This window comes from Oryctolagus cuniculus, chromosome 7, assembly GCF_964237555.1.
Source record: "Oryctolagus cuniculus chromosome 7, mOryCun1.1, whole genome shotgun sequence".
Lineage (NCBI taxonomy): Eukaryota > Metazoa > Chordata > Mammalia > Lagomorpha > Leporidae > Oryctolagus > Oryctolagus cuniculus.
In genome coordinates this window covers 31,695,989-31,839,577 of record NC_091438.1, presented here as the reverse complement: position 1 = coordinate 31,839,577, position 143,589 = coordinate 31,695,989, and the positions used below count along the sequence as shown (strand labels likewise).

The 143,589-nt window shown below is 45.1% G+C and overlaps 2 protein-coding genes and 1 long non-coding RNA gene across 8 annotated transcripts; 2 read left to right on the top strand and 1 right to left on the bottom strand.

Annotated features, from left to right (window-relative positions):
* Positions 1 to 26,669: 26,669 nt before the first annotated feature.
* ILDR2 (immunoglobulin like domain containing receptor 2) lies at positions 26,670 to 93,680 on the bottom strand. 6 transcript variants are annotated; one of them, XM_051858412.2, is made up of 10 exons: positions 93,496 to 93,680; positions 73,647 to 73,979; positions 72,662 to 72,781; positions 52,016 to 52,072; positions 48,865 to 49,011; positions 47,612 to 47,788; positions 39,079 to 39,192; positions 35,267 to 35,483; positions 33,820 to 34,525; positions 26,670 to 32,431 (listed from the first exon to the last, which is right to left on the bottom strand). In XM_051858412.2, exons 1-10 carry the CDS (start codon positions 93,539 to 93,541, stop codon positions 32,396 to 32,398), a joined length of 1,953 nt encoding a protein of 650 aa, XP_051714372.1. In that variant the 5' UTR covers positions 93,542 to 93,680; the 3' UTR covers positions 26,670 to 32,395. The 6 variants fall into 6 exon arrangements, with proteins under 6 accessions (XP_051714372.1, XP_051714374.1, XP_051714371.1 ...); XM_051858414.2 differs by lacking the exon at positions 93,496 to 93,680 and adding an exon at positions 93,166 to 93,313; XM_051858411.2 differs by lacking the exon at positions 93,496 to 93,680 and adding an exon at positions 91,272 to 91,825.
* Positions 34,408 to 47,616, top strand: LOC138850503 (uncharacterized). Its single transcript, XR_011390322.1, has 3 exons — positions 34,408 to 34,546; positions 36,420 to 39,214; positions 47,378 to 47,616. It is a non-coding gene; the product is annotated as an uncharacterized lncRNA (long non-coding RNA).
* A 14,726-nt stretch (positions 93,681 to 108,406) lies between the features above and the next one.
* Positions 108,407 to 142,532, top strand: MAEL (maelstrom spermatogenic transposon silencer). The gene is made up of 12 exons (XM_002715789.4): positions 108,407 to 108,709; positions 108,941 to 109,033; positions 110,170 to 110,272; positions 111,457 to 111,612; positions 113,482 to 113,523; positions 126,521 to 126,645; positions 127,379 to 127,433; positions 127,558 to 127,699; positions 138,289 to 138,351; positions 139,069 to 139,201; positions 141,213 to 141,288; positions 142,180 to 142,532. Exons 1-12 carry the CDS (start codon positions 108,578 to 108,580, stop codon positions 142,365 to 142,367), a joined length of 1,308 nt encoding a protein of 435 aa, XP_002715835.1. The 5' UTR covers positions 108,407 to 108,577; the 3' UTR covers positions 142,368 to 142,532.
* Positions 142,533 to 143,589: the final 1,057 nt, after the last annotated feature.

Sequence of the window (143,589 nt, the reverse complement as noted above, 5' to 3'; positions counted from 1 at the left end):
TAGGCTTGACCTAAATGCCCTTTGGAAGATGAAGTTAAATTCAGGAGACTCCAGCCGGTGCCGCGGCTCACTAGGCTAATCCTCCGCCTTGCGGCACTGGCACACCGGGTTCTAGTCCCGGTTGGGGCACCGGATTCTGTCCTGGTTGTCCCTCTTCCAGGCCAGCTCTCTGCTGTGGCCAGGGAGTGCAATGGAGGATGGCCCAAGTCCTTGGGCCCTGCACCCCATGGGAGACCAGGAGAAGCACCTGGCTCCTGCCTTTGGATCAGCGAGGTGCACCGGCTGCAGCACGCCGGCCGCGGCGGCCATTGGAGGGTGAACCAACGGCAAAAGGAAGACCTTTCTCTCTGTCTCTCTCTCTCTCTCACTGTCCACTCTGCCTGTCAAAAAAAAAGAAAAGAAAAGAAAAGAAACAAAATTAAAAAAATTCAGGAGACTCCTTAATTTAAACTGATGTTTCCTTTTTTTTTTTTTTTTAAAGATTTATTTTATTTATTTGAAAGGCAGAGTTACAGAGAGGCAGAGGCAGAGGCAGAGGCAGAGAGAGAGAGAGAGAGGTCTTTCATCCACTGGTTTACTCCCCAGATGACCACAACGGCTTGAGCTGTCCTGATCTAAAACCCAGGAGCCAGGAGCTTCTTCCAGATCTCCCACACAGGTGCAGGGGCCCAGGTGCTTGGACCATCTTCTACTGCTTTCCCAGGCCATAGCAGACAGCTGGATCAGAAGTGGTGCAGCCTGGGCTTGAACCAGCACCCATATGGGATGCCAGCACTGTAGGTGGTAGCTTTACCGGCTATACCACAGTGCCAGCCCCAAATTGATGTTTCTTATGTCCACACTAAGTTATAACAAATGAACTCTAGAAAAACTAGGGGAAAGTGAACCAAACAGAGGATGGTTCTTCTTTAGAGAAAAACATAAAGTTCTCTCTTTAACTTCACGACTGGCTTGTGTCCTTGTGAATTCTATATCCAGGCTCACTTCTACCTCATGCAAGCTATTTTGAGGAGTACAATTTTTTTTTAAAGATTATTTATTTATTTGAAAGTTGGAGTTACAAGGGGGGTGGGGAGAGAGAGAGAGAGAGAAATCTGCCATCTGCTTGTTCACTCCCCAAATGGCCACAATAGCCAAGGCTGAGCTAGGCCAAAGCCAGGAGCTTCATCTGGGTCTTGCACATGGGTGGTTGGGGCCCAAGCACTTGAACCATCTTCCACTGCTTTCCCAGGCCACTAGCAGGGAGCTGGATCAGAAGTGAAGCAGCCAGGACATGGACTGGCTCCCATATGGGATGCTGGCATTGTACGCAACATTTTACCACCTATGCCACATAACACCGGCCCCTAGGAGCACAATTTTCTAATTTTTTGAAAGATTTTATTTATTTATTTGACAGGTAGAGTTGCAGACAGTGAGAGAGAGAGACAGAGAGAAAGGTCTTCCTTCTGATGGTTCACTCTCCAAATGGCCGCAACAGCCGGAACTGCGCTGATCTGAAGGCAGGAGCCAGGAGCTTCTTCTGGGTCTCCCACATGGGTGCAGAGGCCCAAGCACTTGGGCCATCTTCCACTGCTATCCTGGGCCACAGCAGAGAGCTGGACGGGAAGAGGAACAGCCAGGACTAGAACCGGCGCCCATATGGGATGCCAGCACCACAGGCAAAGGATTAACCTAATGCCCCATGGTGCCAGCACCCAATTTTCTAATTTTTTAAAAAGATATAATTTATTTACTTTAAAGGTAGAGTAAGAGATAGAGAGAGAGCAAGAGAGAGAGAGAGATCAATCTTCCATCCACTGGTTCACTCCCCAAATGGCCACAGTGACTGAGGCTGAGCCAGGCCAAAGCCGAGTGCCAGGAGCTTCCTCCAGGTCTTCCATGTGGGTGCAGGAGCCATCTGAGGAGCACAGTTTTTATTTCCATGCTCTGCGTGTGCATGTGTGACTTGAAAGACTACATCACTCAGCCCTTTATCACAGGGTCTCTGAGGCACTCGGAGTTGATCCAATAAAAGGGAGTCATTAACACCCCCAGAGCAGGGGGACAAGGACAGGAAGTAGTATTAGTGGTGAGTAGGGGAGCTGTTGAGATGTCTCCCCTCCAAATGTCTCTGCTCTTACCAGAGACATCACGTCAGGGAAGTTGTAGGGGGTTAAGCTGTTGACTTTAAAAGATAATGTTCTAATCCTTGTTCCACACACACACACACACACACACACATGCATGCACACACACAAAATAATTGTTTTTTTTTTTTTTTTAGATTTTTTTTTTTTTGACAGGCAGAGTGGACAGTGAGAGAGAGAGACAGAGAGAAAGGTCTTCCTTTGCCGTTGGTTCACCCTCCAATGGCCGCCGCGGCCGGCGCGCTGCGGCCGGCGCACCGCGCTGATCCGATGGCAGGAGCCAGAAGCCAGGTGCTTTTCCTGGTCTCCCATGGGGTGCAGGGCCCAAGCACCTGGGCCATCCTCCACTGCACTCCCTGGCCACAGCAGAGAGCTGGCCTGGAAGAGGGGCAACCGGGACAGAATCCAGCGCCCCGACCGGGACTAGAACCTGGTGTGCAGGCGCCACTAGGCGGAGGATTAGCCTAGTGAGCCGCGGCGCTGGCTTTTTTTTTTTTTTGAAAGAGCGAGAGACAGAGGGAGAGACACATGGAGAGGGATCTTCCATCCACTGGTTCATTTCCCAAATGGCCACAACAGCCAGGGCTGGTCCATGCTGAAGCCAGGAGCCAGGAGCTCCATCTGGGTCTCCCACAATTCTTGGTCTCAAGAATTCCAGCCATTGTCCACATTAGCAGAAAGCTGGATCAGAAGCAGAGTGGCTGGGACCCAAACTGGTCCTCCAATGTGGTTCGCCAGCATGGCAAAGTGTGGTTTAACTTGCCATGCCACAGCACTGCCTTCCCCTTCTTGGTACCTGTAAATGAGGCTTCATTTGGAAATAGAATTTCTGCAAGTGTGTTTGAGGATCTGTAGATGACAGCATCCTGGATTTATGATGGGCTTACTGGATCATTCTCAATTTAGCATAGACACTAATGACTGGTGTCCTACAAAAGAGAAGAGAAGGGATATTTGAGACACAGAAACCCAGGGGCTGGGCGGGCCCCCGTGTTGTGGTGCAGCAGGAAGGCACAGCTTGCAAAGCCAGCATTCCGAACCAGAGTATTGAAGTTCCAGTGACTCTGCTTCTGATCCAGCTTCCTGCTAATGCACCTCGGAAAACAAAGAAGAGTGGCCCACGTGCTTGGATCCCTGACACCCGTGTGGGGGACCCAGATGGAGTTTCCGGCTCCTGCCTTTGGCCTGACCGAAACCTAGCTGTTGTGGGCATTTGAGGAGTGAACCAGAGGATGGAGGATCTCTCTTTCTCTCCCACTCTCTCTGTTGCTCTGCCTTTACAGTAAGTAAATACAGCTTTTAAAAAGAAAAGAAGAAACACACAGAGTGTTTTTTAAAAAGAAAATAAGCACATACACACAGAGTGGGAAAGCATGAGAAAATGAAAGCAGGGATCGCATTCACGTGCCTGCCAGCCAGAGAATGCTGTGGCTCGCCAGCAGCTGGGAAAACTGCACGGAATGGGTTCTTCCCAAGAGCCTCTGTTACTGGAGAAATTGCAGGGTTCTTGTCTTCGCGCAAGAAAGAATTCAGGCGTGAGACAGAGAGTAGTGGGAGGTAAAATAGCAAGGTTTATTAGGGAAGGGACATCCGTAAGGATGGATGGGCACCTCTCCAGAGTGTGCCTGAGAGGGTGCCCAGTTGCTCGGACTTGGGGGGGGAGAGCGAGGTTACCTGTTGAGTGGAGATTTCACCTGGCCAGGCAGGCAGGCGACTCAGCAGAGAGGCAGAGGGCTGAGCGCGCAGTCCGGTTGAGGCTGGGGGTTTTTAAGGAGATGGGTCTTGCTTCCCTACCTCTGCTCCTCTTGGAACAAAGCGCTTTTTGGATGTAAATAGAATCCGGAGCAGGGTGTTTGAAATGCAGATACTGGGCTGCTCCTGGGAGGTTGTAGAAGATTGTCAGGCAGAAGGGGTGGGGACCTCCACCTGGCAGGTTACCAGGTAGAAGGGGGCAGGGCAGGGCAGGATGTGAATACCAGGCTGCCCCTGAAACACCATTGGATGACCTTGAGATGCAGCATATGCTGGACATAGAGGTCTTCTCTTTAGGCCTTTATGTCACACACACATACGCTCATAACTGACTTCCTACCTAACACCTCCAGAGTGGCCAGCACTGTGGTGCAGCAGGTTGACACCCTGGCCTGAAGCACTAGCATCTCATATGGGTGCCAGTTCGAGACCCGGCTGCTCCATTTCCAATCCAGCTCTCTGCTGTGGCCTGGGGAAGCAGTAGAAGATGGCCCAAGTCCTTGGGCCCCTGCACCCACATGGGAACCCAGAAGAAGCTCCTGGCTCCTGGCTCCAGATCGGCGCAGCTCCGGCCATTGTAGTCATCTGGGGAGTGAACCAGCGGATGGAAGACCTCTCTCTCTCTGCCTCTCCTCTCTCTGTGTAACTCTTTCAAATAAAAAATAAATCTTAAAAAAAAAAAAAGAGCCTCCAGAAACAGCCAACCCTGCTGACACCTCGATTGCAAACTTCTAGTCTCCAGAACAGCAAGAAAAAAAATGATAAATTAATGTTTCAAGGCATCCTGTTTATGCTAATTGGTTATGACAGGGAAGAAATGGGGAAGGAACACACTGCCCCCTCCCCTGCCTTCTGATCTCCCGCCCATGTTTCCCCTTGGCTGAACTCCAACGACAAGGGATGTGATGCGGGCTGCAGGGACAGTGATAAAGTGGACCTGGGGTGGGCCAAACAGAACAGCAGCACCCTAATGAAATAAACGTTACTATAAACAATGATTCTTTTAAAGAATGCAACATATGGAAAGGCAGCAGAGAGAGCTGGTGAATTGCTTCGGAACAAAGACCAGGAAAGCTAAAAGCCGCTCCTTTCCTGGGGATTTTGTTACATCACAAAGGTGGAAGAAAGCATCATGCCGCCCACCCCAAGTGCTTCTTATTGTGTTCATGAAGAAACAGGCTCTGAGAGCTTGTTGACTTGTCCACCTTCACCCCATCAGAAGTGAGAGACTCGGGCCGAGTCTGTTGTAGTACTCCCCAAATCTGAGTCCACTCACCCAGCGCACAGCAAGCACCTCGCTAAGACTCTCTTGCAAATAAATAAAAAATATATAAATCTTTTAAAAAATTTTGAAATCCATGCCTAGTTTTATTTCATTTTTTCATGAACTTTTTGGAGACTTCATACACATAACCTTCGCCCCTGTCAACACCCTCCACCACCATGGTGCATTTGTCACAATGAACCTGCACTGCTGCATCATGGTCACCCGAAGCATCACGCTCCCAGCTGGGCAGGTGCTCTGGCTCAGCAGCTTAAGCTACCACTTGGAACGCCTGCATCCCATACCAGAGTGCTTGGGGTTGAGTCGCCACCCTTGCTTCCGGTTCAGTTTCCTGCTGATGCACACCCTGGGAGGCAGCACAGGGCAGCTCAATGACTTTGATGGGAAAATCAGATTGATTTGGGTCCGGGCTTCAGCCTGGCCCAGCTCCAGTGGTTGCAGGCATCTGGGGAGTGAACCAGAAGATGGAAGATTTCTGTCTCTCTGTCTCCATCTGTCACCCTGATTTTCAAATAAATAAATAAACTTTTCTAAAGCTTCCCTCCTGGGTTGCATATTCTGTGGGTTTTGATGAACGTCAATCACACAGACTTCTTCCACTGCTCTGACCACCTGTATTCTGCTTTTCCAGTGTTCCCTCCCACAAACCTCTGGCAATCACCAATCTTTTTACAGCCCCATAGTTTTGCCTTTTCCAGAATGCCATATGATTGGAATAATACAGTATGGGGCCATTTTAGACTGGCTTCTTTCATTTAATAATAAGCATTTAAATTTCCTTCGTGGCTAGATAACTCATTTAATTGTCACACTGAATAATATTTCTTGGTCTGGATGTTCCCGAGTTTATTTATCCATTTACCTACTGAAGAGCATCCTGGTTGCTTCCAAATTTTGGCAATTAAAAAAGTTGCTATAAACATCCGTGTGCAGATTCTTGTGTGGATATGTTTTCAGCTCATTTGGGTAAATACCAAGGAGTGTGATTGCTGGATCATATGGCACAAGTATGTTTAGTCTTGTAAGAAAGCGCCAAACTGTCTCCCAATGTGGCTGTACCAGGGTGTATTTTTGAAATGACTTACTCCTGCACCAAGCAGTATATATAAGACGTATGCTTTCAATCACTCCAGAATCGCCCCCCTCCCTGCCCCATGTGACACACACATGCACACGCACACGCACACACACACGTCTTCCCTCTATTTCAAAGCTGCCTCTTTCTCTGCTCTTCATATTTCATCTTCATAAGCAGATCTGTCAAAAGCAAACCAATGTATGACTAGCCACAGTTTTTGTTGTCATTACTTATGTGTCTCTTGAATAGGAACAAACATCTCCAGAGTGTTTTGATAAAGCAAAAGGGAGTGAAGGTTAAGGGGGAAAGTACTGTGCTTGACTGCTGTGCTCACTTCCTCACCCAGGAGGCTCATTTGTCCAGTTTAATCTAATACGCGCAAGGAGCCAGCCCTCTCCCGGCTCTGAACTAGAACTGGGATAAGACAGGCAGAGTTACAGAGAGACAGAGACACAGAGAGATCTTCCAGCCACTGGTTCACTCCCCAAATGGCTGCAACGGCTGGGGTTGGGCCGTGCCAAACCCAGGAGACAGTTTTTTTCCAGGTCTCCCACATGGGTGCAGGGGCCAAGCACTTGGGCCATCTTCTATTGCTTTCCCAGGTGCATTAGCAGAGAGCTGGATTGGAAGTGGAGCAGCCAGGACTCGAACCGGGGCCCATATGGGATCCCGGCACCATAGGCGGCGGCTTTACCTGCTACACCTCAGCAGCGGCCCCTCATGCTTAGGTGTGATGAGGGTGGACGATTGTGGAGAAACATGATTGTAGGACAAAAGGGGAGCGGTGTAATGGGCATAAGCAGGGGGAACTTTGTTCAGATTCTTCTCCCCAGTCGCCATCTTCAGAGATAAGAAGTCCCCTTCCTCCAGGTAGAAGGAGCACAGCTCTGGAGTGAATGGCTCACGCCCTGCTTCAGGGGAGGCGGGCGAGGAGGAGGTGAGAGCAGCCCTCTCGCTTCTGCTCTTTTTGCAAATGCCCAAGTGCTGTACTTGGAGTGGCATGACCTGAATGCCACCAACACTCAAGAATACAGGGGACTTGTCCTGAGAGGAGGAGCTTGCGAAAGCCGGCATGGACAGGAATGTGGAAGTGGGAGTGACTGGCCTGTCTGGGAAGAGCAGGTGGTGTGGTGTGGATGGAGACAACGGGAGCAGGGCGCTGGAGTCGTGTTAGGAGATGGGACGAGAAGCAGGCAGGAGGCATCCTCTGAAGGACTTGGTGCCCAAGGCCTGAGCTGTCCAGGGGCATAGACTCCGAGTGTATGTAGCTTGAGACTACATGAAGTGTGGCTAGTGAAACCGAGCAGCAGAATTTTACATTTTATTCATAATACATTTTAAAATAGAAGTGCTCGCTCTCCCTCTCTATATAAATATATCTCCACATATATATACATACACACACATATATTCACATAGATACTATATATTGAAATATTTTAGAAATATTGAATTAAATAAATATTAAAATTAACTTTATCTGATTGCTTTAAACATTTTATTTTTAAAAAGGATTTATTTATTTATTTATTTATTTATTCATTTGAAAGTCAGAGTTACACAGAGAGAGAAGGAGAGGCAGAGAGAGAGAGGTCTTCTATCTGTTACTTCACTCCTCAAATGGCTGCAACAACTGGAGCTGCACAGATTTGATGCCAGGAGCCAGGAGCTTCTTCTGGGTCTCCCACGTGGGTGTAGGGGCCCAAGGACTTGGGCCATCTTCTACTGCTTTCCCAGGCCATAGCAGAGAGCTGGATTGGAAGTGGAACAGCTGGGACTCGAATCAGTGCCCATATGGGATGCCGGCACTGCAGGTGGCTGTTTTAAACATTTTAAAAATAAGGCTGTCCAGGGACCAGCGCTGTGGCATAGTGGGCAAAGCCACCGCCTGCAGTGCCAGCATCCCATATGGGTGTCGGTTCAAATCCCAGCTTCCCCATTTCCAATCAAGCTCTCTGCTATGGCCTGGGAAAGCAGTAGAAGATAGCCCAAGACCTTGGGTGCCTGCATCCACGTGGGAGACCCGGAAGAAGCTCCTGGCTCCTGGCTTCTGGCTTCGGATCAGCACAGCTCCAGCCATTGCAATCAGTTAGGGGGGTGAACCAGCAGATGGAAGACTCTCTCTCTCTCTCTCTCATTCTCTCTCTGCCTCTCCTTTCTCTGTAACTCTGACTTTCAAATAAATAAATAAATCTTTAAAAAAAATGAGGCTGTCAGAGACTTGGAAATTACATATGCAGGTCCTGTTATGCTGCTGTGGACAGTGCTGCTATAGGCAGCTGGGAGCCCTTGAGGCTTTTTGTGCAGGGAAAGAATGTGATTAGAGCAAAGGAAGGCTTGGTCAGAGAGTGGGCCTTCAGTTAAGAGGCTATTGCAGCCGGCGTCGCGGCTCACTAGGCTAATCCTCCGCCTTGCGGTGCTGGCACACCGGGTTCTAGTCCCGGTCGGGGCGCCGGATTCTGTCCCGGTTGCCCCTCTTCCAGGCCAGCCCTCTGCTGTGGCCAGGGAGTGCAGTGGAGGATGGCCCAAGTGCTTGGGCCCTGCACCCGCATGGGAGACCAGGAGAAGCACCCGGCTCCTGCCTTCGGATCAGCGTGGTGCGCCGGCCGCAGCGCGCCAGCCGTGGCGGCCATTGGAGGGTGAACCAATGGCAAAAGAAAGACCTTTCTCTCTGTCTCTCTCTCTCACTGTCCACTCTGCCTGTCAAAAAAAAAAAAAAAAAAAAAAAAGGCTACTGCTATACAGTTCACATGAGAGCTAACAAGGACCTGCACGGTGGCAGTAGGAATGGAGCAGAGGAGCTGCACTTAGAAGGTATTTAGGAGGGAAACCTGGCGTGGATAACAAAAGACTGGCCGTGGTGGAGGGGTGTTAAGTGATAATTTTGCTGGCCTGTGTCCCTGCTTCCCAGGAGGTAACTCTAAACTCTTGGAGTTTTCTGAGTGACAGGAGTGATTTTGTCATTCATGGTGGGCCTCTCGGTTCACACTCGTGTTTATTATGATGAGGTGATTCCTGGCTGTTGGCTGACCATAGATCAGCCATTGCATGGGAGAGTGGAGGCTTTGGTGAAGTGGCAACAAGCACAGTTCTCAGACTTAGGGATGAGAGGGGGGCTGGAGACTGAGATCAGACACGTGGACGATTGTTCATCCATCACGCCTGTGTAGTGACACCCCAATAAAAACTGGACAATGAGCTCAGGGAGCATCCTGACAGGTGATCCGTGTTGATGTGCCAGGAAGTCTCCTCTTCTGGTTGGTCCTGATGCATACCTTTATGGTAAACCTGTAACTGGAGGTATAATGGTTTCCTGGGTTCCATAAATTGTTCTGGCGATTTAGGTACCCTAAAGGGGACATGGGTGTCCCCAGGCCTGTGGCTGGTGCTGGAGTGAAGGCAGTCTTGTCGGGGAATGCACACTTGACCTGTGACATTTGACTTAACTCTAGGTAGTTAGTGTCAGGATTGTGTTCGGGATGAAGGAAGACAAGCCAAGGACAGCTCTGCAGTTTTCAGGGTAACGGGTGTGAGGATCCCCGGTAGGAGGTGCAAGGGCATCCAGGGGGTGCACTTGGCATTATACTCGTCCACTTTGAGGAACTCATCCTATTCAGGGTTGCAACATCCAGGAAGCAGTGCAGTGGAGCCCAGGAGAGTCTGGGCTGCAGACAGAGATTGTGTAGTACTCTTTACCTCGTGTGTTCAAACAGGAATCTTTCCACCTTAGGATCCTCAAGGCCCCTTTCTCCTCCCATCCACTTTCCCTCAGTTCTTCAGACCTTCCTGTGTCTTTGCCTCTTCTACCAAACTCCACCCCACAGCTGTTCCTTCCTTTCCATGGGCTTCCCACTCTGGCCCCCGTAGCTCCCGGAACTGTCTTACCGCCCAGGTGATGAACAAACAGTTCCACGTGGTGGATAAGCAGGTGGCTGGAAGCACACCCAGCCCCACCTTGTGTGAAATCACCTTCCTGTCTCACTGCCGTCCCCTGCAGTCTGTCCACAAGACTCTCGCCCTTCCCATCGCTTCTTCTGAGGGACAGCTGTGGGTCTCAGCGTGGGAAGCCTGTCTCATCACTTAGTACATAGCACCATGTGAGAGCCTTGTTGTTTTTAATGCAAAGGCATCCTTTTTTCCTAACAAATATTTGAGTGCCTAAGTAGGTGCTTGGTATTTATGGATATCAAGATGAAAGACATGGTTGCTACCCTCAAGGGGTTTGCAGTCGGAATTTCAGCATTTATATGCCAGCCAAATCCTTTCGACCACGTGATGATGTGTAGTTGTTCTTGGGGGCAGTAACCAAAATAAACTCATCTTAGAAACTAATGAGGCTAGTAGCTTCCAGAGGAGCCATAGGTCTTGTTGCTTTCTTTTCTTTTCTTTTCTTTTCTTTTTTTAAGATTTATTTATTTGAAAGTCAGTTACACAGAGAGGCAGAGAGAGAGAGAGAGGTCTTCCATCTGCTAGTTCACTCCTCAGTTGGCCACAATGGCTGGAGCTGCGCTGATCTGAAGTCAGGAGCCAGGAGCTTCTTCAGGGTCTCCCACATGGGTGCAGGGACCCAAGGACTTGGGCCGTCTTCTTCTGCTTTCCCAGGCCATAGCAGAGAGCTATGGATCGGAAGAGGAGCAGCAGGGACTAGAACCGGTGCCCATATGGGATGCCGGCACTTCAGGCCAGGGCATTAACTCGCTGTACCACAGCGCCGGCCCCTTGTTGCTTTCTTTTCAAAGATTTGTCCCTAGAAGATGCTGGATTTCAGAAGTTCAAATATTTCTTCATGTTTTAGGGCTTATAAATTGACATTAAACTTCAGGCTCTTTTTTTAAAAAGCGTTTGCATATTCTTTCTTTTTATACATCCATTTGCTAGATCTTTCCTACAATAGTCCCCTTTCTTCTTGTTCTGGCACTTACATGAATACAGACAAGTGGTCAGGAAAGAGGAAGAATTGGTCCAGAGCAAGTTCCCTGAAAGCAGAATGCAGACAGATTTGTGAAAATCCCACAGACAGCTCCTTCAGTAAAAGGACAGTGTGACAATTGGTTACATCCTCTAGCTGCTCTGTACCATTTAAAACTCTTCAAGGGACAAGTGCTGCGGTGCAGCTAGTTAAGCCACCATCTGCAGTGTTGGCATCCCATATGGGCACCAGTTGGAGTTCTGGCTGCTCCACTTCCAATCCAGCTCCCTGCAAATGCATCTGGGAAAGCAGCAGGAGATGGCCCAAATCCTTGGGCCCCTGCACCCTTGTGGGAGACCCATGGGTCTCCTGGCTCTTGGCTTTGACCTGGCCCAGCCCTAGCCATTGCAGCCATTTGGGGAGTGAACCAGCAGATGAAGATTTCTCTCTTTGTCTCTCCGTCTTTTGCTCTGTAACTCTTTCAAATAAATAAATAAGTCTTAAAAATATACAAAACAACACAGGAAAACTCTGCAGAATCAACATCACCCCAGAGGCTGTCAGAAATGTAGAATCTCAGGCCCCACTCAGACCTACTGAACTAGAACTGGGTTTTTAACAAGATACTGGGTTACTCTAATGTATAACACATCTCCCTCTACCTTTCACACTCAGGTCAGCCTCCCGGCTTTTCTTCTGTGGTTATCTTTTCATTTCCTGAACCCCAGTGCTCCCTCATCCATTGCCCCCTTCAAAAACCCGGAGCTGTCTGTGTCTATGTCCACCACTTTTGAAGCCAGGAGTTTCTTCCGGGTACCCCATGTGTGTGTAGGGGCCCAAGGACTTGGGCCATCTTCTGCTGCTTTCCCAGGCCATAGCAGAGAGCTGGATTGGAAGCGGAATAGCCCTGTCCATCCCATATGGGATGCCATCACTGCAGAGAAAGAGAGGAAGAATAAATTCTTCCATTCACTGGTTTACTACCCTAATGCCTACAACAGCCAGGGCTGGGCCAGGTTGAAGCTGGGAGCTAGGAACTCCATCTAGGTCTCCCAAGAGAAAGGCAGGAACTCAAGCACTTTGGCCATCTCCTGCTGCCTCTCAGACACATCAGCAGGAAGCTGGGTAAGAAGTGTGGAGTAGGGGCCGGCACTGCGGCAAGTAAAGCTACTGCCTGCAATGTCGGTATCCCCTATGGTCATTGGTTTGTACCCAGCTACTCCACTTCCAATTCAGCTCCCTGCTAATGGCCTGGGAAAAGTAGTAGAAGATTGCCCTGCTACTCATGTGGGAGACCTGGAAGAAGTTCATGGATCCTGGTTTTGGCCTGATCCAGCCCCAGCCCCAGCCATTGAGGCCATCTGGGGAGTGAACCAGCAGATCTCTCTCTCTCTCTCTCTCTCTCTCTAATTAAAAAAGAAGAAGAAGAAGAAGAAGGGTGGAGTAGCCAGGACTGGAACCAGCACTCTGATATGGGATGCAGGATCCCAAGCATCCCGCTGCATCACAAGGTCCACCCCTTTAACTATCAAATCTGAGTTTCAGAATTCAGTATGCGAAACTCTTCCTGGAAGAATACAAGATAATTGGTGGTGCATGCCCCAAGTATGTTCCAAAGCAGAAGTCAAGTGCTGATGGCTGCATGGCCCTGCCAGGTCTCGCACCCTTCACAATGAGAGTTGATGGCCTGGGAGAGCAGACCGGGGACTACCAGGGCTACAGACACGAAGGATCTGCGGGAAACTCTTTGGGAAGGGCCCTGCATGCTCCTTGGTGCCTGAGTTTCTCGGGCTCTCAGCAGAAACACCTATGATTGGGAATAAACTTTGCTCGCTTTGTCTTGGGGGAGAACAGATGGCCCCGACCCACATCAACCATACACTCGCTGGGTGTTCTGGGGCTGAGCTCCTCTGCATGGCCACTTGTGAGCAGCCTTTGAGTAAGCTTTTATTCACAGAACGATGAGCAAGAAAGCTGCTCACCCAGAGAATCCATCTCCCTGGGGAGCGAGGGAGGCTTTGATACTACAATATCCTCCCTGCTGGTTCCCTCTGGTACCTCCCTCACCCTGGACCCAGGCTTTTTTTTTTTTGCCCTCAGGGACACTGTCCCAGTTTGGTTTTCATAGTCAAGGCCTGATTTCTGAAAATGGCTTAGTCCTGACTTACAAAAGGGAGACAGTTTTAGAATCCTTTGTGATCATTCGCTGGCAAACCCAAAGCCCAGATTTCTGTAACAGAAACGAGGGCCAGCATGTGTTTTATTTTCTGCTTCTGCCCTGCTCCTCCACAGGGCTGCTAAGACTCACCAGTCACAGACGACACACCTGTGTCACCAAAATAGTCACTGACACTCCTGTGACTGCGTCATCCACGCCCTGGTTGTGCCATATGGGTCCCTTTGGTATTAGCAGCGACCTCCTCTTGGGTGTCAGAGACTTCAGCTGTAGTGTTTCACTTCGTCAGCTTCTTTCTTCTGAAGACATACCAGTCTTTCTCTTTTTCTGGAAGATCCTGGTCCTCCTCTCTCTGCTGAGGCTGCCCACCTCTCTCCCATCTCACAGACAGGGAGAAAGAACAGGAGCTGAAGTGCATGAACCTGCCTCCATGCATGCGCCAGAACCCAGAACACGGGAATTCCAAGCCTATTCCATATTCTTCTAGGCCAAGAGGAACACAGCAGGCCTCAGCCAGAAAACTCAGGCCGGAAGGAAGGCCTTAGAGGAATGGCTTCCCTCTCTTTCCTGTTGGACGTGAGCAAAGAAACATCTGACCTTAGTGACTGACCACAAAAGAAACCATCTTTAGGATGAAGCTTAAATGTGGCTGGCTGGGGCCGGCACTGTGGTGCAGTGGGTTAAAGCCCTGGCCTGAAGTGCCAGCATCCCATATGGGTGCCGGTTCTAGTCCCGGCTGCTCCACTTCTGGTCCAGCTCTCTGCTATGGCCTGGGATAGCAGTGGAAGATGGCCCAAGTCCTTGGACCCCTGCACCAATGTGGGAGACCTGGAAGAAGCCCCTGGCTCCTGGCTTCGGATCGGCACAGCTCCAGCCATTGCGGCCATCTGGGGAGTGAACCAGCGGATGGAAGACCTTTCTCTCTGTCTCTACCTCTCTAAGTAACTCTGTCTTTCAAATAAATAAAATAAATCTTAAAAAAAAAAAAAAAACCCACATGGCTGGCAAATAAGACAGTTAGAAAGAAAACAGTGATAACATATTCCAGGGGCTGGGACAACCAATCGCTGTAGCCTGTCCTACATCTGGCAGGCTAATACATTTCCTTCTTGTTTTTGCCACTTTGTGTCAAGTTTTGTTTTTGGCTTCAGTGAAAGCATGCACGAGCCTGCACCTGACTCTTCTCCACCTTGGGAAATGTCACTGTTTTCATCAGAAATTCAAGTCAGAGACCTGGGAATCACTTGGTTTTCCTTTTTTTTTTTTTTTTTTTTTTTTTTTAAGATTTAGAGAGGCAGAGACAGAAAGGTCTTCCATCCACTGGTTCACTCCCCAGATGGCTGCAATGGCCGGAGCTGTGCCGATCCGAAGCCAGGAGCCAGGAGCTTCTTCCAGGTCTCCCATGTTGATGCAGGGGTCCAAGGACTTGGGCCATCTTCCACTGCTATCCCAGGCCATAGCAGAGAGCTGGATTGGAAGAGGAGGAGCTGGGACTAGAACCAGTGACCATATGGGATGCCGGTGCCGTAGGCCTGGGCTTTAACCCACTGTGCCACAGTGCCGGCCCCTTGATTTTCCTTTTTTTTTCACTCTCTCCAAAACTTGGTAAATCAGCAAACCTACTCGCTTAACCTCCAAAATATATTCATAACCCATACTCTACCTCCATGCCAGCACACCATCTTATTCCACTCTCTCACACAACATCTGTGATAGCCTTCTGTTTTCCCTCTCCCACGCGTGTCTCCTTATAACCTGTTCTCCATATAGACGTCAAAATGGTTTTTTTTTTTTTTTTTTTTTTTTTTGACAGGCAGAGTGGACAGTGAGAGAGAGAGACAGAGAGAGAAAGGTCTTCCTTTGCCGTTGGTTCACCCTCCAATGGCCGCCGCTGCAGCCGGCGCACCGCGCTGATCCGATGGCAGGAGCCAGGAGCCAGGTGCTTTTCCTGGTCTCCCATGGGGTGCAGGGCCCAAGCACCTGGGCCATCCTCCACTGCACTCCCTGGCCATAGCAGAGAGCTGGCCTGGAAGAGGGGCAACCGGGACAGAATCCGGCGCCCCAACCGGGACTAGAACCCGGTGTGCCGGCGCCGCAAGGTGGAGGATTAGCCTATTGAGCCACGGCGCCGGCCTCAAAATGGTTTTGTTAACATCTGAGCTGGATGACAAGACAGAAGCCTTTTGAACACAGAGGCTGTTACGATCACTGTACCCACTGATCCCATCCTGGGACATACTAATGTCTCTCGGAAACACCAAAGGACATTGTATTCACAACAAATAAAATCCTCTCTGCCTATTTCTCTTACAATCTCATGTATTCCCAGACTTCTTCATTCCCCCTCTCTGGGCTCTCCTGCTGCATTCTGGCCATGGTTTCTTACCTTCTCCTCTGTCACATTCTGCTCCTTCCACGTAAACCAACTGAGCCAGGCCAAGCTCCCTGAGTTCTCCCCACATTCATCATTTTTTACCACAACATTGCAGAAGCCGAGCTAGCTGTTCAGAATTTGGTGCACATTGAAAGAGAGTTTGAGGGGCGCTCACTATGTTGATATTTTCTACCTACCACCCTAATTTTTGTTGCCTTGTGTTATTTTTTTATTTGCCTTTTTTCTATTTGAAAAGCAGAGTTGAAGAGACAGACACACAAAAAAGTTCTTCATCTCAAATGCCTGCAACAGCCATGCTGAGCCAGGCTGAAGCCAGGAGCCCAGAACACAATACAGGTCTCCCACAGGGATGGCAGGGACGGAAGCTATAGGTCATCTGTTGCAGTGCACAGCTGAGGTTGGCGGTCCATGTAGGGCTCAGGTGTTTCTGCCTCCATACTCTGTGGCCATAATTCTCAGAACCTCTTATCCAAGGCTTATAAGGGAAAACAGTCCCTGCCTTCCAAACCCCTCCTAGCTCGTGTCACTGTGAGAGGGGCAAATCCCTCTGAAACACGGTGCAACCTCTGCTCTAATGTATAGCTAGACTTGTGGGGAGCAATCCGGACTGGACTAAGTTACTGGAATTAAGACTTATTCTATGCATCTGCTCTCCCACAATATGGCGCTGGGAGAGAAGTAAACAGCTTCTACACAGCTGCCTCCAGTTCAGCTAATAAACTGTAGGACTTGCTCCTGATTGGAGGAGAGCAGCGTACTCGGCGTGTGGGCAGCCGAGTTAGGATTGGCAGAGGAGGACTATAAAGGAGGAGAGAGACGGCATGCACCAGTAACATCTATGGGGAACATCTAGCTGAAGGAACACCTGTGCAGCCCCCGAGAAAGCCGGCCGGCGGTGTGCCGCTCCCCTGCGGAAGTGGGGAATGTGGCCAGGGGGAACTGCCCTTCCACGGAGGTGGAAGGGATAGTAGCCAACCCGGGAAGAACCAGCAGCAAACCCGGGGAGGGCCGAGCAGACAGAAAGAACAGCGCAGGGTCCTGTGTCGTTCCTCCACGAAGAGGGGGAGCGACATAATGGTGTCGTGACTCGGATATGAAGCCTAGGCAGGGTTTAGTGTCGTTCCTCCATGAAGAGGGGGAGCGACAAGACTGAGATCACTGGTACTGGCTGAGATGTATTCTGGATATTAAGTGTCTGAGCATACCCAACCTGCATGGGTCTGACTGCTCTCCAGCCTCCTGAGATCAGAGTTTTCAGGATATCAAGAAATGACCTCAGGCCTGTGCTACGGCATAGTGGGTAAAGCCTCCGCCTGCCGTGCCGGCATCTCATATGGGCGCTGGTTCAAGTCCTGGCTGCTCCACTTCCAATCCAGTTCTCTTCTATGGCCTGAGAAAGAAGTAGAAGACTGCCCAAGTGTTTGGGCCCCTGCACCTGCATGGGAGACCTGAAATATGCTCCTGGCTCCTGGCTTCAGATTGGCGTGGCTCCAGCTGTTGTGGCCATTTGGGGAGTGAACCAGGAGATGGAAGATTGATCTCTCTTTCTCTTTCTCTCTCTCTCTCTCTCTAGCTGCCTCTTCCTCTCTTTATAGACTCTGCCTTCCAGATGAATAAATAAATCTTTAAAAAAAAAGAAATCTTCCTGCACCCCATGGGAGACCAGGAAAAGCACCTGGCTCCTGGCTCCTGCCATCGGATCAGCGCGGTGCGCCAGTCACAGCGCGCTGGCCGCGGCGGCCATTGGAGGGTGAACCAACGGCAAAGGAAGACCTTTCTCCCTGTCTCTCTCTCTCACTGTCCACTCTGCCTGTCAAAAAAAAAATCTTTAAAAAAAAAGTAACAGTGGTGAACCTACTATGTGCCACACTCCATAGTGGTATGAAGGATAGCAGAAAAGAGTATGTCCCAACAGCTTGCGATCCAGCGTAGATCAACACACGAGGACACCATTGGGAGTTGATGTGCTGAACACAGCGACAGCACAGAGACTGCTACAGAAACAGGGAACAAGGTCTCTTGGCTCCACTTGATGGAAGTGACACCCAAATTGAATCTTAGGATGCATATAAGAAAGTGCCTGAGGACAGGGAGAAAGGCATTCTGGGATGAAGGCACACAGATACAAAACAATGCAGCATCTTCAAGAGCTACAGATGATTCTACATATTAGAGCAGAGGGGAACTAGGAGGGTGGGCGAAGCAGCCCAGCACTAGAGCTGTGATGGAGGGAAGCAGATAGCGGAGAGCCTTGTGCGCACTGCAAGACACCTGACGTTGTGTCAAAAAGACTGGAGAGCCACAGGGTGTGTTTTGTTTAAGATTTATTTTATGTTTTTGAAAGGCAGAGTTAGAGAGAGAGAGAGAGAGAGAGAGAGAGAGAGAGAGAGAGAAATAGAGATCTTCCATCTGCTAGTTCACTCCCTAAGTGTCCGCAACAGCTAGGGCTGGACCAGGCTGAAGCCAGGAGCCAGGAGCTTCCTCCAGGTCTCCCATGTGGGTGACAGGGGCCCACGGACCTGTGATGTCTTTCCCAGGGGCATTAGCAGGGAGCTGGATCAGAAGTGGAGGAGCTGGGACTCACATCAGCATCCATATGGGATGCCGGCACTGCAGGTGGCAGCTTAACGCACTACGCCACAGCGCCAGCCCCAAGCCAGAAATTTTAAGCAGTGAATGAAAAGGCAGAGTTCAGGCGACTTAATTTCAACTGAACTACTTGTTACTTGAGGTCCCTGCTTAGGCAGCATTTACACGTCTGGAATGCCATCATCTTCGAGACGCAAGACGTGTGAGGGTTCCGCTTCCTTGGGTGGCATATGTAGTGCCCTTGTGTTTGGCCTGGACCCAGAGGGCAGGCGTCAGAGCATGCAGCACGGTGCCCTGTCCCCTGTGCAGGTCACCACTGCCTACTGCTGGGCCACCGTCTACCTCTCCCCAGAGTTCAGTAACTCACTTCTACCCTTGAACATCTTTGTAATGCAAGTGTTGAGGCTGGCTTTCTCCTTCTCATACAATGAGGAACATTTGGCAGCTTTACAAGATATACTGATCTCCTTAAGGATTCAAACATCAAATGTTTAAACATTTCATTTAGTTGAGCTTCCTTGGGAGGAAGAAAAGCTGTTGATGGGTCTCCTGGAATGACAGCGACATTTGCTGGGAGGCAACGCCGCCTGTCACCTCTTGAAAACCCTTCCCTCGGAAGCACTGGAAGTGGATGCAAGAACCCTCCAAAGCCAGATGACCCTTCCTTCCCAAAGCCCCCCAGGGCCTGCTCTGCTCTGAGTGACTTGTGTTTGGTTCATTATGAGCATCCACCTCCCTCTGATAAAGTTACTGAAAGCGTCTTTTTTTTTTTTTTTTTTTTTTGGACAGGCAGAGTTAGACAGTAAGAGAGAGAGAGAGAGAGAGAGACAGAGAGAAAGGTCTTCCTTCCATTGGTTCACCCTCCAATGGCCGCTACGGCCGGCGCTGTGCTGATCCGAAGCCAGGAGCTAGGTGCTTCCTCCTGGTCTCCCATGTGGTTGCAGGGCCCAAGCACCTGGGCCATCCTCCAGTGCCTTCCCGGGCTACAGCAGAGAGCTGGACTGGAAGAGGAGCAACCGGGACAGAATCCGGCGCCCCAACCGGGACTAGAACCCAGGGTGCCGGCACCACAGGCGGAGGATTAGCCTATTGAGCCGCAGCGCTGGCCATTTTTTTTGGGGGGAGGGTAGATTTCTGACGAGCATGCTCAGGTCCTCCTTGTGGGGGAGTGCCTTGGACTTAGTTCTCCCTTCTCTTGAGAAAATATTTCTAAACAAATGAATTTCCTCCCCAAGAATCGGCTGCTTTTAACTTGTTAAAACTTGCCCACTATTCTGTGTGAAAAGCTGGAACAGAAAGAAAACAGTAGCATCATGGGTAGTCTTTGGTCAGGTAAGTAATATATTGATCCCTTGGAAAGTAATACGGCATCGTTTTAAATCACGCTTTACCAGTTATATGAACTGTGTGTGAAGATTTGTGTGTGAATACATATGAAGCAATGCTATTGTATTCTCCCAGGGCCGGTGCTGCACACATATGAAGATCACAAGTCCATTGAGAGCTCACCAAGGGACGAACAGCGCCTAAAATGCAGGGGTTCTGGGAACCAGGCTAGAGAACGCAGCTTTGGTCTGCAGCAGAGCTGCATCAAAAGGACTTTGCCCTGTGTGTACTCACCCGGGAGGAAGAGATACAAAGGTGCTGGCCGACCCTGAGAACAGGAAGTACAAGAGGAGCTGGGACCAGACCAGAGAATGCACAATGCGGCACAACCAGCTTCAAATTCTTACAATTCCAGTTAGGTCCCCTGTCGTACTGGGACAAGCAAGAATGAAGTGACTAGGTGTCTTAGTCCATCAGGAACGCTGTAACAAAAATACCCTCAAAGCAACAGAAATTCACTTCGTACAGCTCTGGAGGCTGGGGCAGTCCAGTGCAGACCCTGGGCAGGGCCCTCTTCCTGGTTTGCAGATGGAGGCCTTGTTACTGTGTCCTCACAATGCAAAGAAAGAAGGAAGGAAGCTCTCACTCATCTCTTTCTGTAAGGGCACTAATCCTGATAGGAGAACTCCATCCTCGGGACTTCATTACCACTCAGAGGTCCTCTCCCCAAACAGCATCACACCGGGGATGAGGATTTCAACATGAATTTCAAGGACATGCAAATATTCAGAGCACAGCAATAAAGAAGCAAAAAGCTTCCTGTTCTTTGGGACTTAGAGAGGGCACATTGCCTGACACCAACATGATCTAGACCCTCTGACGACAAAGTAGGTGAGTAATTGGGAGACAAGTAGGAGAGAATAAATGAGGGTATTGGGGTAACCCAGGGAAGAGATGAAAGATCTGAATCAAGGCATCATGCAGAGATGGGATTCTGAATTTAGAGTGAGGCGAGTGTGACCCAGGAGACACACAGGTGTGTGGAAGGCACTGGTGAGCTGCAGTGCACACAGCCTCCTTGAAGCCCTGGCTGGGGCTGCTGTTCAGGGCAGATGACAAAAGGAAGCCAGAGGACTCGGGCAACTACTGGAGAAGAATCGTTGGGGGTCAGGAGTGGATAACTGTTGTTGCCATGCTTGTGTTTTGTCTGCCCAACACACCTTGGCCCACTTGTAATGCACCTCTCTCTCTCTCCTTTGGAGAAATGTCCCTCAGCCCAGTCCATCAGTCTTTCACTTCCTTGCCAGTCCTCTGGCCACAAAGATGGCCTCAGGGTGGGTTGATCACAACCTTCCTCCAGCACTGTTCTTGTGAGTAAGGCTCCTCACCTCTCTGTTCAAATGAGCAGACAATTGTGACTCTCAGACTACCAGCACTTATATTCTTGCCCTGTAGAGAAAGACTGTCCTCCCTGGGCCAAATGTAAGTGGAAGCAGACAAGTAGATGTGGGCAATGGGCAGAGACAGACTCTGACTTCTTTAGGACCCACAAGTGGACTCCTGCATGGTGTGCAGCAGGTAAGCCCCTGCTTGCAGCTCTGGTTTCCCATATCCAAGCACAGGTTCAAATCCCAGGTGCTGCACTTCCAGTCCAGCTCCATGCTAATGTGCCTGGGAAAGCAGTGGAGGATGGCCCAAGTACTTGTGCACCTACCAACCACAAGAGACCCACATGGAGTTCCAGGCTCCTGGCTTCCACCTGGTCCAGTCCTGGCCATTGTGGTCATTTGGAGAGTGAACCAGCAGATGGAAAATATCACCCCACCCTCATCACTCTGCCTTTCAAATAGATAAAAAATATCTTTAAAAAAAAAAAAAAAAGACACAGGCCAGCGCCGTGGCTCACTAGGCTAATCCTCCGCCTTGCGGCACTGGCACACCTGGTTCTAGTCCCAGTTGGGGCGCCGGATTCTGTCCCGGTTGCCCCTCTTCCAGGCCAGCTCTCTGCTGTGGCCCAGGAGTGCAGTGGAGGATGGCCCAAGTGCTTGGGCCCTGCACCCCATGGGAGACCAGGTTAAGTACCTGGCACCTGCTATTGGATCAGCGCGGTGCGCCGGCCGCAGCGCGCCGGCCGCAGCGGCCTTTGGAGGGTGAACCAACGGCAAAGGAAGACCTTTCTCTCTGTCTCTCTCACTGTCCCCTCTGCCTGTCAAAAAAAAAAAAAAAAAAAAGACACAGATGTGTCCTCAGTTCCTCCAGCTCTTCCTTCATCTTGTTAAGCTACGATGGATTTTTTTTTTTTTTTAAAGATCTGCTTTACTTATTTGAAAGGCAGAGTTAAGGGGAGGGGGGCAGAGAGAGCTTCCATCTGCTGTTTCACTCTCCAGATGGCCAAAACAACCAGGAGCTTCTTCCAGGTCTCCCACATGGGTGGCCAGGGCCCGAGGATTTGGGCCATTTTCCACTGCTTTCCCAGGAGCACTAGCAGGGAGATGGATTGAAAGTGGAGCAGCCAGGACTCCAACCGGCGCCCATATGGAATGCCAGCACTGCAGGCGGTAGTCCAAACTGCTGTTCCACAAGCCAGTGCTCTAGGGTCTTTCTAGTAAACCACCTCCATCCCCTCCTGTCCTTTTTTTCCCATAAGTTAGTCTGAGTTGGCTTCTGTTAGCAAAAACTTTTTGATAGGGGTCGGCACTCTGGCATAGCACGTAAAACCGCTACCTGCAGCACCAGCATCCCATATGGGTGCTGGTTTGAGTCCCAGCTGCTGCACTTCCAAGTTCCCTGCTAATGTGCCTGGGAAAGCAGCAGAAGATAGCCCAAGTGTTTTAACATTAGACCACAGAATCTTCTCCTCTGCTTGGTTCTTAGAGACAAAGGCGAGAGAGAGCAAGAGGGAGACAGACTGATTCATGTTTTCCAGCCCAAGGCCTGGAAATGGACAATTTAGGTCCTTTATTTGCACAGTCCAATGACAGTGTTTTTTTGTTACAGAGAACCTGGCTTCACTATACTGTAAAGTCAGAGTCCAATGTGACTTTAGAAAGCACTTGCAATTCAATGGTGCTAAAATCACATTTAAAAATAGCTTTTAAAAAAAATTTTTTTTTGACAAGTGGAGTTATAGACAGAGAGAGACAGAAAGGTCTTCCTTCTGTTGGTTCACTCCCCAAACGGCCGACACAGCCAGTGCTGCGCTGATCTGAAGCCAGGAGCCAAGTGCATCCTCCTGGTCTCCCACGCAGGTGCAGGGGCCCAAGCACCTGGGCCATCCTCCACTGCCCTCCTGGGCCACAGCAGAGAGCTGGACTGGAAGAGGAGCTACCAGGACTAGAACCCAGCACCCTTATGGGATGCTGGTGCTGCGGGTAGAGGATTAACCAAGTGAGCCATGGCACCGGCCCTAAAAAAGCTTTAAATCAGGAAATGTGTATGCCTAATTCCTACTTAATTTCAAGCAAGAAACATAAGGTTTTCCCTACTTGGCATCTAAGAATTCTAACCTGAAAACATGATATAGCAAGTTCTAAACTTGCAAAGCAGCCAGAAGAGCTGACCACTTCTAAATAAAGAGCTCCTATTACACTTAATATAATATGCCAGAAGTTAATTCATACATAGCTTTTAAACAATACATTTTGTTACTAATGTATTCAATACTTTTGAACCCTAGAAAATTAACATGTCATTCCCTTGGATGCATGCCACTAGGTGGCGCAACAGGCTAACTCACTCACCTCTGAGGGCCTTGCTAGCCTCCCTACATCTCATGCCAAGTTGGGTGGGTCATTGCAGGTGAACTGCATTCGGGAACTGCGTAAGATCAATTCAGCAGAAAATATAATTTTTACCTACACGGTATGATGAGTGTTCTTGGGATGCCTCTGCCAAGGTCTTTCAGGAGAACCTGTAATCAGCCTACCTCTTATTTCTTGAATTGAATGAATATAAGTTTGGATTAGAATTAGGCAATGAGGAAAAATAAATTATTTTGTTTTGCCTAATTCCAATCCATCCTCAGAGTCTAGTCCTTCCTTGCTTCTTGAATGAAATCTAGGTCCCTAACATCTTTGGTCACCTTTAACAATCAATACCTTCTCTTCCCTTAGCCCTATGTCTGTAATTAAAATAGCTATTCTCTCACATCAGCCAACTCTGGGACCAATAGGGAAAGTTCAACTTTGTTGCCCTCCCCATCTTAAGTTTCAGCTTGCATTAGAGAAACGAGTGTGCCTTCTTGATTTTTTCCACTTAGCACTTTTTTTTTTTTAATTTTTTGACAGGCAGAGGGGACAGTGAGAGAGAGAGACAGAGAAAGGTCTTCCTTTGCCGTTGGTTCACCCTCCAATGGCCACCTCGGCCAGCGTGCTGCGACCGGCACACCGCACTGATCCAATAGCAGGAGCCAGGTACTTAACCTGGTCTCCCATGGGGTGCAGGGCCCAAGCACTTGGGCCATCCTCCACTGCACTCCCTGGCCACAGCAGAGAGCTGGCCTGGAAGAGGGGCAACCGGGACAGAATCCGGCGCCCCAACCGGGACTAGAACCCGGTGTGCCAGTGCCGCAAGATGGAGGATTAGCCTAGTGATTCGCAGCGCTGGCCTCCACTTAGCACTTTCACTCCTCCACTGAGTCACTTATACCTCAGGCCCTCCAGAGGTATCATATCTATGGAGTCACTGAGAGGAGAAGGGCAGATATGGGGCAGAAAATGTCTTCCTTGTCTGGCATTCTGCCAAACATGAGCTCACAATCAAAAACTACAAAACACGTAAGGAAACAAGAAACCATGAGTGAGAGTTAGCAGAAGTAGCAAACTCCAAAATTAAATACTTTCAATATTGGAATTACTGGGTGTGAAATTTAAAATTGGTGCCGGTGCTGTGGCATGGAGCGTAAACCTACCGCCTGCAGTGCCGGGATCCCATATAGGCGCTGGTTCAAGTCCCGGCTGCTCCACTTCCAATCCAGCTCTCTGCTATGGCCTGGGAAAGCAGTAGAAGATGGCCCAAGTCCTTGGGCCCCTGCACCCGCATGGGAGACCTGGAAGAGGTTCCTGGCTTCAGATCAGCACAGCTCTGGCCATTGCAGCCAACTAAGGCGTGAACTAGCAGATGGAATACCTCTCTGTCTCTCTCTCTCTCTGTAACTCTTTCAAATAAATAAATAAATCTTTTTTAAAAAATTAAAATTATTATGCTTAATATATTCAAGGAAGTTAGAGGGAATTATACAAAAGAATGAGAGAAACTATTAACAATAACAATGCAAATTTCAAAGAGTTAATTTTACCTTCTAGAAATGCAAAAGTATATTAATTAAAGTTAAAACTCAAATGAAAGGTAGAGGCAGCTAAAGAGAAAATTAGTGGGCTACAACATAAACCTGAAGAAATTATTCAGATTAGAAAACAGAAGATAGAGAGGCCAGTGCCACGGCTCACTAGGCTAATCCTCCACCTTGCGGCACCGGCACATTGGGTTCTAGTCCCAGTCAGGGCGCCAGATTCTGTCCCGGTTGCTCCTCTTCCAGTCCAGCTCTCTGCTGTAGCCCGGGAGTGCAGTGGAGGATGGCCCAGGTGCTTGGGCCCTGCACCTGCATGGGAGACCAGGAGAAGTACCTAGCTCCTGGCTTCGGATCAGCGTGGTGCGCCGGCCGCGGTGGCCACTGGGGGGGTGAACCAACGGCAAAGGAAGACCTTTCTCCCTGTCTCTCTTTCTCACTGTCCACTCTGCCTGTTAAAAAAAAAAAAAAAAAAAAGATACAGAGATGGAAAGTGCAAAAGAGAGATTAAGTAATATGCGGGGAATAGAACGAGAAAAACCTAACATACATTGGAATCCTCAAATGAAAATTTAAAGAGGAGAGGAAAGATTTGATGTGTTAATACCTGAGAATTTTCTACATTTGATGGAAAATCCAATCCACAGATTCAGGAACACAAGATACTCCCAATCTGGATAAATAGAAGGAAAGCCACACCTGATAACATGTAACTAAATCAAAGAATACAGGGAAGATCGTAAAGAGAAATCTTAAAACCAGCAGTCAAGACAGATCACTTACAAAGGAAGGGTCTCTAGATTCATAACTGACTTCTCAAAGACAACAACGACAGTCAGAGGGAGTGGAATAACAACTTGGGTGTGTTGAGAAGAATAACTATCAGTCAAGAAGCGCACAGCCGGCGAAATTCTCTCTCAAGAACAAGAATAAAATAGGCTTTGTTTCATACCAACATAAACTATCGACAACCACAGAAAGAAAAATATTTCACAAGGAAGCTCTGAAATGTAGGAAGAAGTGTAGAAAAAAAATGAGTGATTCTAAATACATATTTTCTAAATAAAGCTTTTATAGAATTGAAAAAGGAAGACAGAATTCAAATATTAGACAAAACTGCAGGTAGTCTAGAGGAAGTATTTAAAGTAAAATTGTTCCAGAGCCTTCCTGTAGACTAAATGCCCATGTTGACATGTTTAAGTTAACTAACAGAACTGCGCCCAGATATTTCAAGCAAGAGTAGGTTTTCTATTCAACACACTTAAATCTGGAACTCCCTTGAGTAGGTCTGGCCACTGAGAAAGGATTAGTAGTTCCCTGAGGAACTTCTCACTTCTTTTGCTAACAAAGGTTTTGGGGCAGTGGAATTTCTCAAGTCGCAGAATAATAGCTTCCTCCCTCCCTTCCCAAGCATAATTTCTAGTAGGCAGGTGCCTGTGCCCTTAGTGAGATGGAGCCAGATCCCATCACACAGTCAACCCCCTGCCCCAGCTGTACCACTTCCTGAATGTTAGCCGTCTGCGAGAGTAATTTATCCAGGCTGCAGCGCGCTGAACTCTGTAAAAACACAGTGTGCTCTGCTGGGACCTGCGTCTCCCAGGGTCTCACAATCCCACTCCTCTATTAGAACACTGGAAACAACTCGGGGAGGCCTACGGTCAATGATTCTTTGTCCTGCAGAGGCCACCTCATGTGATTCCATGATTCACCACAGTTGTGCTAATTAGGAGTTCTTGATAACAATTGTAGGTGAAAACGCTTTATTTCATTTAAAACGTTACAATCAAATTCACTTTGTGACTGGGGGAAGAATTCATGGGTAACAGTGATGCAGACACTTCAGTTCTGATGTCACAGACAAGGCACAAAAACTACTGGGCAGGCAACTGCCACGAGGCAGACTTCTGGTTCCCCTCTGTCCCATTATTTTTCTATTCCTTTGTTGTTTAGTCCCCGTGAGGCACTTTCTCACAGGGTAATGCCTAATACCTTTGCCAGTACAGTGGCTTTTTTTTTTTTTAAGCCAGTGTTAAGGAGAAGCTGTGTGTGTTTCTTTCAGCCGTCTTAGAGGAAGTGGATCAGACCGCACTCACTTTGTGTCCAACCCTACAAGAAAGTCTACATCGCTGGCTAAACTGCTGCATCTTTCTCCTCCTCACCCGCCCTCTCTCACTTTTAGTTCCACCTAAAAGTCTCAACACACATGAAGATGCCGGGTGTTTCGCTCCTGCCCTCAACTACAGAATCCTGAGAGGAATCCATCGTACAGCTCAGAAATCGGCTCAGAAGTCCTTCTGCATAAAGGCTGGACGCTGAAGCTCGAATCTATCAAAGCCTTTCCATTCCCCTTCCTCGCTAATGAAAATGCTATTCCTTGCGTGATGCCAGTTCCCTCTTAGGACAGCATTTGAGGGACGGTGCCTGGTTGCTGAGGCAGCAGCCAGTTGCCTTCGTAGCCTCACCCCATCACAGGAGTGAGCACGGAGGGCAGGACTTGTCTCAGACATCTGGCTGTGAAGAGGAGCCAGACGCCCGAGCCATGGGTGATGTAGGAACTGGAAGGAACTCTAGACGGTCAGAAGGCCTGGTTCTAGGATTTTAAAAGCCATTTGGCTACAGGCAGATCCCTTAGCTTTTTCTACCTCGGTTTTACATTCTTTGTGCTGGGAACACATCTACCCTGTCTCTTTTACAAGGGTTGATGTGAGGCTCAAATGAGATAATGCATATGGCCGGCACCGCCGTAGCTCAATAGGCTAATCCTCCGCCTGCGGTGCCGGCACACCGGGTTCTAGTCCCGGTCGGGGCGCCGGAGATAATGCATATGAGAGTGGTTTGTAAACAGCAGCACCCCCTGAAAATAAGACACCTGTTGTCAGCACTAACCTTCGCATCACCCTCAGGCAGTGCTACAGCTTAAAGTTGCTCAGCCCAATGCGATCCTTGCTCTCCCCTGATGGTTAAAGCCCCTTACCTGAAGCTTCCGTCATCAGCTTTCCAGATGACTGGGAGGTAGGATCCCAGAACACTAGGCACTTTCTTCTTCTAGGACATTAAGTACTTGGACCTCTATTTAGTGAATTTGGTCTCTACATTCTATCAGTCAATGTCAAACTCCAGTGAGACCCTGGCAACACTGAAATCTGATTGTGGAAGGATGTGGATGTTACTACCCTTGCATATCTCACCTCGGGTCTGCAGGTGGCAGAGGTACTGACAAGCCAGATTGATGACCATTAAAAATGATTTCCATTTGCCATTTCCCCAACAGCCTATTTCTAAGTCTGGCTCAGGATGCCATCAAGGGAATGAGAAAATTACCTGTAATTCTTGTTGACTGATGTGAGACTATTGCAACAGGTCACTGTTCTGGGAATGGAAACATCTAGAACAGGCTCCTGGGGAATAGTCCTTTCTCTCTCACAGTTTTTCTACTACTGGACTCTGCTGGGCCAATCACCGGCATCATAGCCAGACTGCTGGGTACATTTCCACCGTCAGCTCCTAGTGGGTCAAAGGGACCTCACTAAGACACTTGAAGAATTTCAAAGCCCCACGACCAGAAGTTTGGAGCACATGACAGGAACAAATCTAGTGCATATTTCTCAAATGCATCATCACAGGACTTTTTTGAAATGCATGTTAAAAGTATAAATCCTGGCTCCAGACTCATCCAATTACTCTTAAAGGCATGGTCCAACAATATCTTTTTAACAACAGCAATCAACTAATTCTTAAAGTTTAAAAAATTTTGAGAAACATAGACCCAGCAGGGAAGATCTACAAGCCTGAGAGTCTATAGACTTAGTAGGCTGATGACTTCGCCGATGTCAGTGAGGGTTCTCTACCTATTTTAAAAAAGGGAGGGGGTGAATTACAATATCTGGTACATAAGCCTTTTTCTGAGGCTGCCTAAGAATTTGATCAGATTACCTATAAGAACTCATATATGCAGGTGTGGCTCTGTGTCCTGGCTTTGGGTGGCAGTCCCTTCTCATTCCCAGTGTACTCAGTCCCATGAGAAGGGAGGTAGGGAAGCCTAACATCTCTACAAGACCTGCTCTGTATCAGGAAGGCAGGAAGCATCACTCAAGAGCTGCAGAACTGAGCCCCTGGGGAACAGGTGCCAAGCTCCCGTGTGAATGTGCTGGGGTGGAATAACTGACACGGACCTCCAGGTGCATGGCAATCATCCCAGCCCCTAATGAGTCTGTGAGTGGTCTAGGGAGGCAGCTCATCTACCAGGGGACACCTCCTGCCACCTGCAGCCACACTGCCTCCTCCAACACGGCTCTGACTCAGCCGTGACTCACAGGCGAACACAACAGCTCCTGCACCATCCTCTGGGCACCCCCCACCCCTCGCTTCCCCCTTCCCATCCTAATTCACTTCCTCAGTTCATACTTTCCATGTTGGCTATTCAGACCACTGATCATATGTTTAAATGGTATAAATGTACAAACACACACAACAGTTACATACCAAAATAGTCCCATTTAAATAAAAAATCCTTTAAATCTCTGGGTTTATTGTAATTTATCCATAGCACTATTTCGTATTATATCCTCTTTCTTAGGAATATCTTATTTCCCCTATTAAATCGCAGAGTCCCACTGGACAAAAACTATTGTCTTACACAAGACTTATTTTATACCCCAATAAAACTTAAGAAGGAAGATAACATGTATATGCACTTCCTATGCAGACACTATTCAGGAAGAAGAAACAAAGGAATATATAGACAGAAGCCAGCTGTGCCTTGACTTGTCTATTTGGCCTTCTCTCCTGTACACATATCCAGAAACAATTACTTTTCTCTTCCCTGAAGACCCAGAAGTCTGAGTGATTCACGCAGCCCTACAGAGAACTAGTCCTCTCCCCCAAGGTTATTTCAGTAGCCTGCTATCTTCTTTGTAGTTTTAAATTGTCTGTCTATAGTTTCATTGTCTTTGGAATTGCAGGTTTCCAATTTTAATAATTCTTTCCCATTGCTCTCCTCAACCTTCACCAAAAATCAGACATGCCCCTGGCTAAAGAAAGCAATGTTTTTGGTCTCTGCAGCTGGTGCTACGGGGCTCTTTGGTGGTGAGAAGCCTGACACAGTGCTCAGTATAAAGTGATAATAGCTACTGCAGCTACGCAACATTCTCCAGAATTGCCTGAGCAAGTTGAAATTCAAAGCTGGTGACTAAGAAGTGATGTTTTAATCATCTTTCCCGTCTAAATTGGGGCCCAACCAGACTAGACCTTTGCTTTCAGAAGCCAGGGACGCCAGCAAGTTTGAAACTCAGCACCAGGTTTGTGTCTTCCAGCCCTTGGACGTGCCAACACCGGGATGAATTGTCCCCCTGGTGCCTCTGGGAGAGGCCAGAGTAACTGTGAAGTCTTTTGGGATGTGAAGTCCTTCGGAAGGCCAGTTCTCCAGCAAACAGTGATACCAGTTCATTCTCTTGATCCTCACTCAGCTGCTTCTTTTCAATGCACACAAAGGTCTTTTTTGGCAATGCCATTAAGTACAAAGGATATTAATGGAATGATACTCTGAAAATAGGGCCTAGCTCCAGTTAAGTGGCTCTGGAGAAGACCAAAGAGATGCTGGAGAAGAAATCTTCTTCAGAGGTTGTCCATAGCTCCATCCTCCTCCTCCACTGATTTGACTCAACCATGCGTCCCAACATAATGCCACAGGGCAAAACACTTCGATCGAAATCTATCAAAGAAAGTGGAGGCTGTGAGACACCTAAGGTTCCAAGGAGGAAGGGACTCAGGGCTGAATATTTCTGACAAGAAGAAAGTGTCAGTTCTGTCCTTGAGGAGAAATGAGCACATGGAGTGCTCCAAATTCTCACACCTTGGGTAGGAATCAGCAATTTGGCTGGGCTCAGCTAGGCAGTTCTTCTGTTGGTCTCGGTTGGGCTCATTCACGTGTTTGATCATCTGAGAGCTGCTAGGCCATCAGATGGGTGCTAGGGCTAACAAGGCCCCTTTCTCTCATCATGCAGCACGACAGTCCTGGTTCATTCACCTGGTGCTGGCTCTAAGTTTCTCAAGAGCATCAAGACAGGACAAGTCCCTTTCAAGTCTCTGCAGGTGTCAAATTTCTATAGGGCCATTGGCCACAACTAGTCACATGGTCAACTCCAGGTTCAAGGGGTAGAAAACAGGACTGCACCTCTTGATGAGAAAGAAAGAGCTTGTGGCCTTTTTTTTTTTTTTTTTTTTTTTTTTGCAATCTATACACATTACAAAATCTAATGGAATCTAGTTTTGGAATTCAGGCAAAATCTGTCATTTAGGCAAGGGTAGGACTAGGAATTACTCCTTCCCGAGAAAGTAATGTCCTTGGTCTCCCAAATGCATCTATAATGGCAGCCTAGGTGGGCCAAAAAGATGCATGCCCCACATCCCTGGTGTCCTGGGATTGAGATGGCAGAAACAATTCATAATCAATGAAGTATAAAATCAGAAAAGATTGAGCGGAGTTTGTGTGGAAAAGGTCCTAAATTCAAAATATAATGACACCACATTTCTTTTCCTCTTAAACTCTTTCTCAGCCTTTCTATCATGCACTACTTCTTTCTCCTCTTGTTCTCACTCTTGTCTTTCCTGTATTTTAAATACTTATCAAAAGGCACCTGATGACAAGTTAATCAGAGTGCAGAGGAGGTGGGGTGCTGTGTGTGGCACCAACCAGTGGGAATGTTAGGAGAGGAAGAGAAGAGCCCTTAATGTCCAAGACTCAGACGTTGATGTGTACAGCAGAAAGGAAAATCAGTTTATATTCTCAGAATGGACAAAGAAATACCACTTAGACGTTTTATCAAAATGGTGTACTCTTTGTTCCAGCCACTCAAGAATTGTCATTCCGAACAGCAAATTGAAGTAATTTCTGTGATTGTCCAGGAGGTCGCTGTCACTGAGCTCACCAAAGGTCTTCTGATTTGAGTGTAACAACAGTCATTGACTTGTGACTGAGAAGTGATGGGGATAAAAGCTGTATTTTGCCTTGAAGCTATCTTCCCTTGTCAGCAGAAGGCCTTCTTTCAATAGCAGTGATAAATTCTTCTGTCTCTGAGCACAGCCCGGGAGGTATAGAAGAGCAGACCGTAGGCATAGGCGATTTCTGGAGATTAGCAGTCCAGAGCTAACTCTCTTTCAGAATCAGAAATGGAGTCCTGGATCCATTAAGGAAGGAGGCTGAGCAGGATAAATTCAGAAACTCTGCATGTGAGAAAGTTCTCACTTGTCACTGCTTTCTTGGTGAGTTTCTCAAACTAGTTAGCTGGGCTCTTGAGGTTCAAATCTGCCTCCCTTAAAGGCTGCCTCCCATCCTTTGCCAAAGCAGAGATCAGCAAATCTTCCAAGGCGGTGGCCAGAGAAGATCCTGGGCCTGCTGTCTCTTGGATTTATGTCTTGTCCCTGTAGTCTGCATCTGCTTTCTAGTCATTCAGAGAGATGTCTTGAAAACATCAGACCACAAGTGACATCCTGGTTGGGAAGTCATTCTGGGGAAGAGCAGAAAGAGCCCAACATTAAATCACGTGCTGGTTAGCAACTGACACAAGAGATGGCTCACTGGGCAGAGCCCACAAGCCATGGCGAGCCGTGCACAGCCTGACTCTTAGGGCACTTCACAGACTTGTGATGGCTGTGCCTACGCCTCAGTGCACAAGCCAGTACCCATCTGCTAGAACTTATCACGGCCATGGAAAAACCTCCCACCACCCTAAGGATAACCACAACATTTACAGCTCCACAACGGCAAGTGTGGATGGTATACTATGAACCTGAAATCAGCAGAATTTATTGTGAATCATAGTATACACTAAAAAGAATGTCCGGTTTGCAGTCATGAAAAACAAGAAGTTAGGGGGCAGGCAGTGTCATGGGGGACAGAATAGAAGCACTTATGCTTGGAGAGTGGCCTCCAAAGCACCAGGGTCAGAGGCACTTTGGTCCCCCACATTCGACCTCTGGGACTATCCCTGATGTTTCTTTGAGGTCCAGAGCTCAAGGGTGGAGGCTGAGAGATGGAGTGGCTGCTCTTAGCACTTAGAGAGAAGGCAGCAATAAAGCCACATACAAAGGACAGTGAACTGGGTGGGGACCAAAGGATTTCTTCAACATATACAGGGCACAGTACACAGTCTCCACTCAAAAATGTCAAAGGGGGAAAAAAAAAGAGGTGAGCTGCCCTTGAAAACAGCAGTGGCTCCCAACCTTCTCCGGGACGTGGCCTCTTCTGGAAATTTTCTCAAAGCTACAGATCCTGGGAAAGTCAACTGCAGGAACCGTTTCAGATATAAAACACCCAGGAAACGGGGTGGGCGCGGGGGGGGGGGAGGGATTCGTGGGGGAAATTATAAGGTGAGGGACTACAGGGGACAAATCGATGACACAAAATCGAGCACATATATGGAATTGTTTTGGCTACGAGTCAATAAAAATATTTAGGGAAAAACATGAGAATGTGAAGGCTGAATAAATATTTGACAATATTAAAGACTTACTCCTTCGAAGGGTAGGAAAAAAAAAGTCACAAACCCTTTGCCCTAGGGGTCAGGGCATGGGAAGAAAAGCACACACGGGCATTGCTAGAACATTCTGCACCCAGACTCCGACGCCACCCAGAGGCCCGCGGTGGGGGTGGCTTCTCACGGCTGACGGCTGAGGATCCAGGGCCCTCAGTAAACCCTCGTCCCCCTCTGCATACTCAACGTGCCAGAGCGCCACGTTTACTTCCCTCAGCCGGCCCTGGGACAAACCCCTGGCAGGCCGGGCGGGCTGCCGGCCCGCGGCCTCCCACCCGGCCACCCCGCGCCCGGGGCAGCGCGCCCGCCCGGCGGCTCCCCGCGCGGCCCACTTGCAGGAGCAGCACCAGGCGCGGCCTCACAGTTTTCTTGGCGGGCTCCTTTTTCCTCCTCTTCTCCGAGTTGCTGTGGAAGGGCAGGTCGCGGCTGCGGTAGGACGGGCCCCGGCTCAGCTCGAGCTCGCTGTAGGGCGGCAGCGCGTCGTCGGGCGCGTCCTCCTCGTCGTCCTCGTCGTCGTCGTCGTCGTCGTCCCGCGGCGCGCCCGCCTTGTAGGTGGCCGGCGGCGACCAGGCGTAGTAGGAGGCGCTGCGCGGGCCGAGCTGCGCGCTCAGCTTGGACGGCGTCTCCAGGCTGCCGCCGCGGCTGGCGCCGACCTCGGGCCGCGGCGGCCGCTCCAGCACGCTGCTCAGGTACGAGTGGTCGTACTTGGGCGCGGCGCCCGGCGTGCGGCTCACCAGGCGCGGCAGGTGCGCGTCCTCGGCCGGCCGCCGGCGCGGGGGGCTGTAGGACCAGCCGCGCTCGGCGTCGGTCAGCGGCTCGCGGCTGCGGCTGCGGCTGCGCGGCCCGTAGTACTCCTCCAGGGAGCCGTCCTGGTAGAAGGCCCCGTGCGCCCGCGACTCGGCGCGCTCGAAGCGGCTGCCGCCCCGCGCCTCGTGGCTGTTGCCGTCGGCCCGCCGGGACCGCTGGCCGTAGGAGTCGGCGAAGGCCGCCAGCTCGTCCATGGACACGGCTGGCACCCCCGTGGCGAAGTTCTTCCGGGACAGCATCTCCGATTTGGAGCGCTGCTGGCTGCGGGCAGAGGGGTCATTGGTGAGGTCTTGGGCTGCTTGCGGGGTTGGGGGAGGCAACCCGGGCCTCGTGCAGGGGCCCCGGGAAGCTGGGTCGTTTTGACACCTCCCACACCCAAGAATCTTGCTCCAGGGAGGGCAGCCGTGTGTGCCCCACGAGTCTGTGTGAGGGATCAAATTGGGCTTGTGTAGCTGAAAATACTTTGTGGGCTCAAAGTGTTAAAAACACACCCGTGGGGCCGCCTTCTGAATGTTATGTGGCCTCTGGTTGACAGCTACGCACAGTCACCAGTGCAGGCTGTCAGACACACAGCCATGTTTGGTGACACAGGGGCCTGAGAACAGGCAGACCCCTGCCGTTAGTAAGAGAAAGGCAGTGTCTCCCGTCCAAGCTAAAAGACCTGGTGGTGGGGAAGGTGTTAATTCAGGCGGATGTGGTCACAAGAGGTGGGGTGCAAAATTTGCCCTCCCACAGTCGTTGGCCACATCACCCTAAGTCCCTTACCATCTGGAAGGTTCCATTCTCCCAACTTAAAATGGGGACGTTAATGGGACACTTACATGAACAGGATTTCACCTTTCACATAGCAAGTGATTAAACACGATGGACATGATGAGATTTTCGTTAGCCATTATTGGGTAAAATACATGAGAAGGGCAGAGATAGGTTAACAAGGGTCATTAGGGTCCAGAGCCCTCAAACCGCCCTGCCTTTCGGCTCCTGCGCCCTCACAGCCATCACCTGTGCCTGAAGCTCTCCCGGTCCTCTTTGTTGTACTCCATGGCTGAGGGTCCCCGGCTGGCTCCACCGCTGCCTCCCATGACACCGGACCAGTAGTCAGGGTTGCTCTCCAAGTCCCCAGACACAGGGAACTGCTTGCTTCGCATCTGATGGTAAGACTGGCGGAAATTGCTGTCATCCTCGTGCAGGGAGCTGAGTTCCGAGATGGTGTTGTTATCTGCAAGGACAAAGCCAGGCATGACACAGCTTTCTACGGGCTCAGCAGGAAGGGACAGCTGTTAAGGGCTGATAGCAGAGGCTCCGAGATACTCTCGCTCAAGGGCCTCTGTTCAGGGAGGCTTGTAGCCCTACTGTAGAGGTATCTGTGTTCTTAGCTCAGCAGGAAGCTTACTTGCATACAGAAAGGGAGGTATCCTCTGTTCTTGAACTAGGAGAATAATTGCTATTGTTCTCCTGGCTCTCTGCAGCTGGCCTCCGCCTAGTATACCAACATCCCTGTTCAAATGTTTTTCTTCTCCCCATCTGATTCTGTGGTGAGCCGTGATGATGCCATGTATGTTGGCATGTTCCCCACCATTGGTCCAGGCCCAGGATGGAGCCAGTCCTGCTCCGTGCTATAGGGGCACCCATTCCAGCTGCCTTTGGCGGTGCACCTCCCACACAAGTGCAGAGAGCCACAGGAAGTGCACAGCTAGTGTCAGTACACTCCCACTGTAGAGCGTGCTCACCCAGGGACCTGGAATGTGCTGCCCAAGCCCACTCACAGTGCCTGCAATGACCTCTTGCTCACCCCAGTCCTATCCAGGGTTGTGTGCTGGAATGGGTAGACCAGTTGTTCGGAGGTGTGAGAAGCAAAGGAAAGTAGGCTGCATTTATGGCCAGTGGGCTTCTGCTTGTACTCTGGCCCCAGCCCCAGGATGTAAAGGGTGGGAGTGGGGAGCAGCTTTCTCATCCCCTGCAGTGGTCTAAGGAGCTTTTTGCAAAAGCAGTTGTGAGCAAAGACCAGCTTCACAGTGTGGAAAGGAAGGAAGAAAAAGAAATAAAACCCAACTGTTTATTTATAGAACTTGAAATGTATTGAATTTCATTTTACTTAAAAGATAAATCTAGTGAATCTATTTGCAGTGTAACTGAATCCATTTGTTTTCCCCAGTCTTTTCACTAGAACTTCAAAATATTATCAAAAACAACATTTATCAGGTTTGAGGCTGTGTTGAGTGAGAGGAAAGCCAAGACAGTATGGAGAGAGCACAGATGCATGCCTCGTGCCCCTCCCCAACCTGATCTTCCAAATAATCCCCGGAGGAATGGAGAATTTTTGCTTGAAGATAAGAGCAGACCTCCCTCCATGGCATATAAACAGCATCCTAGTGTTGTTTCACCAGGGACATGGGGTTTGCCATGACCGCCATTCAGTTTCATCATGCAATCAGTTGGTTTTCAATTATAATCTAATTCTTAAATCTCTTCCTCCCAAGAAGAATGGGCTAATTTGTGCCTATGTTACAGGAAATCAATTCAGATGCTATTAATAAAATCTAGAACTTTCCCTGTCTCAGGATCCCTGAGAACTCCAATTTCTTTGGAACCATGCAGAAGAAAACTTTGAAATGAAACCACTGAAAAACAACACTGTTGGCTCAGGATTCTCCTTCAACTTCAGGGAAAATGTGACCTTTTTCGTTTTCTGTTTTATCATTCATACTGATGGGCTGTCCGGGTTGGATGTAATGATAACATTTCTGTCTGTCTGGACATGAAATCAACATCCCTTGATTCACAAGAAATACCCCATAATTCAACTCCAGGTCAGGGCAGGTTGACTCTGTACAGGGCCAGAGCATAGACATTTTAGGTTTTGCAAATCATACTTTTATAAGTCTTCAATTCTGCATTGCAGGAGGAAAAGTAGTCATTTAGGATACCCAAGTGAATTGGTGTGGCTGTGTTCCAAGAAAACTTTATTGACAAAAATAGGGAGTAGAATTTGTTTGTCCTGGGGGATGTAGTTTGCTGCCCCTGTCCTAGGACTTCCCAGACAGAAAACATCCCATGAGCAAATCCCCATTTGTAAAGGCAAGGCAAGTAAGGGTCACTGGCTAACAAATTTATGAGCCTTGACCTCAAGTTCCCAATTGTTACAGGATCTGTTACTCTCCTGCCCCAACCTGAAACCATGAGATTCATTTTGTAATGAAAATTTTAAGATTGTCCCTCTTCTATGTTCACTCCAAAATTTAGATTAGAACCTCTCAGAGTAAAAGGAACTTCTTCATAGCTGTGCAATTATTGTGATGTCCACCTACAGGTTCCAGGATATCTGAGTTCCAGTTCTGGCACCAGCTTTCAGTACTGGTACTGGTAACCTTTCCTCCCTGCTCAACTTTCCTGCTCTGTAAGATGTAGGAGGTGGATCTAGCAACCTCAGAGAGTCCCTTCCAGTCCTAGCATTCTACAGTCTTAGAGGCTGCAGCCATGGAGCCATCCCCAATTGGCTCATGTGTTTCCTGTAAAGGGTGGAGGGCTAGGAATCAGAAGATCTATGTTCTAGTCCTGATTCTCTCATGGCACCCCTCTGGCTGGCTGTTTCCACCTCTGTACAACAAAGGTTGACTATCTCTAAGTCAGTCCCCTCTATGGTCCCTTTGACTCTAAGATTCTATCACCTTGTTACCAGCCCACCTCCAGAGGACATTGTAACTGAGGTAGACAGACAGAAGATACCATGTGAATCAGAATCCATCTGTTAGTTTCAACCTTAGTTCACTTTTCCTCCAACCTATGAGATTCGTAGACTTCCTGTGCAGGCTTGTCCTTGGTCCCGGACTCGCTCTGTCTCTGGCCCCTTACAGGGATCCATGACAACACTGTTACAACTAGCTTGTCAAGTGCAGTGACATCTGCATTCCTGACATTCCAATCTGGAGATGGTCTTTTTATAGCCCGTAAGGTGGGAGGATGCGGCAATGGATGCAGGGCAGACAGCATGAATTCAGAATTGCAAACTGGGTGGAATATGTTGTCCTTAATCTGAATAAAGCTCCTCCAGTCTAGGACTGTTTCCCCAACAATTGCATCAAGTCTCTTGTTGCTTCTAAGAAGAGGAGCGTTCAGAGAGACCATCATCACCTCACCGCCACGCCTGCCAGCACCTTCGGATAAGCCTCCCACCTGCATCTACACCAGATCTGCCCTGTGCTGCCTCCCAGGATAGACAGTAATGTGGAATCTACCCCAGAGAATGAGCTGTGTCAGCTGCTAAGTCTCCAAGGGCTGGGGGCAGTTAAGGGTTGGGGCCCTGCTACCTACAAGCTGAGTAATTAAGAAGTTCTTTTGACACAAGGAGCAGCCTCTTTGCTCACCCCCCTCAATCTCTGCTGTTGGGCAACTCAGGAATGGCAGCCGCCTTTCCCCAGAGTCACGGCCAGACTGGTTCTTTGACTTTCCTTGAGGCCCCCATGAGCAACTCAGCAGCTGGACTGTTCAATTCTTAGGGCCCTTTACATTGGGAAAAAACTGATTAAGCTTCCAAAGGGAGCAGTAGGAGCTATTTCAAACCCCCGGATCCCATAGCTCCCGCAACACCGACTGCCCCTGGAGAGATACAGCATACACCAAGGGCATGCACGATGCTCTACTCTTCACACCAGAAGCCCTTTTGTCTCTCCTCTGCAGGCTGGCAGCTACTGTCTTCTTGGTGTCACCAGCCCTCCTGTGAGCTCACAGCTGCCCAAGCTTGGTAACGCCCCAACCTCCTTTCCCTGTGAACTCCTGCAGCATGCACAGGTCTCGTAGAACTACCAGATGCTCACATCTGCCTCGCATCCTTCTGGCTGGATCAAACTGAGCCAGCTCCTTCTCCACGTAGTACAGGACCTTCATCGAGTCTCTCTCTTTATCAGCCTGGATCCGGTACCCTTTGCGAACTGTTGAGGAAAGTACAAGAAGGTGAGCTGAGGGCAGTCCCAATTCTCACAACCCTTCTGGAAATAATCTACATCTATACACATGGGACCGCATCTGATAGCCCCTTGCAGATGGTGTCACTGAAATGGAGGACCTGGCACAGTCTATGCAGTATATTTTTAGTCATTTGTTAACCTCCACTTCCTATCTTTGACCTGCAGTTCCACTTAAAGCTCATCTCCTCAAAGCTCTTGGGTTCCACTGGAGGAATATGCTCACACCAAGGAAGGAGCTTGTGTCACTGCAGTGTAAGGCTGTCTTCACTTGGGGTGAGCACAGGTAGCTTTAAAACAGGTACCCAGCCATTAGGGACCCTGACAAAAGTGACCCGAATGCTTCTAGTTGCCTGGGAGGTGGTGCAAAAATCCCTTAAACTAAACTAATATCAGATTCCAGACCCTATACACAGTAGTACAAAGAAAGATACAAAATACATGGGTTTCTGATCATGGTTTCATATTTTTTTTTAGCATTTCCCTTTTAGGAAAAGAAATACCATATTTTAGACATGATTAATTCAACCTAATGCTGTGTGGTTGCAAGCAGGTGTTGTTTTCAGGGCTTAATAAAAAAAAAAAAAATAGAGCAGGAAAGGTAATATCTCCGACATCCCATCCCTCATATTGTCAGCACAAATGTCACTCATGTTGTCAAGGCTGTTTAAGCCCCATGTTGCATAAAGATCACTCGAGCCCAATTCCAGTCCCAAGGGTCATCAGACACCAGCAGGTCTACTGCACAGACATAAGAAAAACAAAAATGAGAGAAGGGAATGATGGGATGGAGAGAGGACAACAGTAATTAGACAACACTCACTGGGCACTGAAAATGTGTTAGGTGCTATGCCAAGTGCTTTACACAGACCCGTGTTCCTCCCAGTCACCTAAGTACTGCTATCAGCTACATTTTATGGTTGAGAAAACTCTGGCTCAGAGGGCTGCCACAACTTGCCCAGGAATAATTTGGCAGCACTGGGGCTAGAGCCACGCAGTTTGATTGAAACTCAACTGTATTAGTGCATCTTGCCTCTCTGGAGTCTAAGAGGAGAAGTAGGAAGAGGAGTTAAATAAGGAAGACCAGACAGTAAGACCCAGAGCAGGAAATGCTCCCAGGTGTGCCATGGGCTGTAGGATCCATGGCATGGTCCTGTCTTCCTGCAGGTAGGACCACACAGCAGGATGGAAGTGAGTAACTCAACTCAACACTCCTTGTCCCCAAAGTAGAGCAAATACTATAATGAAAACACGTGACTAGATGTGCATTCAAAGAAAACCCTGACTTCTCATGCCTGGACATGTAACCCTGGCTATGGACGAGGCCCCCACACAATTACACTCTTCATTACGATACAGATTTGATTGTTAATGCATTGGTTATTTACATGGAGATTAAAGTATAAAATTGCACAGCACTCTAGGCACAACCTAGGCATTGAAGACAGAGAAGCTGCCCACACACTAATTGGCAGGTACACTGGTTTTTTTAATACATGAACATACTGGGAGTCCACATTCATCCGAAATTGTGGAATTACTTGGAAAAATATGAATGAATCTCTGCACACCCTTTTTAGTGGCACCTTCTCCCAGAGGTTAGCTCCATAATCCTTATGTAGAAGCAATTATTAGCAGAAAAGATCTTATTTATCAAGTTACACATTCATCTATGCCTGCAGAGGCGTGTACGGAGTAGTACAGACAGTTCAATTAAAATGCAATTATCCCACTGAACTGCTGCGTCTGTGCTGAGGCAGTTACGCCTGATGGAGACGCCCAGGCTGGGAAGCTGGGAACTGGGCATTAGGTCAACTTCATTGGGTCATTGCTTCATTCAGAGGACTGTCTTTGATTCTCATAGTAAGAAAAGTTCTGTCTCCTAAGGTACGAATCATTTAGTTTGAATTTCTACTATGGTCCTTACTGTATTCTAGTTTTTTTCAGGCTATTTGCTTACATGACCAGTTGTCTCAAAGATTCTAGATGGGAGAGAATCCTTATCATTCTAGGTCTGCATGTGCCTAGGACTGTGCTTGACCATAGTGGACACCTGATTTTGTTAACTTGCAGCCTGGGATTGGGGGCAGGGTTACTGGTCTCTACAAAGAGGATTTCCAGTAGTTTCCCAAGGTCAGGGTATCAGATTTCTCAGTTCACCTCTATCCCCAGCACCTAGCATAGAGCCTGGCACATTGTAGACATACAAAACAGGTGTGTATGAATGAATAAATGGGAAGCTGGGAATAGAAGCTGTTTTACAAGGGATTACGATGTATGGCAGATTAGGCCATGTGGGTGACTTATTGAAGAATTTTGACCAGGAAGAGAAAGGCTCTAATGGTAGCCTGAAGAAGCAGCAAGATTTAGGTAATTTTTGTGACCTTTCTTCCTGATGGTGCTTTTTTAAGTAAAGAAAGTTTGCATGTGTGTAGGCATAAGGGAAGGGACCTGCTCCACCTGCAGCCTTGGCTTTATCTAGGTGTTTTTAGTATGTGAAGCACTATTAGGGTAACGGGTCAGAGGTCTTGGGAGGTCTGTCACTCTGTGAAACAGTGAAACAGTGTACGAGCTGCCCCCTGGTGGTGAGAGTGGGCCATTACTCTGAGCACCAGCTGAAGGATCCTTGGTCACCAGCAATTTGGACTGGAGCTTAGGTTTTCTGTGTCATTATAGAAAATTACACTCTTCATTATGATACAGATTTGATTGTTAATGCATTGGTTATGAGATCCCTGGAGATCTTAAGCTATTTACAGCCTCAAATGGAGATGACAGCTTTGCCTCCAGTGCTGTCATCAGAGACTCCTCTCCATTGTACCATACACTTTCAGATTTGACTTCTCCATCAAAGCTCCCCATGGCTTCAGAAATCTAAATTCCTCCAATGTGTCAAAAAATAGAGAGTAAAAGTATTGATCTTTAGATTTTGGGATCATCATCCTTTGGTTCAAATGGCTAAAAATCTAGGCAATTCTCCCTTTAAAAGGTTTTGAACTTTTTTTTTAAATGGTAACAAATTCAATTGTGCAGCACTCCAGAGTACCAGGGATCTCCAGAAAATTCATGGAAAATCCGTATCATGAAAAAACTGTGTGTGGATTTCCAATATGTTGTCACAAAATTAAACTTATCTTTTAAGTATATTTTCCCATGAATGCCATTTTTTAAAAAGATTTTTTTTTATTTGCAAGGCAGAGTTAGAGAGAGAGAGGCAGAGACAGAGAGCTCTTCCACTGGTTCACTCCCCAAATGTCCACAATGGCTGGAGCTGGGCCAGCCAAAGCCAAGCACCCGGAACTTCATCTGGGTCTCCCAGGGGTGTGGCAGGAGCACATGAGCAGGGAGCTGGGTGGAAAGTGAAGCTGCTAGGATAAGAACCGGTGCCCATATGGGATGCTGGCACCATGAAGGGAGGCTTAACCAGCTGCGCCACAACACCAGGTTTTAAAGTATTCTCCTATTCTTTTCATCCTGCGAGGATCTGGCTCTGTGTCACACATGCATTCAGGAACATGTCAAACACCAGACAAGCCTTCTTGATCCTTCCTTTCCACAAAATGAGATTTTCCTTCCTGGGCTTACATCATGAACAGTCTTTCCCATATACTGCCTTGTATTTCTTACTCATTTTATTTCCATTCATGAGCCCCCGCAACCATCCTGCTAGACTATAAATTCCTGGAGGATAGGGAAATTTGTAGGCATTCAATGAATTTTTTCTTGATTTGAAAACATACAGCATGATGTCAGATTGATTTTTATCTGCTGTTTGTCTGAAAATCAGATAATTCTCAGATATGTGGTGATATTTTCATAAGAAATATACTGGAGTATTGGCAAAAGTCCAGCAGATTTGGAAAATGACTTGTTTCCCAAGGATTTTCAGTTTAGAGTCAATGGATAATTTTTATCAGTTTTCAAGTTCAGTCTGGCCCAAGTCCTTTGGTTTGTGTGGCTCTTCATACTCCATTTCCTCTAATTTGTTAGCCCTACCAACTTTGGTTTTACTGGAGAGTAGATACTGGGATATCCACTTTGATGCCAAACTATATTTTCAGAAATTCTTCCTGTAAAAGGATTTAAACTAACAGCTTTGGCCTAATCAAGGCTCAATTATTTTTCAGCTAATTTCCCCTTTATAGCCAAAATTCAACCAGTAAAACTTGCAAAAAGACATCTCAGAGGCAGATACCCATAGATAAAGCGTTGTTCTTCCTGTCCTGTCTTAACGAGCTAAGCAAGGCTGTTTATGGATGATGGAACAGCTGCCAGATTCCACCCCCAGGGTGACAGCAGCTCAGTTGTGGGAGATGTGATTCTTAAAATTTGCATATCTGTATACATACAGTAGGCCTATATATATAGAGATAGACACACATCCTTATTAATTTTGAAAATGACATTTCACAACCCTACTTGCCTACTCAATTCCTTCACACAAAGGATTAGTGGAGGCCAAGGAGATTGAAATAAAATGAATTAGAGCAAAGAAGAGCAGATGTGGACAGGCCAGGTGGGAGATAATTGCATTAAGTGAGGTGGGAGGTGATGGCAAGAAGGACTAGCATTGCTGCAGCAGCAAGGCAGGAAAGTGTGTGACCGCAAGGTTATTTTGAGTTACAGTCTCAAGGACTTAGTGACAACTGGATGGGGGAAGTGAGGAAGAAGGGACAAGGCTGAGGTCCCCGCTTCTGGTCTGGGCTACTAGGTGGACAAGGAGGCCTTCGGGAGATAAGGAACGCAGAAGCTGGTTGGAGGTGGAAAACCAACAAGATTAATTTGATTTCCTAGGGACAGAGGTGCTTGAGAGGCCTGCAAGATATCCAGGTGTGTGTGTGTGTGTCCACAAGGCAGCAATGGAAACAGTCTCAGAAGCTAAAGAGCAGTGAGAGAATGACCATGAGTCTCCAGTGTATAGGTGATGGCTGGAGCCATGGGAGTAGATAAGATTTCACAGGCAGAGAACTTTGGACAAGATAAGAACAGCAGCATCTGGAGGTACACGGAAGAACACCCAGTAGCATAAATTACAAAGTAAAGTGCTGAGAAAGTCAAGAAAGATGAGGGCGTTGGGATGGCAGCTACTTTTGTGAAATGAGAAGTAAGGACTAAAAGCAAGCAGGCAGTCTTGACGAGGGCTGGTTTGGAGAGTGACGTAAGCAGTCGTAGGATGGAACTTCGGGGAGAGGAAACAGAGACATCACATATTCAGCACTCCTTCAAAGGTTTGGCTTGCAAAGGAGAAAAGGATGAAGGAGCAACACTGGAGGACTGCACGGTTTTTGTAGATTGTTGTTGTACTTAGTGAAAGAGATCAGGGCCTGTTTGGATGCTGAGAGGAAGAGGCACTAAAGACAGGGTGACGACGTGAGGGGGGAATGGAGTGAGGTGCGGCCCTACAGCGCAGAGGACGGGACTTTGGAGAAGCTGAAGGGAATGGATCCAGAGGGGTGTGCGAGGAGACAGACTTCTTTCCCTGCCACAGAGAAGGGCCCAGGTCGCTGCCAGGAAGAATGGGAGAAGGAATCAGGGTGCTTTTTCTCTCTCTCCTATTCAGCAAACAACTGGCTGCACTATACACAGCTCATCAAAGGAGCCTTTTCAACTACAAAGAGTGTTCAAAAGAGTATTGTGTGCCAATGTAATCTGAAAAATTACTGTTGCTAGATGATTACTCTGAAATTGAAGTAGCATATAAATATAAAATAGGCTAAATTTACATTTTTATACATCAGCGTTTCTTAAAGCTTTTAGCATTCTTTAGAGAATCATCTACATAGAATATTGGCCTAAGCCACCCTCCTTAAAGGAGGACTAGACGAGAACCACTAACACTGCCTGCGGGACCATGGTACAGAAATGTGCCCAACAGAGCCACGAAGAACCCAGTTCTGACTCTACCAGCCAACGACATGGGCCCTACTAGCTATGGTCAACACTGCCTACCATCTTTCCTGTTTTCTTCAACATGGCCCTCATTTGTTCACTTCCAAGGTGAACAGTTATTTAAGCCAAAGAGGGGAGTCATAATTAGTTCAGGCCAGTCTAGTTTAGGAATGAGCATGGGCCACAATCCTTGCTGATAAAGCCTCAAGAAGAAGTCTGCCAGATGGGAAAAAAAAAGTTGTCCTCTTGAGAAAAGCAGCACAAGGAGGAAACACACAATGAGTACATTTCATACCCAGACCTGCAGCAGTCAGGGGGGGATCAGAAAGGGAGCCAGCCAAGGGGGACAAAAGATGTGGTCAGGATGACAGAACAAAGATGGAACAAGCAAGGTCCTTCAGTGAGACCACGTGATCTGTCTGCTTAACCAAACCCGAGCCACCCTACCTTGGGATTTTGTGTTATGTGAAATAATGCAATAGTCTATTTTTTCCTCTTATTTTTAAAGGCACTTCTGATTGCAATTGGTTAGTACTGTGGGAAGGGTCCAAAGTCAGTGGACCACAAGAAGCAGAATTGGCAAAAAAAGACTGCATACAGGAGATAGGATGTGTTTCTATAAATAAGGATCATTTTGTTATGGGAATCCACTAAATACAAAGCCAGGGGAAAGGATTCCAGTGAGAAGGAGGTAGGAAGACGATGAGAAAAAGGAGAAAGCAGCAGAATGGAAGTGTGAGATGGGTTTCATTCACGTCTCTCTTGCCCACTCCCTCCTCCAGGGAGATGGACTGTGGCGGCTTTATCTCCCCAGTTCCCTTTGTGTCCTTAATCATTAACTTTTACTTCTCGGTCTGTGACTCATTCTCAGTCTCAGACGTCAGAATTCTACTAATAGTTCCAGGGAGAGAAAAGCACAAATAACAATTACTCATGGAGGAGAGCCACTCCTTCCACAGCCAGGCGTGGGCAGTTCATTAAGAGGGCTAGAGGCCCTTCCCACCCCTCACTGACAGCAGTCCAGATACTTCCAGGGGAGACATGTATGTTTTAACCAACCCTACTGGCTCACCCACATCTAGGGTTTAAAAATCACTTTCTAGGGCCGACTCTGTGGCATAGTAGGTTAAGTATCTGTCTGCAGCACTGACATCCCATATGGGTGCCAATTCGAGTACTGGATGCTCCACTGCCGATCCAGCTCTCTGCTATGGCCTGGGAAAGCAGTAGAAGATGAACCAAGTGCTTAGGCCCCTGCACCCACATGGGAGACCTTGAAGAAGCTCCTGGCTTTGGATCGGTGCAGCTCCAGCCATTGCGACCATTTGGGGAGTGAACTAGCAGATGGAAGACCTTTCTCTCTCTGCCTCTCCCTCTCTCTGTAACTACCTCTTAAATAAATATTTATTAAAAAATTCACTTTCTAAATCTACTATGGGCACAACTCCAGAAAAACTCCACCCTACCTGCCCTTGAACCTCAATGCAACATCCCTGAAGACAGCTGCAAATTCATCATGCTCCAAATAAAACGCATCTTCCCCACCAATTGGCTCTCCCTAACAATTCCCTCATTTCTGTCTCATCTGCACAACTGGACCACTTGGGGTCATCATGGAGCTGAATGTCTCGTTTGTCTCTTACCTCTCAGATTTACCCATACATTTCAACTCCGCTGTCTCCACCAGCATCCCGACACTCACGCTGCAGTCCTGGCCATGTCAGTCACATCTTAGCTGTGGCCTCTGGCTCCATCCTCTGCCATCTCTCTTCTCAGGGGTCTGCCTGCAGCACTCCCACCAAGCCCCAGCTCCTTAGGAAGGGTTTCAGGGCTGTCCCCAGTCTGTCCTTCACCTTCCTCTGACAAGCTGGACACTGCTCACGCTCGCTCCATTCTCCTGGCTCTGGCCTTCACCACACTGGCCTTCCTGTATGTCGTGCTCAGCATCCCCCATCTTCCTCAGTCCTACTTGTTCCTCCAGGGCCAGCTCCCATCTCATCCCCTCCCTGAACCCTCCCTTTGTAACCACTACAACCCTTTCTGCATTGAACTTCAAGTACCAGACCCCTCAGCCTCTAGTTGTCTTTCGAAAGGCCCATTCTCTCTCCCTGGCTAAGTTGTTCCTCTTGCTGGAGAAGCTACACCCTATAATCTGGCTGTCCGTCATGGTATCTAGTACATTCCTGCACCCTAAGTAGGAAGACACAGTCTTTATTAACTGAATGATTAACATTCACAGTGTACCTGGCTCTTTTCCCTATAGTTTTAGTCACTGAAGATCTTGGCAAAAAAAGCAAGGTTCGGCAGTGTCCTGCAGGCCTTGGAAGCCTGGCACACACTCCAAAAAGTAGCTGATACAGCTGGAAGGATCCCTTTTCTGGATGGAGATAACCACTTTCCGAAGATGCATCCCAGAATCGATTGTACCTATCAGCAAAGAACCAGAGCGGGGGCCCAAGAAGAGCACAAGGCAGTGCAGTCTGCAACTACAAATTACCACTGTGGCTGCCTCCAGTGGAGTCACTTGGTGCCAGGGGAGGTGGATGCGGCTTGTCCATCAGCATGCCAGATGAGGGGGCTCCTCCCAAAGGGACAGAGGGGATGGAGTAAGGGCCGGGGACACCGGAGACAGAGGGAGGGTACCCGGCCTTTGCTGCCTTCCCTGCTTCATACACTGTGGAGGGAGATGAAGAGCGAGAGAGATTATGTCGTCCCACCCTCCACAACCCTCATAACAAAAATCCCTGGGGATGTGCCTAAGGGAGCTCCTGATGTGTGTGTGTGTATGTGTGTGTGTGCATCCCAGGGACCAAAGTGATTCCTCAGAGCCACCCTCCCCCACTCCCTTGGATTCCTCCAGATCTGCTGAAAGGCAGTGACATAGGAATTACAGTGTTTAGTACCTGGCATCTGAGCAATTAAGCCGTTCTGGGAGCTGTCACAGCAGCACCGCTGGTGACAGCAGCAGCCTGCTCCTAGCCTCTCCGTGGGGAGGCTGCCTCCGCCCCTTGGCAGGGGGCCTCCCACAGGGGCTGCCCAGGGCTGTTCCCAGGAGTATCTCTTCTAGGGGAGGGAAGCAACCATTGGGTTGTACACGGCCCATGCTCTGGGATACAAAAGCAGAGCAAACGACTCTGCTTCTGGAGACTAATCCTGACAATGCTAAGCATACGTAGTGTGCCTCTCTCTTCCAAGATGTGTCTGGTTTATGGCGGGGGGCAGGCCACATTTCATGGCTGCATGGGCTTGGCCAGTAATGGAAGACTGTGATCCCCAACATGAGGACCAGAGGCCCCGTCCCATCACGTGAGCAAATAAAACTCATCTGTGACATCAAAGGCTGCAGTTTGTATGCTCTGTTCACAGAAAAAATGGGCGGGGGGAGGCGTGGTTCTGCATGGGAGGGGGATGCCCAGAGAAGGCCCCCTTTCCTCCTGAGGAGTGGGCACAGCCTTACTCCACAACCTCACCATCCAGAACCTGCCTGCCCTTCCTTTCATCAGTAGAGTCAATGAGTGTTCCAAATGCATGGGTGACGGGTGTGGATAAAAACATAGAGAAGTGCATGCAGGTGAGGAGCCAGACAAGAATGCTCATCTCTGAAGCCGGGGCTCCCAGCAGGGGAGATCGGCTCAGCTCCTTGGGTGGAAGGGAAGGAGGTGGAGGAAGAACTCGGGGCACACAACTGTCAGATGAAAGGTGGCATTGCTTTTGGTCATTCCACATCTCCCCACTGGGCACATCACTCACAGGCCTGAGGGCAGCAGCAGGAATCTGGGCAGCACGGGCAGCGGACGTAGCAGCAGCAGCTGTGAGGGCAGCACTGGCACCAGCAGATGCCCACCAGCACGAAGAAGAGGAAGACTCCCAGGATCACCAGGCCGACAAACACCCACTCTGCAGGGACACACAAAGAAACGCACATTCGAGATGGCCACCCGCACGGGCAGGGCACACTCTGATGGGTGTCTCCCCTGTGGAAGGAGGAGAGTGTGAGGAGCCTGGAGACATGAATGGGGAAAAGAGCCCCCAAACCCGAGAGGAGCTCAGAGTGAGAAGTGCAAGAGCCCCCCCACCCCACCCCCAGGGCTAGAACATAGCATAGAGGGAAGAAGGTTACCTACACCTCCACTGGGTGTACAGAATGACTGGCACAAAGCAATGAGGGACTGTCAGGTTCTCCTACTGGGGAAAGGGTTTACTTAATTGATTTTAGTGTCAGAATAAGGATGGGACAAGAGTGCAAAGACTCCTTGCTGGGGTGGAGGGTGTAGGGGGACTTTGCCTGCTGGGTTATGCAATGGCTCATTCTATGAATATGTATCATGTTGACCCAAGTTAATCTTGTCTGAAATGGTATAAATTCTGATGAGAAGAAAAAGTCTCTGAGTCTGTATGGCCCAAATGAAGACCATTCTTGGTGGTCCAGGCCCCTTAGGCGTGCGTCTCCTTTCCCTGTTCACTGCCTCTAGAACAGCTTTCCTGGACTCAGCACCAGTGCTGAGACCCAAACCTTTTGCTTATAGCTGGATGACCACCCAGGATTTTTTTTTCCCCCTAGCAAAAACCCAGTCTCAAAGAAGACACTGTTGCTGTCCCCAGAGAATGGGCTTGGTTTGATCACACTCAAGCTGACCACACCAGAGAGCCAGCACAGCCAAAGGCTAAGTGGCTCACAGCTTTGACAAACGGCAAGGCTGACACGTGTATTGATGGGGATGTTTGTTCACCGCTGCTATTTTCACAGCTCTGCCAGAGGCTGAACATGAATTCTATTTCATTTGCCCATCCAAAGGATTAAGAGAAAGGAAACAAATTCCACTTGGCCTAGGTAAAAATGGCCCTCAGGTGACTTATCTGTGATTTTTGCTATTAGGACTTGGCTAACAGACCTGACTTCCCCCAGAGACCTGGGCAGACTGCAGCGAGCCAGGCTTTCCTTTAAGAGAATAGAGTGACTCATTTTGGTTGAAGGCCGCGTAACAAATATCAAGTTTGACACTCAAGTGCAGATTGTTTTTCTTAAATTTTGGCTGTTAGGGGCCGGTGCTGTGGCGTAGCAGGTTAAAGCCGAGCCTACAGCACCAGCACCCCATATGGGTGCCGGTTCTAGTCCTGGTTGCTTCACTTCCAATCCAGCTCCCTGCTAATGTGCCTGGGAAAGCAGTGGAGGATGGCCCAAGTGCTTGGGCCTCTGCACCCACATGGAGACCTGGAAGAAACTCTGGGATCCTGGCTTCAGCTCAGCTCAGTTCCAGCCATTGCAGCCATTTGGGGGGAGAACCAATGATGGAAGACCTCTCTCTCTCTCTCTCTACCTCTCTTTGTAATTATTTCAAATAAAAAAAAAAATCTTAAAAAAATTTTGGCTGTTAAATATCTCTTCAATTAAATGAACATTCAATTGAAAGCAAGACATTTTATATATAAAGAGTTTCGTAATCATGGTGAAATTATTCAACCTTTGTTTAGAAGGCAAACAAGAACAGGGAGAGAAAACAGGCAACATATTCCTGAACGTCCCTCCTCACTTATCCTTCTGAGATTCACTCAAAATAACCAGGTCAGTCTCTTCAGGGAGGGAATGAGAAGGCCTGATGCCCTGCGGGAATGGTCTGGTGAGCATGCACGCTGAAGACAATAGATAGCGGAAAGCCTTGACCCTGGCCTTCACAGTAACATAATCAACAGAATGTAGCCTGAGACAGCTGTGAGTCCTGAGATTTAGATGAGCTGTATGGAGTGGTGCCTACAAAACAATAGAATATTATCTGTGAGAGAATTCTTGGAGTCAAAAGGGAAAGAAATTCAGGCATGTAGGGCCAGATATGAAAAATACAGTAACTTTTTCTTGCATCTGGGAGATAGAACATCTTGTTTGGAGCATTTCAGGGTAGCGTTATTTTGTGTGATGAAGAAATGCTTACAAAGAAATAGCTGTTTGTGTCCTTGGGAGTAACATCAGTAAGAACAATGCCTTCATTTGGGGAAAGACCAGAGGAATTCATGGAAGAATAATTAGCTCAGCTGTGAAAACTGGACATTTCTTACAACTTCAATCGAGCCAAAACCAGTGGCCAGTGATATTGCATAGCTGCTGCTATTAGGCAACTCTCAAGATTCAGGCAGAAGCCCTCCAAAGCCAGATGGGATCACGCCGTTCCCTACTCCTTGAGTATGGACACGTCCTTTCACATGGTTCATCCTTCCTTCTGCCGGAGCCTTCTTTAGTGGTGGACTGAGGTAATGCACTAAACTGACACAGGCTCATGTACACTGGTGTGTTCAACTGAAGCTATGTAGAAAGAGATGTGGACTTGCTGCAGGTGTCCTTGACATATGATCATGAACCTTTAGGGAGTTATGTGCCAATCAAGCTCCTGAAGTTGTATTGCAAAGTAATATGGATCTGTAATTGTGTATTTTTCAAGAGAGGAGAGATGCTTAGTTTGCTTAAGGTTTTTTTTTTTAATGTTTGATAATGTTATAAAAGGCATAGGATAACATGATTGTATAATAATGGGTGAGTAAACACATAAGTAAGGGGAATATGGAAAGCAAGTAAATAGTGACACTGCTAAGAATACTTATGGCTGTCTGGATCCAGCTGAGATATTGAGATCTGGAGACTGCCAAAGAGCCTGCATGCTTGACCCTGAAGGACTTGGTCTCCAGCATCTCAGCCAATTTTAATTATCCTTATTCTTTCAGGGTCTAGTGACAGAAGGGATACCATTTAAAGGCTCTTCCAGTGGGTTTAGTTCATCCTGGAGAAGATCATAGATATATATACACACACAGATGTGCACATAAATTAAACAAGCAGTTAGCCACTAATGCAGAAGCGAGACAGCTGGAATGAGAGCAAACTAAGCAAATAAAGAGTTAAATGACTGAATACCTGGCATAATCTCCACAGCAAAACTGGGCAAGAGATCAGCAAGCAGCCCTGTCCTGCCTAGAAGAGGTGGAAAGAAAAGAAGAAGGAGAGAGGTTACTGCAAAGGAAAACACAGCCTGAAGCCCAGCTCCAATTGGTACCGTCTCCACGTGGGGCCACAGGTCCGTGCTCTTTGTGGTGTGAGAGGCACATCAAGGTTGGGGTCAGTCAAGAGAAGGAGCTTCTTCGGCATTCCTCCCAACAAACTCTGTCTCTGAGGCAGAATTCTCTCTCCAGCTACTTGTAGGAGAAGGAAATCTCTGCTTCAGAGTGACAAACTCCACTCAGACTGACACACACCCTCTCCATTCATTCTTATGTCCTTTTCCATACACTTCATTGGGAAGTTAAACCCATCTGTATCCAAATGTTCCATCTACACTTTCATAGATCAGTACCAGCCCCATGTATGTCCATAGAAAAACTAAAGTACATACTTGGTTTTAACTCAAAAAAAGTTTTTTTTTTTTTAATCTCACTACATGGTTCTATTTATGGCCCAAAGAGATTTCAATGATTAAAATTTTCAAAAGCAAGGAAAAGATAAAGCTGGATTAGAAACACATTCTTCTATACTCCTTTTGGCTTCAGAAATGTTCTGTGCATATGTACATGGTATGGCTTTGCCATATGGCACCCACAGCTGGCACTATATGGACCCAAGTGCCTTCTGCACAATATGGCATAGAAGCTCAAAGATTGGTGTCAGAACAGGTGCCCTCAGGGGATGCTAGAAGCAAGAAGCCATGCAGGAAACAAGATGATGGAACATGAGGGAGGAGAGTAGTCCTTTTTTAAAACTAGTCTTATTTATAGAAGGATGTGCTAAAATGCTTTCACCCTGTTCTCCTAGCAAGGAGATCCTGTTATGAACTTCTAGAAGCCCATGTGCCAGATATGTCTTCCACACCGAAGCCTTGCTAATGAACTAGTTAGTCGCACCAGGAAACAACTGTTCAAACTCCCATCCCTTCAGACTTGCAATGGCAAAAGGTAACTGTAGCAGCTAAACACCTGAATTCTACCCTGTTTAGATGCATGTCGTGCACCTCTACAGCAATGCTGTCTAGTAGAAATATAAGGCAAGCAAAAGGGATCATTTTGGCTTTTCTAGTAATTACATTTTAAAATTAAAAAAAAACAGACAAGACTCATTTAAAACTTTTTTAAAACTTATATCAATATTACCAAAATATTATCATTTCAAGGGCATAGTTACCACATGTTGCTATTGGACAGCCTTGCTCTAGGGATCTATTTCCCTAATACTGATTGGGTTCATAAGGTTTATTGAGGTACACTAGAGACAAGGTTGCTCATGTGTGAGTTTTCCATCTTGAGCTTAGAGGTCACCATTGGTCCCCCTTCCCCATCAAGGCACCTCACACAAAGAAACTCTGATGAAAGTCAAAGAAAAGGAGGCTCCTGCAGGACACTAGGGGAGGCTGCTGGGGACAAAGATACTGGTGACTAGGTGCTCATTTTAGTTTTCCTTGGATCTCTACAACTCTATGAGGCCAGTGTGGCAATGTGTGTCCTGGACACATCTCCCGTGTGGATGGTGTCTCACATTTGGAAAGGTAACTGGGACCAGAGTTTACTCCAAGGGAAGGGGAGTTTGAAGTGGGCGACTTAGGCCAGCTCTGCTGTAGGCATTGGCCATAACATTTTCCCCCTTTCTGCTGACACAGCTCTGCTTCTGGAAGGAACCCTTGAAGAACAAGTGAGAACCAAGTGGGGTAATGGGAAAAGGTGTCCTGAGGGAGACTTCCCAGGCTAGTCCTTGGCCCAAGCCTTCACCAAAGGTTACAAGGTGTCCCTATGGCTCACAGGGTAGGAGTACTCTAGGATCCAGCCATGGATTTGGGGCCAAAGCCCGAGAAAGTTATTAACGGCATGTACTGATCTCTTCTGGAGAGTTCTCAGCACAAATATTAGCAATAGAGCAAGGCAAGGCAATGGACAGCTGCACAAAGATTTGGGAATTTGGGATCTTGAATATATCTTGCAGACCTGTCAATAGCCAATGATCAAAAAATCAGTGTATAATGTCTTTAGCAAGCTGGTTACCAGATACTTACTTAATGGTTGGCTTTCATTGTGTATACTTGTTATGGGTTTCTTTCCCTAATCTGGGAAATTAGTATTGCTAAATATATCTCTTCTTGTATCCAGTAAAGTGAGAAGCCTGTGTTTACTCTCTAGTTCTCAAGCTCACCAATGTTTTAAACTTTTCTGAATGTGCTACAGTCCAGATCTTTAATTGGATTCATAATAGAAATGATACTGACGATATAAGCCACCATTGCATAGGCTCTCTCAGGAGAAATTAGCTATGTGATAATTATGAACCACAAAAAAAGTCCATATATTCGAGGAGGATATGGTACTCATATCTATTATACAGAGCATATTTTGTGGGAAAAACAGTGGACTAGGAGCTAGGGTACTGTGGGCAGCTTTGTCATAATTCACTTAGTGAATACTTCAGGCAAATGTCTTCCTATTTCTAACTTTCGGTTTTCTTATAGTAAAATGAAAGTGTTGAATGAAGCGCTTGCTCTATAAATAGGGATAATGTATGTATATATGTATATAGATAGATAGATAGATAGACACACTTATCTATCTATCTATCTTTGTTTGGCACTGTCCTGGTTTATGCCTGTGGTCTTGGTACAATTTTAGGTGGACCCTTTTCACTCTCAGTGTCTTGGTTTGGGCAGTTAATTATGTGATCAGGCTATCTATATCATTTTTAGCTCTCAAATCGGATGACTTCAGTTATTGGAGTTGTAAACTCAGATGTCTCTAGGGACCAGCAAGGAATGCAGATGGGTACAGTTGGCCAGATGTAATACAAGAGGCAACAGTTGAGGGTGTGGCAAATGGCAGGATTTCTAGGAGGCTGATATTTCTCACTTCTGGCCTCTGCCACTTGTCCCTTGGGAATGTGTTGGTTGCAGGACATCCTATTATACAAGATTCACTAGACCTCACATTGTATGCCAAATCCATTAATTTTAAAATCTGGCAATGAATTAACTTATTTTTATTTATACTTATTTATTTATTTGAAAGGCAGAGAGAGAGAGAAATCTCCCACCCACTGGGTCACTTCTCAAATGCCTGTAACAGCTGGGACTGGGTCAGCCCAAAGCCAAGTGCAGGAAGTTAATCCAGGTCTCCCATGTGGATGGCAGGGACCCAAGCACTTGAGCCATCATCACCTGCTGTCTCCCAGGGTGCACATGAGCAGGAAGCTAAAGTCAGGAGTGGAGCCAGGTCTTAAACTGAGGTACTCCAATGTGCAATGCAGGTGTTCCAACTGGCATCTTAATATTGTACCAAATGCCAGCCCCTGTTTGTTTTTAAAAATACTGGAAAAATCATACAAAGTATGCCTGTGAGTGGTATGGAGCCCAGAGATGATGACTTTGCAACCTTGAAGGATATAAACGCACAGAGATATTTATGGGTGACTAAAACACAAAAGCTGTGTTTTCCCCAGGCTGTCAGATTTCCTTAGTGTTGCTTTGACATTGCTCCTGCACACAGGGTGACGGTGAATATAAGCTGTAGGCACCATGTTCAAATTAAAATTAAAAACAACAGTAGAACACATCAAACTGTTAGCCACCTTATTTCTGGGGAGCTGGAATGAGGCTTTCGTTTTTTCTTTGACTTTCAAACTGTTGTGATAAAAAACATTAAACTAAGGAGAGTGTGTCCTCAGAAATGCGGACAGGAGAGTCACAAGGTCTGTCACTCCGGCAGGAAGACATCCACCCATCAAGCCTCTCCTTCTCCCTGGAGCCACAGCCAACAGCTGAGGCTTCAGAAGAAGGTGAAGGCTTCCCATAATGCACCCGGTGGTGTTGTCCCAGGGTGGCATGAGTGACAGACTCTGGCAGTAAAGTGGGTGAAGTTAAATGTCTCCAGAATTCAGAAGACAGTGGGAGTTTGGGGACAACAGAAAGCACCACTATATCATGTCAACAGCAGAGACAGTGCAAAGCTCTCCAGCTTTTACATCATCATGACTTAAATTTCACTGCCACTAAAGGCATTTTAAAAATTGGATTCACACTGGAATCCTATAGTTCTGAAAATCCTTTTGCTTCCAGCTTCTTCCCTAAAAATTCCTCCAAAATGCTATTGCGGGTTAGAAACGTGCCATCTTTTCTTCTATCACATCTAATGAAGGTCTGATCTTAGTGTGTAGACAATCTCAGTATATACATTCCTGATTTCAGGAGTCCTTTACCACCCCATGTGGTCACTGTTATTCTTGTAGGATTCAGTGTAGGAGTGGCTATTACAGAGTTACTTTAACTTCTGAGGAAAGGCTGCAAATAGAAAGCCATATTTATTCTTTTCAAACCACAGCTCAGTTTTCATGTAAGCACTCAAGAGTTTTCCCCAAACCTTGCAGATTCCATTACTTTTAAGAAATTTCCACATGAATAGATCGAATGAATCAGGCATACTAATAGTTTGTACATGCACAGTTCCATTCCAAACTGTCACAAACTCCAGAGCCAAACACGTTCACACACTTTGGGTTGAATGTTCAGGGTAGAAATATCCACTGTGAATAAAACAGTTTAAATATATATATAATATATATATATATATATATATATAGCCTATATAATTTCCTATTTCAACTGTTTTCTACCACTGCCTCCTTGAAGTTATCCTCATCTGACCTCTCTGTACATATTCCTGGGAACTAGCTCGCTTCTTGAATGTCTCCGATCTCTGCCTCCTTCCCTCCCTCCCTGATTCATTCGTTCATTCATTCAACAAAGAAATGGTATTGTGCCAGGTGGAGACAGAAAGGAACAAGAGATGGGCCTCTGAGAGGCTTAGGTGGTTCACAGTTGAGCCTATGCCCGTGCACCTTGTCCAAGAACATGAGTCTAAGGGCTCAGCTTTAGTTATTTGCTTCCGTGTCAAAAGACCCACTAGAGTCAAAGACTAGGACTAGAGTCCTGCCAAGTCTGTTTGCATCAACCCTCTTTGCATTTTTGACAACAAGTTTCACCCAGTCTTAGGGCTTTTCCCTGGAGAGGTAGTCCCTGCCTGCTTTCCCACTTGTAGTATTCAGAGCATCATCTTTGCACATTTTATAACCAACCATGTCCTGCTGACATGTCCCCAAGCTGCTAGGAGTGATACTCTTTTCTTAGCAGGCCAGGCCCCTCAAGGCAGAATTTCTAAACTGTTTTGTTCACCTCCTTACCATGCACAGACTACAGGGTTCCAACAGAGGTTCTGACTGAGTTCAGTACGAATGTCTCCTCTGGATCTGAACATCTTCATTACAGCACACATCTACCAGCTGCAATGAGCCCTGTATGTGTGCCTTTACCAGCAGGGTGGAAACCCATCTCGGACTATGCACGACATCCCCAGCTCTTCACCCACCCACCAAGATTTTTTTCAGTGTTTCCAGTAGCAAATCCTGATTGTTTGGTAGGCTGGGCTTCTGGTTAGACTTCTGATTCATTGCTCATTATAGTGCCTTCTATCCCAGATGGAAGTAGGCTCAGTAGTAAAAATATGAAGAAACCAGCCGCTCATCCAGCACTGTGCTGTGTACTGCAGAACATTTAGCAGCCCTGGATTTGGGGTTCCATGCCAGGAGTATGCTTCAGTCATTGGAACACCCCCAAATGTCATCTTGCCATGTAAGGGAATGGAAGAACCACCCCATGCCCACACCCTGTGCAAGTTGAAAATCACAGGCTAGGGTATTTTTAAGGAAGTCATTACAAAGATACAATAGATATTAAAAATTCTGATCAAAAACATTGTGTTTGTGGGGCTGGCACTGTGGCATAGCAGGTAAAGCCACCACCTGTAGTGCCAGCATCTCATATTGGTACTGGTGCGAGTCCCGGCTGTTCCACTTCCAACCCAGCTCTCTGCTATGGCCTGGGAAAGCAGAAGATGGTCCAACTCCGTGGGCTCCTGCACCCATGTGGGAGACCTGGAAGAAGCTCCTGGCTCCTGGCTTCAGATCAGCCCAGCTCTGGCCATTGCAACCATCTGGGGAATGAACCAGCAGATGGAAGACCTCTCCCTCTCTGTCTGTCTGCCTCTGCCTCTCTGTTACTCTGCCTTTCAAATAAAATAAATAAATCTTTAAAAAAATTGTGTTTATTTCTACTCTTAAAACTTAAATCCAAGCTCTGATTATTAGCCCAAATCTTCGACGTTCAATGACAGGTGCCTAAGTTCTAGATTTAGGACAAACTGGTTTCCAAATCATAGATCTGGCTACTCAATCAGCCCATGACAACAGGCACACTGTCTACTGCACTAGAACTTGTGAAAAGCTGGGATCACAACATCACCTTCATCCACCAGCAGTTACCACTGCTGGCAGCGTGCTTATTTATCTCCATTCATGTCTTTGAACCTATTAACAGGGAGTCCTCCAGGAGTTTGCCAATGCATTATGCATGTGTCCCCAGCTCCCGTCTGTTAGAGCAATGAGGAGTGCCTTTCTTTCGCACCTCCTTGCAATCCCTGTCTTCTCCCTCCTGTTTAGTGCACATCTCAGCTTCACCTTGTTTCCATGATTTCCTCAGATGCCCTCATCTTCAAGGATGTACCATATCCACCCTCTGTTTGCTCAGCTCCTACTCTTCCAGAATATTTATCTCCCATGTCTCTGGCCCCTTTAAGTGTGAAGATGTTTCTATGGCTATGCTTTTAAGAGTTTGTTTCTATGGCTAGTTGCATTCCCAAATAGATTGGAAATTTCCTAAGGGTACGTACATCCATGTTTTTATTCTATATTCCCATGGCAACCAGGCATTCAATATAGTTTATGACTATCCTTCACAAACATGAATATAGCCTCCCTTTCTTTTACGTATATTTATAAACTATGTATTAAAGCATTTTGTGTGTTTACTTTTTCTCTTTGTGTCTTTTACATTTTAGTTCACTTTAAATGATAGTCTTAGATGAGAGCAATTCTGACAGTGAATCCTCTCCATAAAATGACTGGTATTAGACCATCTGCAATTAACTGTTAATAAATGCTTCAGTCTTTTTGGCAGTGATTATAGGCTTGGCCTGAGGCACTGATTTTTTCTGTTTAACACAGAACATTCCAGAATCAGATTTTTACAGCCAGGAAGGATCACAAAGGTCATCTAGTCCATATCCTACCACATGCTTTCAGGAACCAAAGGCTCAGAGCTATTGAGAATCTTACCCAGGGGCCGATGCTGTGGCGTAGCAGGTTAAGCTTTTGCCTGAGACACTGGCATCTGATATGGGCACCAGTTTGTGTCCTGGCTGCTCGTCTTCTGATCCAGATCCCTGCTAATGGGCTGGGAAGGCAGCAGAAGATGGCCCAAGTGCTTGGGCCCCTGTATGCACCTGGGAGACCTGGAAGAAACTCCTGGTTCCTGGCTCTTGTGGCCATCTGAGGATGGCAGATCCCTCTCTGTGTCTCTCCCTCTCTATCTGCAACTCTGTCTTTCAAATAAATACATATTAAAAAAACAATCTTGGGGCCAGCATTGTGGTATATCAGATAAAGCTGCCACCTGTGATGCCAGCATCCCATGTGGGTGCCGGTTCATGTCCTGGCTGCTCCTCTTCCAATCCAGCTCTCTGATAATGGCCTGGGAAAGCAGTAGCAGATGGCCCAAGTGCTTGGGAGAACCATGAAAAGAAGCTCCTGGCTCCTGGCTCTGGCCTGGCCCCAGCCAATGTGGCCAGCTGGGGAGTGAACCAGTGGATGGAAGATCTCTCAATGTCTCTCCTTCTCTCTCTGTAACTCTAACTTTCAAATAAATAAATAAATCCTTTAAAAAAAAAAAAAGAAAGAAAAATCTTAACCAAAGTCCTAGAGCTGACTAATAGCAAGGAAGAGAACTGGGGTCTACTCATTTCTATTCCATTTCTATTCTATTTTCTTTTCTTTTTTTTTTTTAAAGACATATTTATTTATTTGAAAGTCAGAGTTACACAGAAAGAGAAGGAAAGTCAGAGAGGTCTTCCATCTGCTGGTTCACTCCCCAATTGGCCGCAACAGCCAGAGCTGCGCTGATCCAAAGCCAGGAGCCAGGAGCTTCTTCTGGGTCGCCCACGTGGGTGCAGGGGCCCAAGGACTTGGGTATCTTCTACTGCTTTCCCAGGCCATAGCGGAGAGCTGGATCAGAAGTGGAGAAGCCAGGACTTGAATCAGCGCCTATATGGGATGCCAGCACTGCAGGCGGCAGCTTTACCTGCTACGCCACAACACCAGCCCCTCCACTATTTTCTTCTCCCAGGATCTCACTGCCTCTCAACATTTGCATATCCTTAATCCAGAAATCTGCAGTTGTCTTCTAGTCTCCTATGATTTAGTGAGCCATCCTGAAATTTGTGTTTGTGGCATTAACACTCTACATATGTAATTAAAAGTATAATTTTTGGATGTGGGAAGTATGGGAGACTTGACATTCTCAGCACCTTTAAAAGCCGCAACTGGAAAGCATTACCAAATGTATCCTTGAAAGGCATTCACATACTGCTACAAAAGAAGAAACAATAATGAAAATGATTGCAAAGTAGTTTGCCTTTTGCAAAGCGCTACAGAGATCCAACCCTCAGACTCAGAGAGTATATACATGCAGAATACACACTGGGCCTGAGACCAAATGCAAAGGACAAGCTGGGCTGGACTCAGAAGTGATGCAGAGGGGGCTGGGGGCCCTGGAAGGTGGACATTGAGTTTAGGGGGCCTAGTGTGACATCTTGTATGCACTGCGCTCCATCCACCAGACTGGCACAAAGATACCAACAAAGGCTACTTTCCTTAAAGTAAAAAGACTTTGGTGGTCTGGGGGGGGGGGGGGGGGGCTCAGGTAGCACACCCGGAGGGGCTCACAGCTTGGCAGGTCTTGGACCTTGTACTGCCCCCCAACCATGGCTCGGACCCCAATCGTTTGCCTGAGCCATCTCATCAGAACCACCCCACAGTCCCCAGGACAGCTCCAGTGTGAGCGCGAACCTGCACACTTGAATAGCAGCAGCTGGCCAGGGAGGAAAATGTCTCCAGACCGGCTTTCAGGGGCGGCCCTTCTTTCTCTCCTGGGGCTGAGCCGCCGGCCCGAAGGCCTCCTCCCCCTGCCCAGGCGGGCGCGGGTGCCGCCGCCACTGCCGACAATGGGCGCGGGGCTGACCCAGCGGCTGTAACCACGGCAACCGCAGCGGGCAGGAATGCACGCTAATTGCAGGCCGAGGTCCTCCCACGGCGAGGAGCAACAAGTGAGGCAGGCCGACGAGGCGAGCAGAAGGCTGTGGGGCGGAGGGGATGCGCTGCGACTCGGCGGCAGGAATGGCGCTTGCAAGACCTCAGGGGTGCTCCTAACGCAGGGCAGCGAACAGCCGCCACCAACGTCCTGCACGAGGTTCAGAAATCTTGGGGCGAATGTTCCAGTGGAGTACTATCACATCAAACCACTCTCTCTTTGCTGGGCCCCTTTGTGCTCGGTGTCAAGTTGATGGATGGAGACCCATGTGTGCCTTTCTAGGTCCCCATGAATGAAAGGCCAGCCAGCAGGCAGGGTTTAGCCTGTGCAGGGGAGCTGAGGCTAAGGTGCCCTCAAGCCTTCTGGGTTTCCTGTTCCATCAACAGGAGTCTCTACAAGGTGTCCATCATCTCCATAAAAATGGGTGACCACCACACTAGAGTGCCTGGACAGCGTCAGTCCACTCCCACTGTCTTGCCATGCATTATTAAAAGTTCCTCCCTCTCTCCACTTCACTCTCAAGAGTGCTCTAATTTGGACAATCGATCATAATGTTATCCTACCTGGAGACTTCCCACGTCCACCCAGATCCAAATCCAAGTCTTAGATGTTCCCCAAACCAGCCTTCATCGGATGGTCTGTGCGACCTCATGCTTGTATTTAGTTTACCCAGTAAACACCCTGTAATTAACTAAGAGCCATCCACTGAGAAATGGGGCTTCCAACAGCAACCAGAACATAACAACCAAAGACAGCGTACTGGGACAGAATGCCCTCAAATCCACCAGCAGGAAGATTGCCACAGGGCTGATTAGGGTCACCCGCAGCAAGACACAGCATGTGTCATTGAGAAAATGCGAGTTTATTAGTAACGGGATTCCAATTCACAGATGGCCCGTGAAAGCCTCTGCCTATGGAATGGGTGGTAGGAAAATCAGCTGTTTAGTGGGAGTCCCTGGCACACAGAATTTCCTGGAGAGGGTTCCCTCACATTAGGAATGACACGCTGGCAACGAGATGTGCAGAACGGGAAGAGGTGGGAGAAGAGAACTTCCATGTCACTGTCATACCCCCTCCTCCACTTCCACAGCTAAGACAACGGAGGCTCGCGGACACCCACTGGCCCAAGGTCATGTTGTTTCTCTGAGCCAGGGTTCTCTGACCCCAAGGTCTCTGCTGTTCACAGCAGACTTTACTCAGGAGTAAGATGGACTTTTGGTCAACATCAGGATTTCACAAGCTCAGCACTATTGACATTTGGAGCTGGGTAGTTCCTTGCATGGGAGGGCTGTCCTGTGTTTTTGCATGATGGTTAGCCAACTCCTGGTTTGTGCCTATTCCATGCTGCAGCATGCTGTGAGTTGTGACAGCCAAAAACAGGTAGCTAAACATTGCCAAATGCCTGCTGGGAGGCAAAGTCACGCCCTCTTGAGAATCAGTGAACCAGATACTTAATATCCAGATACACTCTTAATCTTTTCTTACATTGCTCTCTAAGGGCTTCAGAAATATAACTTCTATTTTCACAAAAAGACATTAATTTTATAGAGGGTAGACAGAATCACTTATGCATTTTGTTTATTGATGGTGTTGGGGATTCAATATGCGAAAAATATTAAATTTACGTGTAATTCATACTGGAAGCAGAACTGACTCCATTCCACGAAGCCGATCAAGGAGCAAGACTGAGATTACGCAGGAGAGCTCTGAAGGTCAAAGTCGAATTCCTGCCAAGAGTGAAAGGCATGACCCACGTCTCTGGACACAATCTCCAATCTGCTGCTCAAGCAGTAGAATGCTGGCTGTGGTCAGGTAGTAACCAGAATCAGGTGCTAGCTGATGCCTGCTCAACTTTTCTGGCTCTTTTTTTCTTTTCTCCCTTCAACATATTTCTCTTGCTTCTTTCTACATGTCTACAGGGACATGTAGGTAAGGTCAGGGCAGAGGGGACCAGGGCAGAGGAGAGTGCTGGGAGACAAAGCAGTGGAGCTGAAGCGGAGAAGTCCACTCCTCCTTTGTCTTCTGCCTCTGCTTTCATGGGAGCCTGTAGGGTTGTCTCAGCCCTTTTGGAAACCTGAAGGCACAGGTGTCTGCTGCAGATGGGAAAATTCTGCCCTCCGGGGGACATCAGCCCCACTTTAAGTCTTTTCATACGGGGCCAGCTCATTGGGAGCATAATCCAGTGTACAAAGGAAACTGTGGGCAAGAGCTCAAATCAGAAGATGTTCCAAAGGACTGGCTTCCAGATATATGGCTGGAGTGTGGCTCTGTCATTAGTTCTCTCTCCCTCTGTGCAGGAGTAAACTTTTTCTGTCTTCTCTTCCAATTCTTTCCCCCTCTGCCTCTGTTTGTAAATTTTCCAGAGAAACAGCAGCAGCCACTCTCTGAGATCAAAGTTTTCACAGGCAACAAAGACCTCCAAGGAGGCTGTTGCCATGGGAACTCTGGGAGCTGAGGCCCTTTTAATCGGCAAATCTCCTTGGTTAGCAGCACTGGGCTGGGGCTGGCACAGGGGATGAGAAGGGGGAGGGGCGGCCTTGGCAACAAGTAGCCTTTCTGAACAGCCTGAACAAAAGTCACCGGGGAGGGAGGTGGACAAGATTCAAATTGAGGCAGCAGGAATCCAGGGACGGGTGCTTGGGCATTTCCGCCTCAGGAAACCATCAAACATCCCTGGTCAATCGCAAACTCCAAGGTGTACCCTCCTGAGAACTCACTGATTTCCCCCCCTTTTTTTTTTAACAATTTTTTTTAAGGTGCAAGAACACACAGAGAGAAAGACAGAGAGAGACAGAAAGAGAGATCTTTCATCCACTGGTTCACTCCCCACATGGCCACAACAGCCAGGGTTGGGCCAGGCCAAAGCCTGGTGGAGCCAGGCCCTCCATCCGGGTCTCTGACATGGGTGCCAGGAACCCCAGCGCTTGGACCATCTTCTGCTGCCTTCCCTCGCACAATAGCAGGAAGCTGGAGCAGAAGCAGAGCAGCTGGGACTCACGTAGCACTTTGGTAGCGGATGCTGGGGTCTCAAGCTGGTATCTCAAATCTGCCCAAACCTTTTGCACCACAACACTAGCCCCACACTGATTTCTTCTTAGGTTCTTCATTGCTTTTCATGGTAATGGGCAACAAAGTTTATTTGATACTGGAATAACAATTTCAGGTACGGTATGTGAACAGAGTGATGAGAAAATTAAAAGAAGCTATGCTTGCCTGTCCCTTCTTCAACTGTCTAGATAACATGCACACTTCCAGGGTAAGTCACAGGAGGTGATGGAAGAAAAAAAAATAGAAGCATGACGGGAAAACAAAGGTAATGCTGTGGCATTACATTCCCAGGGAAAAATCAATCCTAAATTAGTGCCTACTCACAGGGACCTGCTGGGAGCATGCCTATTTCTGGCCTCTTAGATTAGCATTGCATTTGGCTCAGAAAGATGGAGAAACTGATCATGAATTCCACAAAATGTTCACTGTGTGTTTTTGCCTGCCTGGCATTCTCCCCCTCCGTTTGGAAACAACTGCCCGATTTTCCTGCAGGCAGCCGCTGCTTTCCCTCTCTCCTGTGCGTTTACACGGTTCAGTGGTGCAGCCAGCAGGTTCCTCCCCAGACATAGAGGCCACCTCCCCAAACAGGACTTCTGCTGAAACCCTGCAGGGGGCCCTTTAGCCCCCTGAAAAGAGACCAGGAAGGCTGGGCCTCCTGGGGGACCACCTCTGCCCCTGCTGGAGAGAGCTCACCAGAAAATGAAGCAAACACAGAGAGGTCAGAGCCAGGAGGCAGGGATCAGAAAAGATCCTTCAACACAAAATCTGAACACTGATCCAGCCAAGCGAGGCCCACCCGGGTTTATCCATCAGTGTTTGGGGTCGGAAATCTTTTTTCTGCCAAGGGCCATTTTGGGTCTTTATAACATCATTTGCAAGTCACACAAACTTATCAAGTTAAAAATTAGCCTGCTATAGATTTGTTGCATGTCAGATTCTACCTGCAACTGCCACAGCAGGGCCAGACCCAATGATTTCATGGGTCCTACACAGCCCATGTGCCGGAAGTCCCCCACCCCTGTCGCCCTGAGCCAGTGCAGCCTCTCTCCCTTGTAACCAAAAAAGTTGTGAAAAATATAATAGTTAGCTTCATACAGTGAGATTTTAGAAGATATTTTCTTTTGATGTACTTTTCTGTTTTATACAAGAAGCATAGATTCTTTTTCTTTTTTTTTCTAAAACAGAAACCATATTAAAACCAAGCAGCAGTACAATATTTGAGGCATCACCTATGTAGTCTATTTAAAGTCAGAATCACAGGAAGACTCTGAAAATCCTTCTTGTTTATCTGAATTTCCCAGGTGAGAGAACCTGGTCCACAATAAAAGATCATCAGAGGGACCGGTGCTGTGGCACAGTAGGTTAATCCTCCGCCTGCAGTGCCGGCATCCCATATGGGCGCGTGTTCTAGTCCAGGCTGCTCCACCTCCGATCCATCTCTCTGCTATGGCCTGGGAAAGCAGGGGAGGATGGCCCAAGTCCTTGGGCCCCTGCACCCATGTGGGAGACCTGCAGGAGGCTCCTGGCTCCTGATTGGTGCAGCTCTGGCCATTGTGGCCATGGGGAGTGAACCAGTGGATGGAAGACTCCTCTCTGTCTCTCTCTCTGCCTTTCCTTTTCTCTCTGTGTAACTCTGACTTTCAAATAAATAAATAAATATTTTTAAAAAAAGCTCATCAGAGCAGGGGTTTCTATAATTTCCCTCCATGACCAATAACTGCCGGAAGTTGTTATTTGTCGTTAGGAATGTCTTCCTTAGTTTGAAAATCAACACCCTTTGCTCATGTCCTGTTATTCTATTCTCAGGCAGCAGTGTTCACCCACGTCCACTGGGGCCCTTGCCACCTTTTCTACTTAAAGGCCCTTATCCAACAAACCACCACCCCATGGGACAGCAGAAAGGAAGGGTCAGGCCCTCACATTGTATGTGGAAAGAAGTAGGAACCAGGCTGGCTGCTTTTCGATTTTAGAATAATAACATCCCTGCTTGAGCCTCCCTGGAACGGTGAAGTCCTCTTCCTGCCAGCTGGAGCTGCCCCAGGGAACTGTATCCCTATGCAAACAGTGGCCTGGATCCAGGTTATAAACAGCCTGTCCTTACCACTGATGCTGCACCAATGTCGAATCTCAGGGTGGCAGATTTCTGGACACCCCCACTTTCTGTCACTGTCTGCTGGTGTGGCCCCATGATCCCAAGTGGCTGTCTAAATATTTCTAAGGTAGCTGTCACTGTCATCTTAAAGCACCCAAAACACTGTGCGCATTTCTCAAGTTCGAAATGACTTTACCTGCTGAGTCATCACAGAGGCACTCAAGGATGCTCCGTATAGCTTTCAGGTTCAATGTTGAATCAGTGGTTGTCCTCCTCCCATTTCTATGAATCACATGTCTTTGGATATATCTGCAACTTCTGCAAGAAGCATCCATAGCGAGTTGTGGATGGTTCAGATGTTTGGGGTGGAAGTAGGGGTGACTCATGCTCGGTGAGGAGGTATTCAATCTACACAGAACAACTATGCCTTTGAAGTGAGAGCTGAGGTCAGTGGCTGCAGGCAGTTTCACCAAGAAATAAAGTGAAATATTGAAGCAAACCTGGAGCAAGTAAAAATCATTACCTCTGGCCCCAGGAAGCAGCCACATTTTTTTTTAAAGGCCTATTTTATACCTTCTTAATACAGGCAGGTTATAAAAGTAGACGAAGCTGGGAATCAAAATGGTTAGGTTTGCTCATCACCACTTTCTTTCATGGGATAACAGTCCTAAGACATAGGCTTTTAGTTTCATTTGGAAAATAGTGCCTGTTCTTAGAAGATTAATGAAGAAAAATTTTGTGAATTACTACTCATTATCGGTGCACATTAATAGTAGCAGTAGACACAGTAATGGCATCACTTTGGTGGATATTGACTGTCTTTTGCTATGCCATGTCTAGTCTTCCTTTTTTGTGAGAGTGTCCTAACTTATTTTGAGGAATTAATTCTTTTCTGTATCTTGATTAGCTCTTCACCAAGAGCCCTTGATCTCCCAAGGCTAAGCAGTGGACAAGTTAGCCAACTTGGCAGTGACTAAACTAGGACATTTATTTGACAGGCAGAGTTAGAAAGAGAGTGCGAGTGAGCGCGCTTCCATCCACTGGTTTGTTCCCCCAAACAGCCACAACAGCCAGGGCTGTGCCAGGTTAAAGCCAGGAGCCCAGAGCTTCTTCTGGGTCTCCCATGGGAGTGCAGGGGCCTAAGCACTTGGGCCATGTTCTGCTGCTTTCCCAGTTGCATTAGCAGGGAGCTGGGTTGGAAGTAGAACAGCCCAGTCTCGAACTGGCAGCTATATGGGATGCCGGCATCACAGGTGGTGGTTTAACCTGCTGTGCCACAATGCTGGCCCCAAGACTTTGGTTCTTGAGTGGGAAAATGAAAGGACAAAAAGTCCCAGTTGAGTTAGTTCTCCCTGATTATGGAGCCCTAAAGATACTGCCCAGGAATTCCTGCTACAGAGTATCTCTGTCCAAACCATTTTCTTCACAGGCACTTACAAAGTGATAGCAGGATCCACTGCCTGATCTGTGCCCCAGAAAGCCCCATAAAACTCCCCTTCCTCTCCATGCAGCTGGGAGCAAAGGTCTCGGACATGCAGAGTCAAACAATGGAGATGCCTAGAGTCCTATCCCACCGCCTTCCAGCCCACGTCTGATTACAAGTCACTGAGATCTGGAGGCTGTCTATACAAAAGCTAGCAACTGTTACCCTAATATACTAGCCTTTTCTGAGACTGATTTTCTAGTCTGCCTTTCAGGTAATTTTTAAAAGATGTCTTTATTAATTTTAATGTCAGAGCTACAGGAAGAGAGAGAGACAGAGAGAGACACAGAGAGAGAAACAATCTTTCATCCACTGATTCACTCCCCAGATGGCTTCAACAACCAGGGCTGGGCCAGGTCAAAACTAGGAGCCAGGGGCTTCCCCTGGGTCTCCCACATGGGTAACAGGGGCCCAAGCACTTGGCCATTTTCTGCTGCTTTCCCCAGCCCACAAGCAGGGAGCTGGATCAGAAGTGGAGCAGTCAGGACATGAACCAGTAGCCAAATCCATATGGGATGCCGACTTTGCAGGCGGCGGCTCTACCTGCTACACAATCCCTTCCTTTCAGTCTTAATATCCTTCCATGGAATTCCTTTTCTGCTTAACTGAACCAGAGCCAATTTCTGTTGATTTCAATCATAGTCCCTGATGAACCAAATAAAAAGTATGACCAATGATCTTAAAGCATTTTATCTCAATTAAGATTGTATAGATGTTCCTTGTGTGACACCTTAAACTCAACAAATACTCACTATTGACTAATATTTAAGAGGCACAAAAGATGAGTTACAGAGCTGGTCCATTTATCATTTTTTAAAAAATTCACCAAAGCTTCTTTACTGCAGACACTCTGCTAGGCATTGCAGATATAACAATGATGGAAATTGGTCCTTGCCTCTGAAGAGTCACGGTCCAGTGCAATTAACCTTCCAAGTCTGTGTGGGAAATCAAGTGCACACGCAGCGGCAAAATGTGACCACTGGAAGCAAGAGTGGAATCTAAGCCAATAGTCTCAGTTCTTGGCCCTGTTTACCTTCTAACATCTGCCTGGGTGACGCGTGTGTCCTCTCACAGCTGTGCCCATCACTCATCACTCAAATCTATCATCTCTCACCTTCACTTCTCTGCTGAGCTGCAGACCTACATTTCTAATAATCGACAAGACGCCTTCACCTTGGTGGTCCGCGGGCATATCACTTTCAACATGTCCAAAAACCAGTTTCATTCTCCTGCCTCCCCAACCTGTGTTTCCACCTGCGTCCACTTTCTTAGTTGCTGGGTTGGCTGGCTACCCAGCTAGTTAGAAATCATGGGGTCCTATTTGATGCATTCTTTTCTCTCATTTTCTTTTATGCATTAGCCACCAAGATCCTTTGCTTTCATCTCAGAAATGTTCTCCATTTTCTCTTCCCAATTCTCTACTCTGGTTCACAATCTCACATTTCTCCTCTATGCTCTGCAGCAGCCCCATAGCCAATCCCTCTGCTCGAATTCTCTCTTCAATGCAGCATCTACTCTGCTGCTAATTATTGTTTTGACTCTGAGATCTAATCTTACTCCTCCGTTGGTGCAAAACAGACCCCTGGTGTAAGGGGCTTTGCAATCTTGCCTCCTCAACTTTTTCATCCTCACCTTTGTTAGTATAATGAGGAAATTAAAGTCTTCGTAACTTTGCCTCTGATGTATCTCTTTAACTCATCTTTCTTTACTAATTTATCATCTGACATTCCAACTACTTCTCTGTTCCTCATTTTCTGGTCATCTCGAAGAAAAGGTGATGTAGTTGATTTCTCCAAGACACCACCAGTCGTTTCTTCTCTCTGGTAAGTTTAGTTCTATTATCCCTGGCCCACTGCAAAAGCCCAGCTTGTTCCCTGTGGCTTCCCTGTGAGCGAGCATCACCCTGTATATTCTGGTAAACTATCCATACCCCTGCTTATCTCGGTGATGAAGACTGAGCTCCTGGGGGAGGGGTCCCTATGCTTATTCACCAAGCTGGTCACATCACTCATCACTTCATCACCTCCTTTTTAATGCCCAAATTTTAGGGCTGAAATAAAAGTCAAAAGTAACATAGTCGAATACCTTTTCCTCTGCACAAATCCCTGACAGGTAGTAAGTCTGGTTAGAAACTTTCTACTCTGTTGAGTAGAAACACAGAACTCACTACTCCCAGAAACATTCATTGCAGCTTCAGATATCCCCAGTTGTTAGCAGTTCTTCTTTACACTGGGACTCTAGGCCTCCCCTTGTAACTCATACTCTGGGTTCACTTTAACACAGTCACAGTGTGTTTCCTGTCCTTCTTCTACACAGTAGCATTTCAAATGTTTGCAGACACTTCCCCTGCTGCCTGCTTCAAGTCTTCTTTCAGCAGACCAAATCTTCCAATCATTGCTCACACAAAATGCAATGCCTAAACCAGTGGCTCATGGATATTGCAATTAGCAAACCATGAACCCAGTTTTCTTCCCACTGAGGTTCTCATCTCCTCGGGGGTTGACCTCAGAAATCAGGTGACTCCTGGTCTCACACGAAAAAGAATACCTAACAAATAGGTCTTCAGGCTATAACGATCAAACAATTAGAATTTTCAAAACTGTGACAGCATTTTGAAAAATCATATATATAAAGGGGCATTAAAGCAAAGAAGACTCTGAATTTTGCATTTGGGAATTAAATATAGTACTTTACACAGCCAGAAATGTTTCATAGGTTTCAAACTAATCCCTTTAAGTAAGTCACACAAGCGGCGCTGCCCTAAAAACTTCCCATGACAAAATTATCACGCTTTGAACATTTCCAACGAATGTGGAACATGGCAGAATTACGATTCTCCTCCCCAAGAACCCTAACATGTCCCTACTTACCTCTATATATGCTGCTTCTGCTGCAATGCACTTGTTCTAACAAGATTTACTATCCAGTAGTTAGAAAGGTTAAAGAGGGTTCCATCTCAAATAAAAATAACTGTTATAAAGGCACAGACAATATGGTGCTTTATGGAGTGCTGTGGGGTTTGACCTGCAACCTCTCCAGTTTTCCTCGAGCCTTCTTTTTAGAACAACACTGATTGGTGTCCTTCCTCTTTTCTTCCCATCCCTGCTGACCACTGTCATCCAAGGCTTTCTTCCACCCATCTCTCAGCTGCTGGCCCCTTTTTGTCTGGAGAACAGCATCCTCACCCAAGCTGCTCTGCACATTCTGACCTAAAGGAATGCTCTTCACATACTTCGGCACACCCTCAGATGACAAAGCTCTCACCCCATTCATCTCCCCACGTCTGCAGAACAACTGGGACCAAATTACAGAAAGTAGTTTTCACCTGGCCTCCTTTTCCTGCGCAGGCAATTACTTCTCTGCAAATGGCTGCCCTGGCCAAATAACTGTGTTCACAATTAGCTAACTGCAGGCTCAATGAACCACTTGTTCCTTCAAACTTGGCTACTGGAGTTGTGTGATTAAGCAAAAATGTATCTCTTTATTCCCTTGTGATTTACAGAGTCACAGCATAGCCCAAATCAGATCACCCTGTGTCCTTTTACAATGTCAGTATCAGCCTTTTATTCTTCATTTCCTTTTGAATATCTGTCATATTTCCATTCTTTCTCTCAGTTACATTTTATATACGGACCCAAAATTATGGTTAAATCAAGTCATCCTTTGACTAAGGTAGACCATTGTTTGCATAATACAATTTTAAAATAGAACACCTAAGGTATCAGAATAATTGCTTTGCCAAAATCACACATTCATGAATCAAGACTAAAACTAAACATTCTACATAAATGCCACTTTCTCCTGGGGATTGAGTTTCCTACACAGGGTGACAGCCAACCTTCACGTTCATTTGCCTTTGAACAGGAATACTTTGACATATTCCTCCAAATTGCTATCATCTGGTTCCTTGGATGCCACAAAAAAAAAAATAAATAAATAAATAATTCCTTGCCAACAATGGCCTCAGGTATATATCCTGAACTAGCTTTTCTACTACACCCAATCCAGTTTATTTTCTTACTTTCTATATATTTTAACTGTCATATTCTACCAATATGTACACAACACAAAACGTGCCCAATTTTCAGTTTCATCCAATGAAGTCAGCTCCCGCTGCCATGGCTCCAAACCACAGTAGAAGAAAAGTGGCCAAAAGGAATGACTTTTCATTTACGAAGAAATCAATATTAATAACAATTAGATATATTTGCTTTGGGAGTAGTTCAGACACTTTTAGGTTTGAGAAATTTGCCACTAGCAGGTCTCCCACACAGCTCTTTTCATCGGGTACCTTTTAACGCTGCTCTCCAGTTCACAGCTACTGTGCCTTAGAGTTGTCTTAAGGGGACGTAGCTGAGTAGCAGAAAGATTCCTAAGGTTCCCCCAAGATCCTGGCACACTAGCGAATTCTTCTCCCCTGCTTCAGTGCTCTCTGCATTTGCTTCCACAATTAGTACATAAAAAGATAAGCAAACACTTACAGGAGAAGTCAGGGCTGAAGGTGCAAGTGGAAAGGCGGAGGGAAGAATGAAAGGTAAGGCGACATCAGGGAAAACGGGAAAGAGGGGGCCTCCACCTTCAGCAAAGCAGACCTCCTACCAAAGAACGCAGCTTTGTTCAGGCACAGAAGATAAAGGCAGGGGGTGCACAGGCAGAGTGAGAGCGGGGACACATCGCAAACGGTCTAGGGTGCGAATGTGGCCCCAGGTTCCCGCTTACCCAGCACCAGCAGCTCCACGGAGTCCTCGTTCTTGCCCTCCAGGTCGTCGGGCGTGGTGATGATGCAGTAATAGAGCCCGCTGTCTCCCCACAGGAGTTTGCCAATTTGGAGATCTGCATCTGTGATGGCAGAAAAGAAGGACCCTGTCCTAAAACTCTGTCCTCTCCAAGAAAAACACTGAGCAGTGGGGGTTGGGGAAGGAGAGGGGTTCCCAGTGGGGCGTCTGTATTGTTCTATTTCCTTACCTGAATGGCAGTTGGAAAACTGCTTTATTTGAAAACAACAGACCAATGCCACAAACTGGCACCCTAAGGTTAGAAAATGGGAGCACAGCCAAAGCCAGGCGAATTCTAGTCGAGTTTCCGGAGTAGAGGTGATGGCTTTGAACTGAGCCTGCAGGGACCCCAAGAGCCAGATAAACTCCAGAACTATTCTGGTCTCCGAGAAATAAGCTAACTTCACAAGAGTTCTTCAAAATTCAAGTAATCAAATAGGTCATATCAGACTCCTGGGACCCGTTCCTACCTGAGATGGAGGCGGCAGGAGAACAGGTGAGACTGTTAGAAAGTCACCTGGGGTTCGGGCTGTAGCATCCCTGGCTCTACAATTTGCATGATGGACCCCTGCTCCCAGCACACGGACTTCTTCAGGAAGCCTGCTTTCTGTGTTTGGGAAAGGCAAGGTGTAGGGCGACGTGTGAAGTTCTTATGCTGGAATCCATTCCGATTCGGGTCTGAAAACCAGCTCCTGAGACTCGAGATCAAGCTCTGGGGAGACTGTTCCAAAACTCATTTCTGTATCACTAGGTCTACACTCTGCACCTTGCCACTCCGTTAAAGCATCGTGCCAGGTCTCTTGATGCTCCTGTCTCCCATTAAACCACATTTTAGCAACATGGAAGGGTTAGAGGCTGACATCCCCTGTGTCAGAGGGGAATAAACCAAGTCCCCTCCCATTCCCTGGTTCAGGACAGGGCACCATTACCGTGGACGATGGTGATCTCCCGGCCTCTGTAGAAATCTCCCAGGGTGACAGTGGAGCCCTGTTTTGAGGCTACCACTCGAACAGTCCTCCTGCTGTCTAAACAGTCCAAGTAAGGGTCCCATTCCAGGTTTCTCTTGCTGAGGGACTGGATCCGGGTAGTGGACATGCCCAAGGATTCCCCCATACGATCTTGGCAGTAGGACTTGAACTTCCACTGCACGACTGCAGGCTGATGGGAAGAGGTGGAGAAGTGGCAGCGAAGCACTGTGGGCTGGAAGAGCATGGCCACCTTCTTCTTGTCGGGCACCGTGACCTGCAGGCCTCCAACCATGGCTGCAAAAGAAAATGGACCTGTCCAAAGGGTACCCATAGGTCGAGCCTCACCTCCCGCCACACCATCACGCTTCCCATCCCTCGCATCCCTAAACCTGTGCCATCTCCCTCTCTCCCTCACCCCGCCATTTTCTCCACTACAATCAATATCCACCTGCCCTCACCCTCTCTATCCAGTCTCTGAGTCACGGTGTTCTTTGATTTCTTAGCATCTTTAATATTTCTTCTGTCCTGATTAACTCTACCACCATTGTTTTCGTTTAGGCCCTATCCATTTCTTGCTTATCATATTTCTAATTCCTTGTCTGCTCTTCCTGTCTCCGGTATGTTAACATCCAGTTCATTTTCCCTTCATAGTTAAATCTTTCTAAATCTGATTGTTATGATTCTCTTAAACCCTTCACTCATCCTCCGTGGCCTCCAGGATAACACCCAAGGTTCTTGGTCAGGCACCCTCATCTAGTTCCCCTTCCTCTTCAGCCACACCGACCTGAATCATCTCTGAGCACCAAGGATAGCAAACAACTCATTTTCTCCAGGTGCAACACGCAATTCCACACTTCCAAGTCTTTGCACCTGGAGGTTCCCTAAATCCGGAATGCTTTTTCTCGCACTTTTTTCTTTGGGAACGCATCTTTCAAAACCTAGTTCAAAGGCTTTCAGTAAAGTCTTTTCTGACCAATCAGGTCAATGCTTCCTTGTTTGTGCCATCAGTATACCCAGAATTCTCTTTTATACATTTACTATAAGAATTTCTCAACTGTTTATTTTCATATCCGGCACCCGTGTCAAACTTGTCAGGACAGGACTGTGTTTTATTTTGCCAACCTGCCTTAAGAAACTCATAGGTTCTCAACAAATATTTGCTAAATAATGACAATGAAGCCAGAAAGTAGGACTTCATGGGGGAAGTGACTTCCCCTCCAGCTGGTGACCATGCAAGGGTGACAGAGATGAAGGGAGAAAGAAGTCTTTGCAAGAAATGGAGGATTTCAGATCAAAAGAAGTAGACTAAGTTCAAAAGCTTTGAAGGGTAATCAAAAGAATAAAAAAAAAAAAAAAAGTAGATGAGAAGTAAAGATCCCAACCCCAGGCTTGGTGGCCAAGAATATAGAATTTTCATGAATGAGAGATCAGGGCAAAGGGCCTATCTGAACTTAACAGTACGATCCAGAAATGCCAAACACAGAGGACATAACTTCCTCACTTGAAAATGAGAACCAAGAGTTTCTAGCATGCTCTTAGAAGCAGAAATAGAATTATAATCAGAGGCATAAAAAGGGAATATAAAGATATGATAAAGAGATTGTGAATGGAATCCAGGACCCACTGAGTCAGCTTCCGGGAGCTCGGGGCAGAGTTTCGCACTGGCACAGTGTGAAATGTGAGACACAGTGATTCTCACTGTTCTCGCTCCTATTTTGTGAATGTGAGACAGGGAAGCACTACTTTCCTTGGGGCGCTTCCTGTCCTGTATTAGTGGCAATGTTCACAGTGATTAAGGCAAAACAAACTCATGCTCATAGCTCAAGTGTACGCTCACTTATCAAGATGTCTCCTCACTGAATTACCCCTAGGGTCAGATACCATATTTGTACCCATGTCTTCTGATGCCCACACCCATGCCTCTCTTCAGTGAAAGGCACCATGAAAAACTAGGTCCTGATACCCAATAGGAAAAAAGAGCTTTTGCATTCGGAGGAGTTTGAAGTGAACGTAACAGAGTATTTGAGATTTATCAAATCTCAAAGTGTTTGGGATCCACTATGTGCTCAACAGCTACCTACGGATAAATAAAGGAATGAAGGAGCAAGTAGGTGACTTTTAATATGAAATTTTCTAGGACTTTGCAAAGAAAACTTATTAAGTGAGTCACAGATAGCATGGGATAGTAAAACAGTAGTGGTATCAGGCAGGCAGGGCTTTCAATGAAATCTGACCACACAAATATACTAGTGGTGAGGCCTTCATGGAATGTCTTCAGCAATTTGAGACTCCTTTTCCTCACCTTTAAGACAAACATCATAATGCATGCTCCAGGGTCATTACCAAATGTTAGCCCAATAGGTGTCTTCCGAGAGTACACCCAATAGGAAAGCACTGAGACAGCAGTAGGGTTGATCTCAAAGGCTGACCCTCTGCCACATTTCCTGCCTTCCCCTCACCTCCATCCTAAGGGATCTCAATGACAATCCACCACCAGTAGCTGTGATTGTAGTCAGATTATGTGGGTCAGTTCCAGCAAGGGGCAGATAAGTCTGCCCAGAGCTCCCTGAAGAACCCTGGTTCCCATGCTTCTCTTCACCACCCCCAAACATTGATGGGGCTGATTCCATTCTCCCAGATGCACGCAGTCAGATTAGGAAAACACATTTCTCCTGACATTGTATTGCATTCATGTTTTACTTGCAATTCTTCTTTACATCTCAATTTTTCAAGTAAGCGAAGTGGGACAGAGAGGTGACGTGACTTCAGTTAGCGGTGGTTGAGGTGGATAGCCAATCCCAGACACCGTACCAGGACACACTGTGTACCTGACCTAACCACCTTCCTGCTCTGCTCTCTGCTCTGCTCTGCTTGGGAAATCACATTTCCTAGCCTTTCTAGGATAACTAAAACCAGCAAAGGAGGCAGGCGCTATACAAATGTACTGGGTGTTCTAATTTTTTTTTTTTTTTTTTGACAGGCAGAGTGGACAGTGAGAGAGAGAGACAGAGAGAAAGGTCTTCCTTTGCCGTTGGTTCACCCTCCAATGGCCGCCGTGGCCAGCGCGCTGTGACTGGCGCACCACGCTGATCCAATGGCAGGAGCCAGGAGCCAGGTGCTTTTCCTGGTCTCCCATGGGGTGCAGGGCCCAAGCACCTGGGCCATCCTCCACTGCACTCCCTGGCCACAGCAGAGAGCTGGCCTGGAAGAGGGGCAACCGGGACAGAATCCGGTGCCCCAACCGGGACTAGAACCCGGTGTGCTGGCGCCGCAAGGCAGAGGATTAGCCTAGTGAGCCGCGGCGCCGGCCGGTGTTCTAATTTTTTGTTTGGTTGTTTGTTTTAAAGGGAGAGTGAAGTTCAGGGTTTTGTTCATTATATACTAAGAATAACCTCCTTCCCAACTCTGTTAATGAGATTAAACACTGGAGCAAACCATTGGACTTTCTTTACCAATGACTAATAGAAGTTAGTCATTCTCAGCTTCTTCCATGACACACACACACAAACTCATGTTCAAAAGATAAATCATACATTCTCAGAAATGTTTTAAAATATTTACTTGAGGGAGGGAGGGAGGGGAGGAGGAAGGGAGGGGACGAGAGAGAGAGAGAGAGAATGAACCTAACCATAAGTTCAATACCCAAATACCAGCAATGGCAGGGGATGTGCTGAGGCTATAGCTGGAAACATAATCAAGCCTTCCATGTTGGCAGTAGAAACCCAATTACTTGGGACACCACCCATTAGCAGGAAGCTGGAATCAGGAGCTGGAGCAGAGAATTGAACCCAGGTACTCCAATATAGGACTCCAATATAGGACTCCAATATAACCACTTGGCCAAATGCCTATTCTGACATCTGCCTTTTTACAGCATGATACTTAAGGGCATAGATTTTGGAGTCAGTCCTAAATTAGAATCAATGGAGTCAGTCCTAGATTAGAATCAATGCTACACCACTTCTAAGGCACTTGACCTCAGGCAAATTATTCAATTTTTATGCATTTCCACTTCCTCACTAGTAAAACCAGAATAATAGTAACCTCAGTACCTTACTGAGTTGTCTGGGGACTAAATAAACTTTTGGTGTAAGTATTTAGGATAATACCTGACATGCAGTAAGCACCCAACAAATGTACTTGCTGGAGTTGACTTCTATGCTATTATGAACCTACAACTGAGTGGACACAGACATCAAGCTGCAAGGTGCTGAGTGTGAACAGTGAAGAATAGGCAAAATCTGCACAAGATTGCTAGAATGTATCAGTAGGAATTCAACAGTGTCAGTGTATAGGTATGTTCATCACTGCATGTCACTCATGTACCTCCTGGGAGCCAGCAATGGATGGCAACCCTTTGTGTTTACACACTGGCAGAGGCATGCATACATATACAAGCACAATGGGAATCAAATCAGTTCTGGATAGATGGCAAAGACTAGGAACTCCAAGTGAATATCAACTTATTGGACCTTTGAAGACCACGAGAGTGCAAGATTAGAGATAAAGCAAAAAAAAAAAAAAAAAAAAAAAAAAAATCCTGTTTCCAGCTCTATAGACTTCAACCCGTAAGACAAAAGCTGCCCCATTCCTGTCCTGTCAAACTTACCAGGAATCCCAATCCCACTGAAGATCAGGGTCTAGAATTGCTCTTCTGGCCTCGACTCTGAATCCCAGGAGAGAGCTTAGGTTCCTGATTCTCACCCAGCAGTATGCCTTTCCCTCAGTCTGCGTTTGCCTTACACGGAGACTGTGTTTCTACCTTGGTGCCCTCATTTGCACACTGGGACTGAAACCTTGCCCTGAATGTAGCCTGCTTGTCTCAGGCCCTGATACCTCCCCCTTCTCCTAAGGGTCGGGTATAGTTTCTTATACCCTCACACATGCTTGATCCAAATCTGAAACTGGGAAACTGCTATCCTGCTATCCATACAATGTCACAAAATACTTCTCATGGGACCCCACTCTTACCCACAGTCAGGCCCCTGAGAGATGGTAGCTAACTGGGGGGGGGGGGGGACTAGGACTGCCAGTTTCCTGTGGACACTGAGGGCTGACCTAGCGATGCCCCTCTGGCTCCCTGTTCAAGAGCTCTACTCTGGGGCTAGGTTAATGTCCTGAGCTGCAGTCTTACCTCTTAGGGTTTTCTTCTGTTTGTTCTTTTGCTATTTCACCACTGGCTGGATGCCAAAAACACAGTAGTTCTTACATTGGAGATTACTCAGGCTAGTGAAAATACAAAATGATGGTTTTGAATGCCAGACGAGTGAAATAAAGATTTTTAGGGCAGGCATTTACATTGGTGGTTAAGGCACCCATGGCAACATTGGAGTACCTGGGTTCAATGTTTGGTTCCTTCTCTTGCCTCTGCTGTCCTCTAATGCAGACTCGGGGAGGCAGTGGTGATGGTTCAAGTAACTGGATTCTTGTTACCCGTGTGGGAGACTTGCATAGAGTTTCCAGCTGCTAGGTTCAGCCTGGTTCCAGCTGTTACCAACATTTGAGGGTGAACCAGCAGATGGAAGATTGCTCACTGGCTCTCTCTCTCTCTCTGCCTTTCACATAAATAAATAAATAAATTTTAAGAGTCAAAACTGAAAATAAAAAAATAAAGGTTTTTCAGTCTCTTTGTAGCATCGAGCTGTGCATTTCACATAAGAAATCTTATTCACTCTTGTGGTTACAACTACCAGTTATTTCTGAGACTCTCAACTCCCTTAAAGCCTCAGCTGCATGCTTAACAAGTACTTCAAGTGAAACATGTCTGAATCTCAGTCATCATCTCCTTTTCCCACAACTCTTGCTTATAATCAGCTCTATCCCCAGCTGATATCAAAATTTTTATGAGAGAGAGAGAGAGAGAGAATCCAATGGTTCCATCCTCACTGATACTCTGGTACTCTTGCTAATCTGATACGGAACAAGAGTATCTTAACCAGCAGGCTAAATGCCCCCATCCCTAGCTCTTTTGCTAGGATGCCAACTATCCTGTCTTCCCCAGAAGAGATCTTAGCTTTGATGGTTTTCCTCTATGTTTCTGACCACATTATCACTCCCTGCTTCTAAATATCAGTTGTCAGGCACTTTGTGTCAGAGATTGTATTAAGAACTTACTACAAAATATCTTAATGGATTCTCTCAAAAATCCTATGAAGTAGGCTTGTTACACCTGTTTTAGAGATGAACAAACTCACTCTCAGTGAAACATATGTTCCCTGTCTAACATCTCACCATTAGCGAGTATCAGTTGTGTGTGAACCCAGGCCGACTGTCTCCAAAGCTCTCAACCATCACTTCACACGGGGCATCGTTACCACCTTTTAGAACTGCCTCGCAAGTGGTCTTCTCACTTGCAGCCCAATGCACTCTCCATGTTCTTTCTAGAGTTTTGAAAAACACATCCAATCACGTCTGTTCCAGGCTTTAAGGCCTCATTAACTCCCCCTCTAGTGTAAAATCCAGATGCCTTGATGTGGTGCACAGGGCCTTGTCTGTGACTTGGCCCCTGCATGTTCTAGTCCTACTCAAGTGTTTCCACTCCTTGATAATAAGTTTCTTATTCCCTCCACCTGGGGAAGTATCAGGACATGCAACTGAGGGAGTCCAATTCAGAGAGAGAGAGAAGCACTGTTTGAGTTATTACACTTAAAGGGACGGGCACCGGTGGCACTACAGGCAGCCTGGGACTCAGAGGAAGGCACTGACAACCCCTTAAGGATCTTGAGTTCCAAAGTTCCTGTAAAGAAATGGACAGAGGTACAGAAAGAATCTGTGTTTTTTTCCTATAAACAAAGGCAGGTATTCCAGAAAATTGGAGAGAGGTAGCTTAGAAAAGAGAGATAATGACAGAAAGAATGAAGCAAAGTGAGGGATTATACAGAGCTAATTAGATCTCCTAAATAAATCCCAGGAAGAAAAAGGGTTCCTGACTCAAAGGAGCCCCTGGAGGCAACTGAAGACCATAGGTGGCTTGCTCTACTTGCAGAGGAGGGAGTCATCATCCTTAGACCCCAGACTCTTCTTTCAAATTTTTGTGTGCCCTGACCCCCACGAAATTCACCCGTGATGTTCTAATTCTAGTTCAACCAAAGTTTATTTTAAAACACTATGCTAGGGTGTTGGCGTTGTGGCACAGTGGGTTAAGCCACCACATGCCATGCCAACATCCTATATGAGCACTGATTTGAGTCCCGGCTGCTCCTCTTTCATCCCACTCCCTGCTAATGCACCTGGGAAAGCACCAGAAGATGGTCCAAGTGCTTGGGTCCCTGATACCCAAGTGGGAAACCCCACTGGAGTTCCAGACTCCTGGTTTCAGTCTGGCCCAGCCCTGACCATTGTGGCCATTTGAAGAGTGAAGGGGAAATGGAAGACATTCCCCCTTCCCCTCTTTCTCCAAAACTCTACCTTTTAAATAATTAAATAACAAAACTTGGGGGAAAAAAAAAACTATGCTAGGCTCTGATAAGATAGATTTAAAAGATCAGTCATTGGGGTCAGTGCTGTGGTGTAGTGGGTAAAGCCACAAACTGCAGTGCCAGCATCCCATATGGGTGCCAGTTTGAGACCCAGCTGCTCCACTTCCAATTCAGCTCTCTGCTATGGCCTGGGAAAGCAGTGGAAGATGGTCCAAGTGCCTTGGCTCTTGTACTTACGTGGGAGGCCTGGAAGAAGCTCCTGGCTCCTAGCTCCTGGCTTCGGATCAGCCCACCTCTGGCCACTGAGACCATTTTGTGAGTGAGCCCACAGATGGACGATCTCTCTCTCGCTCGCTCTCTCACTCTCGCTCTCGCTCTCCCTCTCTCTCTGCCTCTCTGTAACTCTGCCTTCCAAATAAATAAATAAAATCTTTTAAAAATATTTTATTTATTTATTTGAGAGGTAGAGTTACAGACAGTGAGAGACAGAGAGAAAGGTCTTCCATCTGCTGGTTCACTCCCAAAATGACCGTAATGGCCAGAGCTGAGCCAATCCAAAGCCAGGAGCCAGGAGCTTCTTCCAGGTCTCTCACATGGGTGCCGGGACCCAAGGACTTGGGCCATCGTCTACATCCTCTATATCCCAGGCCATAATAGAGAGCTGAACTAGAAGAGGAGCAGCCAGAACTAGAACCAGCACCCATATGGGATGCTGGTGCCACAGGAGGAGGATTAACCTACTGTACCATAGTGCTGGCCCCAATAAATAAATCTTTAAAAAAAAAAAATCAGACATTGACCTTGGCATAGTCAACATAAACTTGATTTCTAACTATAAGATTCCTGAGGGCAGGGACCAGGACCTGTTTGACAGAAATTCCAAAAAGCATGGCATGAATCAATGGATGAACAAGCGAATCTTGTCCGTCTAAGGGGACCTTCTTAACAGCTAGTACCGAGTGTAGAGCATGGATTCCGGCCAGTAACCAGGAAAGCTTCCTAAAGGTAGAGTGTTGAGTGACAGCTCGGAGTGGGAGACTGCACCTCAGCTAGTCCATTACAGGGGCAGGGCCCTACCAACAGAACGGGGAAGAGCAGCTGCAGGTGCAGGCAGTGTCACCCTGAAAGTGGCAAAATAAGGTCCTGCCCCAATTCCCATGTAAAGAAAAGGATTCTATATATGACAAACCGTTCTTGCGAGAATAACAAAAGCAGACTCTAAGGCAAGGCTGTTCTTATTTTAGCACTTTCATTTTTTTTTTCAAAGCAAGTTCCTTTCCCCACAAGTTGCCAGCATCTTTGAGAGGAAGATCTATAAGCACAGCCCCATTTTAGAGAAACAAAGATGCTGCTAAAGGCCATGAAAAGTTATCATTAGAGACAGACACCCTTAGAAACTGTCTATAAAACTCACCCATCCCTGAACCTCAGAATGGCTCATTCTCCAGACTCCTAAGCCTTTTCTTTATTCAGAATGACAATACAAATCTTCCTTCCCTGCCTTCAAAGTAGCTCTTCTTTAAGAATTAATCTTTTGTTTTCACATTTCTACCATGTTGTCCCAATTTCCTGAGACACTAATGGGCAGGTCCTCTAAGTGCAGAAGATGAATAGGAGATGTGGTCAACACCTAACGCCGGCCCATAGGCCAAAGAGGGACTCCTCCTCCCCCAGCAGCCCTGTCAGGATGGGCCCAAGGCATTTTGGGAAATGTTGAACTACAGGCTAAAGGTTTAACTGCAAAGAAGATGCGGCTTGAATCTTTCTTGTTTCCAGAAATAGGAGCCATCCAACTTCTTGATAAACTTGGGTTTAAAAATAAAAAGTCTTGATCAAGAATGTGAGAGCTTCCCTAGGTCTCTGCCTATTTGCTGAGCCTTGTTCTCCTGCTTTCCCACTGCCTCTGTGAGTTTATGGCCCTCGTCCCAAAAAATTCCTTTCCTACTTAAATTGGCCAGAATCAGTTTCTCTTGGTTGCTATCATGGTGCCTGACTCCTTGGTCCACTTTAGGGTTAGCCTGACCATTTAGAGTTTAAAAAAAAAAAAAAAAAAGGAGAGGGGCCAGCGCTGTGGCACAGCGGGTTAATGTCCTGGCCTGAAGCGCCAGCATCCCATATGGGCATGGGTTCGAGACCTGGCTGCTCCACTTCTGATCCAGCTCTCTACTATGGCCTGGGAAAGCAACAGAATATGACCCAAGTCCATGGGCCCCTGCACCTATGTGGGAGACCCAGAAGAAGCTCCTGGCTCCTGGCTTCGGATCGGCACAGCTCCGGCAGTTGCAGCCATTTGGGGAGGGAACTAGTGGACGGAAGACCTTTCTCTCATTCTCTCTCTCTCTCTCTCTCTGCCTCTCTTCTCTCTCTGTGTAACTCTGACTTTCAAATAAATAAATATTAAAAAAAAAAAGGAGAGCCTTCTTGTATGTCTTCCCCTACAGAATCCTAAAAAGCAGCAGGATGTCTCCCTTTTCTTTTTTTAAAGAAGTAATTATTTATTAGAGTTACACAGAGAGAGGAGAGGGAGGGAGGGAGGGAGAGAGAGAGAGAGAGAGAGAGAGAGGTCTTCCATCTGCTGGTTCATTCCCAATTGGTTGCAATGGCCAGAGCGGGGCCAATCCAAAGCCAGGAGCCAGGAGCTTCTTCTGGGTCTCCTGCCTGGGTGCAGGGCTCAAGCCCTTGAGCATCTTCTACTGCTCTCCCAGGCCACAGCAGAGAGCTGGATCGGAAGTGGAGCAGCCAGGACTGGAACCAGTGCCCACATGGGATGCCAGCACTGCAGGTGGTGGTTTTACCAGCTACACCACAGTGCCAGCCCCATGTCTCCCTTTTCCATAGGACTAAGGTTAATGCCAGCGCCACCCTTTCTCAGGTGAGCTTTTCTCATGGCCTAGTAATATTTGCAGCCAGTAACTTATGCTTGTGCACACAAAGCTTCCCATCCATTAAACAAACATATTTTCTGCATGTCCAACTGGGCCATGCTTTCCTGTTCTCTACCACTGCTGTGCAGATAAAAGAAGCAGATATTCTCCCTGTCTGGTGTGTCTGCCACAGAACTGAAATGACGCATGGGTGATGTCTGGCTGGAAAACACGCTGTTCTGATGGGACCAAAGCTATTCTAAAAGAGGTTGGTCTACCCTGCAGTACGGAGGGACTCTGGAAACTGTCCTGGCTCATTCAGATGGGTCAGATCTCGGGGATGGGCCATCTATTCTGACAAGAAAAGAAATCCCTGTAAGAAGGCTCCAATCAACCTTTCTCACTTTGTCCCTGTCTAAGCTGCTCTCCTGAACCCAGATTCAAATGTACAGCCTCACTCTCATACTGGTCCCTTTGTAGCTGGAAACATGAACCGTCTCTTCTTCCTTTTGGTAATAGGACTCCCCAGGTTTTAATTTGGTCAGCCAAGCCACCCACATACATTTCCTGGTCTCTTGTCAGCTCCCTCCCTTATGTTGCCTCCTCATGTCCAAAATTGGCAGCCTCAGCCAGAAACCTGGAGGCATCATTCGCACTGCTTCCCCTTCAACCTCCACACCCAGTCACACCATGCTTCTCACTGTCTCTGGTCACTCCGTGCCCGTCCCTCATCCCTGCTGTACCTGTGAGTCCACGATCCCGTCACCTCTCACCTCGCTTTCTGTAAGGGCCTCATATGTTATTTCTGCCACAAGTCTTGCCCACACACAGTCCATTCTCCACACTGAGGTCCAAATGGTATTTTGGAAATGCACACTTGATCGCAGCACTCACCTCTTCTGGCTCCTTAAAGACGCCCTTGGCCTTCAGGAGCCAAAAGCTCCTTTCAAAGGGGGATGTTCCCTTCCATTGCTCCTGCTGCAAAATGCTCATCTAGTCTGAACTATTTGTAGTTTCCAGAAAGCTTCTTGTCCTCTGAGTCTTGGCTGCATGCTCTTCCCCCAAACATTTCCTTTCCTCTGTGCTACCCTTCACTGACTCATTCCTGCTCACCTTCAGGCCTGGCCCGGCCATCACTGCCTCTAGAAGCTTCCTCTCACTCCTACTGAGAATCGCATCCCACTGCTTGGGGACATCCCTTTAAGTCACCTGTCTCCTCCATTAAAAACAAACTCTCCCCTGCTACATAGCCGGTACTCAGTATCATACACTAAATAACATGGCCCAGTTGATGGATTACATTATTTGTTCCTTCCCAACCTTTGCGTTGAACCCTGGAGGCAGAGTAGACTCACCACTGCATCCACCATGAGCTTAAGCACATGACTCACTTTGCCCAATGGAACATGAGCAGGTGTTCCATAAGGTGTGTCCAAGAAGAAGCTTTTAAAAAATATTTACTTGAAAGGCACAGAGAGAGAAAGAAAGAGACACAGAGAGAGATCTTCCATCTACTGGCTTATTCCCCCAAAATGGCTACAACAGCCAGGTTTGAGCCAAGCCAAAGCCAGAAGCCAGGAATTCCTTCCTGGTCTCCCACATGAGTGGCAATTCTTGGGTCATCTTCTAAGCAGTAGCTTTAAAGACATTTGTGTGGTTTGACTCTGTGTCCTCCCGCATTCTAGCTTGGAGCACTATTTCACGGTCTTTCCACAATGAGAACAATAGACTGAGAGTGCTGCTCCTTCATCCTGGGTCTCTTATCCATTATTCTTAGAATAAGAAGACAATTGGAACTGAATTAAGCCCATCAGGCTTGGCATGCAGCTCTCATGTCATGTGCACAAGAACTAAACACATGCCTGTTGTTGAGATTTGGGGATTGCTTGTTGCTACACCAAAATGCTACACCAAAATGCTAATACACCCAATTTGTGTTCTTAAAGTAAAAAAAAAAAAAAAAAAAAACTGAGGGACTACTATGTTTTCAACATTGCACTAGGAATTTTACATTAATTTCATTTTAATTATCTCAATGACCCTATAAGGTAAGTTAGCTTTCCATTTTAAAGCCAAAGAAAACAAAGTAAACTATTAAGATAGCATTCAAATCCAGGTCAGTTTAAGCCTCCCTCTCCCCTCACTGCCTCTGAATTTGCCCCCTGATGAGCCAAGGAGTGACCACACAGGATGGCAGCTGCATGTGAGAGGCCTGCCCCCAACTCAGAGCTCCGGGTCCTGAAGGGCTCCAGAAGCTGAACAAAAGGAAGCAGCGTGTTCTTCTGAGTTCTTCCTGGTTTCTTGGCCTATAAAGAACTCTAGTCATCCAAAATGCCTTCTTTCATTTTCAGAGAGCCAAAAACAATCTCTAAGACGAAGATTCTACTCAAGCATATGTCACAGCTACATCCCGAGTGGCTCCTGGGTGCACAGCAGCAGCCCTAGCCCCAGATGGGCTCTGAAATGACAGCAGGATGTGCCCTGTCACTGGGGCACACCCTGCACCGTGGGGCACTCCTCATTCACTCCTCTGTCACACGCTGCAGGACTGAATTACAAAAAATATTCTGCCCTGCACTATTTCTCTTAGTTGTTGAAACTGAACCTCAATACCCAATGCCCCATAACAGATGCCATGTGTTCCTCTAAATCATGAGCCCAAGTTGATAACATCTTAGTTAGAAAACAATGCTTTGCTTAGATTCAAGCACTTGAAACAACCAAGTCAGTGCGATTATTCTTTTAATCATCAAGATCGTGCTATGGTTGAGATATGCTCTGAGTGTGTCCCAAAGGGAATCACGTGTTAGAGGCTTGGTCCTCGGTACAGCAGTGTTGAGGCAGTGGAGCCTTCGAGGGGTGGAACCCAGTAGAAGGTCAGTGACTGACTGGGGGCCTTGGCTCCGGAAGGGATTCATGCTGATCTCCAAGAGTGAGTTGCATAAGAGTAGGTTGTTATACCACGCAAGCTTGGCCCTTGAATCTCATTGGCTCCCTGTCTCACCATGTGATCTCTTGTACACATACTCCTGCCATTCCATTGCCATCCACCATGAAGCCCTCCCCAGAGCCAGGCAGATGCCAATGCCACGCCCTTGATCTTCCAACTCTGTGACCTAAACAAACCCCTTTTCTTATTTATTTATTTATTTATTTGACAGGCAGAGTGGACAGTGAGAGAGACAGAGAGAAAGGTCTTCCTTTTTTGCCGTTGGTTCACCCTCCAATGGCCGCTGCGGCCGGCGTGCTGTGGCCGGCACATCACGCTGCTCTGAAGCCAGGAGCCAGGTGCTTCTGCTGGTCTCCCATGCGGGTGCAGGGCCCAAGTACTTGGGCCATCCTCCACTGCACTCCTGGGCCACAGCAGAGAGCTGGCCTGGAAGAGGGGCAACCGGGACAGCATCCAGCGCCCTGACCGGGACTAGAACCGGGGGTGCCAGCGCCACAGGCGGAGGATTAGCCTAGTGAGCTGCGGCGCCGGCCACCCCTTTTCTTTTTAAAGTACCCAGTCTCAGGTACTTTATTATAGCAACTACAAATGGACTACTACAGATAGCATGGACTTGGACTAGTCATCATTTATTCTGAGCCTTAAACATAAGTAGATAATAACATCTTACCTACCTAGAAGGATCAAATGGGATAATGTATATGAAAACCATTTAAAACATAGAAAAGCATTATAGGGTGCAAATAAGCAACAATAACAACCATTTCATACATTTCTTTATATTCCTGCTTAGACAAAAGGAGGCATAAAGGCTGAAATAGATGGAGGGAGTGAAGAACCAAATGGGTCCTGGAACAAAGAATTAGGGCTGGAAGAAGCATTCTCAGCCCATGTTGGCTGGAGAAGTATTCATCCATCCTATTTGGTCCAGAGTACTTGCCTGACTTGGCCAGTTCCAACATTTAAGTGTGGAGAGTAGATCCTATCCTGTCCACCGAGTACTGGCTGCTACAATATTTGCTCTTCTGAAAAGTCTAACCAGAGCTCTCCCTTCCTAGCTGGAGTTTTTCATTCTAGTCATTAATAGTCTAAGAAAATCTACAGAAAACTAGGGTTCCCTAAAGGCTGTTCACTGGGTAAACTATAAAAGGAAACATAGGCCTACCACTTATTTTTTAAAGCTTATTTATTTATTATTTGACAGTCAGAGGAAGAGAGACACACAGAAATGGAGAAACAAAGAGAGAGAGAGAGAGAGAGTAAGATCTTCCATTGACTGGTTTACTCCCCAAATACCTGCAAATACCCCATCCAGGGCTGAGCCAGGCTGACGCCAGGAGCCAGGAATCCATCCAGCTCTTCCGCATGGGTGGCAGGAACCCAAGCACTTGGGCCGTCCTCTGCTGCCTTCCCAGGTGCCTTAGCAGAGGACTAGATCAGAAGCAGAGGTGGGACTCGATCCCAGGCACCCGGATATAGGATGCAGGGGTCCCAAGGGCAGCTTACCTTTCTGCACCACAACACCCACCCCAAGGGCCCAACACTCTTAAGCTTTGAGTTCCAACTCTTCAAAACTAAATGAAGAAAAGTTAGAACCATGGAACCTTAGAGCTGAAAGTAACCTTATAAATCACCTCAAAGGATGATAATAAAACCGAGATGCAAACCTTCCCACAGTTGTAAAGTTATTTATACAGGAGCTGAGATGAGGCTCCAACCCTCAACTCCTGGGTCAGGGTTCTCACAACTAACAAGTCATGTACTGATTCTGCTAACCTTCCACTAAGCACTAAGTACTAGTAGTAGTATTCAAGTCTATGCACACCCGACAGCCAGCAGAGTCACATGTCAAAACTGTTGAGTGGTGATGATCCTGAGGCAACTCCCGTCCTAGTCCACAGAAGGGGATGTCAGGAGTGGGGACAGCAGTGCTAAGTGTTTAAAGAAGATGTTTCCATGGAGGACAGTAGAGCAGAGGAGAGAAGGGGCTGGAAGGAATGCAGGACGGGAAAGGAGATCATTGAGGTAAGCTTTGTAAGTGACTCTTCTCCAAGACTAAGAGCACCGTCATTACCACGCCTATCCTCACACCAGGACTCCAGGCAACAACCATTCCCCGACATCTCCCTGCCCCACAGGCTGAGTTAAAAGCCTCTCACAATACCGACAATACTTAGTACAGTTCTCTACTATTACTTTTGTGCAACACTACTCTTTTTTTTTTTTTTAAACTTTTATTTAATGCATGTAAATTTTCAAAGTACGACTTATGGATTACAATGGCTTCCCCCCCATACCGTCCCTCCCACCCACAACCCTCCCCTTTCCCACTCCCTCTCCCCTTCCATTCACATCAAGATTCATTTTTGATTATCTTAATATACAGAAGATCAGCTTAGTATACATCAAGTATGGATTTCAACAGTTTGCTCCCACACAGAAACATAAAGTGAAAAATAATAGATGATTTTTTTTTAAATGATGATGAAATCAGAGCAGACCTATTGTCATGTTTAATCCCAGTGAGAGTCAAGTTGGGAATTGATAATTTCTTTTTTTTTTTTTTTTTTTACAGAGGATCAGTTTAGTATGCATTAAGTAAGGATTTCAACAGTTTGCACCCCCATAGAAACACAAAGTGAAATATATTGTTTGAGTACTCGTTATAGCATTAAATCTCAATGTACAGCACATTAAGGATAGAGATCCTACATGAGGAGTAAGTGCACAGTGACTCCTGTTGTTGACTTTACCAATTGACACTCCTGTCTATGGCATCAGCAATCTCCCTATGCTCCAGTCATGAGTTTCCAAGGCTATGGAAGCCCTCTGAGTTCTCCGACTCTTATCTTGTTTAGACAAGGTCATAGTCAAAGTGGAGGTTCTCTCCTCCCTTCAGAGAAAGGTACCTCCTTCTTTGATGACCTGTTCTTTCCATGGCAACACTACTCTTAAAAAAACAAAAAGATTTATTTGAAAGGTCCAGTGACAGAGAGAGAGAGAGAGGTCTTCCATCTGTTGGTTCACTCCCCAAATGACTGCAATAGCTGGGGCTGGGCCAAGCTGAAGCCAGGAGCTTGGAACTCCATCTGGGTCTCCCATGTGGGTGGCAGGGGCCCAAACGCTTGAACTGTCCTCCACTGCTTCCCTAGGCACACTAGCAGGGAGCTGGATTGGAAGTGGAGCAGCCAGGACTTGAACCAGTACTCTGATATGGAGTACCAGTGTCACAAGAGGTAGCCCAGTCCACTGTGCCACAAGGCCAGCCCCAGAACACTACTCTTTAACTGTGTGTTCACAGTTCTATAACTGTCTCTGCCAGCAGACTGAGCTCTTCGAAGGCAGGGGGTGTGTTTTATTCATGTCATTAATCTTAGCACGATGCCAGGGACATAGTGGTAACTCACTAACTGACGCTGCATAAATCAATGTGTTAACTCAGCCATCACCTCTTCCAGGACTGCCATTCAGAGCTGCTGTCTGCACGCCTGGCTGGGGGTTAAGCTGCCTCCTCCATGCTGCATGGCAACACCTTATCGAAATGACATGAGCACTTGCTTGAGTCACTGACCAGACCGACAACCCTCTGAGGGCAAGGATTATGTCTCTGAGTGCTTTACTCTCTCAGCTCTCACCACAACACTCAGAAATCCCAGCAATGCGATACATGCTCATGGAATGGAAGAATAAATACATGAATGAAACCCAAAGGGTACCACCCAAAGAAATGGTGACAGAGGAAGAAGTCTCCATCACAGAGACACCTAAGACAGTCTCCAAGAACCCAGACCGCTTGCTCAGGGAGTGTTTCTCACAGCCTTGCCACCCGCAGGGAGAGGGTGACACGCCACCCGGGAATAAAGACAACATGCACCCTGCCTCAAGTCTTGCTGCTAGATGGCACCTGTTGCTAAGACGCCAGCAGCTGATTAGCATTTGGTTTTGTCCAAAGCAGCAACAAAAACAACAACAAGAATCTATAACAGGAAGCAGCATCACAATGACAATAAGAAATCATGAGACTAAATATATAGCAGAAAGAAATACAGGATTTCAGGCATGAGAAACAGGGACGGAGCTGGTAGTTCCTGGGGGCGGGGGGCAGGGACTGAAGTGTTGATTAGAAATTGCTCAGCCTGTATTAAAAAGGAGAAATGGGCGGGAGGGGAGGGAGGGGGAGAGAAGGAGAGAGAGACATAAGGAGGGGAAAGAGAAAGAGAGGGAGAGGGAGAGTGGACATGGATTTTCCCCCTGGCTGTCTGTCTCATTTTTAATCTGTCCTCTGCGTTCTCCCTCCCTTTGTGCCACCCCTCAAGAGAGACTTCATTGATTGGGCTGGACTAAAATGTCTTACCTTTCCTCCCCGGGCTTCTCTGTGAAGAATGAGTCTGAATGCATCTCACATTGACTGCTCCTCTCTCCTCCGCCCCCACCCCGGCCGCCATTGTTAGCTCCTGCACTTGGCTCTGGCAGGGAAGCAGCAAGTCCGTTGGCGGCAGCACCTCTGACTGCAGAGGGGACCCAGCGGTTGAGAGCGAGCCGGGACCAGGGGACGCCAGTGGCCCGTAAGTGGCATCTCAGGAGTCAGCTTCACTTGCAGCCATCTGAGACGGACCTGAGAACTAACCTGTTGCCTCCTTGCAAGCACAAATGGCTTCTCCATGTGCGGGTAGCAGGAGGCACGGACGAAGCCTCACCTCCCTCCAAACACAAATAAAACAAAACCTTCCAGAGAGGCGGCTTAGGAGAGGGCAAGCAGGACCGCCCAGGGTGCTAGGAAGCTGGGTTGTCGTCTCTGCTGGATTCCCAAAGGGGCTGTGTGCACGCTGCCTGTCTGGGCCCCCATTTCTATGAACTGAGAGGATCCCATTCCATACAAAGCTGTTAACCATGAACAGGGCTGTGTGTCCTCCTTCTCCTCCCACTCCCTCCTAGAGAGCATGGTGCCCGGAGAAGCACCTGTAACTCAGCGACCCCCCCCCCCCCCATGCCTGGACAACGGCAGGGAAGCTAGGAGGCAGGCTCAAGGCCCAAGTTCTTCCGGGGAATACAAGAACTGAGTAGTAGAGGCAAATTAAGGACATTTAGAATCAGTGAGGGTGGCAGTGGAAGGCACTGGGAGGCCAGGGGAGGTGGGTGGGGGGGAGAGAGGCATGGATCATCCAAACCCTGAAATTAGGGATGATTCATTTTTGAATAATGTGGGAGGGATGAATTCAGAGCAGCCAAGATAAGAGGCTAACTCCGCTGAAGGTGCCCCTCCCCACCCAAACCCCGCGGTGGGGGGGCAATGCAGTGTTGAAGCCTCCCATTGGCAATAGGGAAAACCTTGAGGCCATCCTTATTCGCTTCCTGAACAGGGAATGGAGGGTCTGCCTTTCCTTCTTAAACCCGTTTTGTCCCGTCCAACGACTTGAGAGGTTCAGCCCTTCTTTCCCAGATCATCTTGGTGACCCCAGAGGGGACAAAACGTCTCCCTTTTCTGTATGGTTTTCCTTCTCCTCTTCTGCCCTTCCCTGCTCCTACCCTATGCTCCCAACCTTCCTGCCCCCTTGCTTGGGCTTCTCCATCACTCTGTCTCCGCCTTTCTTTGCACCCTCTGCCTCTGACCTGATCCAAGCTGTCCAAGCCTTGCTCACCCCTCCCACTGCTCTCAGCAGGCTGCTCTGTGAATATCTCAGGGCTGGCAAGGGGGAGTAGGGGTGAGGGGCGCGAGGGCTGGGGGGAGGAGAGGGGAAAACCCTCTCCTCACAGGACAGAGTTGTCACGTGGGGCGTGTTGGGAACGAGAGCCATTCGGCTTCCCAGGAGGATGGAGAAAAGTTCCCAGCGCTGGAAGGGAGGTCACAAAGGGCCCGGCTAGGCAGTGACCCCTGGGCTGGGGAGAGGCCCCCCCGCTGCCTAGTCTCTCTATACAAGGTCTTTACTGGGGGAGGGGCTGCATCTAGTAGAAAGGCTCTTCTCCTTGAACTATGAGACCACTCCCCAAATGATCGCAAGTGACAGCCAGCCTCGAAACTCCACCGCCAATCATGCCGCCGTCCCCCCCCCCCCCCCCATCGCCTTGCCACTCACCGCCCCGCACCTCCCAGAGGGAGAATGCCGGGTCTCTCCCTCCTTCCCTGGGGGAAGAAATTAGGCAGAAGCTCCCCCACCCCCACCTTCAGAAAATCAGCTCCCTTGGTGGATCAGCGCCCCCCCCCCCCCCCAGCTCCCGTTTTTTCCCAGCAGGCTTTCCCCAAGACTCACAGCCTCACAAACTCAGGGTAAGACCCAGGAAGAACCGCTGTATGAGGGGGTGAGGGTGGGAAGCACAGTGCCCAGGACCCCCTCGCAGCGCCAACCAGTCCAAACACCTGCCTCTCCAGCCGGCTCACTTGGAATCCGGCTTCTCCCCGCCGCCCCCAGCATGCACACTCACACGCACAAACGCACACACGGCCCCCTCCCCCACCGCCCACCATCCCGCTAAGCAGCTTTAAACACAGTCAATAGGGAAGACATGGGGGGTGGGGAGGGAGCGGTACCACCAGGGAATATAGATAAAAGTTCCCCGGCTCCGCAGCGAACCACTCTTACCTGTTAGCCAGAAGAGCGCAACCCACGCCAACACGACCCTGGCCATCGCGCCCAACTTCCCATGCAGATCGCCCAGTGAGCAAAGTGGGAAGCGGCTGCGAGGCGCCGCTCCTCGGAAGCCCCCGGCAGCGGGCGGCGGCAGAGCGGCAGCCGCGGGCGCCAGCGGGCACCGGGCGTCCCTGGGCGCCGCCGCCCGCCGGGCCGGGCGCTGCACCGCGCCGCCTGGAGCGCGCGCTGCCGCTGGCTGCGGGATCCGCGAGGCGCTCGGCGGCGCATTCCCTGCCGCCGCGGCGCACCCGCACGCCTCCTCCCTGCCGCAAAGCCCGCCGCGCGGGGGAGCTCGGCCGCCGCGCCGCCTCCCCGCGCCTCTGCCCGCCGCCCGGCTGCCAAAGTTTCTCCATCACGTGCCAGCCCCTGGCGGCCGGGAGGTCGGCGTCCAGGGGCAGAGTACACCAGCGGCAGAGGGGCAGCGGCCGGGGGAGGCAGCCCGGCTGGGCGCGCCGGGCAGGGAGCGCCCATTGCGGCTTTTCCCGGAGAAGCTTGGCTGGGGCGTGGGTTGGGGACTCGAAGTGGGGGCGTCTGTGGGAGCTTGTGGCTCTAGCCCACTCGGACTGAGAGGGAGAGAGGGACAGAGAGACGGGGGTGGGACACCTGCGGGGACTTGACGTCGCTTCTTTGTCCTCCAGACAAGGGTGTTTGCTTCTGCTGTCCCCTGCCCCTCGGTCTGGTTCCCTTTTAGACTTGCAGGGAGCCAAGCGTCCTAACTTCTTCCTCTGGAGGCACTGAGGGAGGATGAGGGCAGGCGTGTGGAAAAACGGGAAACAGCCATGTGTAACAGCTGACCTCTGACCAACGCGGAATGGTTTGCGGGGCACATTCATGGCACATTCATGAGGATTTTTTTTTTTTTCCAGACGGATTCGTCTGTTGTCGGTAGGAAAGGCGTCAAAATGTATGTGTGGAGAGCGAGCCGAGAAACACAGGTTTCGCTTAACAAATATATATCAAGCATCGACTAGGTGCTAAGAACCAAGGCTACACGGATGAAACAGACTTCGTGTCCTTACGGAGCCTCATCTTGGGTCCAGGAGAGGGAGAAGAATGTGCTAACAGGGACTTGGAGAAGGGGCGGGGGGAGGCAGAGGGAAGCCACGGTAAAGGTGAGATTTGCAGAACAGGCAAGATTTGGGCTGTCCGGGGATTGGGGACATTCTGGGCAGCGGGGACAGAGACAGAGCAAGGTGGTGGGGGCTGGAGGAGGTTCCTGCCACCTGGGGAAAGACCCTCTACCTGAGAATCACTGAATATGGTGTGAATACAGCAAAGGCAGTGTGAGGAGACCTTTGACTGTGGTCTTTGATGGCTGGCATCTGACTTCTTTAAGGAATTCCAACCATGGAAGTCAGAAAGAGGAGAGCCACCCCCCACCCCCCACCCCAGGGCCACCCAAGCCAGACTGAGGTCACATCACAGCCTTCTGGAAATCCAGAATGCATGATGCAAGGAGCAGGGACCTGGTGCTGCCTGGAGTGGCCAGGGTCTGCAGAGGCCAAGCCACCAGCCTAGCTCGAGGGGTGATTTTGGCTGCTGTCTTGTTTGAGCCGCCTCTCTTAAGTTCCCACTCACTTCCTGTACCAGGCTGTTCAGCTCTCCCGGCAATCCTTTGAGCCACCCAGGATCCTCTCCCAAACTCCTTCTTTGCTTATGTTGGCCAGGATGATTTTGGAAGCTTGCTCTTCAAAGCCCTGACCAACACACAGTGTGAGAGAAATTTGAGTACTATTTCCTTTCATTCATATGTATGTGTGTGTGTGTGTGTGTGTGTATAATAAAGAAGGTACTTAATATTTGTGGGTTTCATTTTAGGTTCTAAGTACAGTTCTGGATATTTTACAAGCTTTCTCATTTAATCCTAATAAGGAAATTTTGGCCTAGAGAATTTAATTAACTTGTCTAAAATAAGAGAGCTAGCAAGTGGCAGAGCCAGGATTTGAACTCAGGTCACCTGACACCAGAAAATGGCCCCCACCAGAAGGATGAGATGATGAGCATTTGTATCCTGGGTCTCTCTGGCTGTGGACATGCAGTACACAAAAAGTCTGAATTCTGTTTTCTCTCCAAGCACGCAGAACCATGGGTTTCAAGCAAAACTTGGACAGACAGCAAGTGCATACAAGTGAAAAATGGGAGCCAGACGGGGTGAGGAGAGCCTGACATGTACATGAAGTGGAAGGGGATGTCCAAGGAAGTGAACTTGGAGTGTGTGCTCAGAGGATGGGCCTACGTGTACTTCCACAAGGAAATTGGGAGACCTGCAGAAGAGCTTGTGTCAAGTGCATCACAGAGTGCAGGTGCCTTGTCCGTCACCCCAGGACTGTGTAGCACCCTGGACATCTACTTTGTAGCTCGAGAGGTACAGGTGGCCTATCCTGAATCTTCAGCAGTGGGTGACTCCTGGGTCGTTCCTAACAGTGTGCTCACGGGAAGTAAATTGCAGCGTGTGCCTCCCCCAAGTGTACCTTATCACCTAGGCGATGGAGGGTTAATATGAACTTTAAGGCTATACCTAATGCTTCTAAACACATGGCGTAAAGGTTGGAGAGGGAAGGAAGGTGGGGCAGTGGTAGTACTTTGTGATATTCAAGGTTGGGGTAGTGGGGTGGGTATGACACCCAGAATCCCCATTTTCTTTCAAGGACAGTTTTGAACTTTCAGCATCAGAATCACATTATGGAGTCTACTTAACATGCAGATTCCCAGGCTGTTCCAGGGCAGGGGAGGAGGGATGAGATCAGAAACCCCAGTGGGGCCTGGAAATCTGCATTTGAGCCGCCTTCGCCTGGTGCTTCCACGTTAATGTGGAAGAAGCCATACCTAAGGACCCCTTTGTTCTCCTGGAAAACTTTTGACTGATGGTTGTAGATAAGCCTCAGATCCAGTTAAGCTCCCATTGTCCATTTATTCTGGACAAATAGGACAAGACCCCAAGTGGAAGCTGATTCATCTTGGCCAAGGGGAAATCTGGATCCCCAACATTTTAAACTTCTTGCTGCATCAGAGACCAACATGTGAGAACAAGGACTGGTGTGGGACCACAGTAGGATTCTGGGGAAGCCACAGCTGGGATTGTGGTAGGTGTGGCCTACCAGGCTGCTTCCTCCAACCTGCACACGTTACAGCGGAATTAGGACACAGAGAAAAGAGAAGTGAACCACCGCAAGGAGACATGCTGGTAGCTGGTAGCAACCACGTAGTTCTAAATATAATGCAGCTGAATCCGCTTTAAAACATGATTTCACTGCAGACACACAGGCATGCAGGCACTTGAATCCTGCTTAACGTGGATCTTTTTAAAACACACAGAGGAGCCAGCACTGTGGTGTAGTGGGCTAAGCCTCCTGCTGTGGCGCCGGCATCCCTTGTAGTTGACGGGTCATATCCTAGCTGCTCCAGTTCTCTGTTATGGCCTAGGAAAGCAGTGGAGGATGGCCCAAGTGCTTGGGCCCCTGCATTGGTGTGGGAGACCTGGAGGAAGCACCTGGCTCCTGGCTTTGGATCAGCCCAGCTCTAGGCATTGAGGTCATTTGGGGAATGAACCAGTGGATGGAAGATCTTTCTCTCTGTCTCTCCTTCTGTCTATCTGTAACTCTACTTCTCAAATAAATAAATCTTTTTAAAAAATACATGTAAAATCATATTTCTACTTCTCTCTTATCTTTATGTTCCATATATATGAGATGTAACTTTCAGATTCCAGGCTTCTTCTTATCCACATTTGGTCCATCGTTTCTTTCCTTTGTGCCACCTCTTATATTTGTATCTTCCCCATCCCCCATAGAGTCAAAACCAACCTTGATGGACCATGAGTTTAAAAACATCTAAATTAAACTTAAGAACTAAAAAAAAATTGGAGATGCTTAAGCACCCTATACTGAAAACCGGAAACATTTCAATCTGTAAGCACTTTCATATTGAGGAATAAATTGTTTCATTAAGAAAATGCTTTAAAGGAAGGAAATGCAAATATAGAGTGCATGATGCCAAAAAAATTTTTCTGAACTGCCAAGAACAGTGGTAAGTATATTATAAGTAAAAGGTTGAGAAACCATGCTGAAAATTCCATGTCCTTGTGGCAGATTTGTCCAAGAGCTTGCTGCCTCAGCTTCAAATCCAAGTAAGGTGGTGTTAGGTGCTGACCCCATCCTGAGGTCAGACCCCACTCAACACTGGGGCAACCTCCGCAAAACCCATCCAAGGCCAGCACCGCGGCTCAACAGGCTAATCCTCCGCCTAGCGGCGCCAGCACACTAGATTCTAGTCCCAGTCGGGGAGCCAGATTCTGTCCCGGTTGCCCCTCTTCCAGGCCAGCCCTCTGCTATGGCCCAGGAGTGCAATGGAGGATGGCCCAAGTGCTTGGGCCCTGCACCCCATGGGAGACCAGGATAAGCACCTGGCTCCTGCCTTTGGATTAGCGTGGTGCGCCGGCCGTGGTGGCCATTGGAGGGTGAACCAACGGCAAAAGGAAGACCTTTCTCTCTGTCTCTCTCTCTCACTATCCACTCTGCCTGTCAAAAAAAAAAAAAAAAAATCCAAGAATAATGTGCAGGAAAAAGGAGCAGAACCTAACCATATATTTAAAACATGGTCTCAAGCATGGAGAGACATAGGATAGACATGGGAAGCAGACAAAGGAAAACACAAGAGTCACAGTGGTTTTCTCTGGGTAAAGCTGTCATTCATTTACGTTCTCTCCTTTATATTTTTGTATACCCTCAAATGGTTTTGCAGGGTACAAGTTTCTGGACAAAAGATTCGCCTGTATCAAAATTGATTCAGTCCCTGGGACATGCCTGGAGGAAGGAGAGAGACAAGGAAAAGGGGTGACAGGTGTTTTGCCAGGCCTGTATTGTTAGCCAGCTACAAAGCCCTCAAATGTACACCTGCTCTCATTATGTCTCAATTGTGAGCAGTTAATCACGTTAATTATGAACAGTTGAAGCCCTGGGCGCCCTTAATGAGTGATAGTTCAACCCATAATTTCTTTGTAAGTTACTGAGCCAGAGATGGAGACAGGCTGCTTCTCTTATGAGCCCTGTCTCCAGTTTTTGCTTTTGTTTCTTTTTTTGTTTCAATGTTAGCTTCCTTTGGAGACCACAGCAGCATTGATAACTGCCCCCCCACCCCACCCCACTGAGCAGCAGAGCAATTCTGAGTCAGTGGCCAAGGAGCCTCCAACAATCCAAAGAGAAGAGAAGGGAGCCCACTGCCTGCATGTCACAGGACCAAGCTCCCTTGGGCACCACGTCTTGGCAATTGAGCCCCATGGTTATTTCTCAGAGCCCTCAGCAGTCCCCCCTGGCACAAGTCAAAGGCAGAACCTAAGGGAGGGGAGTGAGCCAGAACAAATTATCATCTGATGACCTCAGCCCCTGAAAATGGGCAGAAAAGGAAGCCAGAGTGGGGAGGCTGGAACCCTGAGCACCGTGGAAGGAAAACAGCCCTCGCAAGGGTCATGAGGGTGAGCTCTAAGGCTAGTGTCGGAGGACAGCAGTGTTGGGCTTGTGGGCTAAGGATCGTTCCTAGAAGTATTAATTCTGTGTCCCCTCCCCCCAGTTCTGAGTGATTGCCTTACACAGACATGATCAGCAGGTGTTTGGCTCATTAATTTCAAACTGCTCCAGAGTGTTCACCTTTCGTTTTCCTCATTCTCTCTTTTCTCTCTTTTCTGTATTCATTCATTTATTCCCCACATATTTATTAAGTGCCCACTGTATTCTAGACATCATGCTGTCTAGAAATTAAAGATGAATAGGAATTCAAAGAGGAATGACTCATAGCCCCTTCTGTCAAAGAGCTTGCAGTTGAGTTGCAGCCAGGTGTGCGGTGAGACAGCCGGGGAAGAAAACATGGCGATCTTTAAGTAGGATAGTGTGACAGTGCCTAGGTTAGGACACGGCCGGGTATGTTGGCGGGGATAATGGGACATGGACCGATTACCCATCAGTAGTGCTGGTTAGAGATGTCTACATGAGAGTCTTAAATATCATCTGGAAAGAATTTCTAAGAGCAGAAAGGGAGCAGCAGGTGGTGCAGGTACACAAGCCACAAGCAAAGTTGAGAGTGGGACCTGCTTCACAAAGGGCAGAATCAGCAATAAGGCTGGAGAGGTAGGCTGAGATCAGACCAAGGGGAGCCAGGCAGCCGGGTCCAGACATAATTGCACATGTAGTGAACCACTCTCGAGACTTTATAAGCAGTGAAACAAGATCAGACCTGCATTTCAGCCAACCTGCCTTTCACCTGTTTACAGGTTGCAGATGAACTGGTGGAGAGAGAGACAACAGGCAGAGAACTCTTCCATTGGGGAGCTTATTACAAGAAGCCAAGAAGGAGCAAGCACCCAGAACCGACTGTGTGGCAGCATGGATGGGAAGCAAACATCATCAATCCAGGAAGACATCACAAGGAGACACAAGAGCTGGAATCCACATGACCTGGCAAGAGGTTGCATGTAAACAGATTGAGGAAGCACAAGGAGTCGCCCCGACTTCCTGCTGAGTTAAGAATGTGCCAGTGCATTCAGGTGAGTTAAGAATGTGCCAGTGCATTCAGGTGGTGTCCGAGAGGTACCTGAAAGTCCTCATTTTGTGCTGACAAAGCATCAGATTGAAAACCGTCCTTGAGCATCTCTGATCAACAGGTTGGAATAAGAGTGTTAAAAAGAAGCAAGGATCTCACAGAGCTCAGAATCACTGATGCGCTCTGTGGCCTGGAGATGTCATTTCATCAGTCTAAGCCTCAATTTCCTGTTCTGCAAAATGAGGATGATAATCATGGCATCTACTGCATTGCGTTGCTGTGAGGGGAGATGAGATAAGCCATATACAGTGTCTGGCAGAGTCTGACACAGTAGCATTCAATATATGTACCCCATGATTACCACTATTGTTATTAGCATGGACTAGAGGAAGCATGCTGAACAGTACCAGGGCCTTCACTTAAAATAGCGCCGAGAACAGTCACATTTTCCAAGAACACACTGTAGTTTTCTTGGGTGGTTTTCATAACACTTAACTCTGCTGAAAATCACACCTCATAACTCATATTTAAAAAAAAAAAACTGGAAGCCATCCAATTCTCTGGTGGCTCCCCCTCTCTCCCCATTTAAACTAAACTCTGAAGTTCTTGTCATGACTTTGTCAGCCATGAAGTTCTTATGGTGATCTTGTTAGTCCTATAGGATTTGACAATGGCTCCCTCTCTGATACCCTCTCTACTTTCCTGCTCACTCACTTCACGCCATACACTGGCTTTGCTGGGCCTCAGACCGACCTTATGTGTTCCCATCTCCGTGCCTTTTCTTCTTCCTTCTGTCCTTTCGTATTCTTCCTTCCTTCTTTCTTTCAGTGTGTTCTTTATTTTATAGATGAGAAAACTGAGGAAGAGTTTAATCACTTGCACAGTGTCACACAACCACTGAGGAACAGAGCAATAAAACTGAGGCAAGAACTAAGGCACACATTCTTTAATGTAAAATATGATGAAACAATTTACCTGTTTGCCCATGAACAAGAGAAGTTCTAATCACTCCCACTACATTGCCGTTATTAACAATACGGGGGGAAGGTATAGAAAAATAATATTCAAGGTCCTGTTACTTTAGCTCTGAAAACATATGAGATTAATCTAGTGCTTCAAAAACAGGTATGTCTGTTTAAACGCTATCAACTAAGCAAAAAGACACATAGACATATTTCATTTAGAAAGTATTTTTTAGCTTTAAAATATGTCAGTTTTTAACATTTTGCCACAGTCACTTCTTCATATGCAGACATTATATACATACACATATATGCTATTTTTTTCTTGAAAACAGGTATAACACAAAATGAGGGATTCAGGATAATGATCATAAAGTGGGAAAAGAAGGGTATATTGTCATGTACATGGTATAATTCAGTGAAGTAATACTTATAACTATAATCTCAGTGCCTTTTTGCTTGGTATACATTCTGCCTGGAACACTTGTCTCCTATCATCTTTCATGATTTACTGCCTTCCTTACTTCCAGTTGTTGCTCAAACTTCATTTGCTGATACTGATCTTTTATGGTCTCCCTAAAATTGCACCCTCTTCAATGGCTATTCCTTTATTCTGACTATTTTTCTTCTTACTGTCCAATAAGATGTTCTGATATTTTATGTACTTAATTGTTTATCTCTTCTTACCTGTTTTCATCATTATAAGTTTTGTTATAGCCAACCGATTCTTCTACCTAGAACAGCATACTACTCAGTGGACTCCTAAAATATTTTTAATTGAATAAATGAACCACTCCCCTGGGATCACCCACTTCTCTTGGTTTTTCTGTTCTTCCTGCTTCTTCTCATGTCCCTTCTTAATCACCTTTACCAGGTGTTCTTTAGGACTCCATCTGCACCCTTTTTCTCTCTGCTGTTTTCTTAGCCAATCTCATCTATTTCCATGAGTTCAAATAACAACTTTATGTGGCTTCCCTCCAAATTCTATCAGAAGCCTAGAACTCCAGACTTAATGTAGCCGACTGCCTATTTGACATCTCCACTTGAAGATATAACATGCCCATATGAAACTCTTGATCTCTCCGCACACACACACATACCCCCACTAAAACTTGTTACACTTTGGAATTTCTGAATGGGAAAGCGATCTGGTTGGAAAGTGGGGGGAAAAGTGGGGAATGCTATTCTGTTATGTGTGGCTTAAATATGAGTGGAAAAAAAAAAACAACTGGAGAAGGAGAGGAACACGCACTAGAAGTTAAAGAGGAGCTTCAGGACTTCCTGGGGCTTCCTGGCCTCCTCTGTCCCCCAGCTCTGCTTACTTTAGGAAAAGCACTACTTGCCACTCGGTTACTCAAACTGAAATGCTGGGATTCCTCCCTTTCTCTCATTTCCACATCCCATCCATTTGCTAGTTCTGTTTTTCCCTAAAATGGAGCTCATCCTTTTCTTCTTTGTGGCTGCTGCTTGTCATCTCGCATACAGATTGCTGCAGGAGTCCCTTAACAGGTGGCAGCTTAACCTACTTAACGTACAGTGCACAATACCTTCAATGCAGCCATTCTACAATGAATAGACATTTCAAATCAATATGTTTTTTCTGATATACAATTTTTGGCAATTAAAAAATAAATTAGTAAATATATGATAAAACCCTTAAATGACCATCCACAGTGTTTAGAGTAATACTTAAACCCTTTGTAATGGCCAAGTCCAAATCCCCATCAATTACTCAACTTCAGCAGGCAGCAATCTCCACTGACTGTATGCATGGCTGCAACACCAACCTGTCTTTCGTCTGTCCCAAGGACATACCCAGCTCTTTATCATCTGTGGCCCCTACATGTCCTATTCCCTCCGAAATGCTCTTCTTTCAGCTCTTCACATGACCAGCTCTGTTCCTTCCTATCCTTTTCATTTTAAAAGCCACCTGCTTCTCAAGAGTTTTCTCTGATCACCTATATAAAAGCGTAGTAGTAAACTCTAAATATTGCTTTAAAATGTTAAAATAAGAAGGAATCATCTTGGGGCTGGCATTATGATGTAGCAGGTAAAGCTGCCAAACGTGATGCCGGCATCTCATATGGGTGCTGGTTTAAGACCCAGCTGCTCCACTTCCAATCCAACTCCCTGCTAACACGCCTGGGAAAAGAGCAGAGGATGGTCCAAGCTTTTGTTCCCCGCCACCCATATGGGGAATCCGGGTGAAGCTCCTGGTTCCTGGCTTTGGCCCTGCCCAGCCTCGGTCATTGCAACCATCTGGGAAGTGAACCAACAGATGGAAGATCTCTCCTTCCCTCTCTCTCTATAATTCTGACTTTCAAACAAATAAAAACATCTTTAAAAAAGAAGAAACCATCTAGAATAAAATTGCCACAGATTTATCCAGGCACTTGTAACAATTACAAAACTGGTCAAATACTTTTGAAACAAAATTTTTAGACACTGGACTTCAGGGAGTAGAGGTGAGTAATCCCTGAGAATACAGAAGCATGTTGAGTCCTGTGATTGCCCAAGGTCACTGCCAAAAAGAGTACTGGGAATATAGCATCAGGACAGATAGATAACCTAGGCAGAGCTCTCCCTGTGCTTGGGAGCTGGGATTGGGTGTCCAGGTAGGCCATGGCTAGGGTTTGCAGGGCAGAATACCAAACAGGAAGACAGTACAAACGGACAAGAGAGCTCTGGAGAGCTGGGGATTTCTTTTGAAGATTCAACTGTATATTGATCAATGCATATGTGGGAGGAGAGATACAGCACTGGGCAAAGAACCTGAAAGGATTAGAAGGAACAATCCTTGGAATTCACACAGGTCTGTAAATAGTTCATGTTCCCCTCAGCCAAAACGGAAAAACCTCCAAATTTACGGGATGACAGATGGAATACTCAGAAGGGTATGAAAGCAGTAGAGGAAAAAGTTAGTCCTTAAGATTGCTCTGATTCCAAATAACAAAACATAAACGCAAGCTTCAAAAGGAGCAAAAACAAGCCTCAAACTGTCTCCAAGTAACAGAACTGTGTCCCAGAAAAAAAGCACAAGAATAATTATAAGAATACAGAAATATACAGCATTCAACAGGGTGAAATTTAAATAATGAGCATCCAAATATTACCAAGCATGCAAAGAAGCAGGATAAGAAAAATCCATCAATAGAAACAGACTCAGAAGTGACATGGATAACAGAATGAGTAGACAGGACATTTAATAATTATCTTACATATTATAACTAGATTCTATGTTAAAAAAAGTAGATGGACCATGTTAAGTAGAGAAATGGAAGAAAATTTTAAAAAGAATCAACTTCTAGAAATTAGCATTAAATAAGCTGTTATAAAGATCAATTGTGATTAATAGAATATTAGAGATTATACAGGAAAATATTAGTAAAAATTTAGATATAGCAATGGAAAATGAACAAAATAAAACAATAGAAAAATAAACAAGATATCAATGAACTGTGGGTGACTTTGAGCTGTATAACAGCATGGTGAGGAGAAATGGATATATTCATTGTTTTGGTGGCAGTGAGGGTTTCACAGGAATACACGTGTTAAAAGTCATCAAAACATACACATTAGGTACATTCAATTCAGTGTACTTCCATCACATTTCAACACTGGTATGGGAAAGTGACCTGGAGGTGAAATCCCAGGTGACATCAGCATGGGACAAGGAAGCAGGGTGATGGAGGGGCAGTATCAGAGCCTGAGTGGGGAGAAATAATCATTTTCTCAATTTCCTGTCTAGCTGGAAATTGAGGATGTGGTTAACTATTAACTGTGGAAGTATTACAAAATACAACTTTTAAAACAAGCATCTTGGCCGGCGCCGCGGCTCACTAGGCTAATCCTCCGCCTTGCGGCGCCGGCACACCGGGTTCTAGTCCTGGTCGGGGCGCCGGATTCTGTCCCGGTTGCCAGCTCTCTGCTGTGGCCAGGGAGTGCAGTGGAGGATGGCCCAAGTACTTGGGCCCTGCACCCCATGGGAGACCAGGAGAAGCACCTGGCTCCTGCCATTGGATCAGCGCGGTGCGCCAGTCACAGCGCGCTGGCCACGGTGGCCATTGGAGGGTGAACCAATGGCAAAGGAAGACCTTTCTCTCTGTCTCTCTCTCTCACTGTCCACTCTGCCTGTCAAAAAAAAAAAAAAGAAAAACAAGCATCTTAAAAATTTGTGGGTTGGGGCCGGCATTATAGCACAGCAGCTTAAGCTTGTGACACTGGCATCTCATGTCAAAGTGCTGGTTCAGGTTCTAGATACTCTGTTGCTCATCCAGCTTCCTGCTGATGCTCCCGGGAAGGCAGTGGAGGATGACCAAAGTGCTTTGGTCCCTGTCACCCATGTGAGAGACCCAGTGGAGTTCCTGGCTCTTGGTTTTAGCCTGGCCCAGCACTGATTGTTGTGGCTATTTCTATCTAACTAATAGATGGAAGATCTCTCATTCCCCATCCCCATCCCATTGCTCTGCCTTTCAAATAAATAAGTAATAAATCTTCTTAAAAATTTATGGATAGGCACAGAATGTCTAGCTTTGAAACTAGTGAAAGAAAAAGTAGAGTGAAAAATACTGATTAATCCAACCAAAGCAGAAAAGAGAAAAATAAGAAATCTAGAAACACAGTAAATAAAAATGGGCAAAAATTGAATATTTAAGTTATTTATTCATCCAGAAAAAAGAAACACAAAACACTCTTAAGAAGAAATGAATAAAGCAGAAATGAGTGAAAATTGTAATCAATAAAATCAAAACTTAATTTAAAAAAAAAAAGATTTATTTATTTATTTGAGAGTCAGAGTTACACAGAGAAGGAGAGGCAGAGAGAAAGGTCTTTCATCTGCTGATTCACTCCCCAATTGGCCACAACAGCCGGAGCTGCACTGATCCAAAGCCAGGAGCCAGGAACTTCTTCCAGGTCTCCCATGCGGGTGCAGGGGCCCAAGGACTGGGCGATCCTCTGCTGCCTTCCCAGGCCATAGCAGAGAGCTGGATAGGAAGTGGAACAGCCGGGACTTGAACTGGCAAACATACAGGATGCTGGTACTGCAGGCGGTGGCTTTATCCACTATGCCACAGAGCCAGCCCCAAAACTTACTGTTTTATAAAAAGATCAGTAAAGCAAAGTTTGGCAAGTATTAAGAAAAAAACTCATAAGACATAAATAACATTATCAATGAAAAAGAAAGGGACAATATTAGTGTGTGTATGCATGTGTGTATATACATAATTATAAGCAAATATTACATTTATTTTATGCCCATCATTCTTTCGCTTTAATATCAATTTTATTGAGCTATAACATACATAATTAAACACTTTCTTTAGTGTACAGCTTAATGAATTGACAAATATATAATGCTTGTATCCACTAACATCATAATCAATGCATAGAATATTTCTGTCAAACTGGAAGCTTCCTATGTCAGTTTTCAATCTCCTGCTACCTTCTGGCCCCAGGTAACTGCTGATCTGATTTCTGTAACTATAGTTTTACTGCTTCTCAAGTTTTGCATAAACTGAATGACTTCTTTTATTAAACAAAATTTCAACATTCACCTACATTTCTTTTCATGCCTGAGTATCTATCAGTTCATGTTATCAAGTCGTCCAGTTTGAGGCTCTTATAAATGGGGATTTTATGAAAATTCATCTGCAAGGTTGTGGGCAGATCTATATGTTCATTTGTCCCAGAAGAGTGGAAGGTGCTAAATCTCATGATGAGTATATGAAACTGTCAAGGAGTTGTCCCCCCAATAATGAATCAAAGTTTCAGTTGTTTTACCTTCTCACCAAATTTTTCCCAAGTTACTTGAAAATTTAAATGAATTACATAAATTTTTAGGAAAGTATAAATTACAAAATTTGTCTGAGGAGAACTGAAAAGACCGATAGCCATATAAGATACTGAAATGGCAAAGATCAACCCTAACCCACTCTCCAAAGATATACCAGGATCAGAGAGTTTTATTATTAAGTTCTATCATGGGTGGGGTAACTTTTTCTCTGCCAAGAGCCATTTAGATATTTATAACAACATTCATGGACCATACAAAATCATCAACTAAAAATTAACCTGCTATGGATGAATTTTGAGTACTACCTGCAGTTTCCTTGGCAGTGCCACAGCAAATGATTTATGGCCCGAGGGCCAGATGTTCCCCACCCCTGGTCCAGAGTTCCATCCGTTATTCTGTTCCAATGGAGAAAAAGGTAGCAGTTCAATTTATAAAGCTATCACAACTCAGGTACCAATGGTTGATTAGGAAAGTACCACAAAATCTTAAATTCAAGAAGCAAAAATTTCTACACTCATAAATAAGTCCAGAAGAGTTTAAATTAGGAACAATAGGATGTTTCAACATTAGCAAAATCTAGCAATGCCATTTATCATTAAAAAATTAAAAGGGGGGCAGAAATTCAGCTTCAATTTTCGGAGCCTCCCGTCCCATGTCGGAGTACCTGGGTTCAACACCCCCAGCGGCTCCTGACTCCAGCTGCCTCCCAATGCAGATCCTGGAAGGCGGTTGTGATGGCTTAAGTGATTCGGTCCCTGTCACTCAACCCGAGTTCATACCTCCTGGCCCAGCCCCAGGCATTTGGGAGCTCTCTGTCTTTCAAATGAATAATCACAAATTTAAAAAATATTTTTTAAAAGTAAAAGATAAAACATGTCACAGACACAGAAAACACAGATAATGAATTTTCGACTGCCGTCCTTGGCTTTTAAGAAACATCTACCTACCCACGTATACACACACTCTTAGCAAATTGAGCAGAAAAGAGCATTTCCTCTAGATAAACAAATCTAACTAGAAAATCCAAGAGAATCCACTGGCCCGATTTGAACCAATATTAGCGTTCAGCAGTGTTTAAATACACAGTTCAACACTAAAATCAATACCCGAACACCAACAATAACCAGTCAGAAAATACAAAAGAAAAAAATTAATCTTTCCTAATATTTCATGAAGAAATCTATAAAATGTTATCAAGGACATTATCCTGTCTTTTGCTGTGTTTCCTTCGAATGCTTATCAAAAATTCATTAAAACCATTTATTTATGAATTCACTTGTTTTTGTCGTTCTTCCCCTTCATTAGTTCGTAAACTTCGTGAAGGTCTAGCTCACTCTTTTCCCCACCCAGTGTTTTCAGGGTTCCTCACAAAGCTAGCCCACGGTTTTAAAACATGGAGGCCCTCCTTGGACTCGTGTTCCGTAATAATGTACCCGAAGTGCGGCACGCCTTCCACGTGACAACATCACTCCGCAGCATGACTCATTCCAGCCAATCAGAATGCTTCGCACCTTGCCTGCCCTCCCCCCACTCTCCTACCCCAACAGCTGCACGAGGTGTAATCTTCCGGTCTCAGGCTGTTTGTCCCCAAAGGGGCCAATGCGGCTGCGCGCCGCGCCCTGATTGGTTGAGAGCTGCGGGGCTGCGTGCGCAAGCGCCCACCTCGGTTACTAAGGGCGGGAGCCCGGCGAGGGCGCCGGCGGCTTGTGCGGTCTGAGGCGCAGGTCGAAGCCTGGCCGCGCTAGCCATGCCGAACCGCAGGGCCAGCCGTAATGCCTACTACTTCTTTGTGCAGGAGAAGATCCCCGAACTGCGCCGGCGAGGTCTGCCCGTGGCTCGTGTGCCGGACGCCATCCCCTACTGCTCCGCAGACTGGGCGGTGAGGCTGGAAGAGGGAGTTGGGCAAGCGGGAAGGCAGGAGGCCTCGACGAGGCCAGTGACCCTCGGGCCTCGGACCTTAGGCCCTGCTTGGGCGTGGGGGGACGTCCCTGTTGCGGCCCTGGGGGCAAACCGACGGCTCCCGGTATTGCGCAGACATTACCTGTGGGAGCTCGGGCACTGGGTGCTCACCGTCGCCTGTCTTGCTTGTCTCCCCTTTAATTTCCCCAAGCTCCTGAGGGAGGAGGAGAAGGAGAAATACGCAGAAATGGCTCGCGAGTGGAAGGCGGCCCAGGGGAAGGACACTGGGCCCTTGGAGAAGCAGGTGAGGCTAGCGATGGGCTGCTGCCGCCTGCCTGGCGTGTTCTGCAGACGATGGGTGCATGTGTGAACGTCAAGGGCGAACTGCGAGTAGTGATCTGGGTTGGTGTCGAGAAGGGTGTTTTCATTTTTTTTTTTTTTCCTGGTGTCGGAATGCCTGCTAAAAAACCAACAGGCTCCGTAGGTAGCACACTCATTGTTATAATTGGTCGGGGAAAGGCCTGGGGAATCGCTGTGAATGAACCTTGATCAGCCACAGGAGTGCTGTTACTGAGGGGCGATGGGGCTGTGGGACTTCTAAGTGCCCCTTTCGGTCCTTTGGTGGTTAAGTGCCTTGTGTGAGATGCTCAAAAGTAGTTGGGACCGAGGCGGGGAGTAAGCAGACTTGAAGATGTTGGTCAATGTTTCTTTACCTCACAGGTAAAAATGTTGAAGAAGGTGTATTTGGGTAAATTTCTGTGTAGGAGAATGCTGAAGTAGCAAGTGAAATTCGTTTTCCTGCCTTGAATCAGGAAGAGTATGGGGTGATTGTGGGTTCTTTGCTTCTCTCGCTGTTTTTTTTTCTTACAGAGTACAATTCGATTCTTAAACGGTCCAGGTAGATTGACATTTAAGAGATCTTTGCTCGTTTTAGGTTTTGCAGATTTTTATTTTGTGGGTTTATGTTTGAGTAGAAGCCCTAGTGAGTTGAATTTGAACATAGTTACACTTGCAAGCTTTGGTTTTTCTTCTGTGATTTCATATAAGGCATTTTCCCTCAACATTTAGGCTGTGTTGTTTGTATACCTGATGTGTGAGACTTGGAGTCAACATGATCCGGTTGCTACTGTAAAGGAAAAACAAGAGTATTAGAATACTTTGGCAAATGGTATTCTTTTGATCATTGGCCAGGCTCGGGAAGATCAGCTTACTCAGTAGTGGGCAGATGGTGGCAGTGAATTGATTACTTACTCACCACCTGATTCAGAATATTTATAGATGTGGCCTGTTGGTATTGTGGGCAAATATGTTCATTGGCCTTGAAAGATTCTTCTAAAGTCGTCTGTAGGCTGTTTTACAGTTATTTTTGCTAAATTGAAATATGTTTTCTAAAGTGCCTAGCAGGAGTGTAATATGGGGCCATCATTCTCTTCACTTTAGAAACCAAATGTTTCTATACCACTGAGGCGGCCAGGCATGCTTGCACCAAGGCAGGCTGTTTCACCCCCTGATATGTCAACTTTGACTCTAAAAAGTGATCAAGGTACAGTAACCCTAAAACATTTTGCTTAGATGAATTTGCATACTAAAGATACCATGGGATATTGATCAGTAAAAATGTTTTTTGTTCATTTTGATCCATCATTTCAAAGTAATTGACTACAGTGTTTAAATATTATGGTACTGAAGTTTTAAAAGATTGGGTAATTTGCCTTTGTTGAAATTAAATATGAAGTTTTTTGGCAAAAGATCTAGTCTCTTGGTTTCTACCACTTCGTATGTTGTTAAACATAAATATTTCTTAGACTTATTTGTACCTACATACTTCAAAGTTATAAGATGAACAGAAGGAATTCATTTTTGAGATCTGTTTCATGGCACTGTGACTGTAGTTAATAAGATATATATTTCAAAATTGCTAGCAATAGATTTTAAATATCCACACCCCAAAAAAGCTATGTGAAGTGATGAATATGTTATTAGCTGGATGTAATCATCTCATATACATGTATCAAAACAGTTTTATTCCTCCTAAATATATATATATATAATTATCCTTCCATTAAATATTTAAAACATATTCTTGGGGGGTAAGTTATAAAGATAAATCTGAATTATTGAGCTAGCCAGAACAGAACATGGCTAAGTGGATTCTTGGTGTTCCTTTTAGCTGTTTTTATTGTGTTCTGTCTTTAAACTAAAAACTTCCCTAGTTTTTAATGTGGCCAAGCCTGGTATGATCACTTCATACATCCTCAGGTTCCTTTCTTCCTTTAGAGAATTTATAGGTGGTCTTGTATGTATTGTAAGAAGTTTAGGAAAAAATAAATTGTCCATTTTACAGTTTTTCTACACAGATTCTGCTTGACTCATTTCCCAAGCCTTGTCATTGTTGAATATGGGTCACAGCTTTTCTTCTGTCATTGCTGAGATTGAGGGCTTATCTGCAGTTCACTTATGTAGAGCTGGCTGCAAGCTTGGATAATTTTGTTCCCTCATACAAAGAGTGGTTACTACTTTAATACTTGATAAATATAATTATAAAAATATTGATATATTTATCTGGTGCAGTTGATTAGTTTTCCCTTTGCCGGCTCATTTTAGCATATAGCAACACAAAGAAAATGGTTCTAGCACCTTTTTCCCCTTTGAACTACTGAAGCTTTTGAGAGGGAGTAAATTTGAGACATTTATTTGTTCATTTTTGTCTTACTATTTTCTTTTTAGCTCTCCTTGGAAGCATTTTTTATTTTTTGAATATTTTTAGCCATGGTGAGCTACCTCCTCATTGTGAACAGCGCTTCCTCCCTTGTGAAATCGGCTGTGTTAAATATTCTCTCCAAGAAGGTATTATGGCGGATTTCCACAGTTTTATAAATCCTGGTAAGTGGCCAGTTTTGAATAGATGTTAGATCTTTTAGGAAAAAAAATATTTATTTCAAAGGCAGAGATAAGAGAGAAAGAGACAGAGATCTTATATCCACTGGTTCACTCCCCAGATGGCTGCAACAGCTGGGGTTGGGCCAGGTCAAAGCCAGAAGCCTGCCAGAAGCCTGTCTTCTGCTGCTTTCCCAGGTGCATTAGCAGGGAGCTGGATTGGAAGAGGAGCAGCCAGGATTTGAAGCAGCACCCATATGGGATGCTGGCACTATAGGTGAAGGCTTAGATGATAGATCTTAAAAAGGTGTATTGTTTTTTAAATCTTCATTTGTTAATACTATTTGATGCATAGCTGAGTTCCTAAAATCTAACAAGACTTCATAATATTTTATTGAAAAATTGCTAGAAATGGGGTATTGACACAGGGTTTGGGGTTTAGGTTTTTAACCTCAAAATAAAGCATTAGAACTGGGTGGATAGAATCCCTGAAAAATGCATAGCTTGCTGTCTGCTTACCTGCAGCTTTACATTTTAGGACTTTTCGAAAAGGTTTTTATGGTTTCCTCTTTTCTTTCTCTACCCCATCAGTCGCCTCAGTGGCTATTGCTCTGTGACCTTGAGGAAACTACTTAACCTCTGTGAGCCTAGTAGCTCACTTACAAAGTGGGGGTAATACCTGCTGGAGGGCTGTTCTAAGGAGTAATTGAGAAAATAGGGGGAATCCTAGTATTTAATAGACCTCAGATGTTATCACCCCATTAAAAGTTAGATAGTCACAAAGACATAGGATATGGTACACTTCCCATGAGAATAGATAGTAAAAAAAAAAACATGCCCTTAAAGGTAAGCAGGAGAAATTCAAGAGGGCTTAAAAAAACATGGAAATATGAATGGATTTTGAAGATTTAAAATTATTTTACGCCAGAATAAACTTATCTTTTAATTCCATTTTCCGCATACTTTGGAAGTACCCTTGTAGGTAGGGAGGAGAACTTGGGGAAAGGACTACTTCTTTGGTTTTGTTAATTACTGTAAAATTAATCAGGACATCCCAGCACTTTTTTCTCATTCTCAGATGACAGAAAAATTAATCATTCTACTCAGATTTGTTAGTGTGACTGAATAGCTCCAGTTTTTCCTGTGGTTGGTTAAAACATTAAAAGGTAGAATTTGGAGGCTTTTTCTCTCTGACACATGCACATGTATACCTCACTGTATCAAAGGCCTCACAACCCTGATGTCCAATTGTAGACCTATAGCCAAGACTCATTTGGCACAAGTGTTCCTTACCTAGAATTTCTTTCTCTGAAAAGATTACCTTGCTTTTTAAAAAAAAAAAAAAAATTATTTATTTGAAAGAGTTACAGAGGAAAGAGAGGCAGAGAGAGAGAGAGGTCTTCCATGTGCTGGTTGACTCCCCAGTTGGCCACAACAGCTGGAGCTGCGCCAGTCCGAAGCCAGGAGCTTCTTCCAGATCTCCCATACAGGTGCAGGGGCCCAAGGACTTGGGCCATCCTCCATTGCTTTCCCAGGTCATAGCAGAGAACCAGATTGGAAGTGGAGCAGCCAGGACTCAAACTGGCGCCCATAAGACATGCCGGCACTGCAGGCGGCGGTTTTACCCGCTACGCCACAGCACCGGCCCCAATTAACTTGCTTTTAAAAGTAGCTTGGACGGAATACCACGTTTTCTTTGCAATCATCATAACTTTCATTTCAAAAAATGCTATGAGGGTTTAATCTTTTGTACTTTCACATAGTAAAAATTTCCCACCTATGATACGACTTTGTCACATCTATGGAGTGTTAACTGTAGTGTAACTATAGAACATCCAGATTTTTGCTTCTGTAAGAAGATATTTTCTGTTACAGGTGAAATTCCACGAGGGTTCCGCTTTCACTGTCAGGCTGCGAGTAAGTAAAGAGGAACAGGGTAGAGTATGAGTTCAATGTATGCAGACCTGGTTAAGACTTACTCTTGTTACATGTAAGACCTAAATTGGGGAAGGAGAACCTCACGTTATTGGAGACTCTTCATAGACGTCAGAGACTGTCAGAGATCTTTAAAAACCAGAATTTGTATGCACTCGTGTCATATTCCTTTTCAGAGTATTGTGGTTTTATTTTCTGTATACTGTCCTTTCACGTTCTTTGACTTCAAGGTCAGCTGCTTTTAGTAGCTCGGTACTTAGTTTTTAAAAAGGTCTCAGGTTATCTATATTTAGAGTCATTTATGAGGAATGTCCAAAATTTAAAATAAAAATAGTGTATAGTTCAAAAATGGTATACTTCAAAAATAATGGTAAGTAGACAAAACAGTTCAGCATTTTTCTACTTGAGGGAAACAATTTTAAGTCTTCAACCACAGAACATGGCTGTACAGACCCAAGCTCTTCTAAAAACTAAGTGTTTTGTTTTTATTTATTTATTTTATTTTTTGACAGGCAGAGTGGACAGTGAGAGAGACAGAGAGAAAGGTCTTCCTTTGTTGTTGGTTCACCCTCCAATGGCCGCCGCGGCTGGCGCGCTGATCTGGTGGCAGGAGCCAGGTACTTATCCTGGTCTCCCATGGGGTGCAGGGACCAAGTACTTGGGCCATCCTCCACTGCACTCCCTGGCCAGAGCAGAGAGCTGGCCTGGAAGAGGGGCAACCAGGACAGAATCCGGCGCCCTGACTGGGACTAGAACCCGGTGTGCCGGCGCCACTAGGCGGAGGATTAGCCTAGTGAGCCGCGGCGCCAGCCTAAAAACTAAGTTTTCAGCACTTTCCCCTTTGATTAGAATAAAAATCATAATAGGTTTATTTTAAAATTTATGTTAATTTAAAAGTGCTATTGTTAGGGAGCGTATGATGATTCCTGTATTTTAATTTTTTTTTTACTTAAAAACATGAATGCCTAGGTTATAGAAATATTTGAAATTAGAAATGAGTTTAAGTCTGCTATACTTAGCTGTAATTCTAAGGATGTTCTTTATAAATGAGATAATTTGGGACTCATTTTTGCTGGTATTTTTTTTCCAGTCTTAGTGAAAAATATGTCATATCCATTTTTTGTTATCTGGGGCCAGGGCTATAGGCTATGGAATAAAGAGTTTAAGGGGGAATTTTTTTTAGTAGTCACCGTTTGTAGCTTTTAGTGGAAAACTAATAAAAATCCAGTAGTTGCTTTGAAGTTTGACCTTAGCTTATCTCCCCAAGTATTACATTATCTGAGGTTATTAAACTAAGTGGATGCTAGTAAAAAACCATAAATAGAAACGTAGCTGTGGATTTGATTTTCACATTTTTACTTAAGCTCTGTTTCTGCTTAGTTATTATGTTGAATACATTGAAATTCCTCCTATGTGCCAAGGTGCTCATTTGTGAGAGTCATTCACTAGCTTACTATTTCTTTGCTATTTTGAGTTTGATAAATTCTTATAAAAATCTATTTTTAAAATATCTTTTAAAATATATTTCTAAAAGCTCATTTTCTCAACATTTCAAATTAAGATTAACAGGTGCTATTATATATGTGTGATGGAGGATTTAAGCCCATTTGAGATTCAAGGCATATTTTGTTAATGTATTATTCAATTTAATTGAAACTGAGCTGTGTTTCTCATTTAGGGAAATTTAAAATGTTTGGAGCTGATCACCTTAAGTATGTTTTAAATTGCCAATAACCTTGGGAAGTGTGCCAATTAAATAAGTCACTGTTAGAATGACAGATATGTTGATGTAATAACTGAAAATGCCCAAGCAAATGTAACTGAGCTGATTTGGAGAAGACTGTTGCTTCATAGAGTAGCACATTGGAGTACACATGTGAATAGGACCAGTTTGAGTTAAAGCTAAGGAAAATGCATGTAGATCTCTCAAATGCTCCTGCACTGTGTGATTTTTTTATGAAGTATGTTTAAGTGAAGTTAAACAAGTGCTTCCTGGACATTGCAGTTTAGCACATTAAAACTGTAAAGAATTTCAGGATTTGAAGGGTTGTGTTTCTCTGAAGAGGTGCTTCAGGGTTTATTAGTGTTGGGGTAAGAGGTCTTAGCTCTTTTCTACGTTTCAACCAGAAGTGCTCTGCCTCTGTCCATTCTGCTGCTTAATGATTTTCTTTAGAGGAATGCTGCTTTAAAAGGAACAAAGCTTTGCAAAGTAATTTTAGCTTCCTATACTAAAGATTCACCCGGTTCTTAAATGAAGCTTCATATACACACAAAAATAACATATTCACCTAGGATATGAGATTATAAATGAACACCTCTCCCACCAGTCAACTGAAAAAAAAAAAAAAAAAAAGTGGCACCTTGCCAATACCATTGAAGATCCCTGCCCTCTCCTGGATTTTCCCCTCTTCTTTCTTTATAAGAGAACTACTACTGTGAATTTTGTATTACTTACTTCCTTACTTTTCCAAATAGTTTACCATTTATAATCACATAATTGTTTAAGTGATGTGTTTAGTTTTGCTTATTTGACCTTTTATATTTCTCTACCTTTTTTTTTTTTTTTAGACTTGATAGCTTTTACCCATTTTCTGCTGGGCTGTTTTAACTGTTTTTGAGAATGTATTATATATTTTATCTGCTTACTGATTTTCAAAAATTGTGTATAGATACCTAGTTTCACTTTGTGCCTTGTAGTTTCCACTCTGTAGTGTCTTTCAATGAAAAGGTACTTTTATTTTTGATTTAGAAAGTGTATGAATCTTTTATTGTGAGTTTTTTTGTCTTAAGAATTCTCTAACTTTTAGTCTGTTTTCTTCTAAAAGTTACAAAGTTTGTTTTTGAATTCAAGTCCTCCTTCTACCTTATTCCACCAGGAATGTGTATGGTATGAGATAGAGATGTGATTTAGTCTTTCCCCACATGAATAATCAGTTGCTGTAACATCACTTATTTTATCAATTTGTTTTCCCAACAGGTAGTACCACCTATATTAATATCACTCTTCTGTTTTATGTGTGAGTCTTTTTGTTCTTATTATTATAGGTCTATTTGTTTTTTGGTGTCAGTGTTACAGTGTCAAGATATTCTTAAACGCAACAGTTTGATAATAGTTAGACAAGTCCTCTGATCTTGTTCTTCAGGAATTTTATGGAAAATGTTGACCCTTTGTTCTTTTTTTTTTTCTGGGCCTGCGTTTGGTCCAGGGGCTGTTAGAACCCTGGGCCGCACAAATTAGAATCTGTTCTTTCCCTTGAGTGTGTGTGTGTGTGTGTGTGTGTTTACAAAAAACCTGGTTGGGATTTTGATGGGAATCACCTTTAAATCTTGAGATTCTTTTAGGAAAAACTATCTTTATACTTTCAGTAAACATGGGACTATCTTATTTTTTAGGTCTGTAATGTCTTTGAGTAAAATTATATAACTATCGTTATAATGGTCTTAATATCTTTTTTTAGATTTATATATTTTTTATTGAAGTTGTGAGCTAGAGCTTATTTATTTGCTTATTTTGAGAGACAAGGTGCTCATGTCTGCTGGTTCACTCATCAAATGCCCACAACAGCTGGTGCTGGGCCAGGATGTAGCTACGAGCTGGAAACTCAACCCAGGTCTCCCACATGGACAGAAGGGACCTAACTGCTGTCTCCTAGGGTGCACATCCGGAAGTTGCAGTCAGGAGTAAAACTGGAACTTGAACACATTCCAGTATGGGATATAGATGTCTTAACTGCAAGGCCAAGTGCCTACCGTTTTATAGCTCTTTAGAACCATTTTCTGGGCTGGTGCTATGGTGCAGAGCGTTAAACTGCTTTCTGTAGCACTGGCATCTTACTTGGGTGCTGGTTCAAGTCCTATCTGCTCCACTTGCAACCCAGCTCCCTGCTGATGTGCCTGGGAAAGCAGCAGAGAGGGTCCCTGCACCTGCATTGGAGACTTGGAAGAATATCCTGGCTTTGGCCTGGCCAGGACTGGCCATTGCAGCCATTTGGGGAGCAAACCAGCAGATTGAAGATCAGTCTCTCTCCTCTGTTTCTATAGCTCTGCCTTTCAAATAAATAAGTTAAAATTAAGACTTTTCTCGTTGTTTACTTATATATTTGGTTGTATCCTACCCTTTGCTAAACTCTTTTCAGTTTTTAGTAAATTCTTATAATCATTTCTGCCAAATAACTTCATTCTTTCTAATGTATGTATCTTTAAGTTTGCTATGACCGCTAATGTTTCACCGGTTAGAGTGTGCCATCTGCTGTAGCTTTCTTTTTCCTTTTTGCCTTGGCTGCTCACAGTCCTCTTATCTTTGGTAAAGAAGTTTGCTTCTGTTCCCAGTTAGACTAAGGACATAGCAGTTGCACATGTTAATGAAGGATTCTTCTGCTTTGTAGGTGATTTGTGTCTGTTGTTCAGATGGTGATTTATTAATGCTAAATTGACCTTGTATTTTCAGAACAAACCCAACATGGTCACTGTTCTCTCTCAAAGAAATTACCGAGTTTGGTTTGCTACTGTTTTGTTACAGGATTTGTGCATTTATGTTAAAGACTGAAAATAACCTTGTCTAATTTTGTTATCAAGGTTATTTTGCTGCCATAAAATGGATTGAGAAATATGGCTTGAGTATCTGAAGTTCATTGATTTTTATGATTTGTGTAAGTTACTGTCTTTTATTTCCCTGAATATGAAGAAGCTGAGTCAGTCCTATAGTCCTGTAATGGGGATTTTCTTTTTAGTTCTGTTTTCATAATGTGTTGGTTATCTTAGTGTTCAGTCAAGTAGCCCAATCTCTTCATGTATCTGGTTGGTTTTGGGTTTTTTTCTCATTTTATTTAATTTTTTAAGAAATGTATTAGTACATTAGATTCTTTGGGTCACAGCAAATGCATGATAGTTACTACAACACACAAATGCATAATTACTATAATATGGTTCTCATTTTAATGTGATATTAATACAAAGAGAACAGATTTATTGTAGTTCACAGATAGGATTCTGAGACTGTAATGATACTTCCTCTCTCTCCCTTCCTCCCTCCCTCCAGCTCTCTCTCCCTTTCTTTTATTCTTAATTTTTGAGATAAGCCTTTTATTATAATGTAAATTAAAAATGTTAAGGCTCCACTAAATAAAGAGTTCAACAAGTAAAGAGACCCTAGTTCAGCAGGAATATAGGCAAGGGTTATAAACAATAACCAAATGAAAAGATAACAATTTCACTCATGTATAGTAAATTTTAAATTAGTCACAGATCATCAAAGCTATATATTATTCTTAACCCTTGGTTTGATAAAGATATAAAATAGTTTGCAAAACTATACTTGCAGCAGTGCATTTCTTTCCTTTTCTTTTTCTTTGAGGTCCCACATATATGGGAGAATTTGTAGTATTTGTCTTATATGTCGAACTTATTTCGCTCAACGTGATGTCCTCCATTTGCATCTATTTTTTATTCAGATGATAAAATCTAAATGTTCATTGTTTTTTATAGCTAATAATTCCACTGTATGTGTGTGTATGCGTGTGTGTGTGTACACACCACATTTTCTTTATACATTCATCTGATAATGGACACTTTAGTTGATTGCATATTTTGGCTATTGTGACCAGTGCTGCTGTGAACATGGTGGTGTAGGTATCTCTTTGATACCGCACGTTCATGTCTTTTGGATGTATGCCCAGTAAGTAGGATTTCTGTTTCATATGTCAAGTCTGTTTCTAGTTTTTAAAGAAATCTCCATATTGTTTTCCATAATGGCTGCACTAATTTATAGTCCCACCAGTAGTGTGTAAGAGTTCCCCATTCTCCACATCCTGTACTTCATTTGTTACTTTCTGTAATAGAGGTGAGATGATACCTCATTGTGGTTTTGATTTGCATTTCTGTAATGGCTAGTGATACTGAGTATTTTTCATATATTTGTTGGCCACTTGTACTTCTTTTGAGAACCATTTCTTTAGGTCCTTTACCCATTCCATAACTAGTTTTTTTTTTTTTTTGTTAAGTTTTTGAGTTTCTCATATGTTCTAAATACCAATCTTTTGTTGGGTAAGTAGCCTACACATATCTTTTCCCATTCTGCTGGATGTCTTTTCACTTTATTACCATATGGAAGTTTCTAAAGTTTGATATAATCCCACTTGTCTACTTTTACTCTTGCTGCCTGTGCTTTGGGGGGTCTTATCTAACAACTAATCACCTACACCAATGTCTTCAAGTGTTTCTTCTCCGTTTTCTTCCAGCAACTTCATAATCCTGGGTACTATGAGACTTTGAGGTCTTTGATCCATTTTGAGTTGATTTTTGTATATTGTGAAAGGTAGGGATCTAATTTCATTCTTTCTGCCAGCACCATTTATCAGAGATTATTCTTTTTTTTTTTTTTTTTTTTTTTTTTTTTTTTTTTGACAGGCAGAGTGGACAGTGAGAGAGAGACAGAGAGAGAGAAAGGTCTTCCTTTGCCGCTGGTTCACCCTCCAATGGCCGCCGCTGCAGCCGGCGCACCGCGCTGATCCTGGCAGGAGCCAGGAGCCAGGTGCTTTTTCCTGGTCTCCCATGGGGTGCAGGGCCCAAGCACCTGGGCCATCCTCCACTGCACTCCCTGGCCATAGCAGAGAGCTGGCCTGGAAGAGGGGCAACCGGGACAGAATCCGGCGCCCCAACCGGGACTAGAACCCGGTGTGCCGGCGCCGCAAGGTGGAGGATTAGCCTATTGAGCCACGGCGCCGGCTCAATCAGAGATTATTCTTTCTCCAATGTATGGTCTCAGCACTTTTGTCAAAATCAGTTGGCTGTATGTGGATTAATTTCTGAACTTTCTATTCTATTCCAACAATATAGTGTCCATTTTTAATGCCAGTATTATGCTGTTTTCATTACTAGAGCTTTATAGTATGCTCTGAAGTCATATGCTTCCAACTTGATTTTATTGGTTTGGGATTGGTTGGCTTTTGTGATTCTGTATGAGTTTTAGGATTTTTTTTATTCTATAAATAATGTAATTGGTATTTTGATAGAAATTGCTTGAATCTGATTGCTTTGGGTAAATAGACATCTTAATGATGCTGATTTGTCTAATTTGTGAGCAAGGAATATATTTCCATTTTTTTGTGTCCTTGATTTCTTTCACTAGTATTTTATAATTTTCATTGTAAAGATCTTTCGTTTCTTCGGTTAAATTTATTCATAAGTATTTGATTTTTTAGTGGCTATTGTGAATGGAATTTCTTTCTTGATTTCTCTTTCACTGAGTTCATCATTAGTATATAAAAATGTACTTTTTTTGCATTTTTTGTAACCTGAAATGACTAAATTGGTTTATCAGTTCTAATAGCTTTATTTTGAAGGTTTTTATTTAATGAGTACAAATTTTCATATGTACAGCTTTTAGGGATATAGTGTTTCTTCCCCCCATTCTTACCTTCCCACTTGCACTCCCATACCACCTCCCACTCCCTTTCCATTCCATTTTCCATTAAGATTCATTTTTAATTGACTTTATATACAGCAGACCAACTCTTTACTAAGGACAGATTTCAACTGTTTGCACCCACACAGACACACAAAGTATAAAGTACAGTTAGAAGACAAGTTTTATGATTAATTCTCATAGTATAACTCATTAAGGACAGAGGTCCAGCATGGGAAGCAAGTGCACAGTAACTCCTGTTGATTTAACAACTGACACTCTTATTCATGATGTCAGTGATCACATGAGGCTGTTGACATGAGCTGCCAAGGCTGTGAAAGCCTTTTGAATTCACAAACTCCGTTGGTTTTTAGACAGGGCCATATGCAAAGTGGAAGTTCTCTCCTCCCTTCAGAGAAAAGTACATCCTTCTTTGATGGCCCCTTCTTTCCACTGGGGTCTCACTCACAGAGATCCTTCATGCAGAACTGTTTTTGCCACTATGTCTTGGCTTCCAATGCCTGAAATGCTCTCGTGGTGTTTTCAGTCAGGCCTTAAGGACTGCTTCTGAGGTCACAGTGCTATTTAGGGTGTTTGTCATTCTGTGAGTCTGCTGCGTGGACTGCTTCCCATGTTGGAACTTTATCTCCTTTGTAATTCTATCTATTGTTATTACCAAGCACTTGATCTTATTTATGTGATCCCTTTGACTAATGGTCCTATATATATGATCAGTTCCATACTTAATATCACTTTTCTTTTTTTCATGATTTTTTTATTAAATAAATATAAATTTCCAAAGTACAGCTTATGGATTACAATGGCTCCCCCCCATAACTTCCTTCCCACCTGCAACCCTCCCATCTCCCGCTCCCTCTCCCATTCCATTCACATCAAGATTCATTTTCAATTCTCTTTATATACAGAAGATCAATTTAGTGTATATTAAGTAAAGATTTCATCAGTTTGCACCCACACAGAAACATTAAGTGTAAAATACTGTTTCAGTACTAGTTATAGCATTAATTCACATTGAACAACACATTAATATCACTTTTCTAATAGCTTTTGGTGGAGTTATTGGGTTTTTCCATGTACAGCAGCATCATGTCACCTGCAAACATGAATATTTTGACTTCCTCCTTTCCAATTCTGATGCCCTTTCTTTCTTTCTCCTCCCCAATTGCTTGTGTTAATACTTCCACTACTATATTGACATCCTTGGCTTGTTCCAGATTTGAAGGGAGATGTTTTTAGCTTTTCCATGTTCAATATGATATTGGCTGTTGGTTTGTTATATAAAACCTTTATAACTTTGAAGTATGTTCCTTCTGTACCTTATTTATGGAAGGTTTGTTTTTTTTTTTATCATGAAGGGATGTTGAATCAAAATCTTTTCTATGCATCTATTGAATACTGTATGGTTTTTATCTTCATTCTTTTGCTGTGATTTATGACATTGATTTGTGAATGTTGACCCACCCTTGCATCTCCAGGATAAATCCAACTTGAGGATGATGTATGGTCTTTTTAATGTGGTTTTGGATTTAGTGTGTAGTATTTTGTTGAGAATTTTTGCATCTGTTCATCAAGGATATTGGTTGGTAACTTTCATTCTGTGTCTTTGTTCAGTTTTGATATTAGTGATGCTGACCTCATAAAAACTTTGGCAGAGTTTAATCTTTTTATTTAAGTTGTACAAGTTTCATATATTTCATATATACAGACTTAGGAACATAGTGATACTTCCCATCTTACTCTCCTTCCACCCATGCCCCAACCCTTCTTTTAATCTTATTCAATATTATGGAATAGTATAAAAAGCGTTGGAGTTAGTCCCTCTTTAAATATTTTATAGCATTCAATAGTAAAGCCATTGGGTCCTGGACTTTCCCGTGATGGAAGACTTTTAGTTATGCTTCAGTCTTGTTGTTAGTTATGGGGCTGTTTAGATTTTCTGTATCTTCTATATTTAGTTTGGTAGGTTATTTGTGTCCTGGAATTTTCCAGGTTTTTAGTATATAGTTTTTCATGGTAGTTTAAGATCCTTTCTGTTTCAGTGGTGTCAGCTGTAATGTTTTCTAGCTCTAATTTTGAGGTTTCTTTTCTTTGTTAGTCTGGCCAAAGGTCTACTTATTTTTTTTAATCTCAAAAAACCAGCTCTCTTTTTAGTTTCAATTACATTTATTTCTGCTCTGCTTTCTAATATTTCTCTCTTCCTGCTGATTTTGGATTTGGTTCATGTTTTTCTATCTTCTTCATGCATCATTAGATCATTTATTTGAGATATTTCTCTTTTATTAACACAAACACTTGTTATAACTTCTCTCAATATTGCTTTTGCTGTGTGTAACAGATTTTTGATATGTTGCATTTTTATTTCAAGAAAATAGATTTTAATTTTTTCAGTGACCCATTGATCTTTCAGTAGTATGTTGTTTAGTTCCCATATATTAGTGAATGTTCTGTTGTTTTTAGTTTTGTGTCTGAGAAGGTAAGTGGTATGATTTCAGTCTTTTTAAATTTGCTGAGACTTGATTTGTGGCCCAATGTATAGTCTGTCCTAGATAATGTTCCACGTGCTGATGAGATGAATATATATTCTGTAGCTGTTGGGTGAAATGTTCTGTAAAGGTCTGTTAAGTCCATTTGCTTGATAGTTTACTTCAACTACAGTGTGTCTTTGTTGATTTTCAGTCTGGGTAATCTGTCTGTTGATGAGAGTGGGGTGTTGAAACCATCCACAATTATTTTATTGGAGTCTTTCTCTGAACCCTGAAGGTCATAATATTTGCTGTACATATCTGGTGGTCTTGTATTGGGTGTGTATATATTTATGATTGCTATGTTTTCTTGATTAATCAATCCATTTATCAAAATATAATGTTCTCCTTTTAATTTAAAATCTGTTTTGTTTGATATGAGAATAGCTACTCCTCCTTGGTTTTGGTTTCCATTTACCTGCCTGGTATATATTTTTCCAGCCCTTCACTCTCAGTTTATGTGTATCTTTATTTGTGAAGTGAGTTTCTTGGAGGCAGCATATAGTGAAATATAGTTGTTGTTGTTGTTTTAATCAGTTCTGCCCATCTGTATCTTTTGGCTGGGGAATTTAACCCATTTGCGTTCAAGGTTAGTATTGATTGATAAGAACCAACACCTGTCATTTTGTTGATTGGTTGCTGATTGTACTCTGTTAGTAATTTGGTGGTATCATGTGTTTTCATTATGTTTACTTCTAATGTAATAATTTCCTTCACAGTTTGCTTTAAGGCTGGTCTGGTGGTGGTGAATTCTCTCAGTATTTCCTTACCTGGAAAATACCTGATTTCTTCTTCGCTTCTAAAAAGATGGCTTCACTGGGTACGCTATTCTTGACTAGAAGTTTTAAGACCTTGAATATATCATCCAGTTCTCTTCTAGCTTGTAGGGTTTCTGCTGAAAAGTCTGCTGTTAGTCTAATTGGTTTTCCTTTATGTGTAATTTGGATGCTTTTTTCTCAACTTTTGACAATTTGATGACAATATGCCTCGGAGAAGTCTTTTTTGGTTGAGTCTGCGTGAAGTCTTTTGAGCTTCCTTTATCTGAGTGTGTATGTCTCTCTCAAGACCTGGGGAATTTCAACTATTAAGTTCATTTAGCAGGTTCTCAACGACATTTTTCTCCTCTTCTTCAGGAATCCCTTGAACACAAATATTTGGTCATTTGATGATATCCTATATTTTATGGAGACTTTCTTCATTCATTTCTCTTTATTTTTGTGTGATTGGGTTATTTCAAAAGTCTTGTCCTGCATGTCAGAAGTTCTTTCATCCACTTGGTCTATTCTTCTATTAAAGCTGTCCGTTTTATTTTTATTTCATTGAAAATTTCATCTCCAAAATCTCTGTTTATTTCTTAATGATTTCTGTCTCATTAGTGAGTTTTTCATTCACATCACTCATTGATGTCTTCATTTCTTTAAGCTGTCTATTCTCTTGTATCATGTTGAGCTTCCTTGTAATCACTACTTTAAATTCTATTTCTGGCATCTCATATTTCCTTCTGATCAGGATCTAATTCTGGAGAACTATTGTGTTCATTTGGAGGTGTCATGCTTCCTTCTTTGTGTTTTCCATGTCCCTCTGTTGACATCTGCACATTTAGCATAATAGTTCCTTCTTTATGAAGTAGGTTTTATTGGAAAAGAGTTTAAATGGAATTCAGGGTATCAGTTGGTTTGTTTTGGCTTTGGTTCTAGGTAAGCCCAAACATCCGTAAAATTTACAGTTGATGTCAGCATAAATGATGGAAGCCAGAAGGCAATGAAATGTTCTTAATTATAATTTTTGATTTACACAAGTAATACTAGAATAATGTTTTTAATTCTTCCTGTCTGGACCTGTTGAAAGACTGTCCAGTTTCTCAGCTCACAATTTTCCACAGTTGATAAGAGCACCTTGGGAGAAACAAATCCAAATGCCATATCAGCTCTGTGGAATTTCTCCTCTCCAAGATTTTAGGACACTAATTCTTCAATCATTTTTGTATCTGCAGTACTTACAAACAGGTGTTTGATGTGTTCAGCTTTTCCCCAGTCTGTCATGATCAAAAGTTGAATTCCTTCTGCATCTTCTATTATAGTCTCCAATTTTATGCTGAAATTTGTAATTTGGTCTCTTCAAACCTAAGCATAATTATTTAAAACCTTATAGTAAATTCAGTATCTGGAGTACCTGTAGGTATCTTTCAACTTTTTTTGGTTCTCATTATTTTCTCTTTGTGTAGCTTATTATTCATATGAAGTGTCTGAAAAATATTACTTTAGAGTAATTTGGGATTTACAGCGATGTGATCTTCTTCCAGATAGCATTTATATTTGCTGCTTTTAGCACCTGGGGAGCCTAAAAATCCTGGCCTCCCTAGCTGTCAAAAGCCCTCTGCTCAGCCTTTCAGATTCCTGTTCTGAAATTAGCAAATGACCCACAGGAAAAACCGCCAAGTTGTTCTTAACCCTCTGAATTTCTGTGTTCTTTCACATCTTGACCAAAACTTCCTTACTGCTATGTGTTTGTGTGTGTTCTTAATATCTGCAAGCTCTTTTATTTTTTGTGGGAAGATTGATCTGAATTTACCTGGTGCATTCCCCGCCGCCCCCCCCCCCCCCGCCATGGAAGTGAGAATCTCCAACATAGAGCCTTTTAAAAAGCAGTCATTACTACCATGTTCCTTGACTTTATTGATAAAACATTCATGAAAGGCAGCACAGGAATAGTAAAAACACTGCAGGCTTGGTCACTTAACTAGGGTTTGAGTCATAACTCTACTGTTTACAAGCCCTTAACTAGTACTACTAATTTCTCTGCTCAGTTATGTTGCTCAGTTATGATGCTCTTCCCTATTATGCATGTATCATCTGTTTCATAGAGTGATTGCAAGATTATGAGTTAAAATACACAAAATACCTAGCATAAACAGCTTGGTGCAAGTGCTTCAATATGCATTAACCACTGGTCTCTTCTTAGACCCCTACTTCCAGACTTTCCTCATAATATTTGTCTTGCTCGGAGTTTGAACTTCATCCTTTATTTCCTTCAGGTGATTCTAGTCACAAGATTCCTATTTCAAACTTTGAATTCGGGCGTGACCAAGCAACTGTGTTAAAAAGTCTTTATAGATTTATTCATCCAAACTCAGGGAACTGGCCACCCATCTACTGCAAGGTAATTTCCAGTTAAGTCCTTTTGAAATACCCATTTAGAAAATAGAAGATCCATACAAATCTACAAAAGAAGGAATTTTTGCCTGTGTAGTCGCTATGTGTGTTAAAAATTGTTTTCATTGTAATTAAGTATAGTGCCTTTTCTTTCAAATTCCTCTGATTCCAGATGGATTTTGAAGACTATAAAAATTGCATGTGTTTCTCCTTTGATAGATCTCATGGTTTTCTAATTCCTACTTTTGGTATATCTATAATGTCTTTTTACCCTGACAAGTGGATGATCCATTCTGTACATCTATCCTTCCAAGCAAACTTTGTAGCACTCTATCCAAACCTTGTAGCACTCTGTTGTCTCTATATTTGTATTATTTACAGACTGTGTCCTTTATTTTGTCTAAATTATTCAAGGCCAGGAGTCAAAGAATTGGGTTTTAACCTTGCTACTAATAACTATGAGTAGATTACCTACTTTTTTCTGAACATTAATTTGTTCATTTATCTACCCTAACATTCACTTTGTTTTCATAAAGTATGTTAATATTGCTGTATAAATGTACTTGAGTAATAACAGCAGTAGTCTTTTCTAATGTGTGTGGTTTTTAAAAAAATTCTCATTTAGTTATCCCAGACTGCAGTGTCTCCCTCTTGTAATCCCCCTACCCCAGCATGTAGGACAGCATTAATTAAAAATAAGGCAAGAAAAAAATACAAGTAATTTTTTTCCCTTTCTGCAGTCTGATGACAGAGCCCGAGTCAACTGGTGTTTGAAGCATATGGCGAGGGCATCAGGTAAGTAAAACTCTGCGTCACTCAGAAGAGTGGTGTGTAGCATCTGTATTTTTTCATTTTGATAGACATGTTCTTGGTATCTAAACTTACTAATCGTATATGTTTTTCTCTTTACTAATGGAAGAAATAAGGCAGAATCTAGAACTTCTCACCGTAGAGGACCTCGTAGTGGGAATCTACCAGAAAAAATTCCATAAGGAGCCCTCCAAGACTTGGGTTCGAAGCCTCCTAGAAGTGGCCATGTGGGATTATTCTAGCAACACAAGGTATTGAGAGTGATTTTGTAATGTGTAGTGATTTTGACATCTTTTCTGAGCTGAGAAAATGTGGTAGGACTAGCCATTTTTGCCTTTCTATACAATACTTTCCTATGAAACCTTGGCAGTATTGTATTTCCTTGAATATAAGATTAGATTGATTTCCAGATATATTGTTACTTTGTACCACTAAAAACCTACCAGATAGACCGATTCTCCTTTCTTATCACCTGCTATTTCTATACTACTGAAAGAATGGTTTTAGATTTATTTAGACAGTTTTTTGTTATATAGATAGTTGTTATATAGAACATTTGTCCTTATGAATAAAGGAATATGTAAGTGAAACAAATGGGTAAATTGTTTCTAAAAATAATTTTAGACTTAAAAATTGCAAGAATAGTACAAAATTAAATCTCTCATGTTCCCCAATTTAAACATTTTAATAGATTTTCTTTATAATTTTGCTTCTAAACATACACTGAAGTACTTCAAAATGTTCATGGAAAATACATATTATGAAAAAACTATGTACAAGAACCTCAAAATTCTTTTGCATATAATGAACTTGTCTTTTGATCGCATTTTTCCACAAGCTGTTTTGAAGTACCCTCATACATACTTTTTCTAAACCACTTGAGAGTAAGTTGCTCTCATCATGTCCTTATCAAAATACTTCAGATGTGTTTCCTAAATTCCATAGTATAATTATCATAATCAGGATATTATCATTGACATAATACTATTATCTAACCTGAAGACCATATTTTGTTACTTGTTGCAATAATGTCTTTTATAACCAAAAAAAAATCTATAGTAGAGTCCAGTCCAAGATCACATGTTACACTGTTATTGTGTTTATGTCTGTTTTAAGTCCTTTAATATACAACATTTTTGTCTTAATTTGACTTTCACTATTGTGATATTTTTGAAGGATACAGTACATTCATTTCATATAATGTTTTTCAGTTTGAGTTGGTCTGCATTTCCTCATGGTTAGATGGGGCTGTGTATTTTGGGCTAGAATGCCACAAAAATGTTTCTCCTTTCAGTATATCATATCTGGAACTATGATGTTACTTTGTCCAATAACTAATAAACTGATCACTTAGGATAGTGTCTGTCAGGTTTCTCTGAAAAAGTTCTGTTTTCCACCTTATATAATAGGTAAGTATCTTGTGGAAAAATACTTTGAGTTTAGGTAGATACTCTATTCCTCAAGTTTTCAAATGTGATCTTTAGCATCCATTGTTGATTTGCCTGAATCAAATGTTGTCTGAAATGGTAATTATTCTAATTCAGTTATTTCCCCACTTATTAGTTGGCATTCTGCTGTAAGGGAGAGCTTTTAATTTTCACTCATTTATAGTTATATGAGGTTTGGACTCATGAATTCCTGGATTTTTTTAAAAGATTGATTTATTTATTTGAAAGTCAGAATTACATATAGAAAGGGAGAGACAGAGATCTTCATCTACTGGTTCATTCCCCAAATGGCCACAGGGGCCAGGGCTGGGCCACACCAAAGCCAAGAGCCAGGAGCTCCATCTGAGTCTCTCACGTGAGCGCAGGGGTCCAAGCACTTAGGCCATCTTCTGCTGCTTTCTCAGGCACATTAACAGGGAGCTGGATCAGAAGTGGTGCAGCCAGGACTCGAACAGCCACCCATTTGGGACGCTGTTGCTGCAGATGGCTGCTTGACCCACTTGCCACCGTGCCAGTCCCAAATTCCTATTTTATTAAAAGGATTATAATCTATTACTTTCATAACTTATTTTTATGCTCAAGTTGTTCCATATATGGCCAGCGGAATCCCTTCAAGCAGTGGGTTTTATCATTTTGACAGTTCCTCATCCTTTGAGCACTTCTTTGCTTTCCATCACAGTATTTTCTAGACTTATCTTGTACTTTGTACTTGTACTTTGCTCCAACCTTGGATTAGCCATTTCTCCAGTGATCCCCGGTTTCTTTAAGACAGGGTTGAGGTACTGAGTATTTTGAGAGATAGGATCTGAGTGCTAGATGTACTCATGCCTTACAAGGTCCCTTTAATTGAGAGAGATGGAAAATATATGTGTGTGTATAAATACATCTTCCAGATACATTTTTATGTGGCTGGGCGTCTTGCTCACTTTTATCTCACCATGAGTTCATACTGAACTTACAATTCACAATCAATGCCCTGGAATTCCTTAGTTTTCTACTTTTCTGTTTTTGTATTTCCTGTTTCTGAGAGAGAGAAACCTTGCTATAAATATTTTTACTTTGTTCAGTCATGCAATACATTGAAAGAAGTTGCAGAATGAGATGATACCTATGTACAAAAAAAAATACAAACAATAGTTTAGGGTTTGTTTGCCATTAGTTTTAGTCTGAGATTATATTTTATATTTAGTCAGAATAATAGTTTCAGAAGTCATTTGGGATATTTGTCTTAACCCCCTTGGGTATAGTTGAATTACATCTTATTGTTTACATTCAGTGTTTGGTTTTTCCCATTTCTGTTGACTTAGATTTATTTATCTTATTTGAAAGGTAGAGTTTTAGAAAGAGGGAGAGAAAGAGGGAGAAGGAGGGAAGGAGAGAGAGAGAAATCTGTCTACCAGTTCACTCCCCAAATGGCCATAAGGGCTGCTGGGCCACATGAAAACCAGGAGCCAGGAGCTTCCTCCAGGTCTCCCACGTGGGTGCAGAATCCCAAGCACTTGAGCCATCTTCCCCAGCTTTCCCAGGCACATTAATCAGGAACTGGATTAGAAGATGAGCAGCCGAGACTTAATCAGCAACCATAAGGGATTCTGGCATCGCAGGCAGCAGCTTAACCCACTATGCCAGCCCCTTATCTTTTGAATGTGTAAAACGTTACAACAATTTCAACAAAAATGTGTTTTCAGACACGTCACTCATTTCATTCTAGCCCCATGAAAAAGTTTGTTGGAATTAAAATTAAAAGATAATTTGGGAAGAACTGAAGTCTTTATGTTGAGGGGCTAGCACTGCGGCGCAGCAGATTAACGCCCTGGCCTGAAGCGCTGTCATCCTATATGGGCACCGGTTCAAGACCTGGCTGCTCCGCTTCTGATCCAGCTCTCTGCTGTGGCCTGGGAAAGCAGTAGAAGATGGCCTACATACTTGGGCCCCTGCACCCATGTGGGAGACCTGGAAGAAGCTCCTGGCTTCAGGTTGGCGCAGCCCCAGCTGTTGCGGCCAATTAGAGAGTGAACCTCGGATGGAAGACTCCTCTCTCTCTGCCTCTCCTCTCTATGTGTAACTCTTTCAAATAAATAAATCTTAAAAAATAATAAAGTCTTTATGTTGAGTTGTATATAAACTGTAGCCAAAGGGATCTCTTTCGATTGTTCAAATCTACTTTGTGTCTTTCATATGTTTTGAAGTTTTTCCCCCCACAGACTGCATATCTTGGATAGATGCATCTTTATGGCACAGTTCCTTGATAACTTTGTTTATTTTGTGGAAATTTGTTTGAGTAGGCTTTCTAAATCTAATTGATAAAGTTTGAAAATCTGTATTTTCCTTAGAAGTTGTGCATTTTAAACTTATATTTATGGCTAAATTGTTTTCAAATTTATGTAAAGGTCTACTAGGAAGTATTTCTGCCTCAGTGGTTGTTTATCCTGTCAGTTGTGTGTGTTTGTGCCCCCGCCTTTGTTGCCTTTGCCAGTGCATTGTCTAGATCTGTGTTTCTCTTTATTCTCTTCTTCATGAATTTCTTTTATCTTTCTCTCTGTACTTTGGATCTTTTAAAACTAATTTTTGGGGGTCTAGGAATTTAATTATCTTTTGTTTGATTTTTACTAGTGTTTAGTAGAGTGAACCTTCTTATAAGTATTCACAATGAATCCTGTACATTCTGACATCTAATATTTTCATTGTCATTTTTAACAAATTTTGTCATTTCAGACTCAATCAGGAGTTAAAAACAGGGCATAAAAATCTAGATAGAAAGGCTTTTCTGGTTTTTGTTTTTCTTAGTAAGTTCTAGTGTTTTTGCATTGTGATTAAAGAGTGTTTATAATATTTCTACTCCATGGAAGTTACTGGTGTTTTTGTTTGTTTTGTCTTATTTTGCTATCTTTGTATGTAATCAGTTTTTGTGACTATTTAAGGACATCTGAGAATATGTTATTTTCAGGATATGGCATTTGAGAGATATCCATATAAGATCACATTAATTGTTGTTTAGTTATATTTTGTTCAGGTGATCTGTGCCATGAGATATTGTTAGAGGCAAAACTGTTATGTAACTGGATATTTTTAAAAAGGATTTATTTATTTATTTAAAATTAGAAGGAAAGAAAAGGAGGAGAGATCATCCTTCCATCCCATCCACTGGTTCCCTCCCCAAATGCCCCCAACAGTTGGGGTGGGGCCAGGCTGAAGCCAGGAACCAGTAATTTTATCCAGATCTTTCACATGGGTGGCAGGAGCTCAGCTATTGCTGCTGCTTAGGCACATGAACAGAAAGTTGTATTAGAAATGAGGATGGGGGGCAGGTGCTGTGGCTTAATGGGTTAAGCCATTGCCTGCAGTGCTGCCGTCCCATATGGGCGCTGATTTGAGTCCCAGCTGCTCCACTTCCAATCTAGCTCTGCTATGGCCTGGGAAAGCAGTAGAAAATGGCCCAAGTCCTTGGGGCCCTGCACCCAAGTGGGAGACCCAAAATCCTGGCTTTGGATTGGCAGAGCTTCAGCCATTGCAGCCATCTGGGGAGTAAACTGGGGGAATGGAAGACCCTCCCCCACCCCGTAACTCTGCCTTTCAAATAAAAAAAAAAGAAAGAAAGAAATTAAGACGGAACTGGGGCCAGTCTTGTGGTGTTGCTGGTGGGGCCTCTGCCTGCAATGCTGGCATCGTTTATGGGCACTGGTTTGCTCCCCAGCTGCTCTGCTTCCGATCAGGCTACCTGGTGATGGCCTGGAGAGGGTTGAGGAAGATGGCCCAGTGTTTGGGGCCCTACCACCTACCCATGTTGGAGACCTGGATGAAGCTCCTGTCTCCTGGCTCCTACCTTTGGCCTGGCCTCAGTACTGGCTATTATGGCCATCTGGGGAGTGAACTATCAGATGGAAGACACCCCTCTCCTTGTGTGTGTATATGTGTCTGTGTTTGTCTCCTCATCTCTGTGACTCTAACTCTTGAATAAATAAATTTTTTTAAGGTAATGAAGATGAGATTTAATCCCAGGCACATTAATATGGGATGTGGTTGTGCCAAGTGGGAGTTTAATTCACTCTACCAAAATACCTGCCCCTCATAATGCCCCTCATAATGAACTGTTTGACAGATGGCTCTGTCTTTAATTGAGCTTCACAATATAAGATTCCAGCATATGGTGTTGTACAAGGGAGTTTGGGTTGTTAGGAAATGTAGAAGTTGTGATTAGAATCTGATAGTATAAGTAGGTTTCTTGAATCCCTACCAGAAGATCTTAAAGTTTGTAGTAAGTTTTTGCTAAGTGTTCTTTCTAGCTCTAGAAGTAGATATGCCTTATATTGGTGAAATTGAGTACAGTTTGATAAAGTAATTATTAGAATCTTAAGCAGATTGTTAGTAAGTGTTCATGTTACTTTGGATACTAGAATTATAGCTTTTAATCCCATTCTCCTAATGTTTCTTATCATAATTGTCCTGGGATAAATTCATTGTTATTGACCTGCTGACTAAAACATCATAGCCTTTATTGAATTAACAAACATGTATTGAACCTCTTTTTTGGGCTGGGCTGAAGGTACATTGGTGAGCAGAGTTAATGTAGTCCCTGTCTTCATGAAAGTAACAGTTAATGTAGGAAAAAGGTGTTTATTAAATAACAAAGAAAATTAATTTTAGCTTGTGACATAGTGTTAAGGAAATCAACAGAGTGTTGTCATAGCGAAGAGTATGCACAAAGGTGGACCACTTTATAGAATGATCCAAGATGAGTTTTGGGGGTATAACATGAAAGCTGAGAACTGAAACAGGAGAAGGATGTAGCCAGGACAAAAAAATGGGAAGAATGTCTTGGGCAGACAGATTGAAAGGCTTTGAGGCCCAAACTTGGGGTTTACTGGAAAGTGTTAGACCATCATTGTGACTGGGGAGTGGTGAGCAAAGAGGAGAATTCATAGGCTGAGGTTGAAGAAATGAGGTCTTATTAGCCACGGGAGGGGAGTTTACCAGGTAGGGAAGTAATGGATGAGTTTTTGTTTGTTTGTCTTTTTAAGATCTCTGAGTTTTTAGTGTTAAGTATTGGAAAGAGGCAAGAAAGGACTTACAGATCCTGAGGTTACCTGATGGTTTCTGTATTCTAAGCAAGTGATGACTTGGACTAAGGCAGTAACTATAGAGTTGGAGACAAATATATAGATTTCATGTTGGTTAAAAATCAGTGTACCTTGCTGATGGACTATGCACAGAGAGAATGGAAAGAAAGAATAACAGACGACATCGTTGTGGATGGGGCAGAGAAGAGCAGGTTTAGAATGTTCTGAGGCGCTGGGTGAGGTGTCAGATCTGGATACATGGGCAGCCCCAGGCCTGGAGCACAGGGGACAGGTTTGAAGATGTCAGCCTCTTCACTGCCTGCTGACCGGTGAGACACAGTGAAGAGGAACAGGACCTCTGCTTTTATGGACCTAACAGTGTGTAGATGAGATCCTCAAGGCAGAAAGGGGAACGCACTCTGCACAGCTCTGAGGCATTTTCAGACTTGGCAAGAGGCCGACTTTTGAGGTCTCAGTACCTCTCAGCCAACGGTCGTTATGTTACAGAAGTCGCTGCAGCCATCATCAGTGTTAATGAGGACTGAAGAGATGGGAAAAGCAGGGATCCGGAACACAGTAATTCCACAGATCTCCTTGAGGTGCTTGGTGGGGCAGGACCGTCAGTCTGCCTCTGCTCCCTGGATTGTCTCATTCTTTTGAGTTGTGGCCTTCCTATTTTTATCTTTTTCATATTGCAGGCTTTCCTTGATTGAATGTCAGGTTGTTTTTGGTTATGTTCATATTTGTAGAAAAAAGGCTGCACAACTTCAGGCTTATTGGGTGTGAAGTAAGGTTTCTTCCAACTCTATTTGACAGACGTAATATTTTTAAAAAGCCTTATTTATTGTACTATATTAAAACCCGATTTTTAAAGTTTGAAAAGTCAATATTTCATTAAATCCGTGTGGCTTGGTTAGGATAGATTTGGATAAGCTTTTTCTGTTTTTCTCTTAACGTTTTACAGTTAAGATAAAGGAGTATCTGACCACATACCACCTAGGCAAAATGCCTCCATTTGTTTTGTACATTCATTTGTATTATACTGTATGATGTTGTATTAATTTTAGTTTTTTATGTATGTTACTTTGGAATTAAAGACTACACAGTCTAGTAAGTGTTCCATGTTGTTCAGTGTGAATTATTGACTGATAAGGCTTTGCTGTCTGGAAGACAAACAAGGGGTAAGCTGGAGGCGGAATCCTAAATACCAGAGTGTGGAGGGCTTTGCTTTAGGGTACCAGCAGCCGTTCCTGCTCTCTGGCCCTCCTGGAACAGTGTGCTTCTTTGCATGGGGCTGGGGAGTCGACTAGTCTTAGTGTGATGCTGGGCCTCCATCTTAGCTGTGCTGTCTGGAAAGCAGGCATCCACAAGTGCAGAGGCTCTCTGGGGCTCTGACTGCAGAGCTCCTCCTGCTGGAGTGTCCGTTGTAAGCACCACAGGTTACAACTCTCCAGCTTCATCAGTGGCCATTCTGCGTCAATTGTCATTCCTTTTTTTTATTTTCCACAAATGTAGTAAACACGTTCATGGAGACCTCTACCTGTTTTCTCATTTATTGTAGATACCTACCATTTTTATTCTTTTACTGTTGTTTTTTACTTTTTAAAGATTAATTTTTTTACTTGAAAGTCAGAGTTACACAGAGAGAAGAGGCAGAGAGACATCTTGCATCTGCTGGTTAACCCTCAATTGGTCACAACAGCCAGAGCTGTGCCGATCCGAAGCCAAGAGCCTCTTTTGGGTCTCCCACTTGGGTGCAGGGGCCCAAGCACTTGGGCCATCCTCCACTACCTTCTCAGGCCACAGCTGGATTGGAAGTAGAGCAGCTGGGACTTGAACCAGTGCCCATCTGGGCTGCCAGCACTGCAGGCCAGGGCTTTAACCTGCTGCACCACAGCATCGGCCCTAGGCTGTTGTTTTCAAAAGGTCTCATGGGCAAGAGGAAACAAATTTGTGCTTGAACTTAATTCAGCTTCTTGAACCAGAAACTCCAGCAATAGAAGTATTACCAGATGCAGTTTTACATTTTGACATCACTTTAGAATAGTCTTCCTTAGTCTCACTTAATGAGCTTTTCATATTTATCAGAAATTTGATAGGGCCGGCATTGTGACATAGTAGGTTAAGCTACCTCCTGCAACGCTGACATCCTGTATGTGTTCCAAATCAGGTCCCAGCTGCTCCACTTCAAATCTAGCTCCCTGCTGATGTGCCTAGGAAAGCAGTGGAAGATGACCCAAGTGCTTAGGTTCCTGCACCCATGTAGGAGACCTGGATGCAGCTCCTGACTCCTGGCTTTGGCTTGGCCTGGCCCTGGCTCTTGCGGTCATTCGGGGAGTGAATCAACAGATGGAAGATGATCTCTGTCTCTCCCTTTCTGTAACTCTGCCTTTCAAATAAATAAACCTTTAAAAGAAATTTAAATAACTCTTGTGCATAAGGCACTAGAAAAAGCTCTTGAGGAAACAGGGAAGAAGGATATGACTCTCCTTGCCCTCAGTCTCCTAGTACGTGTAGTAAAACATGTGGAGACACTGGAATCAATATTTGGTAATTTCTGGTAATTCTTAAAAGGGTTTCAAAAGGTGATGCTAGATCAGATGAGGGAGCAGACACTTCCATGTAAGGATTGAAGAACTGTGGGAGACTTTATTGAATAAATATTTGGTTCTTCTGGAAAGTCAGAATTTCTGTGAGTCGGGGCATGGTTTTAAGGAAGGACCCTTTTAATACAAAAGTCTGGAAGAGTGATTCAGGAATGAAAGCTTGCAGATTGTTTAAGAAAACCAGTGAAACAGTTTGACAAGAGCTGTAGGATGACGATGGCTCACAGGGCAGGGAAAGGTAGGGTTGTCCTTGAAAATGAGGAATCTCGACCTGAGATGAGAGGAAAGGACGTGGTTTTGGAGACCTTTTGAGATAAAAAGGGAAAGAGGAATGTAAAGTCCTTTGTGCTACACATGGATTGAGTGAGTGAAATCGTGTTGGGAACTTCGGAAGTAATCTGCACGTTTCACTTGTGGCCTAAAGTTAGGACTTTGGAATGTCATTTAAAAAAAGACATTTGGTGTGTGTGAGAGTTAGAGGTAAATTTGGGGCTACAAAGCAAGTATTAAGAGCTTAACAAGGAATACAGAGCAGGCCTGATTTTTAATAGATTAATAGAATGAACTTTACTAGAAAATACACTCAAGTTTTTAGAAGTTGTAGGATGATTTGGAGGGTGAGGATTAAGTGTGAGTAAAAACAGGTCAAAACTGTCATTTTCAGTAGTATGTGAATTTGGACACATTTGTCCCTAAGATTGGGTTTTGGTAGGATTTTTTTCCTTTTTTTAAAAAAAAATTATTTGTTTGAAAAAGTTGGAGCTTCCATCTGCTGGTTCATTCCTCGAATTTCCTCAGTGTCCCAATCTAGGCCAGGAAGCAGGAACTCTTTGCAGATCTCCTACATGGGTGGCTTTCCCATGTGCTGCTTTTCCAGGTCCATTAGCAGGGAGCTGGATCAGAAGTGGGGCAGCTGGGACTTGAGCCAGTCTCTATAAGTGATGCCAGCACTGCAGGTGGTAACTTAATCCCTGTGCCACAATACCAGCCCCGTTTATTATTATTTTTTTAATCTTTATGTATATTGATAGTTTTTCAAATCCAATCTTCAATGAAAAATGTGTTTATGAGGCAGGTACTTTGTGGGGTTAAGTTCTAGGCAAGGAAACAAAAATTATTTGATTCTGTGTAGCTGTCTAAGAATTTAGTTTTAACCTAGGCTTCACTTTAGAACTTTATGAATCACATTTATTGGATCAGTATTTTGGAAAAAGCAGTGGGAAATATTTAATCTTAGTTTTACATAGTGGCCCATTCAGTTAAATCACTCTATTTGGTGCACATAACTGACTTTTTACACTTACTATTTAGCATGTTTGTGATTGTAAATGAAGATTCTTGCTAAGTTTAAGCAAGCTTTGTATCATGTAAGTACTGCTGTTCTGAGTCAGTGGACAGTATATTTATTAGAAAGATGGACACAGGTTTACAGTGCCTCTGATCATGCAAGTGTGTTTCAGTGTATGAACTCTTTTTGTGTTGCCATGCAACTTAACTTTGGGCGCTTCCCCTCCAGCATCACCTTCTCCGTGATGCCTTTCCTGGCCACCTTATCTAAAATGTTACCCCTTCCCAGCGTTCTGTATCATCTTTTTCTTTATTTTCTCCTTAGACCTCACATTAACTTACTATGTTATGCTCAGCTCTTCCTTCCCTGCCCCCACTAGAAAGTAAATTTTGTATGGCGAAGAGTTCCTGTCGGAGTCACTGGGTTTTCTTTTTTATACAGGTGCAAGTGGCATGAAGAAAACGATATTCTCTTCTGTGCTTTAGCTGTTTGCAAGAAGGTTGCGTAAGTTGGGGAAAGAGTTTCTTCACGGGGCTGTGTTGTGCATTGAACTCTCCTGGGCCTTCTTGTCCCTAAGCAGCCAGGGTGAATCTCTGGTCTCATTGTTTCCGCAATTCTACTTTTAGACAAAGGTGTTTTTGTTTTGAATTGCATGTTACTTCTGTCTGTGTCACTCCTCACCTGAGCAGTTTGGGTGACTCTTCAGGAAGCACTTGCGGGAGGTGTTCCTTCCTGGACTCCTGTAGTACAGGAGGGTGAATTCTGTGCTGGCTTTAAGGACAGCCCTTCCTGGCGGATGTGCTCAGGACACATAGATCCGCCCTTCTCCTTTGGTAGTGAAGGCGCCTGGAACCCCGGATCCCTGGGTGCTCTGCTAGCTCCTTCACACCACGGGTGACTGTTGGTTCTGAGGACTGTTAGGCGTCCATAACTGTGGTTTATTTCTGCTGCTCCTGCTCTCCTTGGCCTTACACATTTGAGAATTCTGGGCATCTTTGCCCTCGCCTTTAATGATGAATCTAAAATTGTGTCTGGTAATTGGAAAATTACTTAACAGTAGTAACTTATTTATGATATGTGTTGTAATCCATTCCCATCCCTTCTCTGGATCTCTAGTTTTTCCCCCCAAATTAGAACACTATCACTCGGATGCTCTTGAATGCCTTTAGAGTGAATTAGATGAGGTTCTTTCAGCAAGCCTTTTCTTCTTTCCTTTTAAAGGTACTGCATCAGTAATTCTCTGGCCACTCTCTTTGGAATTCAGCTCACAGGGGCTCATGTACCACTACAAGATTACGAGGCCAGCAATAGTGTGACACCCAAAATGGTTGTGTTGGATGCAGGACGTTTTCAGGTAAGGAGTCTTAGTTATCAGCAAAATTCTAGGTATCTTAAAACGCACTTTTGTGAAAGACTGCCTTTTTTTTTTTTTTTTTAATTTTTGACAGGCAGAGTGGACAGTGTGAGAGAGAGACAGAGAGAAAGGTCTTTCTTTTCTGTTGGTTCACCCTCCAATGGCTGCCGCGGCCAGCGTGCTGCAGCCTGTGCATTGCGCTGATCCGAAGGCAGGAGCCAGGTGCTTCTCCTGGTCTCCCATGGGGTGCAGGGCCCAAGCACTTGGGCCATCCTCCACTGCACTCCCTGGCCACAGCAGAGAGCTGGACTGGAAGAGGAACAACCGGGACAGAATCTGGCTCCCTGACTAGGACTAGAACCCGGTGTGCCTGTGCCATAAGGCGGAGGATTAGCCTATTGAGCCACGGTGCCGGCCAAGACTGCTTTCTTGATTAGAACGAAAATTTGTCTCTCTCCTCTAAGGACACTGCTTCTCTGTTAGCCCTTTCAAACAACAGCATCTTTTTCTCCCGCATTGTCATGGGCATACAGTTTAAATACTTGTCCTTTATTGTACCTTCCAGATTTCTCCCTAAGATTGCTGGGCTTTGAATCTCATGCCATTTGTGCTAGAGTAGCTGATAAACCCCCCCCTTTGGAGTCAGTAGCCACCTAAGTTGTTCCTCCTCATTCTTAGGAGAGCAAACAGTTTTCCTATCAGAATTCTTTATTTCAATTTCTCCATAGGTAACCCTTTTAGCTGCCTGACCTCTCAGCTCCTTGGCTTCCCTCCTGTATTATTTTTGTCATACAAGTTTACACTCCCGTGATAATATCCCATACCCCAGTGGTCCCTTCTCTGTTACCTCAATTTCAAACATCCTCCTTTCTGGTTACCACCATTTTCTTTCTAGTACCCCAGTGCCTACAACTCTTTGACCTCTACTAGACCCAGTTCATTTCTCCTTCCCCTATAGGGCTTGGCATTTCACAACCCTAGAGCGCCATTCTTGCCTTTAAAGTTGTAGCCCCTGGTCTTCTCCTTTGCCTCATCCATCCCCACCGCTCACTGCCTTCCTGTCCAATTTAGATTCCTTGGACTAGCATTTCTGCTACCTTGTATTCATTGTCAACATCGTTAGCCCTCTGTTCTTCATCATATTTGGTTGACAAATCCTAACACTGATTAAATTTCTTAACCTACTCTCTCCTATATACCTGTGAAGCTAAATAAGGCTAGGAAGAAACTGCCATGCTGACTTGGTCTTACTTGAATATTGATCACCACCAACTTGAAGTGGGCCCTTAGTGTTTGGATATTTTATCCATTTCCTTAATTAATCACTCATCCTGGACCATTATTTCTTACCTTCTTCCCATTCACAGTTCCATCACTTTTCCTTTACTTTTCCTGGTAGTCTTGCCCTCTACATCTCTGAGAAAATAGAAACAATCAGATTTTCCACGTATTCCACCCCTTCCTTTGCCTGTAACTGACATATCCTTTGCTTTTACTGTTGGCTGAATGAGTGGATTATCTTGTGTGTCTAAAACCGGTCTATTCATGTATCATATCTGTTCTCTTGCCACTGAAGGACATGGCATCAGTAATTTCCCCTTTCTTGTATCATCGTGGTTTCTCTCTGTTCTGAATCATTCTTAGCAAACAAGCTGCTGCTTTTTTTTTTTTTATTATAAAAGGCAAACCCTGTAGTTTATAATTCCTCTCCAAAGTCTACCATGTTTCTCTCCTCCTCTTTACAGCAAAAGTAGATCAAACATTGGAAAGGCATTTGGTTGTTAGTTTGCAGTTTTTTAGTTTATTTTTACTTTTTAAATTTTTATTTTAGGTATACAGATTTCATGCATTTCATATATACAGATTTAGGAACATAGTGATGCTTCCCATGCTACCCTCCCTTCTGCCCACATTCCCACTCTTCTTCCTCTTCCCTCTCAATTTGCATTTTAAGGTGTACATCCAATAATTGCTAATAAATAAACATTTTTTCTTGGTATTTTTCTTACAGAAGCTAAGGGTTGAAAGTCCAGGATTCTCTCATTTCAACTCTTCTAATCAAGACCAAAGATCATACACACCCACTGGTAAGTATCTGATAGTTCATGAATATTTTAAGAATGCGCCTTAAGGCGGTTAGGGCCTTAAGATCCCAAGGTGTTTAAACAGATCCTTGTAAATTAGCCTTAGTATAGAAGAAGCTGATAGAATTGGGGATTTGGTTGTCCATTGTCACCTTAAGCAATTGGGATGTGTATGTTTTTACATCTCCCTGGTACCATGTAACTTATTCCTCAGACTTTTTTTCAGGGCACTTAACTGAAAACATGTCTTTCTTGTAGCACTGCAGTTTTATAGTTTTGATGTGATGATATCTTTTAGGAAATAAACTTTCAAAGCGAGTGGTATGAGATTTCAAATGGTACCTGAAGACTTCAGTTGATGTTTCCTGGTCTGGGGCAGGTACTTGGCACGATGGCTTAAGTTGCTGCCTGGGATACCTGCATCCCATACTGAGAGTGCCTAGTTTCAGTCGAGGCTGCTGCTCTTCAAATCCAGTTCGCTGCTAATGCACATCTTCCAAGTAGCAAAGGGTGGGTGAAGTACTTGAGTCCCTGCCACCCATGTCGGATACCTGGATTGAGTTCCAGGCTCCTGACTTTGACCTAACTCAGTGCTGGTTATTGCAAGCATTTGGGAAGTCAATCAGAGATGGGGAGATTCTCTCTCTCTCCCTCCTTCCCTCCCTCTCTTCCTCCCTCTCTCTCTCCCTCTCTCTCTGCCCCTCAAATAAAATAAAAATAAATTTAAAAAAAATTAGTTTCTTAGCTAAAAAACAAAAGGAAACATTTTTGTCCAACTTGACCTTTACTTCTCTCCTATTCATGATTCATATGATTATGGCCAGTTAATGATGAAGTGTCTCCACAATAAAATCATAAAGTTTCTAAACTTCTCTTATATTTTCAATTCCATAGGTGATTACCCATCTGGGGTGAAGATTTCTGGCCAAAACAGCAGCGTTCGGGGAAGAGGGATTACCCGCTTGCTAGAGAGCATTTCCAATTCCTCCAGCAATATCAACAAATTCTCCAACTGTGAGACTTCACTCTCACCTTACATGTCCCAAAAAGATGGGTACAAATCTTTCTCTTCCTTTTCATAATGATGGTACTTTTTTCAATTTCTAGAAAAATAACAGGCCCAACTTCCCCTTCTGACTACAGTCATATTAAACATCACATCAATGATGAATGGAACTACTGTGAAAACTATATAATCTGTAAAGGAAACACTGTTTCATAGATTAAAAGTAATTGTGGTTAGAGAAGATCTTGGTATTTTTGTTTTCTTGAGGGCTTGTTCTGCTTCCTGACTGTATGATGAGTATGCCATTAAAGTTTTGAGTCCCTTATAAAACTGTTATTTTCAGAGTTGTGCTTTTGAAAATGTTATATTAGTAATTTTCCCATCTAAAGTAAATGTATTGACTGTCTCCTAGGAAAGTTATAAAACATTGTTAATCTGCTTCCTCCCATTATGATACATGAACCTTACACTAAAGGCCCATACATTGTTTTTGTTGCTAATAACCAAGAAAGTTAGTCTTTATAAAAAAAAAATTTTTTTGCTACTTTAAAAATCCTTGAAATAAACTTATTACTTTGGCAAAAGGAGTAATTCGAAAGGTGAGAAGCCAAAGTCAAAAAAAGTTATGTGTTTTACCTCAAATCATAAGGCTAGATGGTAACCAAATTCCAGGTACATTGGACCACAAAGCACTTAGACCAAGTAGATATATGGAGTTGGGTATTGACCCTATGCATTCCTGCTGTTAACCAGCTCGTGTTCTGGGGGGAGGAAAACAGATAGTAACCTCTTTACATACAAACAGGAACACATGTGGCAGCAGCAGAGACAGCATTCTGTTTGAGCTCTGTCCAACTAAAACCTTCGTCCTGATTACGAAGAAGCACCTGTCTGTCATGGGAATCTGGTGTTTCTTAGCCATATTATTGTTTTCTAACTATTGAGTATCTACTTCATGGACATTATATATTTTTTAAAAATGGATTTATTTATTTGAAAGGCAGAGTTAGAATGAGAGAGAGAGAAAGGCTCCATCCACTGATTCACTCCCCAAATGTCTGTGGGATGTTCCAGGCTGAAGCTAGGAAGCAGCCCATGCAGGTCTCCCACATGGATGACAGGGGCCCAAGGACTTGAGCCATCTGCTGTTGCTTTCCCAGGCACATTAGCAGGGAACTAGATTACAGGTGGAGCACTCACGGGATGCCAGCATCACAGACAGTGGCTTAACCTGCTGTGCCCCAATGCTGGCCCCTGCAGCAGCTCTGTATGATACCTTGTGAAATCCTTATCACCGC

Excerpts from the sequence above, each read along its gene's own strand:
- ILDR2 (XM_051858411.2), bottom strand. The coding sequence starts at position 91,362 with ATGGCGGCCGGGGTGGGGGCGGAGGAGAGAGGAGCAGTCAATGTGAGA. Across the intron at positions 52,073-72,661 it reads CGTGGAGCTGCTGGTGCTGG|GCAGGACAGGGCTGCTTGCT; the intron begins GTAAGCGGGAAC and ends CACCTCTTCTAG. Across the intron at positions 32,432-33,819 it reads AGGAGCCCGCCAAGAAAACT|AATGACTTCCCAACCAGGAT; the intron begins GTGAGGCCGCGC and ends GCTCTTCCCCAG.
- MAEL (XM_002715789.4), top strand. The coding sequence starts at position 108,578 with ATGCCGAACCGCAGGGCCAGCCGTAATGCCTACTACTTCTTTGTGCAG. Across the intron at positions 109,034-110,169 it reads CTGGGCCCTTGGAGAAGCAG|AAACCAAATGTTTCTATACC; the intron begins GTGAGGCTAGCG and ends TCTTCACTTTAG. Across the intron at positions 126,646-127,378 it reads GGCCACCCATCTACTGCAAG|TCTGATGACAGAGCCCGAGT; the intron begins GTAATTTCCAGT and ends CCCTTTCTGCAG.